A 144,179-nucleotide genomic window follows, 5' to 3' on the forward strand; every position below is an offset into this window, starting at 1 on the left:
CTTTTTTATCTTCCTCCAAAGTCTTAGTTTATACGACCAAATTCCATTTGTGGTTAACACCAAGTACACAGTAGGTAGATGGAGCCCAGGTATATCACTACAGTGGCAATGTCAATTCAGACAGGCATGCGATCCAACCATGTGAACAGACACTCTATCAATGCGTTTCAATGCACTGCGGCATCTTTATCAAGATTAGTGTCTCTCTAGAACACAAACAAAAAACACATTTCATATAGCCACCATATTGTAATGGTAGAATAAAGTTTTAGCTGGATGGAACATCCAGCTAAAACTTTAAAAACAAGCCCCAGCCAATCTGCTCAATAGCTGTGTTGCGGGAAGCAGCATATTGGCAACAAGATTATTATACTTTGTAACAAATCCTACATTTTTGCCTGCGGTCCCCTCAGATGTATGTCTGGCCTGGAGAGAGACCCAGGGGCATGGTAGTTTGGTGACTCTCTCAGGGGGCTGTCTTTAGAGTGGGAGATAGATAGATCAGAAGGTTTGTGTGAACCTAACTCCCACTTGTTTGTCTCCAGGAAATAAGCACCCAAATCCAAAACTTTAAAATAAAACCTAACTAAAAGCTAGGACCAATATAGCTAGTGCCTTACTCCTAAGGCACTAAAAACAAGACTGAGCTTACAGTGAAAAGGGAGGCGTTATATAGGGGGTGGGAGCCAGTTTTCAATTAGCTAGTATCCAACTCCACAGCTCACTATACATAACCCAGATGTTAGGCATCCCCCAGATGGATGAAAAAGGAATACAATACGTAAAAACGTGCATATACTATAAAAAACAAAATAAAACAAAGTTCCTTTACTATAGAATGCACATCTATGCAAGCAAATCTGGACACAAAAGTAAACAATTTCAAACCTTCCTCCAATGAAAGCCCAGAATACAAAAGGAAAATTTAGTCCACAAATTTAATATAGTGGATGTTCCAGCTGAAAAATATGGGGTCACCTATAGAACAGAAAACACTTATGCGATTTGGATAATGATCTTTTTTCCATACAGTATATACCCCTGAAATCCGGTCACATGACCATAAAAAAAACACATCACATATTAAATAGTTTCTAACTAACACATGATTTATACCTAATTGAAAGCATTACAAATTCATAATAGAAAAATTGGTTAAGTTTGATAACTAAAAAACACACAATAGGTTACAATAAAACACAATGAAGTGCTTTGATGATGTCATCAGAGGCGGGCTAATGTCTAATTTACAGTATAAACAGGGTTTCTTCTGCTCCATATACTGTTCAAGCCATATGGTGCATCACGCTGAGCCAGATTAATCAACAGGATAGCTGCAAAAGTCTCGTTTCTCACAGGTTCAGCCTTCTCACCTCCTTTTGCAAATTCAAATTTTTATTTTTTTTATAATATCTGGAGATTTCATGCTATTTTTGGTCATATGGTGATTTCTATATTCACTTCAAACCCTAACCAGGCAAAAAAGGCATGTCAGAATTTTTAAGCTAATGTTACAGCCTAGAGAAGTCAAGAGCAAAAAACATGAAAACCCTTGCATTCCTAAACCATACAGTGATATATTGGCACCATGATGAGCCTTCTACACAGGAGGAAAGGGCTGATGAGGCAGAAGAGAAACCCATGATTACTGTGCACTTCTTGCCTGGCTCACAACCTGCCCATCAGCCAGATGAAGCAACACCTCTTTCCACACCTGCACCACAAACAACACCTGGAGGAGATCTAGCAGTGGACTTTATTGAGGGCATAGTTGCCTTTAAAAGAACACAGGTGGATTTTATGAGAACACAAACAACAATACAACACCAAACGAATCAGGACACCTGAATCTAGATTTCAATAGTCCAACACATATAATAAATGCCCCGATGCCTTCCAATATAGGGCTGAATACAAATAGAGGTAGAGGCAGCACTCAGTGGTCTTACAGCAACAAAAATTACACTGTAAACACAGCATTAGTCTAACTAACCCTGTATTAAGTGTCGTTTTTGTTGCAAGACTGATGAGTTCTGCCTCTACATTATATATTGTGAATATATGTATCTCTGTGCCTCATTATAATTGTAAATTTTGGTCCTATTTCAATGTGTTGGCAGTCTATAGCTGCCAGGATATTAGGCATGCATGAATTACTATAGAAGGCTAGCCTTAATTCATGCCGCTTTGACTCCTAGATGGTGAAGCAGATTGAAGTATAGGAGAGCATAGAGATTAAAGTTTAGGATGGGGTCTTCAGAGCTGCCATGATATGGGTGAGATGGCTAGAGAAAGTTGGCTGTGATATGCCCACTACTCTAGAGGTGACTGACGGGAAGGAACCAGGGGCCAAAAAATATTCAGATCATTGTGGTGTCTGGTGATCTTTGACAAGGTTATAAAGGCTCATTAAGTTGGTGCAATTGATGTGGGACATCTGCATGACCACACCATCAGAGATGGCATTGAGGTTAAACCATCCATGAAAAAAACCTAGGACTGCATAGGCTTTCCGGTACCTCATGAAGCTGCTGTTGGTTCTCTGTTTCTGCTCTCTGCGGTCTCCTAGTCAGGAAGTGAAGTGTTGTATATCTCCTCCCTGAGCTAACCTTAGGACACCTGCGGTATGGTTTGACAGGTGCCATAAGTGCCATAATTCCTACAGCCACAATGCAGCACATGGTTATGTTGTTTTTATAGGCATTGACCATCAGAATGGGTTTTTGGACACAAACTCACTTCTCACTTGGTAGTCTATTATTTGGACATTTTTAACATCAGTTTTTGCTCAGTTTTGGAATCCAACATTTTAGTAAATCACGACTTTCTATACTTTAATGGCAAATACATTGATAGTGAGTCCATGTTCAATTAATTCTAAAGTTGGACATTTTGTCAGATGCTCGATGGTTTTGACTTCAGTAATTCTGGAGATTGCAAAATCTATGGGAAACATTAGAAAAAGTAAAAACTGACACGTAGAAGATTTACCCTACAGTCTCTTACAAAAATACTTAAGTCCAACTATTATATTAGATAACCTTACATAGTTTGATCAGTAAACAAAAAAAAGATAGAGAAAGAGGGCTCTTTTTTCTGGGGCACTCTTGTGTGAAAAGTTATTTATATTAAAATATAACGTTTAATAATATCATTAAAATAGTACATCTCTAGAAGGTATCTTGGAAGAGGAGTCCAAAATTACTAGGATTATCAAAGAAGAATATATAATTCACATAGACAATTGGCAAACACACACAAACATATATAAGAAAAAATTGTCGAAAATAATATTCTGTAATAAGTAGAGAACAGTAGTTCTCATGCAGGGTTCCCCTCACAAGTTTAGAAGTACCTATGACATAGACTGCTCAAATATAACAGTAATAGGGGTACTATAGTCTGTGTATTAGTCTACAGGGTATGTGTGTAGGCAATCATTAGATGTTTCAAAAAGGTATAAAAATAGATACCTATTATTGGCCTGTGAGTTATAGTATGAGATCATGGACATATTCACCATTGACTAATAAAAGTATAAGTCAGTGCATAGCCCCAGAAACATGTGTTGGAGTACATCACCATCGCAATATATGTAACAAATATCAAATGTTTGGTTGGTATTCCATATATGAAGAAATTGCCAAGTAGTTACTTAGTCACCCACAGCACCAAAAAAGATGCATTAGTCATTTGTTCAAAAATAACAACACATAGATATGCAAATACATCTGTTACAGCTCCTATAGGATATGGGAGTATATCACTTGTCGCTTGATAAGGATCTGACTGTCTTCATAGCATAAAAATTGCCTTGCTCAAAAACAACAATTTGACAGTGTTGTGTAACCATAATCACTTGCACAGAAATAAATAGCATGAGACATAGCAGTAGAATGTGCAGATCATTTACAATCATAAACACTTTTAGCTACCAAAATAACCATTATTGTTACAGCCAAAGTCACTGCTGTATCATTATAAACACTTTCTAGAAGGACATGGAGGGAGAGGTGGTCAGCATGTGCACCTGCCAGACCGGATCCATCTATTACCGCTGCTGTGCCGCTCGGGATGTATGTTTTGCCAGTAGGGCTTGTTCACCAATGCGTATATATATATATATATATATATATATATATATATATGTGTGTGTGTGTGTGTGTGTGTATTTGTCTATATATATATATATATATATACACACACACACACACACACATATATATATATATATATATATATATACACACACACATATGTGTGTGTATATATACAGTAGAATATATATATATATATAAAATTTTTATAATAATTAATGCGCTAAATGCGTGAATTGTTGCTATTTATTAACTGGAGACAAATTTTGCTATCCTATTACGGGCAGAACATTTTATTTGAAACATCGAATGACATGCGAGTCCAAATATGTTGTGTATGTGATCCTATGCCCATGTAACAAACTCTATGTGGGCAAAACTATCCGCATGTTAAAGGAAAGAATTGGCATGCATAGGTGTTCTATAAAAAAAAGCCACTAACAATATTACCACCTGTGGCCAAACACTTTATGGCTGAAGATAGTACTTAAAGTACTGAAACGCTCCTTTATTTCCCTGGTGGTCTGTGTGGTTTTTTATAAGGGAGTGCTGCACCTTAGCTGCATATTCAATCCTTTTTGTGCGGGCACCCCTGCAGGATATATATCGTTTTTTGGAGTGCCGGACCTCTTGAACTGTATATATATATATATATATGATGAAGCCTTTTTGACTAATTGGTATAGAATTCTTGAAGAAAGTTCAGCTAAAACTATTGGAACCGATTATATCGGTAAGGTAAAAGGACTTGTTAAGGATTGAAGAAGATATGAGTAAACTAGATAAACTAGTGGTTAGGTTTGAGAATAATGAAGATTTTAAAAATGAAGTTAATAATGTACAATTTAAATTACATTGACTAGAAAATGACATTATAGCCACCAAACAGAGAAAATTTGTTAGAGACAAAAGGGATTATGAGAATGGTAAAGTACATAATTGGACAGTTCTGGATAAGGGATAATGTAAATGTACAAACAATGCCTAATAGATTTAATAGAAATACCATTTGGGAACAAATCCCACAAAGGCAGTCGAGGTATCGACATAGATCAGATTGGCAGCAAATTAAAGATAGACCAAGGAGAGATTAATTCAATCAATCCCCATAGTCAAAAAGAGAAAATGATAGATATCCAATGCATAAAAATAGATTTGACCCATTAAGATCCCCATCTCCAAACGAACATCACCCACATTTTTAGGGAGGAAAGAAGTCAGATTTCCAAACACACAAAGGAAAGAAGAACTGTTTGTGAGGTTGGATTCTCCTCAAGGGGTCAAAAGGGGATTAAGATTAGGAGGAGAGGAAAGAGAGGAGGGTGGAAACTCCCCCCAAAAAGACGGGCCAATTATTACCAACAAGAGAATGCCCAAACAGCATCATCAACATATCCCAGAAAAAACTTTGTTTCCCACAGATTTTGCTACTAGAAAAAGGGCTGAAATTTGCACCTTATCTCCATGTAGATAAATTTTATTTATTCATCGACCTCAATAAATTTGTACGTAACTAAACAGTCCAAAGACACTTTTTGAAGAACCCAATTCCAAAATTGGATTATAGACACAAAATAAACCTGTACTATCCCTACCCTCTAAGTTTTATCTGGTTGAATCTAGAGGTAGTTACCTTGATATTTTTTATGATAATTTAAAAGAGGATTTTAGGAAACTAAAAAAATGGTAAATTTAATGGCAATTTAAATCCTTGCGTACAACAGGCTATCAAACAGCTCAAGAAAGATGATAGTTTAGTAATTAAGATCGCTGATAAGGAAGGGGGGGTCATATTACAGGACTGTGAGCTGTATCTAAAGGAAGCTTATAATATACTTAATGATATTACAACTTATGAAAGGTTGGATGTCAATCCAACAGATCAATTTCAAGAGGATTGCTTAATGAGGCTAATAAAAAGAGTTTAATTATATCTATACTAAAAATCATTGATCTACCTTATATCAAAGGTTCATAAAAATAAGTAGACTCCCCCTGGGCAACCTATAATATCAGGGGTCCAGTCTTTAACTTGTAATCTCTCTCATTATCTGGACTTAAATGTACAGCCATATGTAATGAAATTGAGATCGTATCTTAAGGATTCCACTACCTTTTTAAGACTTTTAAAGGATTTTTAATGGTCATCTGCATATTCATGGCTTACGATAGATGTGCAAGCACTTTACTCTTTGATCCCGTACTCCAAAGGGATAGAAGCAGTTAACAAAATACTCTCAAGTTCCTCAAGCATGACTGCTGCTGAAAGAGTTCATTTTAGAAGGTATAAGATTTATTCTAAAACATAACTTTTTTGTCTTCAAAAATGAGTTTTTTATACAAAGACAAGGTACTGCTATGGGTACAAAATTTGCACCTTCTTATGCCAATCTACTAATGGGACAGTGGGAGGATCAATATATCTTTAATTTAAAGTTTGAAAAAAATAACATCATACTGTTTCGTCATTCTTATCTTATCAATCTTATCCTCATTTGGAAGGGGGATCCAGATAGTATCGAACAATTTATAGCCTATATTAATGATAATGAATATAATCTTGTTTCTACTTATAAACAAAATAATAAATGTATAGATTTTTTGGACATAGTACTGGAAAGTGAGTCTGATCAAATAATAAGCAGAAAAACTAATTTTAAGGATGTTGATGCAAATTGCTACATCCCAGCCTGTAGTTGTCATTTTCCAGCCTGGATTAAGAATGTGACATACGCACAATTCTTAAAACTAAGAAAAAAATTGCAATAATATGGTCCAATTTCAACATAAATCAAAAATGTTAACAATGACATTTATTGAAAGAGGCTGAAAGGAAGATGAAGTCAAAAGAGCAGCTGTTAAAGCTTTGCATTTAGATAGAGGTGAACTTTTAAAAGAAAAGATTAAGATTCCAGATGATAGGTTTTCTAAGTATAGACCATTTACAACAGTTCAATAGAGAGAATAAGCTAATACGGAATGTTCTAGATAGACACTGGAATATTTTATTGAAGGATCCTATTCTGGGCCCAACCCTTCCACAAAAAGCCCAAACTTGTTTTTAAAAGGCTATGAATATGAAAAAACATTTTGGCACCTAGCAAACAGATCCAAGAACAATCAAAAAATTACTCATATTAGTCATGGATTCTTGTAATCAAAAATGGGATGTTTCCCATGTAGAAAGTGTATCTGCTATAAGCATATGGATAAATCACCCTTTCACTGGGTAGATGACAAGGGTAAAAAGCCTGAAATTAGAGATAGACTAACCTGCGATACAGACTTTGTTGTTTATAAGATCACGTGTGGATGTGGAAAAGTATACATAGGAAAAATGAAAAGATGCCTTAAAATCCACATCCTAGAACATTTTAGAAACATTAAAAATAAAATCCATACTCATAGTCTACCAAGACATTATCAAGAGATGCATGTGTCAGAAACTAGAAGCCTTACATTTACAGCATTAGAACACATTAAATTTGATCCCATGAGTGGTAATATGGAATTAGAACTATCTAAGAGAGAATCCTTTTGGATACTCTTTTCCCTAAGGGTCTCAATGAAAATATAGATATTGTATCCTTTTTGAATAACTGATGTAGGTTGCTGCCGTTCTTTAGCGTCAGTTCATATTAGGGTCTTATTATATCAGTGTTTGTTTAGGAGCCCCCATATACCACATTTCCTGTTGTAATTACGTTTCTAAAGGTTTTATGTTCTATATCTATCTTTTTTGTAAAGCTGTGATTCTAGATAGGGAGTCTTATATATGTTCTATGTACTAATATAGAGGGCATTTTATAGGAGCCTAAAAGCTACACTACCATCCACTCATATTAGCCACTGATATTAGTTAATACATTTTATTATTACTATTGCTCAATTAGTAGGTTATTTTTTATTAATAATTATAGATTAACATTCAGTAGCACAATATATATTTATTTAATTGTTTATCATACTAATAGGTTTCACCCCATTTTTTTAAAGATTGGGATTCACTAGTTTAATATTTATGGTCTCCGTGGTTTGCGCTCCATTAGGTGGAATGCAAGCCCTGGTAACTAAGGCAGCTAAGTCCATATTGACTCCTGAAGTTGCGCTACATTCATCTCCTTTTTTAATAATTGTAGTTTAACATTCAGTAACACTATACACATTTATCTATATACTCCAATAGGTTCCATGTTATTTTTTGGAATATTGGGATTTATTAGTTCAATATCTATATCTTGCAATTGGTTATTGTGATCATTAAGATCCACCTTTTTATTATTTAGAGATTATCATTTATGTTTCACTTTGCTACATATTTATCCCTTAGAAAACATACATTGAATATATACTAATGATTAGCCCTGTGCTAGTGTTGTCTATCGGCTCCCACGGTTTGCGCTCCATTAGGTCAAACGCAAGCCCTGGTAACCATATTGACTTCTGGTTTGTGCTCCATACACCGGAAGGTGGATTTTAAGGAGACAGCCACCCAGGCTTGTGCTCAACACTGTCAGCTGGAGCGTGTACATCTATACACCAATTAGGTGAAACTACTGACCTCCGTGGTGTGTTCCATACACTGGAATGCGGAAGTAGGTCAGTTCTGAACACCGATAGGTGCAGCACATATACTATTATGACAGGTGTAGATGAGAGAACACAGACTACCATAGTTCGGAGACCACACAGCAGTAGAGATTGAGGAAGACAGATTGGTGTGGATGGGGAGGAAGACAGAGTGGTGCCAGTGGTGGCGGGTGACAGAGTTGCATGGTTGGGAGGGGATCAGAGTAGTGCAGATAGAGGAAGAAAGAGTGCCACAGATGAGAGAGAGACCTCAACGTGGCTGTGGAGAAGGCACGGAGGCAGGGCGGTGTGGCTGGGAAAAAACATTGGTGTGGATGAGGGAACACAGACTATCACAGTTGGGAGACCACACAGCAGTAGGGATTGGGGAATATATAGCAGCATGGAGGCATATGGGGGAAGAAAGTGTACATGCTTAGACAGAGTATGATATTTTTAAAAATAAGGGAGCTGAAGGTGTATTCTAAATGAGATAAATGTATGCAATGTGAAGGATGTTGGAAGCCAGTGAGATTGTTTTGGTGATCAAATGGGATGATTGTGGGCACTGAGTGGGATGTGGGAGCCACTTAACTGCTTTGACCTCAGTTGCATAGACTGCATGTATGTATTCCAATGAGTACACAATTCTGTGAATTAGCAGCTCCACCATTTTGTGAGTGACAGCAATCTCATTCTGTGAGAGTGCTGAATCTGCAGTGAACCACAGGGTGTGATGGCATACCATATCTGTATTGCGCAAGGAACACGTCCATTAAGGCGTCAGCCTTAATGACTGTAATTTCATTGCTTTTTGAAGTTTGAGTGGCAGAAAATCAATAGGTTTTATGAATTTTCATATTATGCCTAAGCAGCCTTAATGGGACATGTAAAACCGTAAGGTTTTTGGTCTATGGAAAATGATAGATATATATATGTATATAGTGCAATATTAGATAATAGAGAATAATCATAACCTTTAGAAGGATTATCTGAATATATGGAAAATGAAGTGTCACAAATATTTTTTATAACTTAAGAAAAATACTTCCATTAGTGAAATGTAATAGGACCAAGCTAGCAGGGAGTAATGAAATGTGAATAAATTATTAACTATTGTATATCCAATAACTGACCAGAGGAGCTATGAATATGACACATTTTTGGTCACAGCTAGGTGTTATATACCTAGGAGTAAATTTATTAATAGGCGGCGCGAACTACAAATCTGTATTGCCACTTAATGTGGGAATACAGATTTTTTTAGCACCACAATATACCAATCTGGAGCTCCTTGTAGAGCAACATTGCAAATCTGGCACCTCTGTGAGGGATTTTTCTGCTTCACTGGCAGCTTAGTGCTACTGAAGGGTTTGTGGTGAAATACGCATAGGCATGCGCACAGTGTATTGATGAAGTAAAACCATTCCTGCTTTAAGGGTTCCCATCACTGGGTATAGGGTAATACCATCTCAAGCAAAGCTTTTTTAATCATAGACATGTATGGAGATGGAGGTAATAGGTTCTAAAATAGGTGTGCAGTAAAGAAATCTGCCGATAGTGTATGCCCAGCACAACATATCACAGGGACTAGAGTTGAAGCTAGAAAACTTTACCTATGTAAAGGTCATGAGACTTACATAATGGCAAACTCTCTAGGAAACAAAAGTTCTGGTGATGGGTTGGAACTGGTACTCAGGAGGATGGGTACAAAGTGCCCAAATCTCTTTAGGGGCATGGAAGTACAGGAGAGGTATAACCAATGTCTCCAATATGCAGCAACCACACACAACACAACTCACCTTCACAGCAACTCACATTATAATCATGCTGTAAATAAGAGGGAGTTTCCATGTCCTTCCATGTAGTAATGCAATCCCACCATACCTGGGCCTGCCCATTGTCTTGGCAGCCTTGCTGGGACCACCCATTGCCAAATGTATAGTTTTGCCTATGTGTGTAATGGCCATTATGGTGTATGGCATAATGTGTAAGGGCCATTAAGGTGTGTGGCCTAATGTGTAAGGAGCACTACTGTGTGCTGTAATGTGACTAAGGGGCATTATTGTGTGGCATAATTTGAATTAGAGGTACTATTGTGTGGTCACACCCTTTCCAACGAGACTACATCTGTTTTTTTTCTAAGCGCGAGTGTGGCGCACTCTTCCCCTCCTTGGGGTGTGGAGGGGGCACCAATGCTCTTTATGTACACAGAGCACCACAATTTGTAGGTATGGCTCTGCTTTGATGTGTACAGATGTGTGGTTTAGCACCCCTGCCCTAAAAATTCCTACAGTGAACACCATCTAATCCTCTACAACTGCTAGGATAGGGCTTAGTCAATTGGAAAAATGCCTTCCCTTTTCTTTGTGTGTGACCTACAACAATGAAGTACCACATATACCTAATAGAACCATCCAAATACCAAAATGTCTGACTATGACACATGTTTGACCACTACAGGAAGAGCTCTGCTGTGTGTATTTTAATACAGAGAATGATGTGTACTTGTATGCTGTTCTAATATGAATTATATTTGGAAGAGCATAGTCTAAGACATGGGAGGAGTCAGGAATAGTAAGGGGAGCAGTCTAGGCCAGGAGCCAGATGCTGATGCCAAGGTGGGCCTGTGTGTTCTTTAAATGCCAGGGCCTAATTTTAGTCCCAGTCCGGACCTGGTAGAGAAGTATTCAATATTGAGAACAAGCTAGTTTGTGCATGCAAAATAACTGAAGATACACTATGTGAGAGACATTTGTACCACATAAGGACTAATTTACTGGAGACACAGGGCCTGATTTAGAGATGGACGCTAATGCTATCGCAGCTGGGATTTCATAAGCAACGCAGCAGTGAAAATATGCTAATGTCTGCAAAGATCACTCGAGCATAAGGACGCCCACTGCTGCCTTCCCTGTGTGCGACAATGCATACCTGTGTAAGTATCGGTAACACTGCTGTAACATGGGCGGCCATCCTGGCTGACCCTCCGCAGCCTAAGGAGCTCTTCAAGCACGCAGAGCTGCATATGCACTTACATGGGCGTGCATAAATTAGCCACTGCAACAGTGTTTAAACAGACAGACACACCTGTGATTCCCAGACCACCCCCTGTCACCACCCCCAAATGCTGACAACCTGTCACTCACTCCACAATGGATTCCTATGTGCGTTTGTGATTGCAGTGCGTCTTATATGCATGCGTGATGGTGAAAATCACTCGATCTGCATGAAAATTGCCTTAGTGTCCATCTCGGAATTTGGCAGTCAGTGTCTAGGGTTTATAGCGTCAGAGAAAAGTCCCACAAAAAAGAAAGTTCAGATAACAGAAACTTTGAAAATAATCAAAATGAATATTAGAGATACCTACCACAAGACAAACTGACAAACGCAGAAATAAAGAATATAAAAAGCCAAAAAAAAAAAGTAAAATGATAAAGAAAAAACTGAAAATTACATTTATGTATAAAAATAAAATAAAAAGCAAAAAATGTATACACATAATATAATAATAATAATAATAATAATAATAATAATAATAATATGAAAGAACACCAGAACAAATTAAAAAAAGGAAGAAAGGAATACATTGGGACCCTTTGGGGATACGCTCCCCATGCACAAAAGGTGGCCCGCTCCAGTCAGGGTTGCTGAGGGGGGCCCAGGTGGCAGCAGTGTTGAATTGGTGCCGACCCACCTGCTGATTAGAGTTGGAGCACTGGCAGGCAGACATGGACAGTCGCGAGGCAATCAAAGCTTTCAAACTGGCAGCCAATCAGCAGTGGTGGCTCCTGATTGGCTGTAGGTATGTGAGCTCCAGTTGGCCCGTGACCAGCACAAGATTCAAATTGCACCCTCTCTTTCTGTTCATATCTGCTGCTGCCTGTTGGTGCTCCAGCCCCAAATCCATACCTGCTGGCTGCTGGTGGCACACATGGGGGAGGTGAGAGGCTGCTAGAGGGAGACTGGGAGGGGAGTTGCTGTGAGGTCAGAATGTGTAAGAGGTATTTACTGTGTGGCATAATGTTATAAAGTGAATTACTGTGCGGCATAATGTGTAAGGGACACTACTATTGTATGGAATAATGTGCTTTATGGGGCACTACTACTGTGTGGCATAATGTATAAGGGGCGCTACTACTGCATGGCATAACCTGAATGGGCTCTGTGTGGGGGAAAGTTTGTGTTTTTTTTTTTTTACCTCTGGGGGGTGCTTTTAAGATCTTGCTATGCGGCCGACAAAGTTCTAGTTACGCTCTTGCATGCAAACACAGGGGGCTAACTAATATATATGGTCACTTTAAAAAGGACTAACTCTGGATTTAATATGAACTTGCATGAGTCATATAGTTAGACATTCGCTGAGACTGAGGTTAAAAGGATACTTTGGTCACATAGGTTTTTGGCAGACTGACAATTTCCACTTGAGCCATTCCTAGAACCTGAGAAATTTAAGTGTCCCCATTTTTAGGGATTGTGTGGCCCTGAGAAAGTTTAAACTTAGGCAAAAACCTAATCCTGGTCAAACTACACCACCTTGTCAAATTTGATAGAGCTAGGTCCAAAACTCAGCCGTGCATGAAGGACATTCAGACAGACAGGCTTTCTTGCTTATTATATAGATATTTCTACTTAATAAAAAAAGAGAAGAAAAATTGTATTTGAACTGTTTTTCTGCTAAGTATATCAATTCTGTCACTGATGAAGTCTCATAAGGAGACGAAATGCGTAGGTTAAAGAAGCTGTGAGACCCACTATAAGGACACACGATTGGAAAATTCTGTATCCCTGAAAGAGTGAAAAATCTTGCTAACAAGAGTGAAAAACCTTACAGTCAATTGTGTTAAACCATGTTCTGTGAGATTGTTTTTTCTCAATAAATGTTAAGAATCTTGTGTTTGTGAAAGGCCACTGGGCATTTGCCGTTATGTGATGATTCATATTCGGCTGATGTACATTTATATAGTGGTATCTTGTTCTCTTTCATCCAAAAATGCTAATAATTTAGTTCAAAAAGGTTAGGAGTGCAGGCCTCTTATTTTCTTATACAGTTTATTCCACATTAATACTTCACAAATTAAATTTAGTCACGGCTGAAGACTTCCTCCAAAATGAACCATATAGGAAATACTTAATCACAAAACACATACATTCACTATTACAATACAGCTGTTTAATTCAACATTTCTGCATTTGATGAAACGATATTTAACTATAAACAAGCAATGGAAATGTCCCATCTCATTCAATAACTAGTTTATGTCTGGTTGCTTCTTCAAGATTCTTCAGTTGCCGTATCTCCCATCGGTTCACTTTTTCTTTCTAAATAAAAAAAAATTGAAGTGATTTGGCTTTGGAGTATGATGTTCTATGGTCATAGTTGTAATTCAAATATAAAGCAACTACTCATTATATATATATATATATATATATATATATATATATATATAAAATAGTAGTTGCTTTATATTTGAATATGTGTGTGTGTAAATGCACTACACAAAGTGTTTTAGACAATATGCATCTATGCCCTTATATATTGTGCGTGTGTGTACGTACTGTATTACTGCATGTGTATGTATGCACGTGAATATAAAAAATATATAATATATATTTTTTATATTCACGTGCATACATACACATGCACTATATAGTACGTACACACACACCTTAAATGAACTGCTTCTATACCACAGCCATTACTACTTCCAGCTATCCTCTACATACTTCTCTCATTCATACCATCTCCATTTTTTGTTCAACTCCTCCCTCTCCCAGTGACTACATAATCCTTTATTCTACCACCTGTTCCCACCTACCCCCCCCCCCGAAGTCTTCTCCAGCTCCTCCACCCCCTGTCTCTTTTCATCTGTCTTCCTTACACTCCTCTGATTCCTCTCCCACCATGGTCCTACTACCCCACAACTAAGCCCTGCACCCACTCCTCTCTTCCAGTCACCTCTCCTCAACTCCATTTGCATCACATTAAACTCTCTCTGTGCCCACAACCTGCAGCTTCCCTTCCCCACTCAGGAGCCTGCGCCCTCCCTATGCTACAGCAATCCTGATCATCTCATTCACATCTCTCCCACCAACTCTGTCCCTCACTCCTGTACCCACTGGAATGCTATATCTGCCTGTAATAAACTATCCCCACTCATGAACTCTTCATTTCCAACTCCCTGAATCTCCTAGTCATCACCAAATCCTGTATTTCCTCCTCTGATACCATTTCTCCCACTGCATTATCCTCTGGGGTCTCAAGGTCTCTCACACTCCCTACCCAGTGGGGCACTATGGTGGTGGTGTAGGGGTCCATTCCGTCCTCCGGCTGCTCCTACCAACTCATACCATCTGTATTATGGTCTACATTTGAGGCTCATGCTATTCACCTCTTGCAATCTGTTCACCTGCATGTAACAGTCATCTATCACCCCCCTTGCCCAATCTCCGAATGCCTTGACAACTTTGCTTCCTAGTTCTTCCACTTCAGACATTCCCTTGCACATCTTAGGTGACTTCAATATCCTTATTAAAGTCCCCATTGATCCCATTACCTCTAAACTCCTACCTCTCACTTCATAATGTGGTCTCTCTCAAAGGACCTCCTCACCCTCCCAAATGAGTGGACACTCACTTGATCTGGTCTTCACTCACCATTGTGATGTTTCTGGTTTCACCAATTCCCCATACCCACTCTTTGACAATCATCTTCTCTCTCTTAACTTGTCCCTCACTCCTTCTCCACCTCTGCCTTTCAAGCTACATCACTAAATGTAATATTGAGGTTATTGCCACTGTATTCTTATCCTCTCTGCTTGACTCACTCCCATCCCCCATTGTTGCCCCTCTCATTCCTGCCCTCACCAAGCTGTTTCACTATACAATGTCTCCCTTACTTTGTTTATGGACTGTTGCTCCAGCAGTCACTACTCACCTTTGCAAATCCACACCTCAACCTTGGCATTCCAAATTCAACAGACACTTGCAAAAGTGTTCACAAACCACTGAGCAACAGTCTTTAATGCAGACTTCCACCATTTCAAATTTATGCTGTCGACCTACAGTGCTGCCCTTTCCCTCTCTAAATAGTTTTATTTCAAGACCTTCATCTCCACCCAGACCTCCAATGCCTGTTGTCTCATTCCCATTTTCAACCACCTCTGCTGCCCCCCTCCTTGCAGCCCTTCCTCACTCTTTGCTCATGACTTCACCTCCCACTTCACAGCTGAATCCATAGGTTAGACATCACATCCACCAGACCCCCTGCACCACATCCTCTTCTTTCCCAGCCTGCCTCTCTACATCCTCCCTCATCCATTTTACATATTTATGCAAAAATTTGATTAGGTCAGCACTACACTGAATGCAATAAAGAATGAAAAAATAAAGTAAATGCACTACAGAAAGTGTTTTAGACAATATGCTTCAATACCCTTATATATTGTGAATTTGAGTAGGATGCATAGATATGGGTATGGATCAGCGCTACACTAGGTCAGCACTGCATTGAATGTGGTAGGAATGAAATAAGTATACTGCACAGATGGGTTTCAACCAATATACTTGGTATATATTTATTTGCAAAAAGTAGGGTCACGGAGCCCTTATATGTTATTATTGAAGTGGAGTGCGCTGGTGTGGGTAAATATAGATACCTACGGATAAACCAGGACTGTTGATATCAGTATGGGGCAATAAAATACTGATGAGTCTATGAGTCAATGTCCTGGATGAACGGTAGGTTATCTATCAATATGTTGAATGGTGGACTACTTAGAGTCACCAGTGGTTCCTCTGATATGCCGCTGGTGAATGTCTGGTAATGTACGCGGGGTCGTACAAGATTGTGTCTGGCGGGGCGGCGTCCCGTATCCCCCAGGTGCACAAACTTACCCTCAGCGTCCTTTACTGCTCACCTCCGGGTGAGCGGCATCCTCTTCTTCAGTCTTCAGCCTTCCGGTCCCTCATTCCGCTATGCATGTCAGTGCGTGTGGATCCACGCGCTGACTGGGAAGCAAAGTCCTCAGCATGGATCTGCGAGACTTCTGGGTAGTGAACTCTCGTGCACTTGCCCGGGCTCAGCAGTTCCATCACGGTGGCTCGACTCACAAGGAGACTTCAGGAGTAGGACTCGGCAATGTATATATGGATCTCTGGGTGAAACAGCGTGCATCTTCCCAACATGTATCGGCTATACAGCCTTCCTCAGGGGGTAGTTTTACATATTTGTCTCTACCATTATTCTCCCCAGTATCCAGAGAGGCAGTCTTTAATCCCCCCCGCTCATTAGGAACTGTCCCCTATCCATTCTTTAAAAAAATCCTCCTTTGATCCAGACTCTACTTACTGCCCCCATCTCTTTCCTCTCCTTTTCTTTCAAACTTCTTGAGAAAATGGTCTACAACCACCATGCTGCCTTTCTTTCCTCCCACTGCATGATTCATTTAAGTCTGACTTGGGTCCTCTCCACTGCACAGAAACTGTCCTCACTTAAATCAGTAATGACCTCCTTCCTGCCACTCTCTACTCATTCTCCTTGACCTCTCAGCAGCTTTTTACATTACTCCTCCTACCTCTCTGACCATTCTTTCTCTGTCTCCACTAATGACTCCACTTCTCTCTCTTCCTGTACCAGTAAGGGTCAACCAAGGTTCTGTTCTTGGACCTCTCCTATTCTTTATTTATACTGTAGATCCTCTTTAGATGAGCTCATTAGCTTGTTTTGGCCTCCAATATCAACTCTATGCTGACGACAACTTTCCTCCCCTTTCCCCACTCATAACTCCATACTGTATGTCTCTGTCATTTTTGCCTAGATGTCACAGTGCTTCTTAAATGTCACATGTCTAAGACTGAGCTGATAATCTTCCCACCCTCCCAAATAACCTCACCTCTCACAATTTCACTATCTATTGATACCACCACCTTAGTCCCCAGTCTTTGAGCTATTCTTGACTCCTCACTCTCCTTCAACCCAGACATTCAGTACCTTTCGCAGTTCTTCATTTCCATCTCAAAAATCTCTCCAGGATCAGACCCTCTCTCACCTTGGAGGCAACTAAGACCTTCATCCACTTCACCCAACGGGACTGCTGTAAACTCCCCTTATCGGGCCTCCCTGACTCTCTCCACTCCAATCTGTCCTCATACTGCTGCTCATTTCATCTTCCTCTCTCCTACAAGCCCTAGACTGGCTCCCCTTCCCTTTCAGATTGGTAAAAGTTGTGAGAACAATATAAAATAAAAATATAAATAACTTGGAAAAAAAAGGGAATGAGAGTCCATTTGAGAAGAGCTACTTGGCCTCCTAAACAAAAAATAGCAATGCATTTCATGGTCATCTGACAACTTCCTCAGGCTGACCATGAAACTCAGCTATTTTTTCATTACTTTTATATTAAATATCAATGTTTTGCTGTAACATTTTGTCTAGGTTTTAGATTTTCAGAACTTATTGCATAAACCACCATTTTTTGTATTCGCAAAAATGTACAGTACGTAACTTCTCTAATAAAGCTTTATTGAGTCAATTGAGCTTTATTTTACCCTTTAATTTATTGGGACTTCATATAGTTCCGGGTTTTATAGGCTGGTTATTGTAAATATTCTCCATCACACGGATGGACATCAGGATAGATAAATTAATGTCCAAAGCTCCATGAATATTCCCTAAAAGGTGAGTGCAACCAATATAAACATACAGGCAGGTGCATAAATATTAGAACATTGACAGAATTTTCATATTTTGGCCTCTATTCACCACCACAATGGCTTTGAAATGAAACAAACAAGATGTGCTTTAACTGCAGACTTTCAGATTTAATTTGAGGGTAATTACATCCAAATCAGGGGAACGGTGTAGGAATTACAACGGTTTCTATATGTGCCTCCCACTTTTTAAGGGGCCAAAAGTAATGGGACAAACTAAACAATCCTAAATCTAACTTTCACTTTTTAATTCTTTGCTGCAAAGGATTTGCAACAATTACAGCCTGAAGTATGGAATGCATAGACATCACCAGATGCTGGGTTTCCTCCCTGGTGATGCTCTGCCAGGCCTCTACTGCAAATGTCTTCAGTTCCTGCTTGTTCTTGGGGCATTTTCCCTTCAGTTTTGTCTTCATCAAGTGAAATGCATGCTCAATTGGATTCAGGTCAGGGGATTGACTTGGTCATTGCATAACATTCCACTTTTTAGCCTTAAAAAACTCTTTGGTTGCTTTTGCAGTATGCATCGGGTCATTCTCCATCTGCACTGTGAAGTGCCGTCCAATGAGTTCTGAAGCCTTTGACTGAATATGAGCATATAATATTGCCCAAAACACTTCAGAATTCATTCTGCTGCTTTTTTCAGCAGTCACATCATCAATAAATACAAGGGAACCAGTTCCATTGGCAGCCATACATGCCCACACCATGACACTACCACCACCATGCTGCACTGATTAGGTGGTATGTTTTGGATCAAGAGCAGTCCCTTTCCTTCTCCATACTCTTCTCTTCCCATCCATCTGGTACAAGTTGATCTTTGTCTCATCTGTCCATAGGATGTTGTTCCAGAATTGTAATGGCTTTTTTAGATGTTGTTTGGCAAACTCTAATCTGGTCTTCCTGTTTTTGTGGCTCACCAATGGTTTTCATCTTGTGGTGAACCCTCTATATTCACTCTTGTGAAGTCTTCTCTTGATTGTTGACTTTGACACATATACACCTACCTCCTGGAGAGTGTTCTTGATTTGGCCAACTGTTGTGAAGGGGTTTTTCTTCACCAGGGAAATAATTCTTCTGTCAACCACCACAGTTGTTTTCCGTGGTCTTCCCGGTCTTTTGGTGTTGCTGAGCTCTCCGGTGCATTTTTTCTTTTTAAGAATGTTCCAAACAGTTGATTTGGCCACACCTAATGTTTTTGCTATCTCTCTGATGGATTTGTTTTGATTTTTCACCCTAATGATGGCTTGTGTCACTGATAGTGACAACTCTTTGGATCTCATATTGAGAGTCGACAGCAACTGATTCCAAATGCAAATGTCACACCTAGAATCAACTCCAGACCTTTTACCTGCTTAATTGATAATGAAATAATGAGGGAATAGCCCACACCTGTCCATGAAATAGCTTTTGAGTTGATAGTCCCATTACTTTTGGCCCCTTAAAGTGGGAGGCACATATAGAAACCGTTGTAATTCCTACATCGTTCACCTGATTTGGATGTAATTACCCTCAAATTAAATCTGAAAGTCTGCAGTTAAAGCACATCTTGTTTGTTTCATTTCAAAGCCATTGTGGTGGTGAATGGAGGCCAAAATATGAAAATTCTGTCAATGTCCCAATATTTATGCACCTGACTGTATGTATCAGTCACTGGATTTGAAAGATATACACATGTTGTTTCACCTTTTTCCCCCATCTCCTGAGTATTGAACCACAATACTAAAATCCCATATGTAAAGCGTGCACTCGAATGCAAAGCAACCACTGCAGGACAACAGTGTTAAGATTGTCCAAAGCCTACTTTTGTCATCTACAAGTATATGGTGAGTTTTTAGATTTCACCACACATCTATGACTGTACAACAGTATACATTATGATCTATTTTTCTTTTTTTTTAATTTTATAACCACATTGCTGAAAGAAAGTTATAATATTTATACACACCATTAAGATAGTGCCAGGATAAAACTCCCTCTCTCTATAGGCTACAACCAGGGCCGTAGCTAGGGTAGTGCGGCCGGTGCCATTGCACAGGGCACCACAGGTCAGGGGGCGCTGTTTGGGCCTATCAAATTTCAGTTTATTATTATTCTTCCTTGTAGCTTCCTCTTATTTCATCCCCTGGCCTCCCCTATCTCTTCCCTGGCCCTTCCCAATGAGGCCATGGCCCTTTTTTGGGTGCATTATGTCCCTTAGAAAAATGAGGGGGGACGCCAATGCTCTTTCTGGCACAGGGCACCAAAAAGTCTAGTTACGGCTCTGGCTACAACCCCCATGTCCCTGGTCTTCATTATTTCATAATAAAGTCTGGCACAAGTCATCCACTATATTAAAACTTGAATTAATCAATCCTTAATGATATTGCTTCACAGTGAATTTAAATATAAATTTTGGTTCAATTGTCATTCTAAAATGATTACCTTGTTCTATTAGGCATGTTTGCCTTTTGGATATTGCATGATCCATTGTGACAAATTAGCAGCAAAACAATGTTGTACATAAACAAGAGTAAATGTAACGTTTAAATGTGTGTGGTTTTTTTTGTCTATTCTTTTGTTTCTTGGCACATTCCGGTAAAGCTCTAATGGAGAAATTTAAACATGGTTTAAATTGTGTTTTAGATTATTTTAAAATTGTAATTGAATAGAAAGCAGAAAAGGCTTTAATTCAAGTCTTCCTACAGTATATCTCAATGCTTTCTGTGTCAAAAGACAAGGGTAAATTTACTAAAGGTTTTAAAATAAAACTAAAAAGGAAAAAAAAAAAAAGATAGACATAGACGTTGTGTTTCAGTGTCTAAACTGCAGATTTACTAGTAGATTTTCAAATTGAATTAAAAATCAACTAAGTCAACGTCATGCAGATTTTGCAGATGTAAATGCAATCGGTTTTGATCTGAAAGAAGTAGAACCAAAAACACAAAGGCAAACCCATCCAAAAACAGCACTGCACAGATCACTATGATCTATGCAGGCTTCCTAGGGTTAAGAGAACTAAAAGTGTTAAAAAAAAAATACAATAAATAAACATTGTGGTGTCCCCCCTAAATCATTAAACTGCATATAAATGGCACATTAGGTATTTTTTGTCTTAAACTAGCTACTTTTTTTTTAATTAAGTACTTATAATGAAAAACAAATTCTTTATATTATTTTCCAGGTATGCAGCAACTATGTTACCATTTAACATGTTGGCATTTACAATGTTGACAGCTGAAGGTCTACAAGGTTAAAAAGTCAACATCATTAATGTTGACACCTGCAAAATGCTATCATTGACAATGTCAAAACTGGAAATGTCATTATGTCAATATTTTCAGGAGAGTTGGGGTTAAAAGGAGACCATTAGGGTTAGAGAACCAATAGAAAAATAATATGTCGACATTCCAACAATGTCAAAATAACGCCAGTGTCAATATGCTAAATATTGACATGGTTAATGTTGACATTCTCATGTTGACATAATGAATATAAAACAGTGTGAATGTCAGACATATTCTAATCTCAATTTTCCATGGTCTTAACTTGATGTTTGTTTTAGCATTGTAAACAATACATTATTATGGGATATTGTGAGGTACTAACATTAGGACAAGCTCCTTTCTGATTAACCAATGCTAATTTTAGTTCAAGAATATTCTGAGTCCTTGTATACATTGACTGCCATCTGGTGGCCGGTCTTAATTATACATTTTCATCAGTGGTTACAATTTGACTGAATTGTTGACCAAATTGTGGTATCTTTTTAAAAATAGGGCCTTAAGGATTATTTGAATGATCTCGCAAAGTGTTTTTACAGTTGCACATATGTATTTGTGGGAGCTCTGTGTTTTAGTGTCAAGTCCACAGCGGTTCTAGAAGGGCAGCTAAATAATGTTTTCTAACATCTATTGCTCCATTCATGAAGATATTTTCTGGCTAGTTAGGTTGTAGACAACAGTATGGCTCCTTTTTAAATATGTGGTGAGAACACATTTTTCCATTAACACTTATTACTGCAGCTTATGAATAAGTTACCGTTGGAGCAGCTGAGCGATCTTCATCTGCTGGTGATAGTGGCTGGCAGCAATAATAATAGTCTTACCACCTCACTGTTATGTCTTTGTGCATCTGCATGTGTCTGATCTGTTTATGCTTGGGTTTCTGGTTCCTCTTTTCAAAAATGAAAGAAAAATCCCCTAATACTAAAATGTTTTTATTTTGTTTTTTTAATATAAATATTATTTGCCATTTCCTACTCAGATGGTTGAGCACTAGAAAGATTAGGACAGTACACAGGGAAGCTAAAAGGGGAGGTGGGAACTAATTGCCTGGGCTTGTTGAAGAAACTGTCTCAGGGGACTGGGTACACTGCCGGACTTATCCACTCTTACCAGTCAGCTGCAACAGCCTCTCTCAGCAAGCACTGATCACCCCTCCATGGATCTGCACCTGGCTGAGGTACAAACGCCACCCCCCTGGGCAGCGCCAAACATGTTTTGAAAGTGTAGGTAAAGCACTGTGGAATATGTGTGCGCTATATAAATAACTGGTAATTATATAGGTGAAGTGAGCACGCCTCCATGATTAGGCCACACCTCTACAGTACCCTACAAAACATGAGAGTGGTTTTGCAAACCAAAAATGAAATCCAGACCCAAATCCAAAACACGGGAGTCAGCCCACATCTATAGTATGGGGAACAGGAGGCCTTGTGCAGTTTAAACAATTGAAATAGAAATGTTCAGTTTTGTTAAAAAAAATACTAGGCACACAAAATAATTATACTGTAAATGTGTGCTGTTTGAATATTTTACCTTTTATTGCAATGATGTAAAAAAGTTACCAATCATATTTCAAGAAAATACACTATTGGTCAAAAGTTTTAATTTTCCACTTTTTACTGTATCGGAAGCAAATAAAGTCTAGCAAATAACCTGAAGTTGTATAAAAAGGGAAAAGGAAAACTAGCAGAGGTTAAAAGAAAATGTAAAAAAATTAGGTTAGCAAAAACTGCAAATTAAGTACTGGATTACGATAGAGGTTCCGAAAAGCAGTCCTCAAGGCTCTCCAACATTTCAGGTTTTAGAGGTATCCATAGTTGAGCACAGGTTACTTAATTAGTAACTCAGTCAATTTGAATTAATCACCTGTGCTTAACCATGGATCTCTCTAAAACCTGAACTTTTGGGGAGCCTTGAGAACAAAGGGCCCGATTCAGAGCCGGACGCTCTGATAGAGCGTTCGCTTTGAATCAGGGCTATCCTTTTTTTTTTTTTTCAGAGCGGCCCCCTGGCCACTCTCATAGCTGTGGGTGACCACCCACAGCTATAGCAAGCGGCCAGGAAGATGGTCGCGATTGTCAAGACCATCGGGCTTGTGACGAGACCCTTCTGGTAGGGTCTTGTTGCCGCAAGCCCTAGAGTGCTTTCGGCTCTACCAGAGCCGAAAGCACTCCCACTGACATCACTTGTGATGTCAGTGGGGCCGGCCCCAGATGGTAGGCGTTCCCATGTGAATGCCTCCGTCTGGGCAGCCACAACCCCGGCCTGCCCACCAAAGGGGGCGTGCTGTCACTCAACATTGAGTTTTGAGTTTGCCTGTCGCTATCCGGGTCTCGCGCATGCACACAACAGAGCCGGCTCAGTCATGTGCATGCGCACTAGGCCACCATCGGCCCGCTTGTGAACGCATAGCGCTCGCGAGAGGGTCTGAATCAGGCCCAGTGTTTGGGAACCTCTGGATTACGAATTTACAGCTTGCAAAAAAAAAGAAAGAGGCTTGTCCTGACAATGACGCACCACTGGTGGACTGCTGAAGACTAGAGGAAGGTCTTATATACTAAAAATGATAAAAATCAAAAAAGTTGATATCTTTGCTATATCATGCAGGGATTTTGTATCCCATGGTCGAGGAGGGGTCAAACACCAGTGGCGGGTCAGCGGCAGTTGTAGGGGGTGATGAAGATCAAACATCGACCGCGAGCCATGGGGGGGGGGGGGGAGGGGGGGTGGTCAGTGGTGACCAGCAGCAGCGATGGCCATGGAGGGGGTTGTGGATCAGACATCAGCAGTGGTAGTCAACCACAGCGGTGGTCATGGGAGGAGCTGGTAAATTTGCACTGGTGGCTGCACAGGGAGCAGGGGTTCGTGACGGACAATGGGTCTGGGATGAAAACTGACGGACACTAGATGGGGGGTTATTTACAGAGTGGGGGCACCAGGTCACAGTACAGAAGAGGCTGGGGGGCACTGAGGAGAGAATGCAGGAGGAGGGCACTGCAGAGAGGATGAATGCTGCAGGTGGGGAGTGGGTGACACTGTAGAGAGGATGTCGGCATGGGGTGGAGGAATGATAGTGTGCCACAAAAAATACAACCCCAGAACAACCTGGTAAGAGAAGGAATGTAGTACAATATAAATGGATAGGCACAGAACCAGCACCACAAAAAGGGGAATTTTTGGAGATGATCTTTTTGCATGCATCCACCCAGTCAGAACTTCAGAATATGACCTTAGTTTTGTTTCTTACCAGGGATTACAATCCATCTTGTCCAAATGCTTATGGACAAAATCTACTGTGCTGCCAGAGAGGAGGCAGCACGCACTGAGTCAGCACATGGGCCCTCTTCTCTCTTAAAACACCCGATCAATGTTCTCTCTTGAGTCTTGCCCAGGGCACCAAAAGTGTCTAGTTAGAGCTCAGATTGATATTCTTAGAAAATTATAGCACAATAATAAAGTGATTAATATGTACCACAGAAAAATTAGAGTGGTCTAGATCTCTCCCTCCCCCTTTTTCTGACACACATAGGCAGATTGTAATGTGTGTTTTTAGAATAATTGCATTTAAATCTTTTAGTTTGTGTTCGAAATAACCTAAATCTACGCATTAACTTAACAGTATGCAGTCACTATGTTGATATTTAGAATGAAAAAAACAGTGAAAAGGTCGACATTCAGTGTTGTGTTGACCTGACATAATATTAGGGTTAGGCTGTGTTTAGGGTAGGGTTAGGGCTCAAATACCCTAAAAACACTATGGCCCTCATTCAGAGCCGTACGCTCTGAGCAGAGCGCACGCTCTGAATGAGGGCCGGGCTCCATTTTCATGGAGCGTCCTCCTGGACGCTCGTATAGCTGTGGGTCACCACCCACAGGCTATACGAGCGTGCATTTTGATGGCCGCGATGGTCGTGACCATCGCGACCATCGAAATTGCGAGCCGGAGCCTGCGGTTGAGGTTTTCAACCGCAAGCTCCGGAGTGATTTTGGCTCTATCAGAGCCAAAATCACTCCCACTGACATCACTAGTGATGTCAGTGGGCCGGCTTCTGACGGGAGGCGTTCCCGTGGGAACGCCCCCGTCAGGGAGGCACGCCCCCGGCATGCCCACCAAAGGGGGCATGCTGTCAATCAACATTGACAGCACGCCCCCTTTGATCGGACACAACGAGCGAAGGAAAGTCCTTCGCTCGTCGTGTCTGGCACATGCGCACGACGGAGCTCCCTCCGTCGTGCGCATGCTCAGTGCAGACCATTGACCCACTTGCGAGTGGACAGCCGCTCGCGAGTGGGTCTGAATCAGGCCCTATGTCAACATTGACAAAGTCGACATCCATAATGTCCAGCATTCAAATGTCGATATTGATGCTAACATTTTGTACCACACCTGTTCTAACTATTTAGGTCAGAAGCAATAGAATAGTACATTCTCTGCACATTATTAAATATATGTTTATTATTTTAGGTCTCTAAAAAGACACCTACAACTACAGCTTATATACATTTGTTTGTTTCAATACTTACTATTAGTAGCTCTTTCTGTTTCTTTGTACTATGGAATCTCCGGAGAAGCTTTGACCTGGAGTTTTTTGCGGAGATTTCAATGATCATTTGTTGTTCTAGTATTGCATTAGACAGGTCTTCTCTTGTTAAATCTTTCCCATTATGGCTTTGGTCTTCTATGGAATCCTCTGTTGCTAGAAGTGGGGATAGTTTTCTTGAGAAGCTAGCAATTTGTTCCTGATTGATGCGTGAACTAGCTGTCACATGACCCGTCACTTGTTGTTTATTATGCATGGTTATACTCTGGTTAGCAAGGTAAGAATCTTCTTCCCATTCATTCACTGTTGGTAAATTGCTCATGTAGAATGGTGTTAAGGGAGTGCTGTGCTTCATTACCAGGTGGTTTCTTCGTGAAGATCTTCTAACATTTAGAAAAGAGTATTCATCATCTGACATGCTTGATTTTTTCAGCAGAGACCTGTGAATGAAAGGACATTTGCAGATGTACTAAGGTCTGTAAAGTGATAAATTGGAGTGATAAACTACCAACCAATCAGCTCCTGAGTTGGTTGGTAGTTTATCACTCCAGGAGCTGAGTGGCTGGTAGTTTATCATTTACCAGAGCTTAGTACATCTCCCCCAAAGGGCCTTATGTAATACGGTGTAATCTGGTGATGCTGCGGTAACTTCTGAGAGTCTTCCCATATTTTTAAAGCAGGAATCATTTTAAAGGCAAAACAAAGCTGGTTTTGCCTTTAAAATGATTGCCACTTTAAAAATACAGGAAGGCTCCCGGTTGCAGCTCACAACCTAATACATAAGCCCCAAGTGCTTAAATAATATGGTTTTCTTGTATTCATATACAGTATGTTTATATTGTATTTGTATTTAAGTTAACATTAATGTACAAGCTATCATTTATAAATAGACATTTAATCTGTTCTAGTTATTTCAAGGTTTTTCTGCCTGGAAATACGTAGTTATCTCATAAATATTCCAATAATTCAATGAATCTGAATTAACAAAATTATTAGGTTAAACTTGGGGCTATGATGTGCCTTGCTTTTTCCAGAGCAGGAACCTGGCAGTGTCTCAAGGACAGACAAGTAAACTCTCCAGGTAACTTGACGCCTTTCAAAAGGCACCCCACACATTGGACACTTCTGCCACCAGGGCAACAATCATGCCACTCCTTAAGCCTTGCACCTTGGGTGGTGACACTGGTCACGTCTCCCTTGTTAGACTGGTTATTCAGGCCAACTCCATGTCCAATTTTTTTTTTTAAAGTGCAGTAGCAGAGGACAGATTTCTATGGACCTCATGCATTTCTTATAAATCCCCATCAATATGGATCTCCATGCCAGAATACTCGTACTGTAAATTAATAAAAAATGCAAATGATCTGGAATGTGATTAGTATTTTGTTTACTAAACATGATCATGGGGTCTTATAATGAAACTTTAATGCTGTTTGACATTTTAGTTAGCATTTTAATACTATTGAGTATTTAGTTGAAAAAGAATCCCATTTCAACTTTTCTGTGTTTTTATTACTGTATCTAAAAGAAAGCAAGAACTATCTCCATGCATACTACCAAAACCCATTGTACCATCAGCATATAACACATCATAAATAGTTTCTGTATGTGCTACCGCTTGAAATATTTTTTTTTACATATAGTATGTAGCTCAAGAACACAACAAGCAAAATTGAGAACTTTTATCACTGGGAACTTGATATAAAGATAAAGAATAAAAATGAAGTTTGAATATTAAGAGGGGATCCTTGAAAAATGCATTTATTCATTTTTTTTTAAAGAAGTGGCTTGTGAGTATCTATAAAATGCTAGAAGTGAAGTGGATATATTCACTTGCTGGCTGACTGTGTTTACGGAGTGTGGCAAGACACTGGTTAAGCATAAAGAAATGCTACAATCCCCAAAACCCCTTCCTTAGTGTATAAGAAATGGTGGACCACTGTACTAGGGCGGCATGGCCGTGCCTTTAAGGACAGGATGAGCTGCTGCTGATGGTAGTGTTACCTTGAGGGCATGATTGTGCTTCTGGCAGACACAATGTTCCCTAATTCCAGCCAATGGTAGTGTATGAGAGACATGGCAGAGAGGGACTAACGGTACAGAGTAAGGGGTATGTGTTTATACAGGTGAGGGAGAAATGTGTTTCTATGCATGGGTGAGTAGGGAGGGTAATGCATTTCCATGTGCAGGTGAGGAGACAGACACCACTATGCACACACAGGAGAAAACTTGCGGCCCAGCATACTGATGTCTCAGAGGGGCCCCACTTGAACTCCACCATCACCACCCTCAGCCTCACCACCTTGAATCTCCACAGTTAATGCTAGGAGCTCTTCAATCAATGCCAATTTCTATGTGAGGTAATCCCGCAGCTAATACATATTAACCCATATCTCTCGGGTTAAGTGCCCGCAGCTATGGAATTTCCCAGCACAATAAGTCCCAGAGGGTGCATTTAATGCAGATTTTCCTCTGAGGCTGCAAGGAAAAATATGCATTAAGTGCACCCTCTAGGGCAGAGGTTTTCAACCACTGTGTTGCGGCACACTACTGTGTGGGCGGTTGTGAAGTGTGCTGCAGCGCTAGAGCCGCTGGTCACATTAAAGAACTGCGGACTGGACAGCACTGCTGCTGAGCTCCTCTGGAAGGCTCAGGCAAGCCCGGGCCATGACCTGCCTAAACGCGGCAGCGTGACATTACAGGTCACACATGCCGCGTTGCCTGCCTGCCCCAACAAAGTCTCAGCCAGCCCTTCCCTCCCTCCTGCAGCCATTGAGTACTACCCTCCCACCCACGGCTGGCCAGCCCGACCTTCTCTCCCTTCTGCCTGCAGCCAACCAGTACTACCTAACCTCCCTCCCGCGGTCAGCCAGCCACCCCTTCTCTCTCACCCACCCGTGTCCAGCCAGTACATCTTTCCCTCCCACGGACAGCCAGCCCTTTCCTCCGAGCCGCCCGCGACCAGCCAGCCACTGCTGACAGCTCTGCAATGGGGGAACCTGCAGCCAATGACAGGCAGGTAAGTCTAGAAAAATTAAAAATTATTTTTGATGTAGTAGCCATTATGATTTGATTTTGTTGAAAGCAATATGGGTTTTTTTTTTGTTGGTTTCTGTGTGGGCCTGTTATTTTTTTTCTATGGGGGCCAATGTTATGTTTTTTATGTGGGGGCCATTGTATGTGTGTTATTCTTGTGGAGGCCATTGGGTATTTTTTTTATGCGGGAGCCAATATATATGTTTTTGCATAGGTCGCGCACGCTGCATCGCCGGATGGTGTGCTTTGGCAATTTTAAAATCTTGCATAGTGTGCCTCAAGTTGAAAAAGGCTGAAAATCACTGCTCAAGGGCTTACCATGCAGGGTAGCGGCAGTAATTGTTTAACTCATGGCAGAGCTACATTTGTGTAGTACATACCATGACTAATTGAATCTGCCCCCCTGTATAACATATCCCTTGGGCTATAAGGCAGCAGTCTGCTCTGCCTAATGGATACCTGGCCCATGCCCTATTTCAGGACAGATGTCAATTATATATAAATGTGAAAGTGCCACATAATTAAAACAAGGAACCGAAACCTTGCCGTGCATGCCACTGTCAGAGTGATACTTTGAAATCCAGGAGTGCTGCACCATTTGGGAAGTATTATATATATTTATTTAGTTTTTTATTTTGCACAAACACGTTATAGGTTGATCAACAATCTCAATGATAATCGCAAAGCGGTTACAAGAAGCATTGTAGGCACTCAAAGTCCAACAAGGTGTATTTATTAGATAAACTCACAAATATCAAGTCAATGTTTTGGGTAATAATTCCATTAGATCTGGCTCTGTCCACTGCTGTACCCTGTTGCTTTGGTTTGAAACATCTTGACAAAATGCCTAGGTATGGGTCAAAACGCTGACTTGAAATTTATGATAGTTTATCTAATAAACACATTGTTGGCGAGTGCCCACAATGTTTGCAGCCGCCCTGGTAAATTATTTATTTATATATATATGTGTGAAATGAACACTAGCGCACAAACATTTTTTAGGTTCCTTATAGTAACAAAAGTGATGAGGTGTTGCATAAAAAAAAAAAAAAAAAAACGCTCCTGAAGATAATAGGTGGCAGCAGTCTTCTAATAATCCTTGTGGCAAACAGGAAAATAAGGTGCTGAAAAATAAGAGACGTGTACCTAATAGTGTAGTAATTACAATAAATCATTTAGTGCTCAAACGGTTAATAATGTGCATACCAAAAATGAAATCATCAAGCTGATCTAATAATCAGGTAACCCTCCTATGGCCAGGATCCACGTGGCAACAATGTAATCAGGATGATAATCCAAGGGTGATGTTGCTTGAATCAACCTTTAAAAAAAAAAGGGGCTACCAACTAACTTATGGCTTTTAAAAGGCAAGACAGTCACCAAACATAGCTTCTATCATTTTATCATATGTAAATCAAATTTAGCTGCTGTGTACCCATTTTGTGCCCCTATGAACCTCAGAGCCTGTGACAGGTGTACCCTTTGTGTCCCCTTGTCACCAGGCCTTGATACCATGTGCAGATGTGAGGGGGGAGGGAGGGGATGTCATTCACACACACACACAAACGCGTGAAGTTGGGAAGGAAGGGACGCTATGCACTTGAGAAAAGGGATGTTAAAAGGCAGGGTTTGAGCTGGGGTAAAAAAGGGTGTTCCCCCACAGGTGAGGGAGAAATGCATTTCTGTGCACAGTCGATTGGGAGTTGTACTAATTTTTGCGAGCGTGAGCAGGTGGGGATAATGCAGTTAAGAATGCAGGTAAGTGTTCAGGGGGGCACGCACGTGAAGGAGCAGGTATTACAACGTACACACAAGAAGTGTGTGTGTTGTAATGATGATTATACTACACACTTGATGAAGCATGTGCTAAAGGAAGAAATGTGCAAATACAGTACATGAAAGGAGGGATAGGTTACTATATAAAAGTGAGAGGCAGAATGTGTTCCACCACAGGTAAGGAAGGGGCGGAATGTGTCGCTACATTTTAATTGGAAAAATGTTTTAGTTCAAAGTTGTTCATTTTTGACCATAGGTGAAGTATGTGATTAGATCTAATTTTGTTAGGACTCATTTTTAATGCATAATTGTATATAATTGTAAATAAATTAAATGGTAAATACTACACTTAAAGGGGTTGATTTACTGAGCAGTGTTAGTAGACAAAGTGAAAGGGGATAAAGGTACCAGCCAATCAGCTCCCAACTGTAATTTTTCAAACACAGCCTGTGACATGGCAGTTAGTCGCTGTTTGGCTGGTACCTTATCCCATTTCACTTTGTCTCCTAACACTTAGTAAATAGACCCAAGGTCTTAAGTTTGCTATTTGAATATGAATACATTAAATTCACTTTGAATGACCATTATTCTCCAACTGTAGATTGCTATTCAATTTCTAAACCAGTAGAGTGCACCATTAACTTGAAGGTCAATTTCTAAACCAGTACTGGTTGGAAGGTAAATGTTCTTTATGCTCGTAACAGCGTTGCTTTTAGAATATCAATAGAACTGACAAGCATCCAGGGTTATCTTATGTTCTTGTCGATTCCACCTCGTGTGCTGCTAAAGATTATTTAATTTAGCCTATGTGACTTTGTCCTAAGTATGAAAACAACATCAGGCTCTGTATGGTAACAGGTATTCCTTGTATAGCTTACAACTGACCCGATCAGCCGTAAGCGCTGGTCCGTTCTATAGAGTTACCTGAATTTATTAATGAAGTCAGGACATCTCACTTTGTAACAGATAACCTTAGCAGCAAGTACAATTACCCATCAAGCACTGTACAGATTGAGTCTCCCATATCCAAATATTCCAAAATACGGAATTATTTTAGTATGACAGATACTGAAACGTTTGATTTTTGATGGTTCAATGCACACAAACTGTGTCTAAGGCACAAATTATTAAAAAATAAAAGTATAAAATTACCTTCAGGCTGTGTATATATGGTGTGTATGAAACAAACAAAGTTTGTGTACAGAAATAAAATTCATTTGAGCCACAAAATTATTGAATATATTGTATAAAATTATCTGCAGGCTGTGTATATAAAGGTGTATATAACACACACATGCATTCTGTCTGTATATTTGGGTCTGAATCCCAAGATATTTCATTGTGATATGCAAATATTCTAATACACAGAATATTCCGTTATCCAAAATACCCCTGGTCCCAAGCATTTTGGATATGGGAGACTCAACCTGTATAAACATCTGTGAAATTTGTTTTTAGAATACACACACACACACACACACACACACACACGTTCCCTTATTTTAGCCGAACCTAAGAAAATTGAATTTTCCCATAGAGAACTCCCAAGGGGGGGCATGGTGTTTAACGGGCTATATCTCAAAAGCTATTAGAGGTACCAAGCTGAAATTTGGAAGAGGTGGGTAGAACTGTTGCTTGGTGCTACATGCCAAACATAAAGAATGAGTATTTGGGAATAATCTAAAGTTACAACTGCCAGTTTTTTCTGACACTGTCAATTAGGACCACTTTTCTTCTGTTCTCTATGGGGGATTTTTGGGAAGGCATAACTCAGGGTAGGGAGCGAATTTAAACTTGAGGTTTGTTTTATTAGGTAGCTATTGTTCCAGGGTAGGTGTTTAAAAAACACTAACTTTCTCAATTGCCTAAACTATTACCTCATGAATCCACCATTGTAGAGAGGTCCTATTTGTTGCACAGCCTCTGTAGGAACCTCTATCAGGTGTACTCACTGTGGCTTCATTTGGGTGCACCAAGATGGCTGGCCATTAACTGCGGCCAGGGGAGGGGGAAGGTGTTCGCTGCGGTCAGGACTCGTGGACGGTAACGGGAGTTAGCGGCAGTGCAGGCGGTGGTGATGCAGGCAGCAGGACCTGGGGAAGGTAGCAGGAGACAGATGCAGGTTCGGATCTGAAATATCCATGATTCCTGTATCTGTGTAAACCCATCTGTACTTCTGTGTCCCCCCCCTGTACTGTGTGCTAAATACAGGTGACAAACGATGTAGGGGTCCCCTGTATTAAGCACAACCAGCACCAGACTTTTCTAACCAGGTCCTGGTTGCCAAAATATGGGGGAAAAATAACATATGGGTCCCCTGTATTCAGCACAACCAGCACTGGGCTCTGAGCCAGTCCTGGTTCTGGAAATACAGTGGGAAAAATGCGTAGGGTATCCCTGTATTTACCAGCACAAGACCCTTTCTAGCAAGGGGGTAATGCCACAAAGAAGGGAGCCCTTTGACCAGGCCCCTCAGCAGAAGCATCAGCCCTGACTGCTAGTCAGCCCAGGGCAGGGATCCCTGGGGAGCTGGGGACCGCCCCAATAAAGGGGTCCCCCTGTCCAGGGCACCCCATGGCCCAGGCTGATAGCCGGGGGCTACCCCCACCACCCCTGGCCAGTGGGTGTCGGGTTGATTATGTAAAGTGTGGTGCAAGTAAAAAAAAAAAAAAAAAAAAAAGTTAAAATATTGTCTATTGCTGTGGAACTACAGTTCCCAGCAAGCCTCCTCTGCATGCTGGTACTTGGAGCACCACTGTTACCTGTAGTTCTACAACAAAAGCAATATTAAAAAGAAAAAAAAAAAAAAAAAAAACACACACACACACGTAAAATTTTATTCTACCATACATGCACGCACACACACACACACACACACATTCTCACCTATGTATGCCTGTAGCCCATCGATCCTCTTCTCTATGTTGATAATCCAATGGTCTACCTGTAATAAAAACATCCATACTCACCTCCTGTGCGTGGATCTGGTCCTCTTTGTTCCAAAAGTAGGCAATCCAGGGTCTTGGCAAAAAAAGAAATGGAATACGCAGACCAGCAAACTTTAGTACTGTCCTCTAAGGACAGTACACCCGAATGACAGCTCCGCCATGGGATTTTAGTTCAGAAAGCCCGATGCGGAGCGTTCATTGGCTGAGAGAGGCGAGCCTTCCCCCCCCCCCCCCTCATCCAATGAGCGGTTCTCACCATTGACTTGAATGGTGAGAACCGTGCATGCCCATTTAAAAAATGGCTCCTCAGTGCCATGTTGAATTTCAAAGATGACGTCATCACCCCGCCCCCTTGACTGGCTTATATAAACCAGTGCGAGCACACTGCATGGCAATCAGTCGGCTGGGTGGCAGCAGAGAAGGCCTGCTGAAAAAAGAAGATGCCGTGGAAGTCAAGGGAGAGGTGGCAGCCGTGAAAAAGAGCTTAAAGGCGAAGGTGCACAAAAATAAAAATTTCAAACAATGTTTTTTTTTTTTAATATATTTCTTTTACAGGTGTACTAAAAGGTACCAGCGGGCCCTTAATGCCCTGCTTGCTGGTACTTGTGGTTTTCCAAGTACCAGCATGCTGGGAGACTTGCTGGGGTCTGGAGTGCTTCTGCAAAAGACAAATATTTTAGGTCTTTATTTTGCACTACACATTACATAATAATCCTGGCACCCACTAGCCAGGGGTGCCGGGGATAGCCCCGGGCTATCAGCCTGGGGTATCCTGGAGAGTGGGAACCCTTTATTGGGGGTGTCCCAAACTCCCCAGGGATTCCCGGCCTAGGCTGACTAGCAGTCAGGGTTGATGCTTCGGCCGGGGGGGTCTGGTGAAAGGGCGCCCCTGGCTGTGGCATTAGCCCCCCCCCACTAGAGAAAGTCCAGTGCTGGTTCTGGTAAATACAGGGGGACCCTATTTATTTTTTTCTCCTGCAAATCCAGAACAGGGACCAGCTCAGAGCCCAGCACTGGTTGCACTGAATACGGGGGGGAACCCATATGCCCCCCATATTTTGGCAACCAGGACTAGTTCAGAAAATCCTGGTACTGGTTGTGCTTCATACGGGGACCCGTATGTTGTTTGTCCCCTGTATTTAGCACTAACAGTACTGGATCTCCAAAGCCTTTTTTTTTTGGGGGGGGGGGGGGGGGTAGTCACACCATTTATTTATTTTTTTTAACACAGGTTTACTTATTTCTTAAACCCAGAAGGATAGCCGCGTCTCACTGATCCCATCCCTACTTCTTTGTTTGCAGGTATCACAGATCTTTCAGAGCTGAGCCTGCATCTATCTGCTGCTACCTTCCCCAGTCCTGCAGCCCGCACCACCACTGCTGCCGCTAATGCCCGCTACCATCCCCAGCTAACACTCACTAACCCTCGCTCTCCCAGGTCCCAGCCACAGCTAACAGCCACTTTCTTACCAAGCCCACCGCCACTACCACCCACGCTGGCCAGCCATCATGTAAAGCCACAGTGAGTACACCTGCTAGAGGCTCCTACTGAGACTGAGCAAGAAGGTGAAACTTCCTATCTTTAGAATGGCAGATTCGTGAGGTAAAAGTTTAAAAACTAACTTTCTCAATTACCTAAACCCCAAAAGCACCTACCCTGGAACAATAGCTACCTAATAAACAAACCTCAAGTCTAAATTTGCCAGTTGTAACTTTAGATTACTCCCAAATCCTCTTTTTATGTGTTTTTGCCCTGAGATTTGGCATGCAGCACCAAGAGACAGTTCCACCAGACACGTCCAAATTTCAGCTTGGTACCTCCAATAGCTTTTGAGGTGTAGCCCCTTAAACACCACACCCCCCTCAGGAGTTGACCCTGTTGCTGCCACTGCCCCACACCCCTGCAGCAGTCTCTCCATCTGCACCCCTAAAACACCTCCTGTGTGCGGTCTGCGCCTCCACCCGTGCTAGTGTACCTATTGATTGTCCTTCTGCCCTGCAGGTGGTCCAGTTTGCTTGTCAAAACCCTGATGGTTAATAAATTATATGAAAGCAATGAAATCCATAGACGTAAAACCATAAGGTTTTTTATGTCCCATTAAGGCTTCTTAAACATGATCTGAAATTCACAAAACCTACTGAATTTTTGCCAAACTATAAAAAGCAATGAAATTACGATCATTAAGGCTGATACCTGAATAAATGTGTTCCTTGCACAATACAGATATGGTATGCCATCACACCCTGTGGTTAACTGCAGATTCAGCACTCAGAGTGATATTGCTATAAATCACAAAATGGTGGTGCTGCTAATTCACAGAATTGTGTGCGCGCATTGGAATACACACATGCAGTCTATGCAACTGAGGTCTGAACAGAAGATAGATCTGCACAGATGGAATAAGAGTGAAGTGGATGGGGACATATAGGCATAGAGGGGGGGGGGGAAGATTAATCAGTAGTGATGGGAAGGAGCCAAAGTGATACAGATGCATGGAAAACAGTGGTGCATATGCAGAGGAGACAGAGTGGCATGGTTTGGGAGAACAGAGTGACGAGGATGGGGTACACACTGGCATGGATGCGGAAAGAGAGCAGCACAGATGGGTAAAGACAGATTGATATGGATGAGGGAATACAGACTAGCACAATGGGAGAATACACATCAGTAGAGATTTGGAAAGAGATTGGTGCGGATAAAGGGAGGGGAAGATTGCCCCCCCCCCAAAAAAAGTGGCAGAGTGGTGCAGATGGAGGAAGACAAAGTGGTGTGACTAGGGGGAAGGTGGATGGAAGGAAATAGAGTGGATGCAGGAAGACAGGGCGGTGCAGATGGGAAAAGACAGATGTGTGGATGAGGGAATAAAGAACTAGCCCCATTAGGAGAGCTGTAGGGATTGGGGAAGTTATAGCAGCATGGAGGAGAAGATAGACAGAGTATGATAGTTTTAGAAATTAGGGAGCTGAATGTGTATTCTGAATGAGATGGATGTATGGAGTGAGAAAGATGTTGGAACCCAGTGGGATTGTTGTGGTGAATAAATGGGAAGATTGTGGGCACCGAGTGTAATGTATGTGCCACATAACTGCTCAGACCTCAGTTGCATAGACTGCATGTGTGTATTCCAATGAGCACACAATTCTGTGCATTAGCAGCTCCACAATTTTGCAAGTGGCAGCAATCTCATTCTGTGAGAGTGCTTAATCTGCAGTTAACCACAGGGTGTGATGGCATACCATATCTGTATTGCACAAGGAACATGTCCATTAAGGTGTCAGCCTTAATGATCAGAATTTCATTGCATTTTTTAGTTTGAGTGGCTCAACTTCAGTAGGTTTTGTGAAATTTCAGATCATGTTCAAAGAAGCCTTAATGGGACATGTGACACTGTAAGGATTGTGGGTTCTCAATAATTAGGAGTGGATCTAAGTGATGGGGGAGTGTGTGTGTGTGTGTGTTCTGAGTGAGGGGGATAGCTGTGTGATAAATTTATATAATACCTACAGACAGATGTCCTTATACATCTAACCACCTTGCGCACTAAACATCCCTTGTCGTGACTCGGTAGCGCCGAGCGTCTTTTCATGCAACTTTTACCTATAAAAAAAAAAAAAAAAAAAAAAAAAAAAAAAGAGTCTTATCCACACAGCAATGTTAATAGTTCGCATGAGTAGCTTCTGATTATATATGCAGCATGCCTATATTCTATGAGCGACTGTTGTAGTGTGAGCAGTGTGGCTGGTATGTGATGTCATACAACCAAAAGGAACTATACACATGGACCAGCTGTAAAGCCTGCTCTGCTGGAACACTTTCAAACAGATATCAAATAAGGAGAAGGCAGCCGCCTCACAGCAAAAAGCCATCTCTATATAATAGGTAAGGAGTACCTCACATAATAAGACTGGTCAATGCTCATAAAATAGACGTTCTATTTAAAGTAAAGAAACTACATCCTAAGCACTGCAAACAAACACTGCATGTATATGGACATTTGACCTCCCAGGAACAACTCTAAAAGGGGATAATATATGCACTTTATTACCATGCAATGTATATCTGTTTTTCATATACATACCATAAAACAAATATATTATAAATTGTTCTTATATCACATTTTAGTAATTTTGTTTATATTCCATATGAATTTTACAACACTCTCAACCATGTATTGACCAAATACACAATTTTATAAGCAATAACATAACTACACCCTGTGGGGTCTTAATCAGACTCTGGGACTGAGTAGAAACGAGGAGGGGTTGGAGTCATGTGCAATGAAGAGGGAGGAGGAGGCGGTGGTCCCCTCCCATCATCATCCCTAGGTTCTTCTCTTTTCCACCTCTGTAGTGGGTCCCACCTACCACCCTGGCCCTTACATCAGCCTGCCTGGTTCGTATAGAGGAGAGAACATGGCACCTGTGTCCATGCTGCTGAGGGAAAGCCTGAGCCAGGTGCTGCTGAGAGCCTGGGTTGTGGCACCCGTTACTTGGAGGAGCCTTATCTGTGAGTCTGGTGAGGTCACACCTGACTGCTCCGACGTCACATGTCAAGAAGAAACAGTAATGCTTATTTTTAGTTGCCTTTAAAATTTCTCCCTACATGCTGGACACCTTGCACACTGGGGGGGTGGGGGGGGAAATCACAGTAGCACACACATGCTCCAGGCATCATGGCTACATGCCCCTGCCCCGGTGTATCCATATAGGTACTGTGCACTTTTGGGGTCATTGAGAAATGTCTTGCCAAATGCCATCCTGTCTGCCACTGCAGAGCCAGGTCACATACATATTTACATGGTACATAAATTGTAAAGCAGGCTGTGGTAACCTGAGGCACTTCACATGTTGTTGACAAACAACCTCCAGCAGGCACGGCAAAACAGCATGGATGCTGGGAGTTGTAGTTCATCTGGAGCGCTAGAGCCTGCTTTCCTCTGATGTAAACAGCAAGTCTTGGCCCCATTATCTCCAACAACCTTCCTGAGCAAAGAGTAAACATCTGTTCACAGTGGTTGAGTATGGGCAGCTGGCAGTCAAAAGACTGAGTGTCACATCCCAATGCTTAGAATCCAGTCAGAGGCTCCATAAGTATTCTAACCCTTCCCCATCACCTCCTAACCCTAACCCTCCCAGTTAGGTTTAGGCACTAAGGAAGGAGGGCTAGGTTTAGGCACTAACTCCCCCCACCCAGTGGTGCCTAAACCTTACCCACCCTGCAGCTTTAATTTCAATATGCCGGCTGTCAAGATTCCGAAGTTGGCATCCCAACTGATATCGGGATTCCGATGCCGGTGTTCTGGCCGTGGGTTGGGATTGCAACACAGGGATATCGACCGCCAACATCCTGCGCGGTCAGCAAATTAACTACATCCCATTTACAGTGTACTATTAAGCACCTCCACAAGCAAGGCCACCACATTTCTGTTAGGTGGTGTGTGTGTGTGTGTGTGTGTGTGTGTGTGTGTGTATATACACACACACACACACACACACACATATACATATATATACACACACACACACACACACACATATATACACATACATATGCATACACACGCACACAGTCAGGTCCATAGATATTGGGACATTGACAAAATTTTCAGATTTTGGCCTCTTTTCACCACCACAATGGCTTTGAAATGAAACAAACAAGATGTGCTTTAACTGCAGACTTTCAGATTTAATTTGAGAGTAATTACATCCAAATCGGGTGAACGGTGTAGGAATTACAACAGTTTCAATATGTGCCTCCCACTTTTTAAGGGGCCAAAAGTAATGGGACTATCAACTCAAAAGCTATTTCATGGACAGGTGTGGGCTGTTCCCTCATTATTTCATTATCAATTAAGCAGGTAAAAGGTCTGGAGTTGATTCTACTGTAGGTGTGACATTTGTATTTGGAATCAGTTGCTGTCAACTCTCAATATGAGATCCAAAGAGCTGTCACCATCAGTGAAGCAAGCCATCATTAGGCTGAAAAATCAAAACAAACCCTTCAGAGAGATAGCAAAAACATTAGGTGTGGCCAAATCAATTGTTTGGAACATTCTTAAAAAGAAAGAATGCACCGGAGAGCTCAGCAACACCAAAAGACCCAGTGGACCACGGAAAACAACTGTGGTGGATGACAAAAGAATTATTTCCCTGGTGAAGAAAAACCCCTTCACAACAGTTGGCCAAATCAAGAACACTCTCCAGGAGGTAGATGTATATGTGTCAAAGTCAACAATCAAGAGAAGACTTCACAAGAGTGAATATAGAGGGTTCACCACAAGATGCAAACCATTGGTGAGCCACAAAAACAGGAAGTCCAGATTAGAGTTTGCCAAACATCTAAAAAAGCCATTACAGTTCTGGAACAACATCCTATTGACAGATGAGACAAAGATCAACTTGTACCAGAGTTATGGGAAGAGAAGAGAAGGAAAGGAACTGCTCATGATCCAAAACATACCACCTCATCAGTGAAGCATGGTGGTGGTAGTGTCATGGCGTGGGCATGTATGGCTGCCAATGGAACTGGTTCCCTTGTATTTATTGATGATGTGACTGCTGAAAAAAGCAGCAGAATGAATTCTGAAGTGTTTCAGGCAATATTATATGCTCATATTCAGTCAAATGCTTCAGAACTCATTGGACGGTGCTTCACAGTGCAGATGGACAATGATCCGAAGCATACTGCTAAAGCAACCAAAGAGTTTAAGGCTTAAAAGTGGAATGTTATGCAATGGCCAAGTCAATCCCCTGACCTGAATCCAATTGAGCATGCATTTCACTTAATGAAGACAGAACTGAAGGGAAAATGCCCCAAGAACAAGCAGGAACTGAAGACATTTGCAGTAGAGGCCTGGCAGAGCATCACCAGGGATGAAACCCAGCGACTGGTGATGTCTATGCATTCCAGACTTCAGGCTGTAATTGCCTGCAAAGGATTTGCAACAAAGCATTAAAAAGTGAAAGTTAGATTTAGGATTGTTTAGTTTGGTTTGTCCTGTTACTTTTGGCCCATTAAAAAGTGGGAGGCACATACAGAAACCGTTGTAATTCCTACACCGTTCACCTGATTTGTATGTAATTACCCTCAAATTAAATCTGAAAGTCTGCAGTTAAATCACATCTTGTTTGTTTCATTTCAAAGCCATTTTGGTAGTGAATAGAGGACAAAATATGAAAATTCTGTCAATGTCCCAATATTTATGGACCTGACTGTATTATAGCATATGTGGGCTGAATCAAAATTCAATCAGGATGTGTGGCACAAAATGGCTGCCCTCACTGTGTGTTAGCAACTGGTGCTCTGCAGAGGTCACTCAAGTGATCAGGTTTTAGGTGGTTGGTTCACATAGAATTGGACATGAGTGAGCTTCAACAAAACAATTGTTAAAATGATAGGTGCACACTAACAGCAGCCCCTTAAATTCCTTAGTGGAAGAAAAGGGTCACCCAACACTTAAAACATGTAACAAAATCCAAAATATCACTAAGTGTATCCAGGAGGCACTTCTAATTATGTAAACAGAAGTCTAAGCTGAGGTCTTTCAAAAAATGTGTTCCACAAGGTCTTCTTCATCCGCTCTATTCCAAAGTGTAAGCCTCAAGAAAATGTAAACAACAATCTCATAGTGTAAAAAAACAGTATTGGCCTAGTGCAGTGTTGACTAACCTTGACACTCCAGCTGTTATGGAACTACATAACCCAGCATGCACGGCTACAGTTTTGCCATTAGGGCATGCTAAAACTGTGGCAGGGCATGCTGGGATATATAGTTCCAGAACAGCTGGAGTGTCAAGGTTAGCCAACACTGGCCTAGTGCAATGAATGTTAAACTCAAGACCAAACTTAATAACCAAAAACAATTGTTTACCACCTGAAATAGACAGACAATCAGGTGTTTCTCATATGGCCGCCCTTAGGGTACACTGCAATTCTCCTGACACCATGGGTCTTTGTGATTTCATATTCATTCCATACATATATAAAGGGATGAAACAGACCTCCAATAGTGTGACAACGTTTATTACATACACAAATCAAATACAAGGAATATATTAAATTGACTCTCACTGAGCAAAATTGTCTACCAGTGTGAAACAAAATAGACAAATATTGCTTAATGAATTGGTTGAAGAACCAGGCATCCCAGGGTCCACCAACCATCTGCCAGGTAAGATCCAGGAATATTCAAATTACCTTTGTGCCAATGCGTTTTGATACATATGTGTATCTTCCTCATATGCCTTGTGGCGTGCCAGTGCGTTTCAAAGCCACTGCAGGAGGTGCATAAATTATCCACTGTGATACCAGATTCTGCCTAAGGTCAGGGCTTCAACAGCTGTCCGATGTTACGGATTGTTTCTCTGGGTTGGCGAATGTATACCAATATAAATACGAATGTGAGTAGCGGGAAGTGTGAGTCCTTATGTCAGGCTGCCTTTGCAATTTACAACATGTGTATAAGCAGAATAGTGATCCAAAGTTAATCAGGCCCCCCTGTGCAATGCTGCAGACACTGCATAACATACGCTGACAAACTCCACGCTCAAATAGCGATTCCTTCTCCAGATCAAATATGTCTTTCAGGAACTGAAGAACTTTAAAACATTGTTGGCTTCTCTATGGGGTCATATAGTTTATTAAACTGCCATACTGTCTGCCACTGCAGTGCAACTCTGTATCCTAGATGTGCCATGTTGGAAGCTGAATAACCACGTTTGCGACTCTCACTGCTGTCGCTTAGTTAGTCTGCCAGCTAACACGGTACAACCAAAACTGGATTAAATCAATATTGTGAGATGGTCAGAACTGACTGGAAATAAATGTTATTGGAGGTTAATAATACTGTAGGAATAAAAACAGGCCCAAATTATATGTTTTCATGATTTTTTAGAAAAAAAAAAAATAATTATAATAAACAAAAATCCAGATCCAAAACACACAAGGGCGGTTTTGCAAAACCAAATCCAGATCCAAAACCAGCAAAAATGGCCTGGCGCACATCTCTAATATTAAATCTATCTTTACACCATTACCCCTGCACCCACCTCCTCCAAGAGTGCAGAGAAGAGCCATGGGCTGGTTGATTGGGAGGGGGGGGGGACCCCTATTTTATTCTTGGGGTCTCTACTACCTAAGGATTTCCAGCACTGGACTGACTAGTATGGGGCTGCTTTTACATTATGGCAGGGGGAACCCACACTGCATCTTCCGGCTATAGTGTAAGCCCCCCAGCTGGTTCAGCCGGGTGCTGGTTACTGGAAAAACAGAGGGACACTCTGCTGGTTCTTCCAGTACCGGACTGGGTCCAGAGGTTCAGTGCTGGTTATGCTTTTGAAGGGGAAGCACAATTTTTTTTTTTTTTTTTTTTTTAATTAAACCATTTACTTACTCTTAAACAAAAGCCTGAACAGATCATACTGATCTGTACAATGCTTCAGACAAACATGCAGCTCACAGGTATGTATTTTTAAGTTGTGCATTGTTCTGCAATTTTGAATGTGATTTGTATTTGAGTCCATGAAAGGATATGATGTTTGGTCTGATTGTGTATTACGCCAAATTGGTCATGTTGTACCTGCAATTTGCCATGGAATTGGCCTTTAGTGAATCTCCGCAAAAATAAAAAGTCATCCAAAAATTAATCTTAGTGAATTTCCCTCTAAGACCCACCCATTCCCTAAGGTTTTATTTGACCATCTGAAGCATTCTAGGGAAAGTTCTGTTGGTAAAGATTGTAGGATATTGCATAGGCAAACACAGGGGGGGTTTCCATCTGCCTGGAAACCCCCTCCCTAGCACACACACATGAACTCTGTAGAAATAGTAATGTAATAGAATTTTGCTATTGTTGCATGTTCTTCTCAGTATCACAAATGAAATAATTAGCACCACCTGTGGATCTTTTAACATGTATCAGCCAGTAATAAATAACCTGTGCACCAACTAGGAGATCTGGAAAACATGCACTATTAGGGAAGCACTGCTATAGAGCACAATATGTACATATATGTCCAGGGCAGTGCTAGGTTCTTCTGCTGCTCCTCCTGGCTCCCGGACTTGCTCCAATAGTCTGGAATGGTGCCCAGTTCTAAAATAAAAACATTCAGCTCAGGCAGGATGGCCCTATTGCCGCATCTAATGGCTTACTGTGATCACTGGTCCTGTATATGCTGGAATTATGACACACAATATACTTTATATGACGTAAAACTGGTTGAGTACTAATTCTGCCCTCTTCATGGACTGGCCACACTTGCTCTAAAATCAAGCATTTGGAAAGCCCCCTCTAGAAATCCTGCGTTTTCCACTGTATTGGGTGAAGAATAACCTAAATAATGGATGGGTGTCAGGCATAGGCAAATGAGGATCTTAGGGCTTCCAACACCTGAGGAGGAGTGGTTACATTTAGTGCATCGGATTGGGATTTTTTTTTTTTTTTATTTAAAGAGGGAGAGGGAGAGATCACAGGATTGGTGATAAATGCCAAGAAGTTATTTGCAAATAATGCCAATTTAAGCTAGACCATCCACCCCAATTGAGAAACTAGAAATGTCCCAGTTTGTCCCAATAGCCCTAATCAGCATTGAGGAGTGAAATATGATGATAGCTGGAGAACTTAGTTGGATCCTTGCTGTTCTTAGGTAGGACAGTAATATGGATCTAAAACACTGGAACAAAATAGATGGGTGTATGAAATTTCATAAATCTGGTAAACAGTGGCATAAAGTTGTTCATGTAAACCTTTATAATGAGAGAGTGAAGCCATCAGGGCTCATGCTCTTTCCCATTGGGGAAGATATAATTGCCTCTTCCACTTCGCTTTCTGCAAAGAGTCTTAAGGGCAGCTTGATGAGGGTTTGCAGCTTGATGTGGATATGCATGGTGTGGACAAACTAAGGGCCTGATTCAGAGCCGGACACTCTGACCAGAGCGCTCACTCTGAATCCGGGCCCTCCTCCATGAAAATGGAGTGGCCTCCTGGCCGCTCGCATAGCTGTGGGTGACCACCCACAGCATATGCGAGCGGCCAAAAATATGGTCGCGATGGTCTTGACCATCACGACCATCGGACTTGCGATGGAGACCCTGCGGTAGGGTCTCCCTGCCACAAGCCCTGGAGTGATTTTGGCTCTATCAGAGCCAAAATCACTCCCACTGACATCACTAGTGATGTCAGTGGGGCCGGCTTCAGACGGTAGGCGTTCCCATGGGAGCGCCTCCATCTGGCAGGCACGCCCACCAAAGGGGGCATACTGTCAATCAACATCGACCGCACGCCCCCTTTGGTGCGAGACCCGGAGCGACAGCTTGGCTGTCGCAGTCCGGGTCTCGCGCATGCGCACGATGGAGCTCCCTCCGTCGTGTGCATGCACAGTGGGGAACATCGACCCACTTGCGAGCATACTGCCGCTCGCGAGTGGGTCTGAATGACCCCCTAAGTGCACTTTAACAGTTTAAAAAAAAAAGTTCTATCCTGCATGAATCTGGACTAATCATCTTTCTTCTCTTTTCATCTCATCTCAGGTACTGTATGTGCATCCTCTAACCAGCATTTTGAATTTCCAACCTATGCTGTTCACCCGTTTTTAAGCCTCATCCTTCTGGACACATTTCCACCTCATTAATATGCTCTCCTCATATGAGCACACATGAGCAGTTAACTTATCTATACACATTGACAAGAACATCCACAACCTGTCACCATAACAATCTTTCATACAAATCCCACACATATTTATATCTCGCTCCTGCTGCTTCTATTAGCTGGTGACATATCACCAAATGAAGGCCCAACCCACATGCCACACCCACAACAGACTATAAATCCAGCTAACCTCAAACATTGCGTGCCTCCCTTCAACCTCCAAGTCACTAAAATGTGCCTTATGGAATGCACGCTGTTTGCAATAAACGAACATCCATCCATGACCTCTATCTCAACTAACCTCACCCTTCTGGCAATAACTGAAACATGGCTCAAACAAATCGGACACAGTCTCCCTTACTGCACTTTCACACGGTGAAAAACACACACACACCTCCAGGCCTGGCAATAGTAAAGAAGGTGGGGTTGGAATAGTAATATTCCAACCTTTCACATACACAGTACTCCCACAGGTACCTTCACTCACATTTACATAATTTGAAATACATTCTATCCAGACTTACCATTTTCTCTGAGTTGCAGTTATATATAATCACCCACCTGGGCCACCCCAACAATTTCTGGAACATTTTTCTGCCTGGCTCCCTCACTTCCTATCCTCAGACATCTCCATCATCATTATGGGTGATTTCAATGTCCCCATTGACAGTCCACAATCTCCTTATGCCTCCAAACTACTCTTTTAAACCTCCTCTCTTGGCCTCTCCCAATGGAATGACTCCTCTACTCATCAGGATGGCCACTACATTGATCTTGTATGCAGACAATGCTAAGTTTCTGATTTCACTAATGATCCTTTCCCACTCTCAGATCACAACCTTATCACCTGCACACTCTTCTCCATTACATCAACCTCAATGTCATTAAAATTAACCAAGCCTCTTCAAACCCACAGAAATATCAATGCTATTCATTTCCAACAACTATCCACCTCTCTACAACAAATACTCTCACTAATTTCTATATTCACTTCTCCAGAGACTGCTGCTTCACACCTGAACCAGAGATTTTAGAAAAAGCCCTCAATGAAGTAGCTCCAGCTACGCATTAGAGATGTGCGCTGACCCCCGTGGTTTGGTTTTGAATCTGTATCTTGATTGGTTTTGCCAAAACCTCCCTTCTGTATTTTGTCTTTGGATCAGGATTTTTTCTTAACATCAAAAAAAACAAAACACATAAATGGGCCCAGTTTTGTTCCTACAGTATTATTAACCTCAATAACATTTATTTCCACTCAATTTTGACCACCACACAGCTCACAATATTGATTTTGTTTTTCCCATATAGTTAAGGGCCAAAAGGTTGCATCCAGCTAGCTGGCGGTCAATCCTAGTCGGAATCAAAACTGAGTGATAGAGTTGAGGACTGTGCAAAGATCATGGTTGGGGTACCCCTTGAGGATTGAAGAATTGATAGTTGATACAGTTACTGACTGAAGGAGGAATTGATACTTGATAATTGGTGCAGCCACTGGCTGAAGTAAGAATTGATCGTTGATGCAGCCTCCCATATTAGTGGAATACAGAGTTATGATTAGGAACCAGTCCTGCAACAGCCTTGAGGGCTGGAACTTTTGGCAAGTTGTGGCTGTTACAGCCTTGAGGATTGGTGAAGAGTGATGACAGGTGGCCTTTGAGCCATGTAGCAGCCTTGAGGGCCGATAACTATAGGCAGGATGTGGCCTTTGGGCCATATAGCAGCCTTGAGGGCTGAAAACCATTGGCTGAATGTCACTGTTGTGCGACTTGTGCCACCGGGTTGACACAAGCAGCAGTCCATTTGATTGTGCACACTTGACGCTAATGTGTGGCTTGTGCTGCTGGGTTGACACAAGTGGCAGTATGCTGGCTTGCATACACTTGATGCTGCAGTGTGGCTTGCAACGCTGTGTTCACACAAGCAGCACACTGAATTGCAAATACTGGGTGCCGAGGTACAGCTTGTGCCGCCTGGATGACACAAATGGCAGGAGCAAAACAATGCAGACTGGGGAACTGGATACTCAACTTGAACAGGAGAATCACAGCAGAACCATCGGAAACACATGTGAATGCTATCACCAGCACCTGAGCAATGCATCAGCAAGGTAGAAAAAGGAGGACGCACCAATCCTGTTCCAGCAAAGGTGATGTCAACCAGATGGCCACCCCATCAATTTGGTGGTTCAGAATTTTCTTGAAAAAAAAAATTAAATTGGCATGCAGGAAGGAGATGCTGTCTGTGGCCATTACAATTTCTGGACATTCATAAAACCATAACATTCAAAATGTCAGGCTGCAATGCCTCAAAATATCCTTGTACAGATTGGGAATTTCCATTCTAGAGAAGTGGAATCTAGAAGGAACACAGCACCCCCATTAACTGTGGAAAACCCACTGCATTAAGAGCAGATACTGGACACATCTAATATCAGCATAGCGGTTATGGCATCAGTAATTCGCTGTGCAACTGGGTGCCTGCTGTCATTCTTGTTCACCATTGCAAAGGATCGTTTGACAGTCAATTGTTTGATTATACTACAAGTGGTCTTCATCCTTGTCCCCTTCTGGGATGAATATCCACTGACAGCAACAGCAGCAGGCATAGCACTCCAGGATCCTTCTAAGGATTCACGGATAGGAGAGTAGAGTAGTCAGTTATTCTTTTGGAATTGGATGCAGGACTACTTCCGATCACAAATGAGGTTGTTGATTATGATGCACGTGTTGGTGGCAGAGACTGCAGGCACTTGGATCCAGATAGAAGGGAGCATATAGGTGACACTGGACTGATTGTGGATAAAAAAACCAAACAACAAAGTTTCAGAATTTGAAATACCCTTTCCAATTTCATGAATGCTCTGCAAGGGATATAACAGGGAGGAGGTTCCTAGATGATCCTTACCTCTACTCACTGTTAAATGGCAATGGTTACAAATGGCTAAGCAAATGTTGTTTGGATTTGGGTGGAAATAATGCCACACGTGAGAAGCGGATTTTTTAGTCCTTTGCCCAGGCATGGCAAAAAAGGGATTTTTCCCACAATGGGCAACAACTGTTGCCGGATTTACAGTTTTTACACAAACATCCTCATCATCCTTGTCGCTATCGCCAACTGCGTAAATATCTTCCCCATCCTCCTGGTGCAATTCCACAGAAGCATCCTCGATTTCTATGTGAGCATGTTGACTTGTGCTGCTCATCCCCACATTTGCAGAGGGCACACAAATGGTGGAAGAAGGATCCTCTTCAAGTACAGTTTTAGAAAGGTCAGGCTCACACATGGCAACCGCAGACACACTTGGACTCTTCTCGGGGATCTGTGACTTTTCGGAGACAATTTTTTTTGTACCTCTCCTACAAGCAGAATGTCTTAAATCACCACAACTAGAGCAGTCATAAATAAAGGCCAAGGCCTTACCTGTTCCTTATAGAAAACCTAATTAAATCGGATGGCGCTGAAAAGTTAGTGTATCGCATATACAGTCAGGTCCATAAATATTGGGACATTGACAGAATTTTCATATTCTGGCCTCTATTCACCATCACAATGGCTTTGAAATGAAACAAACAAGATGCGCTTTAACTGCAGACTTTCAGATTTAATTTGAGGGTAATTACATCCAAATCAGGTGAACGGTGTAGGAATTACAACGGTTTCTATATGTGCCTCCCACTTTTTAAGGGGCCAAAAGTAATGGGACTATCAACTCAAAAGCTATTTCATGGACAGGTGTGGGCTATTCCCTCGTTATTTCATTATCAATTAAGCAGGTAAAAGGTGTGGAGTTCATTCTAGGTGTGACATTTGCATTTGGAATCAGTTGCTATCGACTCTCAATATGAGATCCAAAGAGCTGTCACTATCAGTGAAGCAAGCCATCATTAGGCTGAAAAATCAAAACAAACCCATCAGAGAGATAGCAAAAACATTAGGTGTGGCCAAATCAATTGTTTGGAACATTCTTAAAAAGAAAGAACGCACCGGAGAGCTCAGCAACACCAAAAGACTCGGAAGACCATGGAAAACAACTCTTGTGGTTGACAGAAGAATTATTTCCCTGGTGAAGAAAAACCCCTTCACAACAGTTGGCCAAATCAAGAACACTCTCCAGGAGGTAGGTGTATATGTGTCAAAGTCAACAATCAAGAGAAGACTTCACAAGAGTGAATATAGAGGGTTCACCACAAGATGCAAACCATTGGTGAGCCACAAAAACAGGAATACCAGATTAGAGTTTGCCAAACAACATCTAAAAAAGCCATTACAATTCTGGAACAACATCCTATTGACAGATGAGACAAAGATCAACTTGTACCAGAGTGAAGGGAAGAGAAGAGTATGGAGAAGGAAAGGAACTGCTCATGATCCAAAACATACCACCTAATCAGTGCAGCATGGTGGTGGTAGTGTCATGGCATGGGCATGTATGGCTGCCAATGGAACTGGTTCCCTTGTATGTATTGTTGACGTGACTGTTGACAAAAGCAGCAGAATGAATTCTGAAGTGTTTTGGGCAATATCATATGCTCATATTCAGTCAAAGGCTTCAGAACTCATTGGACGGCGCTTCACAGTACAGATGGACAATGACCCGAAGCATACTGCAAAAGCAACTACACAGATTTTTAAGGCCAAAAAGTGGAATGTTATGCAATGGCCAAGTCAATCCCCTGACCTGAATCCGATTGAGCATGCATTTCACTTGATGATGAAGATAAAACTGAAGGGAAAATGCCCCAAGTACACGCAGGAACTGAAGACATTTGCAGTAGAGGCCTGGCAGAGCATCACCAGGGATGAAACCCAGCGTCTGGTGATGTCTATGCGTTCCAGACTTCAGGCTGTAATTGCCTGCAAAGGATTTGCAACAAAGTATTAAAAAGTGAAAGTTAGATTTAGGATTGTTTAGTTTGTCCCATTACTTTTGGCCCCTTAAAAAGTGGGAGGCACATATAGAAACCGTTGTAATTCCTACACCGTTCACCTGATTTGGATGTAATTACCCTCAAATTAAATCTGAAAGTCTGCAGTTAAAGCACATCTTGTTTATTTCATTTCAAAGCGATTGTGGTAGTGAATAGAGGCCAAAATATGAAAATTCTGTCAATGTCCCAACATTTATGGACCTGACTGTATAATTCAATCAGAATCACCCTCAGATTGCAGCAACATAAAGAGGTATCCGCTACCTCCAAGAAAAAGACAAAAAATATACACAAGATATTCACGCTAAACTGAAGGGTGTTAGTGATCAGAATTGTGGTCTGGTTTATAACAATTTTATTTTAAAACATACACAGGATAAATTACAATTTAGTGATATACATAGAGATATGAAAATTGTTAAAGAAGTGAATAACAAAAATAAAAAAAAATACCTGATCCATTTGCTTGAAATCTTTTACAGAGCTTGTAAATTGTATCCACTCTATGAATGTAACAATTATACTGAAATTGGTAATCACACCAGCAGTAAGGATTTGAGAACCAAGACTTGCTATAGTAGTGAATTGATAATTCAGAAGGAGATGGCTTTTCTTGCCTCCCTACTTAATAATTGCAGCGTCTTAATCACTGGCTGTGCCCAAGCTCAGTGATAATTGAAGTGTCAGTCAATTGATCCACCAAAATAAATCTGCAAGGTATGCAAAATATAATAAGTACTCCGGGGAGCAAATCTCAACTCCCAGTCCAACAGTACCAAATGCAGAAACAATCACTGGATGAGTACAACAAACTAAGTCCAGATGTCCATGGTGGTCAATATCAACTTACTGCATCCTGACCAGGCCTGCCGTTTGTTCCAGCTGGGAGTGTCACAGCCTCGTGGAGGAGTGGAGAATAGTGATACCTCCAGCAGGGGTAATTTGCTGTGTTTCAGCAGGATCTCTTTAAATTGGTGTTTGTGTAAGTCAGCGCCGGCAGTGTGTTCCAGCCAGACAAACTGTGTGCTGTGGGAGGCGGGGACCAGCGTATCCAATTAAGTCTTCAGGGATCCCGTCAGCACTAAGGTGTGTGACTGGTGATTACTGGCATTAGGTGCAAGGAATGTTTTCAGGTAGAACCCAGGTCCTAACGCATTTCCCTACAGTCATGAAGGTTCATCAGAAGATCATGGGTAGTCTTCCACAGCAAGATTTAAATAGTGTCCTCAATTAGTCAATCATTTCCTGGGAGGGTTCTTATAGTCGGCAGAAATATATAATTAACAATTAACCCCCACTTCGCTTGTTTAAGTCACATATATAAAACCATGTTAGCGATTAGTCTAAACTCATTTAAAAACATTTTTTTAATATATAAACCAGACCTCCTATAAAAAATCCATATATAAACATTCACAGAACCATAGCAATGATAATGATAATACAAAAAGAAAGATAAATGCATGTGTAATAGTCTCCATTGATAAAAAGAATAAGTACAGATGAAAATAAACCAAATTTGTCCATTAAAGAGCACCCATTCTTAACATATAAAAAATATATAGAAGTATAAATAAACTATATATAATGTATGTAAACAAATTAATAATAAATATAAAAATGAGTAGATATTATTTGAATGAATAAATAACAAAAAGCAATATTAGAGTTAATAAATTAATACAGTATATGGAAACTAATGAATAAGCAATCTTATCCTAATAACAAAATTCCTATCGAATTACAGCAGCCTACTAAATGAAGATTCTTTAAAATATCCCAATGACCACACTGGATTTAGATAATTATAGAAATTCCTACTGTATGGTGTGATAATGATTTACCAATCTACCTAAATAAGGAAAAAACTTATTAAAAAAGAAGATTGAATAAATGCACTGAACTAAACTAATCTAAAGAGGTGAATAAAATTAGCCAACCTCAATTTCAATACACTCATTGAGTCTTTCCGGACAGAGGGTCCTCAGTTTGTGTATCCAAAAGTTCTCTCTAAGGCAAAGTTTACTATATATATTGCCACCTCTATTAGTGGGTTTAATGTGTTCAATGGCTCTTAGTTTAAGACAAGCGGGGTTTCTATTATGTTTGTCTGCATAATGTCGAGACAAACTATGTTGATTGAACCTCTTAATGAGGTTTCTTCTGTGCTCCAGAAATTTATTCTTAACCATTCTAGTGGTTCTGCCAACATACTGTCTATGGCCCCACACTCTAATAAGTAGATGACAGACAGTATTGCAGTTGATAAATGAGTTAATTAAAAACTGCTCACCTGTAATGGTGGATTGAACGGTTTTAACTTTATTAGTAATGAATGCACAGGTCAAGCATCTAGCAGCTCCACATCTAACAGCCTTGTGGTGTTACAGTTAACCCACAGTTGTCTCTAGTAGTCTCCTTACCTCTTTTCAATGAGAAGTGGTTTGGGGCTAAAATATTTTTAAGGTTCTCAGTTTTCCGAAATATCAGTCGTTTTTTTAGGAATACACTAATTGGCGGTCAGTTAACAGAACTGGAAAGTTCTTATTAATGATCGCCCTAATCTTGGGGGCTGCTTGATTAAATTGATATAATTTTTGGAATCGAGTCAACACACTCTGGGGACTCAGTGTCCTCTTATCTTCATTGTGTTGACTCCTGTGTTCTTGTGCAATATCAGATCTTCCTGTTTGAAACTGTTTGCATGACTCAGAGCCTCAGACAGCAAGGAGTCCGGATAATTCCTGTCCGTGAATGCTTCGATAAGCTCTTTTGATTGATTCTCAAAATCAGAGTCTTTCGAACAGTTTCTTCTAATACGTCTTAGTTGTCCTCTGGGTATATTAACCCAGGGTTTGTAATGGCAGCTATCAGTGTAGATAGATGAAAGTGTCAACCTCTTTTCTAAAGGTCTTAGTAATAATCGTATCATCTTCAATAGTCAATTGTATATCTAGAAACGTAATATCTGTTTTGCCCACACAGTTGGTAAATTCCAAATTAAATCTATTTTGATTAAGACTTGTAACAAAATGTGTAATAGAGTGCTCATCACCATCCCAAATAAAAAAATAGATCTATAAAATGGCCATAGAAGATGACCTTCGCACCGAGCTTCCCGTCCCACATATTGATGTTCAAAGGCTCCCATATAAAAGGTTAGTGAAGCTCGGCACGAATCTCGTCCCCATGGCCATCCCAAGAATCTAAAGAAAAAAAAAAAAGTGTTAAACATAAAATTGTGAGAGAGAATAAATGAAATAGAATCTAACAGAAAAATATGCTGCCTCAGATATTGGGATCTAGTTTTAACACACTCAACCACTCCCACACCTTCATTGTGTGGAATGTTGGAATCAAGTGGTTTAACATAACATGTTAAAAAGTGAGGTGTCTCTCCACTTGATGTTCTTAATACAGTCTAAAAAGTGAGAGGTGTCCCTAATATGTGACCTCAGATAGGAAGTGTATGGTTGTAAATAATCCACAAAATGTGATGGATTACTAGTGAGGGGCCCTACACCAGAAATAATAGGACGACCGAGGGGAGTGACCAGTATTTTGTGAATCTTTGGGAGGTGATAATAGGTAGGAATGATAGGATATTTGGGAAAAATAATTAAATTTGTCTTTAGTAATAACACTATTTTCCATGGCTTTATCAAGTAAAAGCCTCAGTTCCAGTTGAAAAGCTTCAGTAGGGTTATTTTTAACAACAACATTAGTATCTTTATTCATAAAATTGACGATTTGCCTACTTGACATAATCACATGTGTCTTGGATAATGATCCCTCTGCCTTTGTCAGTAGGTTTAATCATCAAAGAGGGATCACTAGCCAACTCTTTCAGTGCTTTCCTCTCTTGTATCAGGAGATTATCTTTATATTTTGCTTTTCTTTTTTCCTGTTGGCACAATCTATTAAAATCTAACAGTTGTCTTATAAAAAGTATCAATTTGGGTACTTTTAAACTGAACTGGGTGGAACTGTGAAGCCTTACGAAAGCTCTTCGTTTTAATGTCGTACATCTTATCAGAACTATATATCGGAATGGTACCTTCGTCATATGTCACTTTCCTGTAACAATTCATTTAAAATCTGAAGACCGGATGTATGTGTCATCCAATACAATAGGGACCGCTTTCAAGGACAGGAATTATCTGGACTCCTCGCTGTCTGAGGCTCTGAGCCATGCAAACAGTTTCAAACAGGAAGATCTGATATTGCACAAGAACACAGGAGTTAACACAATGAAGATAAAAGAGGACACTGAGTCCCCGGAGTGTGTTGACTCAATTCCAAAAATTATATCAATTTAATCAAGCAGCCCCCAAGATTACGGCAATTAATAAGAACTTTCTAGTTCTCTTAACTGATCGCCTATTATTAGAGTGTATTCCTAAAAAAACGACTGATATTTAGGAAAACTGAGAGCCTTAAAAATATTTTAGCCCCAAGCCACTTCTCACTGAAAAGAGGTAAGGAGACTACTAGAGACAACTGTGGGTTAACTGTAACACCACAAGGCTGTTATAGATGTGGAACTGCTAGATGCTTGACCTGTGCATTCATTACTAATAAAGTTAAAACAGTTCAATCCACCATTACAGGTGAGCAGTTTTTAATTAACTCATTTATCAACTGCAATACTGTCTATGTCATCTACTTAGAGTGTGGGTGCCATAGACAGTATGGTGGGCAGAACCACTAGAATGGTTAAGAATAGATTTCTGGAGCACAGAAGAAACATTAAGGGGTTCAATCAACAGTTTGTTTCGACATTATGCAGACAAACATAATAGAAACCCCGCTTGTCTTAAACTAAGAGCCATTGAACACATCAAACCCACTAATAGAGGTGGCAAAATATATAGTAAATTTTGCCTTAGAGAGAACTTTTGGATACACAAACTGAGGACCCTCTGAAGGACTCAGTGAGTGTATTGAAATAGAGGTGGATAAAATTAGCCAACCTCTGTCTCTGGTTCTTAAATACTCTACCTAATCTGGTGATTTCTGCTCTCAACATCTATACTCTGTAGTTTAAAATCTGAAGCTATAATGAAGCTTCTCTATCGCCTCCAATAATTGTACAATGGCCCCGTTTTTTGATTGAAAAACCCAAATGTGGGTTATGGTCTGGTCGCTCTCTAATATTATTAATTAGATTCGTTTAGTGAATTTATTCAATCTTCTTTTTTAATAAGTTTTTTCCTTATTTAGGTAGATTGGTAAATCATTATCACACCATACAGTAGGAATTTCTATAATTATCTAAATCCAGTGTGGTCATTGGGATATTTTAAAGAATCTTCATTTAGTAGGCTGCTGTAATTCGATAGGAATTTTGTTATTAGGATAAGATTGCTTATTCATTAGTTTCCATATACTGTATTAATTTATTCACTCTAATATTATTTGAATGAATAAATAATAAAAAGCAATATCTACTCATTTTTATATTTATTATTAATTTGTTTACATACATTATATATAGTTTATTTATACTTCTATATATTTTTTATATGTTAAGAATGGGTGCTCTTTAATGGACAAATTTGGTTTATTTTCATCTGTACTTATTCTTTTTATCAATGGAGACTATTACACATGCATTTATCTTTCTTTTTGTATTATCATTATCATTGCTATGGTTCTGTGAATGTTTATATATGGATTTTTTATAGGAGGTCTGGTTTATATATTAAAAAAATGTTTTTAAATGAGTTTAGACTAATCGCTAACATGGTTTTATATATGTGACTTAAACAAGCGAAGTGGGGGTTAATTGTTAATTATTACAGGTTGAGTCTCCCATATCCAAAATGCTTGGGACCAGGGGGTAAATATCTTTGAAATAGGACCCAAATATACACACAGAATGCATGTATGTGTTATATACATCTTATACACACAGCCTGCAGGTAATTTTATACAATATTTTCAATAATTTTGTGGCTCAAACAAAGTTTGTGTACAGAAATGAAATTAATTTAGGTTTCATATACTCCTTATACACACAGCCTGATGGTAATTTTATACAATATTTTTAATAATTTGTGCCTTAGACAAAGTTTGTGTACATTGAACCATCAAAAGGTTTCATTATCTGAGTCATGCCAAAAAAAAATCCGTATTTCGGAATATTTGGATATGGGAGACTCAACCTGTATATATTTCTGCCAACTATAAGAACCCTCCCAGGAAATGATTGATTAAATGAGGACACTATTTAAATCTTACTGTGGAAGACTACCCATGATCCTGATGAACCTTCATGACTGAAGGGAAATGCATTAGGACCTGGGTTCTACCTGAAAACATTCCCTGCACCTAATGCTAGTAATCACCAATCACACACCTTAGTGCTGACGGGATCCCTGAAGACTTGATTGGATACGCTGGTCCCAGCTTCCCACAGCACACAGTTTGTCCGGCTGGAACACACTGCGGGCGCTGACTTACACAAACACCAATTTAAAGAGATCCTGCTGAAACACAGCAAATTACCCCTGCTGGAGGGATCACTATTCTCCACGAGGCTGTGACACTCCCTGCTGGAACAAACAGCAGACCCAGTCAGGATGCAGTAAATTGATATTGACCACTGTGGACATCTGGACTTGGGGCCTGATTCACACCTGGTCACAAGTGCTGAGCGCTCACAACTGGGTCAATGGTGGCCCACAGCGCATGTGCAAGACCCGGATAGCGACGGGCACTTCGCTCATGATTGGGTGTGTGTTATGATATCCAATGCCTACTCCATGTGAAAAAAAAAAAAAAGTCTAAAACCAGGCTAGTGAGATCTTCTGCTAATAACATCCACCCGTTGTTCCATTAGAACGTTCACTGGTACTTAGGCGGCCTCCTGGAATTATAGCTCGAGGTAGAAGCAATTCACATGAAGGAGCAAAAGGATACAATGGTGAGAGCAACAGTTGGAATGGAGTCTAAATCGTGGATAGTAGATATGAGAATAGATCCAGAACAGAAAGTGGTACACTATTCATGCAGTAAGAAGCTGGTTCAAGATGCTGTTGGTAGTAAATGTGGTATGGTTATAAGAATGGAAAAGGCGGCTTGAGACCCGTACTGAAGAGTCAAATAATTGATTTGCCTTTAAAGAGCCATTGTTGTGGCTTGGAGACTGTGCTGAGGAGAGGAAGATATTTGAGTTGGCTTTGAGAGCAGATGGTGCGGCTTGGAGCTGATACTGAAGAGTTAGACAATTGATTAGAGTTTGAGAGCCAATGTTGTGGCTTGAGCACTGAACTAGATACAATGTCCTGATAAATAGTACACAGATTTGAGTACAAGTTTGTGTACAAATTAGCATCCAAATTCCTGATTGACAAAAGAAATGTGAGAACAAGTTTGTATACAAGTTGTATACAAATAGGAGGAAGAACCAATCAAGCTGCACTGAGGATGATACATCACTTCCTGAGGCATGCCGATTGCCTAGCAACAGAAGACACTGGAGAAACCCCATCCTGACTGGGTAATATGCTTGAAGGAGAAAAGTCATGACCGCAACTTGTAACAGTACCCCCCCTGAAGCGGGGTTGAACAACCCCCAGAACCTGGTTTGCTTGGGAATTCTAGGAAGAAGAGAGCCTTCAGCCTGGGTGCATGTAGAACCCCATCAGGAACCCAGGAATGTTCCTCTGGACCATAGCCCTTCCAATGGACCAAGAAATACAGATGACCCCTGGAAATCCTAGAGTCCAATATCTTTTCTATCACAAACTCCTGTTGACTGTGCACCAGAAGTGAGGCAGGCCTCGATGGGAACTTAGGCTTAAACTTGTCGAACCTGAAGACTGGTTTGAACAATGAAATGTGTTATTGATGTGGAGATACTAGGGTTACTGAAGTTTGAAGGCTACTTGATTTACCTGTGAAATTATGCAAAATAGGCCAATGAACCTTGGGCCCAACTTCTGAGTGGGCTGGCGAAGCTTAATATTCTTTGTAGAGAGCCAAACCAGATCTCCCGTCGTAAAATTACATGATCTCTGATGTTTGTCCACGGCCTTCTTGGAGCGAAGAGAGGCCTTCCAAATGTTTTGATGCATCTTAATCCAGGATGCGATGGAGTCGAGAAACAGAGGGAGACATGGAACATCTGGAATAAAAAGAATTGGCTCTGGAATGTTGGCTGGTGACGCAGAAAAATGGGGAAACTGAAGATGCAGAATGACGAGTTGTTAAACACAAATTCAGCAAATGGCAGATGAGACACCCAGGCATTATGACACTTGGACACTGACCAGATGGCTTCCAGCCCGGACTCCCAATCACAGGTTGGGTGTCTCGATCCCCACTTGACCTTGGGGTATCAGGGATTCCTGCTTACCGTCAGTGACCACCTGTCACTGACCCCACCCACGGCATTGTGGGCGTAATGAAGCTGCCACCACCAAACTCTACCATTGGCATTTGGAACAGCTTCTTAGGTACACTCAAGCTCCTACCTCAGCACCTGGAACAGCTTCTGCTGCTTATGCGTTTGACTAACTGTGGCCACACCCCCTGATTGGTGTTGGCAGATTCCTCCTGATCCCTTGTAATAGACCAGGTCTGCACGGTAGCTGGTAGACCGCTTGAACTTGGAGACGCTTGGCTCAACCCAAAATAGTAGAATGGAATAGCGTTTGCCACAATTCTGTTGGTCGCAGGGTACAGATGTAGTCAAAGTAAAAGGCAAAAGGTGAAGGGGAATATCAGCATACAAGAAATCCTTATCAATCAGCAGTTCTTCTCCACAAGGGATTTTTCAAAGATGTACAATTTTTACCAGGCACAAAGCCATCTTTTATGCTACTCCAATACAAGTTACCACAGGGGGTAAGCCCGCCCTGTGGTTTCCAACCAATCTCTTTAAGTGCATGACCTGTGCATGTACTGGCCACATGCACTTTTAACATTGTCCACTATGGATGGAGGGGAGTGGTCACTCCTCAGCATCTGAGCCCACCCACAGAGCTCAGCACACCCACAGCTCCAACTCATCTGGACAGCACAAAGCTTTCCCACCAAAACAGACTTCCAGGAAGTTCTCTAAAATGGTTAGCTGGCTCATAAGCTAGATTTCCCCTCTACCTTCTCATGCCACTTCCAGGCATGAGGCCTTACAGGAGGGAATTTAATTCCCTTAGGGGAGAGGCTGGGGGACCCAGCAGCACACAGAGCTCCAGATTCCCATGGGCTTCCACAGACCAAAAGGTAAGTGCATTTTTCCTTAAGTTATACACTTTTAACATACATTTTTAATTACATTCATTAAATATATACATATTTAATGCCTGTGCACAGCATCAGGCTTTTCACCCTACAGCACTGGAGCCCATGACTTGCTGTCCTGGCTCAGTGCTGCATATACCACTTTAAACACCTTTATTTATTTTAAATGTGTGCTTTGACTCTGTGCCCAGTGCTCTGTGCTGGGCTCCACTAGCCCTGCAGTCTGGGACTGCTGAGGCTCTCCCTTGATGCAGCACCCAGTTGATGCCCTCATTGCTGGGTGTCCAGGGAGCATGCTCTCCCTTTCACCCAGCTCATTGCACACTCCGCTGCCTGGCAATAGTAAGCAGCCAGCATGGAGTGATGACCAGTACCCCCCAGTGGGATGGGGTGCCAGGACCTAAGCTCCCAGTTTCCAGCCCTTTGCTCTCCCTGGCCCTGCATCACTGCATGGGGAATTGGCTTGCCTAGACCTCCCCCCAGTGTCCGGCTCTGTGCACGCTTTGTGCCGGAGGTACAGGTAGCTGGATCTCCCTGTCCTCCAGCAGGCAGCTACTCAGCCCTGCTGCGCTAGTATACTTGTCCCAGCAACAGCAGCTTCCTGCCACCCTCCATGCTGGGGATCGGGGAAGCTGGCTCTTCCCTTTCCCCCAGTGTGTGCAGAACCAGCCCTGTGGATCTGGGGGTGCTGGGAGCTAGTTCCCGGTCCCCAGCAACAGGCACACAGCCTCCTTCTACACCACTGTGCTGAGGAGCTGGTGGGTGCTGGGAGCTAGGCTTCCAGTCCCCAGACTCAGCGCATACCACCACATCACACAGGGAGCTGGCTAACTCGGTCCCCCTGTGTACTACTTAGCCCTGCAGTCCAAGACACTTGTCCTGGCTGAAGGAGCTCAGCCACATGGTCCCCCATTGCCTCAGCTGCATACCCCCAGCACACTGGGGCTTAACCCATCACTGCCATGGCCGCTGTAGAGGGACCTTGCCGTGGCAGATAAAACACCTGGTGCCTAGTGCCACTAATACATTGTAAAAATGGTGCCTAATGCCCATTGATAATTTAAAAATGGCACCGCAGCACAAGGGGTTAACCCCTTCAGTGCCGTGGCCACCAACCTCAGACACATAGCAATGCAAGTATTTTTCCAGGCACTGGTTCACTCGCTCAGTTTTGTCAGTTTTCCCATTGTACTGCAGATGGTATCCAGAAGAAAGGCTGATTTCACTGCCCAAGGAAGCACAGAAGGCCCTCGAGAACTGTGCCACAAACTGTGTTCCCTGACCCAAAACAATATCCTTGGGTAAACCATGCAGGCAGAAAGACATGTTGAAGGAACAGATCAGCAAGTTCTTTAGTAGGGGCTAACTTGAATAATGGTACAAAATGCGCCATTTTACTAAAACGATCCACCACCATCCAGAGCATGGAACATCGGTCAGAAACTGGAAGATCGACGATAAAATCCATGGTGATGAGAGACCAAGGAAACTTTGGTATGGAGAGAGAACGCAGAATAAGATGTGAAGGAGCTGTTCAAGGCATCTTGTTCTGGGCACAGACTTCACATATCAGGATGAACTCCCGCACATCTTTGGACAAAGGCGGCCACAAAACTGAACAGGAAAGCAATTCCAAAAAGGTTTTTCTGATTCCCGGGTGACCAAAAGCTCAGTGGGAGTGAAAATCCAATAAAATAGATCTTCTGAACCTTTCTGGAACAAAAAGAAGATCAGCAGGTCTTTCCGGAGGTGCCTCTGACTGACAGTCATGAATGAGTTCAGCCAAATTTTGGGTGATTGCACAGTGGAAGAATGTGTCCAGAAGAATAGGTTTGTCAAAATTGGGAACCAATTGCACTGGTTCAAAGCTCCTGGAGAGGCCATCTGCTTTGATGTTTTTTGAACCTGGATGGAAGGAAATCACGAAGTTAAACCGGGTAAAACAGTGCCCAAAGTGCTTGCCGGGAGTTCAACCTCTTTGCAGACTGGATGTAGGAAAGGTTCTTATGGTCAGTAAGAACTGTGATCCGGTGTTTGGCCCCCTCCCAGCCAGTGCCTCCAGTCTTCAAAAGCCCATTTATTTGTGAGCAACTCCAGATTTCCTACATCTTAGTTACATTCTGCAGAAGTATACTTGCGAAAAAAGTAGGCACAGGGGTGCAGTTTGTCATCAGCAGGATCTTTTTGCTAAAGAATGGCTCCAGCTCCCACTTCAGACGCATCTACTTCCAGAACAAAAGGATGATCAGCGTCTGGGTGATGGAGTACTGGTGCCTGAGTAAACGCGAGCTTGAGTGTTTCAAAGGACTGAACAGCTTAAGCTGACCAATTTAAGTTATCTGCTCCTTTCTTGGTCAGTTCCACAATAGGTGCCACAATGCTGGAAAATGACTTTATGAATCAGCAATAACAGTTGGAAAAGCCAAGCAATCATTGGATTGCCTTGAGAGAAGTTGGCTGGACCCACTTCAGTATGACCTCAACTTTACCAGGATCCATTGCAAATCCTTGGGACGAAATGATGTATCCTAAAAAAAAAAAATTAGATAGATGATCTAGGCAACATCAGAATTAAATTTTTCCAGCTTTGCCTGCATATATGATTTTTTTTCACAATTTTTGAAGGACCAAACATATGTGCTGATGATGTTGATCAATTGATTGGGAAAAAATTAGAATGTCGTCCAGATAAACGACAAACTTCCTTTGAGATTTTCTAAGGACATCATTGATCAGATCCTGGAAGACTGCCAGGGCATTGGATAGTCCAAAGGGCATGACCAAGCACTCATAATGCCCCTAGTGAGTACTGAAGGCAGTCTTCTACTCGTCCCCACTCCTGATAAGAATCAAGTTGTACGCGCCTTAAAAGGTCAATTTTGGAAAAAACATTAGCACAGCTGGTCAAACAGTATGGAAATGAAAGGTAGCGGGTATGAACTTTTTATGGTGATGTTATTGAGGCCTCTGTAGTCAATACAGGGATAAAGGGTCCCATCCTTTTCCAAAGGAGAAGTCAGCACCCAATGGTGATTTTGAGGGGCGAATGAACCCTTTAGCTAACACATCCTCAATGCATTCTCACATGGCCTTATCTTCAGGTATTGACAGAGAGTACAACTGACCTTTAGGCAATTTAGCACCGGGAACCAGGTTGATTGCACAATCACAGGACTAAATGAGGAGGAAGGACATCTGCCAATTGTTTAGAAAAAATGTCAGCATAATCGCGGTATTGGAGAGAAATGGCGGGAGATGGTTCAGCAACCGCAGGAGGAATAGATTGGACTGGAATGGCCAAGAAATGGGCATGGCAATCCGGACTCCATTTATCTCTCTGGAGGACCAGTTGATTATGGGATTATGATCTCTTAGCCATAGGAGACCCAGAATGATCTTGTCCAGTGTCCTTTGGCCCCAGTCAAATGAAAGCTCTTCCAGGTGTAGAACTCCAACCATCAATTGTAGAGGAGGTGTTTTGAATTTGATATGACCACACAAAAACAAACTCCCATCAACTGGACCAGGATCTCTTGTTCTAAAGGCATAGTTGGAAGTTAGCTCTCAGCTTTTATATGTACTGTTATCATGCAGTACATCAATTGTAATTATATGACCCAGAGTGGGTGCTACTATTATGTAGCAATAATTATTTTGGGGTGAGCGTTTGGGAGTGGGGCCCCCGGGGGGTTCTGACTGGGCCTTTCTCATGGCATCACCACTTAATTCACATAGAAAAGTGATAAAAGTATTCTATTTGTTTGTATATTATTTATGTAATTTTAATTCTCTCATTTCATTAACACTTATTGATTTATACTTACACATCTTTTCTTTATACTTCACGATCACCTTTTTCCCTTTTCGTGTGATGCCCTGGGGATGGTCCTTGGTTGGAATTTTTTTGGGGTGCCTTGCTTCTCGGATATGAACCCCTTAATGCTAGGGACGCCAGTATAGAGGAGCCTTGACGATTGGCCTGGTGCTTATTCATATATTTGCAAATGTATGTAACTAATACCTCTGAATCGCTATTATCATGTAGGATTTAAGTGTTGTTTTTGCTGCAGTGTGCTGGGGAACAAATCTCCTTTTTTTCTGTGTTCAGAGTAAACCCCGCCCTTTACAAGCACCTGAGTTATGCAATTAAGCTGATCTGAGCAACTACCATTTCTTTTGCATAGTTGGAACACCCGAGGTTTGAAAGACAAAAAATAAAAATCTATAAAATTACCAGCTGCCCCACTATCCAGAAATGCTGAAGTGGCACGAGTAGATTTGAGGAGTTGTACAGACACTAGAATGAATACCGAATTTTTGGAGGAAATGGGAACTAGGCCTAAATGTAATGCCCCCTGGACACTTAGGCCTTGCCTGGTCTGAGCAGACAGTTTACAGTATGTCCTTTGTCTGCGCAGTACATACACAGGTCTAAGGAACATCTACTGCATCTCTCATCAGGTGACAGTCTTGATGCCCCAATTTGCATAGGCTCCTCTGGATCAGATGCTGGAACCCATGAAAAAGACTGGGGTGACCTTGTGGGAAGACTTTGTTTCATCTACATTTCCGGAGACGTCAGTTAATCCTAATAGCCTGCTGCATAAGGTCATCCAATGTGTCAGCAGGAGGATGTTGGACGAGGATATCCTTAACGGCATCAGAAAGGCCCAAATGGTATTGACTGTGCAATGCCAGATCATTCCATCCAGAGTCAGTAGCCCATCTGCTGAATTCAGAATAGTCCTCATCTGCTTTCGAACCCTGTTTAAGGGAATGTAATTTGGACTCAGCCAAGGCAGGCTTATTGGGGTTATCATACAGTAGGCCCACAGCAGCAAAAAAGGCATGACGGACATTACATAGGTTTGAGTGCAAGTTTGTGTACAAATTAGCATCCATAGTCCTGACGGAAAATGTATAGGTTTGAGTACAAGTTTATATACAGGTTAGTACAAATTCGCATCCAAAGACAATACATAACTTGGAGTACAAGTTTGTGTACAAGTTGTGTGCAAATAGGAGGACTGACCAATCAGGCTTCACTGAGGATGATGCATCACTTCCTGTAGCATGCCGATCACCTAGCAACAAAAGAAACTGGAGTAACCCTGTCCTGACTGGGTAATCTGCTTGAAGGAGACAAGTCGTGACCGCGACTTGTAACAGCGGGTTAGGATCTCTGAGATCCGAACCCACTCATCTCTACTACACATCACACTCCACGTAGACTTAGAGGTCAACTGTGGCATTCTAAATTAACAAGGCATCTACAAAAACTCTCGCGTAAAGTAGAACATCAGTGGCATAAGTCTCGAACTCCAAGCGATTTCCTTACATATAAGACCATTTACAACTCTTACTGTAATGCGCTGGAGACTGCCAAACAAACTTCTTTCCAATCTCTAATCTCTGCTCAAACCACAAGCAACTTCTTAATACATTTAAATTGCTTCTTACCCCTCCCTCACCCAACCCACTGTGCACAAGATCATGCTTTCCATTTCAAGGACAAGATTGATAAGATCTAAAATGAAATGTTATGCTTTTCCTCAGCTAGGGACCTACTCAATTCCCTACCTGAACCCTCTGGCACATTCTTTTCATTTGACCCACACAAACGAAGATGAAGTATTTTTTGAATCACAGCACCCTAGAGTATCAGCGCTGTTTTCAAGGCATCCCTAAGCCAAAAAGTTTGTTATTGAGAAATTCAGAAATAAAATGTAGTATAGTAGTAAAGTGAAGTAGATTGTGCTTACCAATCATCCTTATGCTCAGTTATGTGGTGGTGGACAAGTTTGTGTTTCTGTTCATCCACATATTTACATTACATTGACCAATAAATTTGATTTGGTGCTGGACCACCAACCTAAGGCACCTCTGCTAGAGTCCCGAAGCACCCCAGGGTGCCACGGCACACAGTTGGGAACTAACGATCTACACTATTCTCATCCTCCTACTCTATGAACTCTCCTCTTGATCCTATACCCTCACAAATCAGTTAAGCTCTCCCACTCTCCATCCCTCTCATCTCCCATGCCCCTCCAAGCTACTTGGGACACTTTTCTACACCCGCCTCACACACTTTAACTCACACAACTTATTGGACCCACTTCAGCCTGGCTTTCGTTCCCAACACTCCAGAGACAACACTGACTGAGGTAGTGAATGATCTGGTCACTGCTAATGCTAATGGCCATTACTCACTTCTAATTCTTCTAGATATCTCTGCTGCTTTTGACATTGTTGACCTCTTGCTTTTCTTAAGGGGCCTATCCACTAGGTGACCTGAAAGACTGAACATCTAGCATTCAGACCTGCAGGTTGCTGAGGTGTGGTGCCTGCACTGAACTGTGTTCACTGAAAGTAATTCAGTGCAGGAGCCCGACCTATTTTTGAACATGCTGAACCTGATGTGTCAGGTTGATGGGCATGTTCAGTAGATAATCAGGGTTGGCAAGGACCCAGTGTGTACATACAATGTTGTTCATTGCTGGCTATCCTTTACTCAACTTTGTGAACAATGCAACCAAAACCAGGAGGTTCAATGTCAGGTAATGAATAGGCCCCTAGAGACCAGTACAATCCCTAGGTCTTAAGGACACAGCTCTTTCTTGGTTCTTGTGCTATTTATCTAATTGCTTTTTCACTGTTCATTTTTATGATTCTGGAGTACCACAAGGCTTAGTCTTAGGTCCTCTGCTATTCTCAATCTATACCACCTCTCTTGGCAAACTACTCAGCTCTGTTGGATTTCAGTACCATCTGTATGTGGATGATACTCAAATCTACCTATCTTCCCCAGATTTGTCACCATCTGTATTAGTCAGTGTCACTGAATGTCTGTCTTTCTGCCATTTCATCTTGGATGTCATCTCACCACCTCATATTTAATTCTGTTTTAGAAATATTAAGTTTATTTCCACCAGCCAACAGTAGTTACCAACCTGAACTGTCCTTTCTTCCCAACATTGAACCTGTCTCAAAATCATGTTACATACATCTGAAAAAAAAAAAAAAAAAAAAAATTATATATATATATATATATATATATATATATAATGTGTGACCATACCTCACACAAGACTGCAAAAACTAATCCATGCACTCCTTATTTCCCACATTGACTATTGCAATAGTCTCCTTACTGGTCTTCCCAATAACAGGCTCTCGCCATTACAATCTATTATGAATGCAGCTGCGAGGCTGATCTTCCTTGCCAAACGTTCATCATCTGCTGCTCCGCTCGGTCAGTTCCACCATTGTTTAGTTTTCTACCATATTAAATACAAAATACTTTCTTACACATAAGGCTATTAACCAAACCACACCAACATATCTTCACTCATCTGAAAATATCTCCCAACCTGTCCTCTCTGCTCAGCACAAGATCTTCGTCTCTCATCTCCACGTATTACTTGCTCCTATTCATGGTTACAGGACTTTTTTCAGGCTGCACCCACTCTGAAATGCCCTACCATGCACAATAAAACTTTCCTCTAGTCTCCAAACCTTCAAGTGTTCCATGAAAACTCACCTCTTCAGACAAGCTTATCAGATTCCTGAACTGCCCACAAACTTCATAGCTTCCATATCGAATTACATCCCTTTCACAGTCCACACACAGCCTCACATATTGTCTTTCTTTCACATCCTCCTGACATTTGGCTGACATTCCTGTGTGACTGAATCATACAGCCCACCAAGAAACTCTGCATTCTGGCTGGACCAAAATGCAATATATAGATTGTAAGTTTGCGAACAGGGCCTTCCTACCTATGTGTCTGTCTGTTATTACCCAGTTTTGTTCAAGGTTTCCAATTGTAAAGCGCAATGGAATATGTTGAACTATATAAGAAACTGATAAAATAAATAATCCAGAAGGGTAACTGCCTCCTCCTGCAGCATAGGCAAGGTGATCTTGGATGGGTATGACTAAATATGGTCTTTAACCACTTGCCTGGCACTAACGCACAATAGGAGATGCGACCGCAGCCAGGAGTGCGCTACCTGACTTTGTCGCATTTCATGGTTAGTGCTGTCCTGCAGCATCCCTTTTGTATAATTGAGGAAATCAGATCTGCACATGTGCAGAATGTATCAGCTTCTCCTGCCCCCATTGCAGTCTTTGACTGCCAACATCACTCCTGAAATTGCAGCCCTGAATGCTGTGTGAATGGCACACTGGGGCATATGCGCCTAAACCAAATGTGTGAGGAGAGGAATATAGTTCCCCTCCAAGCAAATATATGCTTCCCCATGCTCTGCAACAAGGTTAGTGGGTGTGGCTATGCCACTAGGTGAGGTGGGAAGTCATATGAGGGAGGGGGGGGGGAGAGAGTTAGGTTACCCCACAAAAAGAATATATTAAAAGTAATTACATTTACAGTGACACATGGGGAGGGAGGGGGAGTGGAACTAAACTAGGGGCCCATTGACACTGGGGTGAGAGCTCTATCAATGGAACCTTTATTACTAGGGGGTGGAGGTTGATAATGCTAGGGATATTTTGCCCCTGGGGGCTATTTCTGATGGAGGGTGGGAAGTACAAAACATCCCCTCTGTATATATATTTATTTAAATAAAATATTGAAATATTTTCACATATATTTCAACTTTATTGCATTTTTATTTTTTAAATGACAATTTCTGAGCAGTTTAGGTGAAAAAAAATGGTCAGTTATGAAGGGCTACATCGAGCAGTTGCTGGGAGGGCTGTATTACTGGTGAAAGACAGCCACTATTGCTATGTAAAGTTTATGTAATGGCTGTACCAGAAGTCTACCAGGTTAATTGCCCCATTGAAAGAAACTATGTGGTAACATCTCCACTTCTAAAAACTCTCACTTTAATAAATTTACCCCTATTTCTGCACCTCCTAAAAGCCTGCTGAACCAAATTAAAGAGTTTATAGAGGGCCTGATGGGCTTCGGACAGTTCAACATGAACATATCTGGCCAGTGATTCTTTATGCTGCAGCTCCAAGGACTTTGAGGTGCCTTTTGCTTCTTAAGTCTAGAGCCCAATTGAATGAGCTTGCTTCTCAAGACACATTTGTGAGCATCTCAAATAGATGTTTTAGATACATCAGGAATAACATTTGTAAGGGCAAAAATCAACCAAAGTGGTCATGAGTTCACTGTTATATAAAAGGTCTTGGAGAATAAGTGGTCTATGCATTAATAATTGGGGTACTGCTGCGATTATTAATGGTCCAAATCACCGGGGATATTTAAATTTTTAATAAAATATCCCGGCTATGTACTACAGGGAACTCACAGGGACAGGGTTTATATCACCTGTATTTAGGACAAGTCTTTCACAGAAGTGAAAAACTTTCCCGGGGGAAGCTGACACAGCGCATGCACACAACATCAGCTTCCAGGGCTGGCTGGGACCTGCGGGAAAGAGATCAAAATATATTAAGATGGTGTAGACTACCGGTGCCAACTCTGAAAAGCTTCACTTTTTGGAGTTTAGTACATAGGGGTCAGATCATAGCCCCCCATTGATAATAATGGGGACTGCAACCTGCGGTGCTACTTAGCACTTTGCCGGAGATTTCTGTGCATTGTGCCATTAGTACATAGCTACAATACATAAAATTTATGCAGAAACTGCAGTTTCTACATAATTTTATGTAAAAATAAGCTTGATACATATGCCCCCAAGTCATTAAGGAGTCTATTTACTAAGCTTTGTTAGGAGATAAAGTGAGTGGAGGTAAGGTACCAGCCAATCAGCTACTAGCTGTAATTTTTCAAACACAGCCTGTGAGATGGCAGTTAGCTGACTGGCACCTTACCTACATTTACTTTATCTCCGAACAAAGCTTAGTAAATAGACCCTAGGAGCATTGGTGAGGAGTAGACTGTGGAATTTCCAGAACAATAGAGATTGGTGAATGAGTCAAAATGGGCTTAAGACAGCTACAGTATGTTGTTGTAGAGTGTACCAGTAAAATTTTGAAATTCTGTATCTGAATATTGCTTCCCTCAAATTCCATGGAGTCCAAGTGTCAGACTTTGTTAATGATGGCCTCTTACACAGAAATAATGGAATTGGCATTTATTATCCTGTGGTAATTCAGAGGACTGCAATGGCACAGTGCACATTGGGCTCTATTGAACAGGATCTGAGAGTCTGGATTGTTGAACAAAATTTAATTGATCTTAGTTAAAACATTCACAATGCCTCTTTGTTGAATCTCCTCGAAAATACCCTAGATTCACAGGTTGTTGCATAAGCCTTGGTTATCCAAATCATTGAGCTAAGGGCCTAATGCAGCTTTGGGAATAGAGTGAGATTTAGCACCTAACTGATCATCTTTGTGAAACCATGTTGCACTGCAGGTGGGGCAGATTTAAAATGTGCAGCGAGATTTAGATTTAGAAGGGAGGTGTCCAAACTGACATCTAAATAATGGAATAATAATAAAGCTGTGCAGTATTTGTGGGCTACATGCAAAAGCAGCCAGTATTTACACTACATGCAAAAAAATGAATTTACACTCCTTGTATTACAATATGGTTTGTCCAGGTACACAATTAAGTGCTAATTCTCTCTATTCCCAAAGCTGAATCAGGTCCTAAGACTGGAAGGAATGCAACGCCAAGGATTGATGTTCCATGAAGGCACTAATAGCACATTGTTTTCCATTGGATGTCTCCCGAGTTTCAAGATCCTGGAAGTTAAAATTTAGTAGGAAGGGAACTGAAGAATCTCAGTTAATGACTTTAGAGTCAGATGCGATAGGTCCTTGGACAAGTGGGCCTCCTGTGCTTTTGAAGGAGTTTGCTAAGAAGATCTAGAGGAATTCATCCCTGGGAGATTGCAAAGATTTTGATTAATAGTCAACAGAGAAGAGTTCTCTTCCCTTCACAAAGTCCTTCTTGGGTGGCATAAGGGGGCTCAAGGAACCATGAGATATACAATAATAGAAATTGTGGACCTGGTAAGGCAACGACAGAGGATAAAACTAATATACAATAGAGGAAATTAAACCTGGCAGGTAGTAGAAGACCAGGTGGGCACCCTCAGTGAAGGCTTAAAGTGATGGATAGACTGTTATACAATAATGGAGGTAGGATCTGCTAGGGCAGCTCGAGAGGCAAAAGCATGGCAGGTTATGTATGGGAAACCTCAGAGGCACATCATCATCATCACCCCACAGGGTCAGAAAATAGTTACATGGAAAAGTTGGTGGAGATCTTAATGAGCAAACTATGGTGAAGGTGGTAAGACCAGAAAGTGTCAAACCTAGGAAATTGGAACAGATTATAAAAATAATGGGAGATGCTACCTGATGAGACTACTTGCAGGCACAGAAACACAAATCTCAGGTTTACAACTCCAAATTATTAATATATAAATGCAACAAAATTTTGCAATCAATAGATGTTTTTAGCATAATCATGGCCAAGGTTATGGCCCTACCCACCATAACCAGGTAACCTCTTTAGAGTAGGTCTCTAACATACTAGTATGTTAGGGACCTACCCTAAAGAGGTTACCTGAGACATCCTCAGTCTGGATTAGCACCCTTCCTTATTGGTTTAAAGGCATGGAGTCTGGTAGTGTATATGCACGCTGGTATTAGGCACAATTCTAGGCAAGTCCTACAAGTTATATACTGCAGTGCAACTCTGGTTCATTTTTGGGGCATGGGTCCCCCTGGATTGCATTGGTTGATCTGTTTCAGGGCACCGCATAGTACCACATTTTTCTTTTATAACACATTTTAACCCTTCACTGTGTGTAAATTATATATATTTTCCACACACACACACACACTTCACTTTTTTATTTTCATTCTTTATATACATTGCATTTATATATTATTAATAATTTCGGGTTGTGCACCTGAGATTTGCTTGTTTCTGTGCCTGAAATTAGTCTCATCAGGTAGCACCACTATAATATATATTATTTTTTTTTTTTTCAGGTTGTGCAGTGCACAAATCTTTCCCATATAGAACCAATGCAGTTTGCAGGGCTGGTGGGGCAGCAATCACAGAGGGAGATGAAGAAACAAGGAGTAAGCTCCTGGGTCTCATTGGAGACCCTGGACTGCACAAGGCAGAAACCTGGGTCACATTGCTGGTCCGGCAATATGGCATTGGTGGTATTGCTGCGTGTGGCTGTGCCCACTGCCAGGTTTATAATGAGTAGCAAAGAGGGGCTGGAAATATGGTACTGTCCAGTTGTACTCTGGAGCAAGTCCTGGGCACAACTGTGGCAAGAGCAAGTTGTTAGAAAGAGGAGATTGGAGAACAGGCAGATCCAAGATGGTCCCAGTAGCTGCTAAAGACTGAGTGGAGATCAATTCCCAGGGTGGGAATGGCCCAGAGTGGGTGGATAGAGCTAAACAGGGTGCTTAGAAGCTTGAGAGGTAAGAACCATAGTTGTAGGGTGCCAGTAGGTCCCTGGGCAGTCAACAGTCAGGTCTCAGGTGTGGACAATGGTGAGCTGTGGCCAGTGGGCCATAGAACAAGATGAGGCCTTTGGGTCATGCAGCAGCCTTGGCAGCGGTGGCCTGGTGAGAGTCCTGTGCTGCCAGGTTGGCACAAGTGGTGGAATGCAGGATTGCATACTGAGGACCCTGGATTGCGGCCTCTGCCGCCGGGTTGACACAAGCGGTGGTATGCTGGATTGCATACCCTGGATGCTGGATTGCAGCCTGTGCCGTTGGGTTGACACAAGCCGCTGGACTATGCACTCTGGACACAGAGTGCTGTCTGTGCCACCTGGATGACACAAACAGCAGAGCGTGGATATGTGGACCGTGCCGCCTAGATGACACAAATGGCAGGTAGTAGATATGCAGACCATGCCACCTAGATGACTCAAACGGCAGGTAAAAAAAGCTGACAGGAGGACTGGATAACAGGAGACAATGCCAAAACCAGAAACATGAAACGCTATCATGATATCGGAGCAGAAGCCAATCCAGAACAGAGCAGGGATGATGGACAGTGATAGGAGGAGTTCAGCAAATGGTCCCCCGGTGTTCACATGAGCAGCTTGTGACAGTATACTAGCAAAGCTGGATTAATATTAAGTTTATTGAAAAAGCCTGATCCACACTTAGGAGTCATTTCAAGTAGACACAACTTTGTCGTTTTCACCAGTAGGTGTGCTTTGTGGTGCGTACACACGGTACGATATCTATGAACAATAACATTCAATGATAAATCGTTCACATTGTTAATTTTTATGCAGTGAACGACCAACGATGCACGGTCCCGTGTGGATGATAACGATATGTATGGTCGTCCATACATGCAGGCCAACTTGGACGTTTTCATCAGACTTGCATGTTCAGAGGTGTAGCAGGATGACTTGACTGAAAGATATTTATTATTATAGATATCTTTCAGTGTGTACACCAAATATAGTTTGTCCTGCACTACAGAAAGTTCAAGGGAAATCATTCAGCGATATCGTTTGTTGTGCAGATCGTACCGTGTGTATGCAGCATTAGTCGTTCTTACGGTGCTGCCAGACTCGAAAAAATTTTTTCGCAGGCCTATAGGGTCCTATCCAAAAGCCCACGAGTTGCAGGGCTGTTGGCAGCGTTTCCACTCTGTTGCAATGGTAACTTGCCCTTCTAAGTGAATAGCCTAATTCTATTGAAAAAAGAAAAAAAAAACGAAACAAACAAACAGATCCACTCTAAATTCATATTCAGAAAAGCCGGATCCACACAAAATTCAAACACAAATACAGAAAAGTCAGATACTGCAAAAAAAAATAAAAAATTGATTCATTGTGAGCCTACTGAAAAAGCCAGATCCACACTAAGGGCCTGATTACATCCTTGCAATAATGCAATGACACCCCCTGCTGCATTTGCGATCCCAGCACTGCGACCGACGTTGCAGGCTGGGATCACCATCGTGACCATTGGTGGTCGCGATGGTGGATGGCACGGGGCCGCCAGCCAGCTGAGTAAGTCTCAGCTTACTCAGACTGGCCGGCTTACGAACCCAGGACACTGGAACGCCGGCCGCCACTTAATTGCCTCTGCCTGTAAATTGGGCAGAGGCATTGAAGGGTCTGCGTGTGACCACACAGGACCAATTTCTGCACACTCGCAGAATGGGTCCTGCACACGTGCAGATTCCCACTGATCCCTGTTGGATCTTTCTTTCGACTAGAAAGTAGACAAAGGCTTGGGTGGATCACTGCAAAGATATAAGACGCACATAAAAAAGCCAATAGTAGTAGTAGTAGTAGTAGTAGTAGTAACAACAGGTGGTCATCTATATACCCCATATATAGATTAGGAGATGACACAAAGATACTAATATGCAAATTTGGAATGTTATGTTGCATGGCTGTAGTTGATTTTTTGGGTTGGGTTTGGAATCCCGGTGGTCGGGATGCCGGCAGTCAGAATACCGATAGTAGCATCCCGAGAGTCAGAAACCCATATACTACCAGGTAAGTAACCTAACCCTTCCACCTCCCTGGTGCTGAAACCTTACCTCCCCCTCCCCCCTTAGTACCTAACCCCCAATACTTACCTTCGGGATGTTGGCGGTCAGGATACTTAAGCCAGGATCCAGATGCTGTCAGGATTCCGGTGCCGGTATTTGGACAGTCAGCATCCCACATGCCAGGTGCTGACTACATCCTGATTGGTTTAGATGCGTTAATTGTAACAAAATTAACTCTAGGGGGTATATTTACTAAACTGAGTTTATAGAAGTGGAGATGTTGCCCATAGCAACCAATCAGATTCTAGCTATTAACCTAGAAGGTGCTAGTTAAATATAATCTGAATGGTTGCTATGGGCAACATATCCATTCTAAAAACTCACTTTAGTAAATATATCCCCTAATATGTATTTTGTTTATAATTGATAAAAATGAGTTTAATAGAGGAAGGGATATTAATACAAATAGGTGTAGGAATAGTATAGACCAGTGTTGGCTAACCTTGACACTCCAGCTGTTATGGAACTACATAACCCAGCATGCACTGCTACAGTTTTGCTATTAGGGCATGCTAAAACTGTGGCAGGGCATGCTGGGATATATAGTTCCACAACAGCTGGAGTGTCAAGGTTAGCCAACACTGGTATAGACAGTTTGTTTTCAAAACATTCATTTAGCTACCACAGATCACATATTGTACCTGTATAATGCCTGCTTGTATGGCTAAGTTTATTATTGTTCTTGTTTCATACCATAATAGTTATTAAAACTAAAAAAAAAAAAAAATACATAAGAACCACTAATCCCTGGTGTTACAGTGTAGTGGCCAGCATCAGAATGAAGCCGTGGCATTTAGCTAAACATAGGGCCTGATTCAGTTTTGGGAATAGAGTGAGATGTAGCACGTAACGGATTATCTTGGTGAAACCATGCTGCACTGCAGGTGGGGCAGATTTAAAATGTGCAGAGAGATTTAGATTTGGTAGGGAGGTGTCCAAACTGACATCTAAATTGTAGAGTAATAATAAAGCTGTGCAGTATTTGTGGGCTACATGCAAAAGCAGCCAGAATTACCCTACATGCAAAAAAAAAAAAAAAAAGTGTATGTATTTACGCCCCTTGCATTGCAAAATGGTTTGTCCAGGTTCACAGTTAAGTGTTAATTTTCACTCTATTCCCAAAGCTGAATATCTTGTATTTATGGTTGTTGAATCCTACCATGGGCACTATTTATAAGCAAACGTAAATACCAGCTGCAATTTTAATTTAGTATCACTGTGATACAAATGAAAATGCCACTAGTATTTATTAATACTTACCCCTCCGGTGAGGTCAAGCGAAGTCCTCGGCGAGGTCCTCCGCTGGGCTGCTGGCAGCTTAACGATGCCAGCAATGGGGCTCCAGTGTTATGCACATGTGCCATGGTCCATCTGCGCATGTCCATGATACGGGGACCCGGCAGTGCCTGGACTGTCGCGTGTGCGCATAACACTGGAGCCCTGTTGCTGGCAGCATTAGCCCTCACTGGAGGGGTAAGTATTAATAAATACTAGTGGCATTTTCATTTGTATCACAGTGATACTAAACTAAAATTGCCGCTGGTATTTATGTTCGTTTATAAATAGGGCCCATAATTCAAAGTAAGAAGTCAGAAGGAGCCAGCTGCACGTTAGCAGCAACAGTTATACACAACAACCTTACAATTGGTGCTATTTGGCACAGGCAGTCAGCTATACCTCTTTTCCACCAAAATCCCGGGTCCGACCTGGGTTTTCAGACATGGTTCCAAGTAAGGTCAGACACTTTACACAACATCATCGTTGAATTATTCTCAGGTCAGCCCCGTTCACACTGAACCTGGGTCTGCCCTGCTAAACTTGTGAGGTCATAAAAAGTGGGAGGTGACTGCTCCACAGCCACCAATCAGCTCATTTTAGGCATGACTAAGGTCAGATAACCCGGGTTGCGCCATTTACACTGCACCATTACCCAGTTCCATCCTGGGTCCGACCCTGGTAACTACCTGGGTTGGATTGCTAGATCACTTGACCCGGGTTATTTTTCAGGGACCCTTTTACACTGAGCTGCGACTCGGGTAGACAGAGAAAAAAAAAAAAAAAAAAAACACAGGTTTTTGCTCTGGTGTAAAAGGGGTATAAGTGTCCGGTGCCAAAGTAACACCAATAAGAGTGGTCAGTAATGGCAACGGAGCCCCAAGATATATTGCAAAACCACAGGTAAAATAGATAGTTGAGAGATAACAGTGTGGTAATGATACCCATTCTGTTACAGTACTTTTTTGCACTTTAAATACTCAATTTCTATAAGTTTGGACTTATAAAGACTAGAGAATAAGTACGGTTTGGAAGATTAGCATCTAACAATTTAATGTGCAGTTCGTCAATACTTAAAAAAAAAAGTGTCATTTTCCAGGTGAATATTCCCAGGGACAAAAATTTAATCCTGACATTGTCCTTAGAAATTAAATGGCAATTCTAGACACCATAACTCACACGGTCAGTCATTGGTGTTAAATGCCTGACCTTCGAGTTTTACTGGATCTGTAGACTACATTAGTTCTTGGTTTCTAGATCCTGACAGTTACATTTTCTAGATATTTACTAAATCTATAATATATTGAGCATTTTATATGCAATCTAATTAATGCTAAATGTACAAGCATATGCCAGATTATCCTGCATACAGCAGCCACTACAGCTTGAAGAAAAAAAAAAATTCTAACATTAGGGGCACACCTTACACAGCAGGGAGTGTAAATGCCAAATTCCTACGATTGCCAACATACTCGGTGATTGCTGCAACACTTATATTTGATGTTTGCAAGAAAACAGTGTATGTAAATGCAGGATGAAATCTATGCAAACCACAGTTATTGAACGAGTGCTTCAGAAATTAGAATTGTGCTACCAGTGTGGAATGTTCCCCTAGCAAGAGAAGATTCTCAAAATTATGATTAATTAAAAAGAATCCTAATGCTTCTTTCTTTGATCAATTTATCTACCAAATTTGGATCTTTTTTCTTCATTGTTATTAAAATGTTTTTGTAGCAAGGCTGGACAGTGTCACAAATTTTTCAAAAGCCCCAGCATTGCAATGTTCTCGCTTTGTTTAGAAAAAAAATATATTTTTTTTATTGAACAATGTGCAAGTAGATCTTCCAAACCTGTATAATGCATGATGTGATTAGATGTTTCTTCTCAGGAGCAAAGGGACCCCAGAAATCATTTTGAAAGGTCATCTTTATGTAACTGGGAAAATGAAATTAACTACACAAAAAGGACATGTTCTGCTGTATAATTAACTGCACCAGACATGTGTTACACCTCCCTTACCTGTGCCTAAGTAGCAGCTGTACAGGATAGGATTCTGCAAACCTCTGAAAGTTAGAGCAGATAAACTTCCTGCAATTTAAAGAGACACTTCTCAGCTGATTGGTTGCCTGTTGTGCATGACATTAGTATGTGTTTTGTTTTCGTTTTTTACATCAGTTGGTTTATGTATGATCTGTTAAGCTGCATACACACTCAACGATTTTGTTACCAACGATTTTCTGAATGATTTTATGAACGATTTTCTGTCAGATTTTTTAAAGTGTTAAGCTGCACGTAAATATTTTCTGTCCAACCATCCAACTAGTAGATTGGTTGGAATAAAAATCTGGTAAAGTATGAAAGCAAATGACAATCAGCAATTTCCTCCCAAACGCTGGAAAATGGACAAAAACTGTTGTTTGAATGAATTTTTTGGATCAAACATTTAACAAACTTGTCTGAACTACCATTTTCATCTTTTTTCTGGCATCTAGGAGCAAATTGCTGATCATCATTTACTCCCATAAGTTACCAGATTTTCATCCCAACCAGCCAAGTAGTTGGATGGTTGGACAGAGAATCTTTACATGTGTATGCACCTTAATGAATGATTTTTTGAACTACAAACGTCATTATAGTTAAATCGTTAAAAAAATCGTTACGTGTGAAAACAAAAATCTTTGCACTGGTTCCCATGATATTAAGGTGCACAGATGGATTGTTTTTTTCATGACTCTCCTGGGCAACAGACCCATTTTCAGTTAAACAGTCAGGAAAAAAGAAAGAAAAAAAAAAAGTATGATTGCACAATGTGTAGACAAAGCTTGGATAAGTATGGAAGCAACTGAACTTGGCCCCAGAGGATCAGAGCTGTTGTCTAAAAAAGTATCACATTTCATATAGGAATCTTAATTTTTTTTTACCTTTCAACTGGTACAAAATTCTCTACTCCTGGACCCTCCCACCTAATGTATGATTGCCATAACCTGTGTTGAACTAGATAATTTATGAGAAATGTGTTTCAACACAGGTGGCTGCAATCATAAATTAAGAAGGAAGTTTAGGAGCAGAGTATTTTTGAGTTGATGGGCAAAATTTACTAAGCGGCGGTTTGACGGCGGTTTCTGTTCTATTCTAAACCCCGGCGGTTTGGTGGCGGGTTCTATTCTGTTCTAAATGCCAGGGGGTTTGATGGTGGTTTTGCAGCGGTTTCTAAATGACAGCCCTGTTCTATTCTATTCTAAAATGTGTTTTGACAGTGGTTTGGCAGCGGTTTTGCTATCTGCAGATTTACTAAGGCCAAAACCGCTGCAAACTGCCATCAAAACACATTTTAGAATAGAATAGAACTGGACTATCATTTAGAAACCACTGCAAAACCGCCACCAAACCGCTGGGGTTTAGAATAGAATAGAACACGCCGTCAAACCGCCGCTTAGTAGGTTTTGCCCTATCTCTCGAAAACATGTCTATATCCAGGATATAGTTAGCAACCCATTGGTTGGGATGCTGGTGCTCAGAATACCGGCACCAGAATCCTGACAGTAGGCAGAATCATCTTCCATACAAGAATGTTCTAAGAATTACTTGCTTAAATCTTACTTTGTTAGGCAGATATCAACAGAAAGGACAAAAATTATCACTATTGGGGTCATTATTCTAGTATGCAGTAATCTGATTATAACTCTGTATGGATTTCTATATATTATAAAGGGACTAAATACAGTATATATCCTATTACTCACACATAGAATTGTATCTGATTGAAGTTGCATATGCCTGTTGTAACTGTTACATATTAATGGCAACATTTAATTTTAATTGTTGCAACTTTAGAACAGGCTTGTGGGTTGCTCTTTTATGAATGTATAGTCGTATGTGTATATTTTCAGATATTCACAATTAAATAATAGAAAGACTGTATAAGAATTCAGAGTCAGTAGCCTTATTGTGAATTCAATATTGGATATAATTAAGTTGAATAGTCATTAGTTTGGGTAATTTCGTCCCCCATATGGGTGATCCAAAAATAGATCTCTTAATATATACTGTAACTGATATATAACTATAATCAGTTATACTGCATACTGTGGTGTGTATATAATCCCCTGTATCTTTTAATACTAATAGACTCAGAGATCTCATGCATTGTTCTCAACTGTGGCAGAGACAAAATTTTCCATATGTCTCTGCCAGGGACATACAGTCAGGGTAGGCAGAGATTTGATATAAAAATGATTAGAATAAAACAAAGAAGATATTTATAACTTATAAACATCATCTTTGTTTATTGTAATAATTTTTATAGTTAACACTCACCAGCTTTGTGGAGCTCCTCAGGGCGTTTCAAGAGAGGAGGGGGCCCATGTGCAGTCTCCATCCGAGGCCCCCTCCTTTCTCTCAGACAGACGGCAGCGCACTGAGTGCAGCACCGCAGCAGAAGACTCTGGGCACTAGTCTGTGCCCAGAGTCTACATTGCATCCGCAGGTCACCAGAAAAATTGTGTCGCAGCCATTGTCCCGATGTTTTCTATGCTGCGCATGCACAAAATATGGGGAAAATGGCTGCAGGGTGTGCTGTGTGGGCCTCCCTGAACCCAGAGGTCCACCGCACATCCTGCACCTGGAGTGGACTAGGCCAGGAGGCAGGGTGCCATCTGCCCCCAGGGCCAGTACAATTATGCAGCACTAGGGCCGCTGCTGCACTGCTGTCGGGCTGCCATGTGGGGGGGGATAGGGGTTTTTCTGTTCCAGTCATAGGACGAGTACTGATGACTGGACTGTAGAATGTTCCTTCCTCCTCCTCCTACTCCACCACACAGCCACCGGAGGAGCTACTGTGGTCTCGCGAGATGATGAAGTCTATCTCTCTTCCACAAGCTCCTGGACTGGGAGATAGAGGAAGCTACTGTACGTGGGTGGGCTGAGTGACATGATGGCCTCCCTGTGTGAGACTAGGGCACTGCATGCCACTGTGGGGCTGAGAGGTAAGCTTAAGCTCTCAGCACAGTGTTTCACCAGCCTGGCACTCATATATTGTGGCAGTATCACCAGAGGTGGTGCTGGTGAGCAGCAGATTCTGTGTGGGGCAGGATAGATCCGCCCACACAGAGTACAAAAGCATTGTGGGAAGATGCCTAATGGCTGCCATATGACCAGAGCCCAGGTGAGGCTGCTGGTGGACACAGTCAGACAGCCCAGGTGGGGCTGCAGTGTGAGTGAAGCAGACCAGGTGGTCAGGATCATACCTGCAAGGAGGCAGGGAGATCCCTATACCTCTGACACTGTCCTTGTGAGAGGTGGCAGCCGACAAGCTAAGGAAGCTATACCAGGCCAGGAGGCCAGTGTCAAGTCCTGCATGTGGCAGGAAGGACTACCAATCTCATAGACTGTGAGACACTTTCATGCAGACTAGCTGCTTCTGTAGAGAGGGTTCAAGAAGTGAGCTAGTGCCCTAAGAGAGGGCTAGGTTGTTTGTTATTTTCTATTTCTGTTTACTGGTTTCCATGCTGGAAGTAAAGCACCATTGTCATTTATTTTTACTGGAAGGCAATGTGTGGACTCTAATTATGCACCTAATCACAGCACCACTGACCCTAATCTACCAAGCTAATTACCCCACAACATCACAATATTTATTTATATTATATATTTATGGTGATCTATATATATATATATATATGTGTCTGTGGGCCTGATTCAGACCCGGTCACAAGCGCTGAGTGCTCACAACTGGGTTGATGGTGGCTCAGAGTGCATGCGCACAACGGAGCTGTCGCTCCGTGTCTCGCACCAAAGGGGGCATGCTGTCGATGTTGAGTGACAGTATGCCCCCTTATGTGGGTGGGCCGGGGGGGTGGCTGCCCAGATGGAGGCATTTCGATGAGAACACCTACCATCTGGGGCGGCCCCACTGACATCACAAGTGATGTCAGTGGGAGAACTTTCGGCTCTGTTTGAGCCAAAAGCTCTCTGGGGCTTGAGGCAATGAGACCCTACTACAAGGGTCTCGTCGCAAGCCCGATGGTCGCGATGGTCTTGACCATCATGACCATCTTCCTGGCCGCTCGCTATAGCTGTGGGTGGTCACCCACAGCTATGCGAGCGGCCAGCAGGCCGTTCTATAAAAAAAAAAGACCGGCCCTGATTCAGAGCGAGCGCTCTGTCAGAGTGACCGGCTCTGAATCAGGGCCTGTGTGTGTAAGAAGCCTTAATGGGACATGTGAAACCGTAAGGTTTGTTGTCTATGGAATTTCATAGATTTTTTATAATTTATTAACCATCAGGGTTTGGAGGAGCAAACCAAGCCACCTGCAGGGGAGAAGGGCAACAAAATGGTACACTAACACAGGTGAAGGAGGGGACAACACACAGGAGGTTGGTTTGGGAGGTGCAGAGTGCAAGTCGGCTGTAGGCATGTGGGGTAGCGGTAGCTGAGGTGGTGCAGAGCAGTGACAGCAGTGCAGTGCAAAGGGGGCAGAGGGCTCACTGGTAGTGTGTATGCACCTGAGAAAATCAAATCAATACGTCAAAGATGGACGAATGTAGCAGTGAGATCCATCTACGCATCTGTTAAAAATTTAATATGTGAAAAAAAAGGCATAGCCCTTTCCTACAGCAAACAACCAGAACCGGGCTTTGGGGTCCCAGTACAGGTTGTGCTAAATACAGTGAACAAATGACGTAGGGGTCCCCTGTATTAAGCACAACCAGCACCAGGCTTTTCAGAACCAATCCTGGTTGCCAAAATATGGGGGACTAATGATGTAGGGATCCCCCGTATTTAGTGCAACCAGCACTGGGCTCTGAGTCAGTCCTGGTTCTGGAAATACAGGGGGGGAAATACATAGGGCCCCCCTGTATTTCCCAGAACCAGTACCAGACCCTTTCTAGCAGGGGGTGATGCCACAGCCAGGGGAGTCCTTTCACCAGGTCCCCCAGCCATAGCATCACCCCTGACTGCTAGTCAGCCCATGCTGGGGATCCCAGGGGAGTTCTTGGATATACAGGGGGGCCCTATGCATTTTTTGCCCCTGTATTTCCAGAACTGGGACCGGCTCAGAGGCCAGTGCTGGTTGTGCTAAATATGGGGGACCCTTACATCATTTGTCCCCCGTACTTTGGCAACCACGACTGGTTCTGAATAGCCTGGTGCTGGTTGTGCTTCATATGGGGGACCCCTATGTCATTTGTCCCCGTATTTAGCACAACCAGTACTGGGGCTCCATAGCCTGGGGCTGGTTGTTTTTTTGGGGAGGGGGCAATGCCATTTTCTTTTTCTACACTGTTTTTATTTTTAAACACAGAAGTACAGACGGGTCTCACTGACCCATCCATGCTTCTATGTTTGTTTTTTTTAAACACAAATGCAGGTATCAGGGAATTTTCAGATCCGAGCCTGCATCTGTGTGCTGCTACCTCCCCCAGGTCCTAACGCCTGCACCACCACTGCTGCACCGCCACCACCACTAATGCCCGCTACCATCCCTGGCTCCTGGCTGCAGCTAATGCACGCTAGCCACTACCTCCTCTCCCCCGCATCCTGGCCACAGCAAATGCCGGCTTCATGCCCCCCTGGTCCCGGCTCCCGCTAATGCCTGCATACGACAGCCATCTTGCTGAACCCAAGCGAAACCACGATGACTACACCTGCTGGAGGTTCCTACTGAGGCTTCGTAATAAGTTGAAAAGTCCTATCTCTACAATGGGGCATTCTTGAGATAATAGTTTAATAACTGTAAATTTCTAATTTACCTGAACCCCAAAAGCATGTACCTTTGCACAATAGCTACCTAATAAAACAAACCCTAAGTCTATTCCACCCCTACCCTGAGTTATGGTATCCCTTCCCAAAAAACCCCCATAGACTATAGCAGAAAAGTGGTCCTAACTGAGGGACTGATTCAGAGCCGCTCGTAAGCGGCTGCTCGTTCGCTCTGAGTGATGTTTGCACAACTGCAACTGCGCATGCATATGGGTCATAATGCGCATGCGCAAACCAGTCATTACGGTCGGAAATCAGCCAGGGGCTGCTAATTTGATTGACAGAATGTACCGTTTGTGGGTGGTAACAGGGGAAGGTGCTTGAGAACGGGGGAGTGGAGATCCGAACGCAGGCGTGCCTAACGGTCAAAAGGGCATTTAATGGGAGTGCATAATTAGTAAAGGAGCATCATCGACCACGTTACTCGGTTGTCTTTTAGCCTGAACTGCTCGCAGTGATAGTGGTAAGAAAAACCTACCACAAGCACTGTGAGCAGTTCAGACGCCTTTCAATGTACCTGATTAATCTAATAAATACCGGAGATGACGTGTGATGCGAACGGCAAAGGGGCGTCTTTACAAAATAGCGAGTGCATTTTTCATTCGCTCGCTCAGACATAGAGGTGTCAGCAAACCGCAAAGAGCGAGTGCTCAATTTAAATAGCGGCCCCTTTTTTGGAACGACCATCCGCAAATAGCGTCTGGCTCTGAATCAGGCCCTGAGAGTGTCAGAAAAATGTGACCGTTGGAGATTTAGATTACTCCCATGTCTGCATTTATTATGTTTCTGCCCTGAAATTTGGTATGCAGCACCGTGCGACAGTTCTACCCGCCTCTATTTCAACTTGGTATCTCTTATAGATTTTGAGGTGTAGCCTCTTAAACACCCTGCTCCCCCTCCAGAATCCGTTTTTTAGATGCAGCCTTATTATAGGGGCACGACTGTGCCCTTATAATATGAGGGAGCCACTGACCAACATCCCCCACCCAGTTATGATATCGGGTTATTCATAGGATCCTGAGATTGCGGACTAATAAGGTCATTTGTGTTTTTTTCAAGGTACACCCCCATCCACATAGAGGTGATTGCACCTGGTGGTGGTTAAAATTCATTATACAATACTGCACTAGGAGGCGCTTTCTTCTCCACTCTTTATTATATATATATATATATATTTGTATATAAATAAAAAAATATACAGTGTATGTGTGTGTATATATATATATATATATATATATAATTATATATATATATATATTTATTACCAGTTATTTATATAGTGCACACATATTTCGCAGCGCTTTACAGAGAATAGTAGGCCATTCACATCAGTCCCTGCCCCAGTGGAGCTTACAATCTATGATATATCCTGGTAATGCCCGGCACTCTTCAATAATAAGAAACAACTTTCCTGGTGCCCATCCACGTAGTGATAAATACAGCCAAAACAAATGGATGCCACTCCGGATATAAAAGAATAACGCTATTCCATGTACGAAGTGCTGTGCATCGTACATAGAATAGTGTTGTTCTTTTATATCCTGAGTAACATCCATTTGTTTTGGCTGTATATATTGTGATACTTGGGGTTAATTAGCTCGGTAGACTAGGGTCAGTGGTGCAGTGAGTAGGTGCAGAATTAGAGTCCACATGTAGCATTCCAGTTAAATAAACATAAGTGCTGCTTTACTTCCAGCATGTGAAATCAGGAAACAGAAAAATAATAAACAAACCTAGCCCTTGTTTAGGGCACTAGCTCACTTCTTGAACCCTCTCTACAGAAGCAGCTACTCTGAATGAATGTCTCTCACAGTCTCTGAGATTGGTGATCCTTCTGTCACGGCCAGGGTTTCTCGGCATGGTAGTAACCGGGTATTACCTGTGAGGTCATTATGGCGGGGGGTCTCTGGCAGTGGTGCTGGTGTTGGGCAAGGGGCATTGGCTGCACGCGGTTCTGTGCAGGCACATTGTCACTAGGCCTGGTGAGGTCTGGCGGTGTTTCCGTTCCATTGGGATGGGCGCCGCCATCTTGCCTGTGGCCATGTGATTCCAGCTGTCCAATCCTGGTAGGTCATGTGCTCATTCCAGCCAGTCACAGCGCGGCACTGAGTATTTAGGAAGGTCCAGAGCCTTCCTTCCTTTGCCAGTGCAACATGTTTCTCAGCTGTGGCTGAGAGAGAGTACCTGTGCCTTGCCTGCCTGCTTGTAATACGCTCCTAGCCTGAACCTTGTAAGGATATTGAATTAGAACCTCTATACACTCCTGCCTATACTTTCAAATATCCTGCTTATACCTTCTAATATCCTGCCTATAAACCTCTAAGGATGATGCTATTTTGCATACGCAGTCATATAGTAAATAAAGACTCCAGACCTTTTACCTGTGGTTCCAAAGCACAAAGTGATATTTCAAATAAAAGTACAGTCAGTTACACGCTATGAACTACAATTTAGCGCAAAGAATTATACAGACCCAAGTACAGTTATACATATGCAGCGCTCTGGGCCAGATGTAGGCTTCAGCAAGAAACCCCCATCTATCAGCATTCAGCAAGAAGACTCAGACTGGGGTCACAACACACGTTTATACTCTCACAGAAACAGACAACACAATAGAGAGGCTTGTCGCTGATGCCATTGGTTCCCAGGAGGATGCATCTGTTGCAGAGCATTTAACAGGTTGATTCAAATAGACACAGTCCAGCCTCTTAAAACTGGTTGTCTCGGGTTTCCTGTTCATGTACATCCTAACAGTTGGTCATATAATGTACATTTCGGTGCTTTAAGTCTCTTTGGTCCAAAAGTTGAGAATGCATGTTGCGATCTTCACACTGACGATATCAAAATGCTGTTGAAAGAGTGCAGATCAGTATAATATCAAACATGACTTACTTATCATGTATTAAACCTTAGCTACCAAATAACCTTTATTTCTCAGCAATTATAATAAATGAACAAACTTGAATCTTATACTTTAAAGCTTATGAGACCTTTTATGTGAATATGTACTGTGTAAGTATTTGGGGTTTGATATAAAGACGCTAGTTAACTTGGGGCAGATGCGTGCGTGAGAAGCAAATAAACAGCGTTTTCATACAGGATCTTATGCATTCGCTAATATGCGACTAGATAACAGCGCAATTGTGCGTATTAATGTGTGTATGAGAAATGGTGAAAGATGCAATTGCATGATGTTAATAGTAATATCGCCACATGTACTTAAGTGTGAGATTACCTAAAATGGCACTTGGGTGGCCATTCACCAAAATGGCATCTTGCGATCTCATTTTCTAAAATGGCATCTTGCGGCCAGTCGCAAGATGGCGTCTTTACGATCTAATTTTAAGCTGATCTTGTCTCAGCCAATTATCCAGCTTCTACACTTGCCTGCTCCAACCTGCTGGACTTACCCTGCATCCTCCATATACCTTCTTACCTGCCTGAGTTCATGAACCTGCTGTTTCCCTGCACCTTGCTTCATTTCACTCCCAGCTGGACTTCACTACCTCTGCCTGCATCAGTTACAGCTCACCAAACCTGCATTCAGTTACAGCTCATCAAACCTGCATCCTGTTTTTAGCTCACCATACTTGTATACTGGACTGTTCCTGCCTGTCACCATCTGGACATTTTCTCATTAACCCCCACAAATGTTATCAAGTGCATTTTACTGCTATACCTGGACTTTTTAATTTGCCATTCCCATGTCTTCTAAGTCACTTATTAAAAACTCCACTTTTTCATTTAAGTCTGCTTCTGTGTCTGCTCCTATCTCCACCCCGGGTCCACAACAAGTTCAGAGCCTCATAGTTTGCACTGGCCCCATGGATCCGGCCACGGAACAGGAGTCTGGAGTGGATTTATTTAGCTGTGTTGCTGGTCGTTTAGAAAACCTGGAAGCTATGCAACATCAAATGGCCCAGTTCCTACAGGAGATGTCTAAATGCCAAGATAATCTGCAAACCTCGTTAATCACCCCTGGGGTATCAGCAACTTCACCTCCTCCTGTGCCTGGTAATACAGGGACCAGGGTATCTGCTCGTCTACACCTACCGATGCCAAGCAAATTTGACAGCAATCCTCAGCTCTGTTATGGTTTTTTAAATCAGTGTGATATACGCTTTACATTACAACCTGATAACTTCCCCACCGCTAGAACGAAAGTGGCATACATCATGTCCTTGCTGACTGGCTTGGCTCTGGATTGGGCCTCCCCACTCTGGGAGCATTCAGACTTGCTGCTGGATAACTATACAGACTTTGTATCTTCATTCAGGAGGATTTTCGATGAACCTGGATGCACAGTGTCAGCATCGTCCAGCATCATGACCCTGAGACAAGGTACCCATCCTGTCAGCCAATATGCCATAAAATTTCAAATCTTGGCATCAGAGCTTTAGTTGAATGAGGAGGCCATCACCTCAGCCTTTTGGCATGGTCTGTCCGACCAATTAAGAGATGATCTGATTACCCATGAGCTTCCTACCAATTTGAATGATATAATCTCACTCTGCAACAAAATTGACCTATGCTTCAGAGAGTGTCAGGCTGAAAAGCACAGAACTGACTGGCAAAGGTCATTTACGTCTCCCATGCCTACCCGTCCACCCCATCCTCCTATAGATGAAGAGCCTATGCATGTGAATCCTCCTATAGATGAGGAGCCTATGCAGGTGAACCAAACCCATCTCTCCAAAGAGGAACATCAGAGAAGGATGCTAAAAAACCTCTGTCTATACTGTGGAGATTCGGGTCACCTGGTGGCCTTCTGCTCCCGTAAATCAGGAAAATGCCTGTTTCTACTGACCCTGGGGAAATCAAGTTAGGAATTATGTGCCCATCCCCAAATACTAACGATTTCAAGATTTCCTTAGCTTTGGATCTCAAGCCAAAACCTGTCTTCATCTCTATTAGACCCTGGAGCAGCCAGAAACTTCATGACTTCCAGCCTAGTTGATAAACTACAGATTTCTTGTTCATCTCTCAAGCATGCAATCTCTCTGACTTCTCTAGATGGACATCCTCTAGCTAAAGGAGTAGTCACCAAGGAAACTCAATCAGTATTATGTCATGTTGGGGTACTCCACTCCGAGTCTTTAAAGTTTTTAGTGATACGAGAGGCTTCTCAAGAAATCATGTTAGGACTACCCTGGTTACACCAACATAATCCCAGGATAGACTGGTGTTCAATGCAGATTCTTTCATGGGGAACTGACTGTCAGAAATGCTGTCTTCCCAAAATACAACCTGTAAGAAAAACAGCTTCGTTACCATCTCCAGCTATACCCGAGGAGTACCAGATGTTCTCTGATGCTTTTTCTGAGCAACAGGCGAACGTCTTACCTCCCCACAGAGAATGGGACTGTCCTATCGAGCTGCTGCCTAACAAGATGCCACCCCATGGTTGTACCTATCCTCTATTTGTGCCCGAGACTCAAGCCATGTCAGAGTACATCCAGGACAACCTAGCAAAGGAGTTTATTCGACCTTCCACCTCTCCCGCTGGAGCCGGCTTCTTTTTCTTTGGTAAGAAAGACGAAGGCCTAAGACCTTGTATAGATTACCGGGGCCTCAATGATATAAACGATTAAGAATCGGTATCCTCTTCCCCTGATCACAGAATTGTTTGACAGAGTTAAAGGGTCCATCATATTCTCAAAGCTGGATCTGAGAGGGGATTATAATCTCATCCGCATTCGTGCTGGCGATGAATGGAAGACTGCCTTTAATACTAGAGATGGACACCTTGAATACCTTGTGATGCCCTTTGGGTTGTGCAATACCCCTGCCATGTTTCAGGGCTTGTTAATGAGATTTTCCGGGACCTATTGTACGTCTCGGTTGTAGTTTACCTGGACGATATATTGATTTGTAACAAAACATCATGAACATGTGAAGCAAGTATTGTCCCGTCTGAGAAAGAACCACCTATACTGCAAACTGGAGAAATGTGTCTTTGGGGTTCCCAGTGTGCCATTCCTTGGTTACGTCATCTCTGGCTCCAGTCTACAAATGGACCCCAAGAAAGTGCAGGCGATTTTGGATTGGTCCCGTCCTCAAACTTTGAAAGCCATCCAGAGATTGCTTGGGTTCGCCAACTACTATAGACATTTTATTAAAGGATTTTCATCATTATTGGCTCCCATTACCGTGCTGATCTGAAACGCTAACCCTGCCCTATGGTCACCTGAGGCAGAGGCTGCCTTCCAACTTTTAAAACAGGTGTTTATTTCAGCTCCAGTCTTACAACAACCAGACTTGGATAGGCTGTTCTTAGTGGAAGTGGAAGTGTCATCAGAGGCCGTGGGTGCAGTTCTTTCCCAGCGTTATGAAGATAATCAAGTTCACCCCTGTGGTTTCTTCTCCAATAAATTTTCTCCTGCCAAGAGAAATGATGCAATTGGTGAATAAGAACTATTAGCAGTAAAGTTAGCATTAAAAGAATGGAGATACCTGCTGGAAGGGGCCAAGTTTCCCTTCACTGTCTTCACGGACCATAGAAATCTTCTCTTCCTCAAGAATCTTCAGTGCGTGAGTCCTTGTTTGGCCCGATGGGCAATATTTTTTGCCCCATTCCAGTTCACCCTGACCTTCCGGTCTGGAGCCCTTAATCAGAGGGCAGATGCCTTGTCCATATCTTTCCGCTGTGATGACAAATCAGAGAATCAACAATATACCCCTGTTTTGGAGTCAAGAGTCTTTGCCACCTTACAGTTACAACCCCCTACAGGGAAGTCCTTTGTGGCCCAGGAGTTAAGGAAGCAGCTCCTCACATGGGCAAATTCCTCTCGCTTTGCAGGTCACTCAGGTACCCGGAAGACCTTGGAATTTTTAAAGAGAGGCTATTGGTGGCCATCCATGAAAGCAGACATGTTGGAATTTATTTCTTCATGTTCTTCATGTGCTCAGCATAAATCTTCACGTCAGGCACCGGCTGGTGAGTTATTACCACTAGCTTTTCCATCATGTCCGTGTATGCATCTCTCCATGAACTTTGTCATGGATCTGTCAAATTCTCAAGGGTTCACTACCATCTGGGTCGTAGTAGACAGATTCTCCAAAATGGTCCATTATATACCACTAAAGAAATTGCCTTCTGCCCCTGACTTGGCTCACTTGTTCGTTCAACATATTTTCTGTCTCCATGGTCTTCCTGCTGAGATTGTCTCTGACCGTGGTGTTCAGTTCACAGCAACATTTTGGGGAGCCTTATGTTCTGTATTGCAAGTAAAGCTAAATTTTTCTACGGCTTATCACCCACAAAGCCACGGTTCCACTGAAAGGGTTAATCAAGACCTTGAGACCTTCCTGAGGATTTTTATGACATATTCCCAAGACAATTGGTCTATATTGCTGCCGTGGGCTGAATTTGCTAATAACGCCTCCTACCACTCCTCCACGAACCAAACACCATTCCAAGTGGTCTACGGCCTTCATCCTCGGGTCCCTCTCGCTCTCAAAAAGGGGCCGGATATTTAAATTGAGCACTCACTCTTTGCAGTGTGAGGACACCTCTATGTCTGTGCGAGCATCCGCTAAATGCACTCGCTATTTTTTCAAGATGCCCCTTTGCCGTTCGCAAATTACGTCATCTCCTAATTTTATTAGATTAATCGGGAACATCTAATGGCATCTGAACTGCTCACAGCGCTTGAGGTAGGAATTACTTCCCGTAATCACTGCGAGCAGTTCAGGCTAAAAAACAACCAAGTGACATGATCGATGACGCTCCTTTGCTAATTATGCACTCCAATTAAATACCTTTTTGAACGTTGGCCACGCCTGCTTTCGCCAAACCACTCCCCTGTTTTCAAGCACCTTCCCCTGTTACCACCCACAACCGGCACATTCTGTCACTCAAAATAGCAGCCCCTCTGTGTTTTACAAGTGCACGATTTCCAACCGCAATGACTGGTTGGCGCACACGCATTGTGAACCATACGCATGCGCAGTTGTGCGACCATCGCTCATAGCGAGTGTGCGGATGCTTACGAGCGGGTCTGAATCAGGCCCACTGTACAGAAATTTGCTTCAATCTGGTCTCAAGTTCGTACCACGTATGCAAATTGGAGACCAGGTCTGGTTGTCCACCCGGAACCTATGACTTCGAGTAGCATCCTTGAAATTTGCTCCATGCTTCATCGGGCCCTTCTCCATCGTAGAAATCATTAACCCTGTGGCTTATCACCTTCAGCTACCCCCTTATTTGAAAATCCCCATTTCCTTTCATGTCTCCCTGTTGAAACCCCTGGTGCTAAACAAGTTCCACAGAGTCCTGCCTGCTTCTCAGTCCAGACTGAAAGGGGCGTAGAGTTTGAGGTCTCCCAGGTCTTGGATTCACGTCTCCGCAGAGGACATTTGCAGTACCTACTGGACTAGAAGGGTTACGGCCCAGAGCAACGTTGTTGGACCGATGCCAAAGATGTCCATGCTCCTGCACTCAACAAGAAGTTCTATGCTGCCCATCCGGAGAAGCCTGGTGAGTGTCCTGAGGCCACCCATAAGGGGGGGGTACTGTCATGGCCAGGGTTTCTCGGCATGGTAGTCACGGGTATTACCTGTGAGGTTGTTATGGCGGAGGTCTCTGACAGTGGTGCTGGTGTTTGGTGAGGGGCATTTGCTGCGTGAGGTTCTGTGTGGGCACATTGTCACTAAGCCTGGTGAGGTCTGGCTGTATTTCCGTTCCATTGGCATGGGCACCACCATCTTGCTTTTGGCCATGTGATTCCAGCTGTCCAATCCTGGTAGGTCATGTTCTCGATCCTAGGTAAAAACTGTACAAACTGGCTCTATTTTACCTAAGTTGCCCCCCCTCCAGTGTGTACTCTGAAAGAGTGTTTAGTGCAGCAGGGAACCTTGTCAGCGAAAGGCGTAGGAGGTTGCTCCCGCAAAATGTGGAGGAGATGATGTTAATCAAAATGAATTATCAATTCTTCCAGGGAGACCAGCCTCCAGAAAGTACAGATGGTGGTGGATTCCAGCAGGGACAAATTAACACTCTGGGCCTGATTCAGACCCGGTTGCAAGTGCTGAGTGCTCACAACCGGGTCGATGGTGGCCCAGAGCGCATGCGCATGACGGAGCTGGCTCTGTCATACACATGCACGAGACCCGGATAGCGACGGGCAATCCGTCGCTCCGGGTCTCACACCAAAGGGGGCGTGCTGTCGATGTTGAGTGACAGCATGCCCCCTTTGGTGGGCAGGCTGGGGGGTGGCTGCCCAGGCAGAGGTATTCCCATGAGAACGCCTACCATTTGGGGGTGGCCCCACTGACATCACAAGTGATGTCAGTGGGAGAGCCTTCGGCTCTGTTTGAGCCGAAAGCTCTCTGGGGCTTGCGGCCACAAGACCCTACCACAAGGGTCTCATAGCAAGTCCGATGGTTGCGAAGGTCTTCACCATCGCGACCATCATCCTGGCCGCTCGCATTAGCTGTGGGTGGCAACGCACAGCAATGCGATCGGCCAGGAGGCCGCTATCATAAAAAAAAAGACGCCCTGATTTAGAGCGAGCACTCTGTCAGAGCATCCGGCTCTGAATCAGGACCTCTGTGAGGATGAGGATGTACACAACACTAAAGAGGGTGAGAAATCAGTGGATGAGGAGGAGGAGGATGACATCTTGCCTCTGTAGAGCCAGTTTGTGCAGGGATAGATTAATTGACAGCTTGTTTTGTGGGGGCCCAAATGAACCAATCATTTCAGCCAAAGTCATGTGGCAGACCCTGGAGCAGAAATGATTGTTTTGTTAAAGTGTTCATGTCCTGTTTATACAACATAAGGGTGGGTGAGAGGGCAAAAGGACAATTCCATCTTGCACCTCTTTTTTTTCTTTGCATTATGTACTGTTTGGGGTCTAGTTTTTCAAACTGCCATCCTGTCTGAAACTGCAGTGTCACTCCTAGATGGGCCACGTGTTTGTGATGCCCACTTGTGTCTCTTAGCATAGTCATCCAGCTACTTTGGTGCAACCTTATGGCCTAAAAACATTATTGTATGGTGTACCTAAGTCATAATAATAATGTTTAATTATACAGAGGGTACTACTGACAACAACAATGTTTAATCTAAGCACAAAGAGAGAAAAAAGTATTGTCCTCTATGCAGTGCTCAAAAAGCTAGCAAATATAACACTGTACTTTTATTAGTAATACTAAAACTATAAAAGTTAAGTTTTATATTTGCTTGCTTTTTGCGCACTGCATAAAGGACAACACTTTATTCTCTCTTTGTGCTCTTTGTTTTGCAAATTACCTTAACAACAAAATATAACTCATCTGCCACCACCAAGGAATTTGTGTAGGAATAAACTCCTCCAACAGCGGTCCTTTGGATCCACTCACAGTATATACGCTTTAAAAATCAGTAGCATGTGCCTCACTAGGCCGCAGGTCTAAGAACACAGATTATCAGAACTAGAAATTAAGTTTTAATTTCAAGAATATTTCAAAGCTTATACTGTAGGTACAAAGAAGAGGTACACATATTATTACAATTATTAAAAGTGCACACAGATTACAGACAATTTCAAAGAAAAAAAAGGGTAAAACAAAGATCAAATATCACCTTCGGAATTGAAAAATGCTGAGTATGGTCTCTCCTGAGGAAACTTTGGTGCATCCCAGCCAGTGTGATTCCCTTAAAAGAATGGACGCCTGCTGTCCAGTTTGCTGGTTTAATATACCCATTCTGTCATGCTTCCTCTGTCACAGAAATGGATTCTGAACTTCATAGCACATGGGAGAGGAGACAGCAAGTCTGCAAATAATTTCTTCCCTGATACCAGGTGTGATGGCCGGACCTTGTTCCTGTCCGGCAAATGGAGATGACACAGTGGGCAGAGTCTGGCAACTGAAAACACAGACTTAAGCCATGTATCCACTACACGATATAATGAATGATTGAATGATAACGACATCATTATTGTTCAATCATTCATTATATTGTGCAGTGGACATTGAGCCCACACTGAACGATATGTCGTTCAGTGCCGGCACCCTTACTCATCCACAAACCTGCACAACCTGACAATATCATCATGTTGGACAGCAGGTTCGGGCAATGAGCGATGGCGTCAATGACCAGTTGGAGCGCACATCGTGGGTCATTAACTACATATCCACTGCATGATATTGTGGACGATTGAACGATAACAATGTCATTATTGTTAAATTGTTCATTATATCTTGTAGTGGATACACAGATTAATGTTCCAGACAGTCTACAAGTGTGAATTTCCTATTCCCGTTCAGCCCCTGTGGTGCTAACTAGACAACCTGCACAATACACTGGCTCGTTCCTTTTCAGGATTTGTGATTTCTGACAATGCCACCAATATTGTGAGAGCATTACAGCTGGGTGAATTCCAACATATCCCATGTTTGCTCACACTATTAACTTGGTGATACAAAATTTGGTAGTGCAAATTTTTTTTAAAAATGACAGGGTCAGGCAAGAGATGCTCTCCATGGCCCACAAAATGTCTGGGCATTTTTTGCCATTCAGCGGTTGAATGTAGAAGATTGCAGCACTTGCAAGAAATGTTGAATTTGCCCTGCCACCAGCTGAAGCAAGAGGTAGTTACGAAGTGGAACTCCACCCTTATGCTTAAGGAGATGGAGGAACAGCAAAAAGCCAGCCAAAGCTACACAACAAAGTATGACATAGGAAGAGGAGGGGGACTGTACTTTACTCAAACTCAGTGGAAAATATTTTCCATGTTGTGCAGAGTGCTATAGCCCTTCAAAGTAGTCACCTGTGAAGTGAGTTCAGACACTGCCAGCTTGAGAAAATGAAGGAGGAGCTGAAACAAAGCAATTCCACTAAGTATGTGGGAAAGATCTTCCAATCGGAGCAATACATATTGGTGATTGTGCTGGATCCTAGGTTTAAGTCACACATTGTGTCTTTCTTCCTAGTGGACACAGATCTGAAGAGATGCAATGAGCTGTTGGTAAGCAAATTGTCAGCTCAAGTGGCTCGTGATGCAGCGATGGCTCCTCCTTCAGTTTCTCCAGAAAGTGCGGCTGCCAGGAAAAAACTAAACCAAAAAAAGACCCACTGGTGATGCAGATGAGTCAACACAGCCAAGTTTTGACATCTGGTTGGGTCTAAAAGAATTGCCTTTAATTAATGAGACCACTACTGAGACTCCATCTGATATGGTCACCATTTAAAGAATGGTTGAGGACTTTAATGATAGCATCCAAATAGGCATGTCAGACAGTCTGTTTCCCTACAGGCAGGAAAAAAAGGCAATTTGGAGGCCCTTGCACAAACTGGCTTTGTTTTACTTGAGCTGCCTTTTAAGCACAGCCAGGAACCTTGTCAGCGATCGGCATAGGAGGCTACTTTCTCAAAATGTGGAAAAGATGATGTTCATCAAAATGAACTACAAATTTCATGAGGTTAATCTTTACCACCAATTACATCCAAAAATTACAGAAGTGACTGAGACTATAATGGTGGATTCCAGCGGGGACGAATTAATATTGTGTGAAGATGATGTACACACTGATGAGGGTGAGGAATCGGGTGATGATGGCGACAACATCTTGCCTCTGTAAATCCAGTTTGTGCACATAGAGATTATTGCCTAAATGTCAGCTGCCCATTGGTAGCTTGTTTTGTGGAGGCCCAAATAAACCAATCACTTCAGCCACAATTGCCAGTCCATGTCAATGAAGAGATTGGTTTGTTAAACTGTGCATGTCCTATATACAACATAAGGGTGCGTGGAAGGGCCCAAGGAGAATTCCATCTTGCACGTCTTTTCTTTGCATCATGTGCTGTTTGGGGCATTGCTGCCTGACATTTTTAATGTTATAGATTATGAAACTGCCAATCAGTCTGCCACTGCTGTGTTGCAAAAGTTTAATAGATGTCCTATATTTTTTAAACTTCTGTGCTCTTGTGCTGCTGCTCTGATGCTTCTTTTTTATAGTTTAAAATATTTATACTTTCAAAATACTCTTATGCCATTTTTCAACCTTGATTTGTAGATGGGCTTGGTTTTCCTTGATCATAACAGCCATGTTTGGTCAGATGCAACTCAAACACCAAATGTAAAGGCTATTTTGTGATGGTATCTGGAGATGTTCTCTCTCCTCCCCACCCAGCCTTCCCATCCAGAAGCAGAATGTTAACAGATGTTTAGTACCAGACTTTAAATATCCCTCTGCCCCCTTCCTATTTCGAGCTTCTGTTCTGTCTGCTGTCACAGACAGCATCTCCTGCATGCCCCTTTCATTTAAAAAAAATAAAATACTGGACCACTGCAAGAGCTCAACTGGGGCAAGGACTGATGTGAATGAGTCAAATATTCTTTGAAAATGACTCCCCACCTCCCTTCCTCATAAATTTGCTTTGGAATCCAAAGATTAAATAAAATTTTCTATGAATCAACCCTTCCTTTCCCTTCCTTCAACTACATACATACTCCACCTCCCTCAGGCATGTTGATTAATGAAAACATATGTTTCCTTATGTGCCATGCTTGAAGTTGAACTACCATGTGTTTGTGCCGCCCACTGCTGCCACTTAGTTTAGTCAGCCAACTAGCTTTAAGCAAATTAGGAGCCAAAACTGGATGAAAGCAATATTATGAGCTGTGAAGTAGTCAAAATTGACTGGAAACGGGTGGATATTAATATTATTGAGGTTAATAATACTGTAGGAACAAAAACAGGCCCAAATTATGTGATTTTAGCTGTTTTATAATTAAAAAAAAAAAAATCCAGATCCAAAACCAAAACCCACATGGGCAGTTTTGCCAAAACCAAATTCAGATCCAAAACATGAAGGAGATACAGATCCAAAACCAAAACTAAAACACAGGGTTCGGCGCACAGCCCTAGTCTAGATGTGTCCCTCTGTATCTAGGAGGTGAGTACATTTAACTGCAACATAGTGGTGTGCTGGACATAAATGCTAGTGTAGGGACCTGCAGAAAAAAAGGGGTCCCTTGAAGCTGGGCTGCAGGCTTAAATGGTTTGATCAAATCATGACAAAATCCCCTTTGTTTTATTTGCTGCGCACACATAGATTTGCAGTATATTATTGTTAGCGCCAATAGCAAAAGTTTTCCTGTTTTGTATACATTTATGGCATTAATAATGCCTTGCTGCTGGGACCATGTATAATATGGGCATATTTCTTTTCTATTTTGTAGTTATTTGGTTGGAATTATACTGTAAGAAGCTGGTAGTTGCTCTGAGGAAAGCAGTGGATCACCAGAGAAATGTGTTAGGATATAACTGCTGGTGCATTTCTATCCTTTCCAGACCACCTGTAAACACCATAGGACTGTGGAAGTGAATAATTTGGGTGCTGCATGTGCTATCATCAACGTTTGGTCAAAATTGTTGTTGCACTGAAATCTCTCCTGGGCCACTCAGAAATATTCAAGAACTGTGGATCTTTGAATGACTCTGGTACTGGGAGTTTTATTACTAAGTAAGTGGTGAGATACTTGTAATTTGACTATATTCCTAAATATTGTTGTCACACTTGGAACACTGGGGCAGTTACCCAAGGAACAGGAACTCTGCACTTATCATAACAATTAAACTGACACAATAGATCAAACTTGCCTTGCTGCTGATGGTATTTGAAATAATTCATATTAATCTGTTGGCAGTTATGAGAAATTATATGCTCAATTTGAAGTGAACTTTAACTGAGCCATAACTAGGCATTTTGGAGCCCTGTGCCAGAAAGAGCATTGGTGCCCCCCAACAATTTAAATAGGGATAGTGCACTGTGAAGGTGTTCACCAAAAATAAAGGGGTGTGGCCTCACAAAAGTTCCAACTCACATTACATTATAAACTAGTACCCCAAACCCCTGTATACATGTTATACCACACAGTAATACCCCTTATACATGTTACCCAACACAGTAGAGCCCCTTATACACATTATGCCACACAGTAGTACCCCTTATACACATTATGCCACATAGTACCCCTAATACATGTTATGCCATACAGTAGATCCCCTTATACATATTATTCCACACAGTAGTGCTCCTTATTCACATTATTCCACATAGTAGTGCCACTTGTACACATTATGCCACACAGTAGTGCCCCTTACTCATTATGTCAACTAGAGATGAGTGGGTCAAGTTCTCTGAGAATCAGACTTACCAGAACATAGCAAATTTGCACCGGATCTGAGTCAGGCTTGGGTCTTCCTGTCTGACTCGGATCCGAAAATGAGGCAAAACACCACCATTCCCATGTCAGATTCTTGCAGGTTTTGGATTGCATATAAGTCCCTCCCTGCAGTGATCAGCACCATTTGCTTCACTGCTGCGGTACTCTGCTGTGTTGTGTCAGTCCATAGGCTATGCTGTCCATCCAGGGGGCTGTGTTGTGTCCATCCAAGGGCTAGGCTGTGTCTATCTAGGGGTTAGGCTGTGTCCATCCACAGCTGTGCTCCATCCAGGGACTGTACTATTCCATCCAGGGGGGTTGTGTCCATCCAGAGGGCATGTGTTGTGTCCATCCAGGGGCTAGGCTGTGTCCATTCAGGGTCTAGGCTGTGTCCATCCATGGTTGTGCTCTGTCCAAGGGCTGTACTGTTCCATTCAGGGGGTCTGTGTCTATCCAGTTGTGCTGTTTCCATCCACTCCCTGACCTCTGTCACACACTGGTGCTGCAGTGATTCCGCAGGCCATAGCCCACTGCATTCAACAGCTTTGAATAAACAGCACAGTGACTACGAGCAGTGTCAGTTAGTTGTAAAAAAAAACAGTTTAAATTAAAATAGTGTAAAAAAAATAGCAGTTTAAAAATAAGTTTAAAAAATATATATTTGCTGGTTTGATGTTGTACTGTTCAATACAGTAGTGCTGTGTCTATCCAGTGGTGTTGTGCTTTGTCCATCCAGAGCTGTGCTGAGTCCATCTAGGGGTGGTACTGGTCCATCCAGGGGCTGTATAGTTCCATCCAGGGGCTCTACTGTTCCATCCAGGGGCTGTGTCCATCCAGGGGGTCTGTGTCCATCCAGCTGTGCTGTGACCATCCACTCCCTGTTCTCTGTCACACACTGGTATTGCAGTTAAACAAATACTTTTGTTGCAGCTGCTGCCACCTGCATGACGATACTAGTCCTTCAAAATTATCTACTAATGCCGATGCCCAAGGGCCTAGAGGGTTTAAATCAGGGCATCTAAAATAAAAAAAAACTATATTTTACAGTGATAAAGAAAAAGACCTCAAATAAAAGGAAAGTATAATGCAGAAAAACATAAAATTGCCAATATACCATTCACCATACAAAGTAGTTAGTAAAGTCTAAGGCCTTGGCCTTTATTTATGAGTGGTGGTTCTGCAACTGGCAGTGAGATTTCTTCTGCCTCTCATAATCATGTAAACCCTTTTCACTCTAAATGAGGTGTCAAAAAATGAAAACCAGTGAGGCACAGGAACCAACTGTGTGCTCAGAAACATCACAAATCCCTGAGGAGAGTCTAAGGGGTAAATTTACTAAGGGTCGATTTGACTTTTGTTTTGTAGTTCGATTTAGCTCATCTCAAACCAACTCAAATTGAAAGTTCAAATCCTTCTTCAAATCCCTCATTTACTAAAATTCGATTTGAGAAGCATTTCCCAAATCGAATTCGATTTGGTTCAGTTTGGAACAGATATTTGCTGTTCGATTTGACATGTTCATGTACAAATCGAATGGCAAATCCCACTTCAAAATGAACTGCAAATCCCCGACTGCATAGAACTGCTTCATGCTTTCACTTTCAGCATGAGCAGTTCGTTTTCACACAGATACATGCAAGCATCATTGATATGCCTGCATGTATCTGACTGTAACAAGCTTCTAAATAGTTAAATTTTGAAAAAAATGATGTAGGGTACCCCTCCAAAACAGAACCAGCCCCGGACTTTTCATAGCCAGTCCTGGTTGACTAAGTACAGGGAAAAAAATATGTAGGGTTCCACTGTGCTTAGTACAACCAGCACTGGGCTCTGGAAACCAGTCCTGGTTTTGGATTTACAGGGAAAAAAATTGCGTAGGCTTCCCCTGTAAGATTCAGAACCAGCATCGGACCCTTTCTAGCAGAGGACTGATGCCACAGCCAGGGGAGCCCTATCACAGGGCCCCCCAGCTGCAGCATCAGCCCAACTACTAGTCAGCCCAGGCCATGGATCCCTGGGGAGTTGGGGACCTCTCCAATAAAGGGTTCTCCCTCACCAGGGCATCCCTAGCCTAGGCTGATAGCCCTGGGCTATCCCCACCACCCCTGGACAGTGGGTGGTGGGTTGATAATGTAAGTGTAGTGTATTTTAAAAAGTATAAAATATTGTCTTTTTGCTGTGAAACTGCAGGTACCAGCAAGCCCCCCCACATGCTGGTACTTGGAGAACCACAAATACCAGAATGTGGGGCATTAAGGGCCCACTGATACCTGTAGTTCCACTGCAAAAGCAATATTATAAAAGGACACACACACCGTACACAGTATAATTTTATTAAACATACTGTACATGCACTCACATGTACTCATACCTACAGTATGTATCCCTGTAGCAGCGGTCTACTTGTCCAGTAAAATTTCCATAGGGTACCTGTGGGTAAAAAAACATACTCACCTTCTCCTATGCGTGGTTCTGTCCTCTTCGTTCCAAAGTAGGCATCTAAGGTCCTCTTAAAATAACAAAATTAAATACGCAATCCACGCACTTAAATAGTAACCAGAATGGTTATTACTTCTCCACTGAGTGCTCAGATGCAGCTTCATCCTTTGAAGGTCCGTGTCTGAGTGTTCATTGGCTAAGAGAGGTCAGCCCCTGCCTCTCAGCCAATGAATGGCTCCCACCTCCCTCCATTGAACTCAATGGAGCGCCGCAGGGTAACTAAAGTTTATTATTTGGTTCCCATCATTGAGTTCAATGGAGGGAGTTGTTCATTGGCTGAGAGGGAGGGCTGACCTTTCTCAGCCAATGAATGCTCAAACATGGACCTTCAAAGGAAGAAGCCATGTCTGAGCGCTTCAGTCTGGAAGTAATAACCATCCTGGTTATGACTTAAGTGCGTGGGTCGCGTATTTAGTTTTTTTATTTTAAGAAGACCTTGAATGCCTGCAGGGACAAGTGGACCAGTCCAGGTAATGTAGCTGAGTATGTGTGAGTGTGTATGTATGTATTCAAACTTTACTGTCACGGTGTGTGTCTTGTGTTTTTTTAAACATTTCTTTACAGGTGAACTACAGGTACCAGTGGGCCCCTAATGCCCTGCATGCTGGTACTTGTGGTTTTCCAAGTAACAGCATGTGGGGGAGGCTTGCTGGGACATGCAGTTCTACTGTAAAGACAATGGACCTGATTCAGACCCTCTCGCAAGCGGCGGCTCGCTCGTACATGGCCAATGTTCTTCAACCGCGCATGCGCATTTGTCGTTATGCGCATGTGCAAATGAGTCCTTGCGATCACATATTCCTTCACTTGTACTGCCTGCGAGCAAGAAGTCACTCCTGATCGTTGATTGACAGGAAGGGCCATTTGTGGGTGGTGACAGGGGGGTGGACTAAAAATGCAGGCGTGCCAAAGCGTTCACACAGCTTTTTAGGGGCATACATAAATTATCTGCTGCAAGAGAGTTTGAAGAGCGGAAGTAGTAATACGTCACTCTGTGAGCAAGTTTCAGGTCGGGATAATCGTCCAGCTTGTGGTAGGGTATGGGCTCCAGCAAACCCAATAGTATTTTTGTTACTACCTAATGTAACCAATGTTACTAGTGATGTTACTATTTCGAAGCCCACAATGCAAACATCTAATAATCACAAGCTTGTTGCTAATAGCAGGGATAATTGGCTGCCCAATTTCTCAGGTGCATTTGCAGGAGTGATTTTGATTAATTAACCAATTTACTGCTGCTGGATTTCTAAACGTGTTTTTTTTTTGTTTTATGATACAAAATATATAATAAGGGAAGCGCTCCGTGGTAGACAGAAATGAAAATTATATGATATGGTATAATGAAATATATCAGCAAACCAATAGGGTATATATGGGAGCTTGGTAATAGTCAAATAGAGTCAATAACTGTACTTGTTACCAGGTGGGCAAAAACTTGGGTCTGAATCTTGTTAATATAGATGGATATGAGTCTTATACCTCTTTTCCACCAAAATCCCTGGTCCGACCAGGGTTTTTGGACATGGTTCCAACCCTGGTTAGACCCAGGTCAGACCCATTTACACTGCACCTTCGATCTGGGTTAGTCCCAGGTCAACCCTGTTCAAACTGAACTCAGGTCTGCCCTGCTAAACCTGTGAGGTCATAAAACGTGGGAGGTGACTGCTCCACAACCACCAATCAGCTCATTTTAGGCATGACCCAGGTCAGATAACCTTGGTTGCACCGTTCACACTGCACCATTACCCGGGTCCATCCTGGGTCCAACCCTGGTAGCCCTCTGGGTTGGATTGCTGGGTCACTTGACCCGGGTTATTTTTCAGAGACCCTTTTACACTGAGCTGCGACCCGGGTAGACCCAGCAAAAACCCAGGTTTTTGCTCTGGTGTAAAAGGGGTATTAGAAGAAAGAGTTTATATCCGGGTCTCCTAGGCAAAAACTGCGGGCAGAAACTTCAGTATATCCTCAGTGTGACATGGAAATAAAAATTTCAGTATTATGATCCAAAATAATGAGGTGCAATATGTAGGGAGGACGATAAGACCCCTTAAATTCCGGATCCGGGAACACATATATAACATCAGGAAGGGTTTTGACAACCACAGTGTCAAATCAAACATGACTGCAATCCTACTGGTCTAACTTTTATTGCAATAGATAAAGTACATTACAACTGGAGAGGTGGGGATAAGATTGAAAGAATAAATCTAATAGAGAGCAGATGGATCTATGAACTTCAGACACTGCATCCAAAGGGTATGAATATAGATCCTGAAGACTACTAAACTTCTAAAACTATTTATGAACATCATCATGTGAGTTCATTATGTCTATACATAAGTAATTTATGAGTAATAATAATTAGAGTCTGGAGCACAGATGTTAATTGAATCAATTAATGTACAAACATTCCCCGAGTTTAACATCTGAATTTATGAGATTTGCACCTACCCTCTGGGTCAATCTTACCATACACTGTCAGACACTGCCATACACTGTCAGCGACTGCAGATTATTTTGAGAGAATAATTGATTCCTAGTACACTCTTTCAGACCACTGACCTTGTTTATGATTAATTTTATGTATTTAATTACACTAACAATATTGACAGTAGAATTAATTTTATTAAGCTGGTTGTTGACACCAGCGTCCTCAAAGCCTAATATGGATACTGATTAAGCAGACCTACTACTACTAATGTCTTTATAGAGAAATCACATACAAAATGGGCACTAACACTAGAGCTAGTGTGTCTCAAGATGGCCACCGCATATATACAATAGTCTCACACAAAATGGACACCACCATAGATGGAGACATAATTAGGACTAGCGGAGGCAAGTTTACAAAGGAAAGAAAAGTAAATAGGCGCTGTCTAGTATCCAATAATTTATTACCAAAAAATTACCATATTAGAATAAATCTTACATAGCACATATCACATATAATTTACAACATATACAATATACCAATTGGTCAATAAAAGCAAAAATAAAAAACAAAAATACACAATATAAAGCAGAGGTGGATATTTCATTCAATAAAGACTGTCTGTTCCAAGGGTACTATAAAGTATGATACTGTTGTATCCGTTTTGTGATGATACTGTTGCAACTTTGTATCCCTTTGTATATATAACACGCAGAACTGCCACCACTGATTAAATAGTGCTGCAAAAAAAGTCTCTATCCCACTGTGAAAGGTTCAGGAATTATATATCTCTGTGTGGGTATTGATTTTCCTTAATGAAGAATTCCCACGCACAAATGATGTCTGATGTATATCAGGTTCCTGTTTTGATTTATACGGCAATGGACGGCTATACAGAGCTTCTCTGCAATTAGCTCATAAATATCTGAGAGGTGTTTGTCCGACAGGAATATTCCCCAAATGGGCTCCTGGATATTTTTTCAATCCTAATTATATTTATCCACAGCGGTATATAGAGTTGCTAGTAGACAGAAAAAAATATATATTTTATTCTCACCGCTGTTGTTATGTAAATTCCTCTCTCTCTCCCCCTTCTCCGAACAGGAATATACTGCTTTGTCGGTCTGGAGTAAAGCAGGTGTCTTTCTCCTATTGCCGTAGTATCAGTCTGTGGCACCAATTGGAGCATGCAGTCCAATACGTTAGTGGAACAAAGTGGAGCCGATTCCTAGTGACTCACTCCACGTGGGATATAGCGCCCGTCTCTCCTGCCGCTGTGGTCAGATCTCTCCCCAGATTCGCAGGGCCCAAGATGGATGTATGGTGGAGTGTACCGATCAGCATGTGGTAGGGAGCGGCGTTAGACAAATGAAAAAATTGTAGCAAGTCTCTACGCATTTCTCCGCCTCCAACACAATCTCGGCGGCTTCCTCAGGAGACAATGAGGAAGCCGCCGAGATTGTGTTGGAGGCGGAGAAATGCGTAGAGACTTGCTACAATTTTTTCATTTGTCTAACGCCGCTCCCTACCACATGCTGATCGGTACACTCCACCGTACATCCATCTTGGGCCCTGCGAATCTGGGGAGAGATCTGACCACAGCGGCAGGAGAGACGGGCGCTATATCCCACGTGGAGTGAGTCACTAGGAATCGGCTCCACTTTGTTCCACTAACGTATTGGACTGCATGCTCCAATTGGTGCCACAGACTGATACTACGGCAATAGGAGAAAGACACCTGCTTTACTCCAGACCGACAGAGCAGTATATTCCTGTTCGGAGAAGGGGGAGAGAGAGAGGAATTTACATAACAACAGCGGTGAGAATAAAATATATATTTTTTTCTGTCTACTAGCAACTCTATATACCGCTGTGGATAAATATAATTAGGATTGAAAAAATATCCAGGAGCCCATTTGGGGAATATTCCTGTCGGACAAACACCTCTCAGATATTTATGAGCTAATTGCAGAGAAGCTCTGTATAGCCGTCCATTGCCGTATAAATCAAAACAGGAACCTGATATACATCAGACATCATTTGTGCGTGGGAATTCTTCATTAAGGAAAATCAATACCCACACAGAGATATATAATTCCTGAACCTTTCACAGTGGGATAGAGACTTTTTTTGCAGCACTATTTAATCAGTGGTGGCAGTTCTGCGTGTTATATATACAAAGGGATACAAAGTTGCAACAGTATCATCACAAAACGGATACAACAGTATCATACTTTATAGTACCCTTGGAACAGACAGTCTTTATTGAATGAAATATCCACCTCTGCTTTATATTGTGTATTTTTGTTTTTTATTTTTGCTTTTATTGACCAATTGGTATATTGTATATGTTGTAAATTATATGTGATATGTGCTATGTAAGATTTATTCTAATATGGTAATTTTTTGGTAATAAATTATTGGATACTAGACAGCGCCTATTTACTTTTCTTTCTTTTTTATCTTTGGTGTTATATATTGTCACCTTTTGTTGAATGGGCTGCAGTCTTAGTGTCCAAGATTTGTTCTAAATATTATAATTTCTAACACATCTGCTCTAATAGGTGCAGCACCAGATTTTTGTTGTTGTAGTTTACAAAGGGAAGCACAGGGGGAATCATATTATAGTAGCATCAATGTATGTCTCTCACCCAGCTATGTGGGAGCTTCATTAGATGCACAACCAGGAAGTGCAGTGATTACCACACACCTGAGTTCTAATTAATGAGGAGCATTAGTATAAAGTAGGGGTGTGCACCGGCCACTTTTCGTGTTTTGTGTTTTGGTTTTGGATCTGGATCTTTCTTCATGTTTTGGATCTGGATTGGTTTTGCCAAAACCACCCTTCCGTGTTTTGGGTTCTGGGTTTTGTGTTTTGGATCTGTATTTTTTTTAAAAAAAGCATAAAAACAGCTAAAATCACAGAATTTGTGGGTTTTTCTGCTCCTATGCTATTATTAACCTCAATAACCTTAATTTCCACTAATTTCCAGTCTATTCTGAACACCTCACAATAGTGTTTTTATGTCCAAAAGGTTGCACCGAGGTAGCTGGATGACTATGCTAAGCGACACAAGTGGGCGGCACAAACACGTGGCCCATCTAGGAGTGACACTGCAGTTGCAGACAGGATGGCAGTTTGAAAAACTAGGCCCCAAACAGTACATAATGCAAAGAAAAAAAAGAGGTGCAAGATGGAATTGTCCTTGGGCCCTCCCACCCACCATTATGTTGTATAAACAGGACATGCACACTTTAACAACCCAATCATTTCAGCGCCAGGGTCTGCCACACGACTGTGGCTGAAATGATTGGTTCATTTGGGCCCCCACAAAACAAGCTGGCAATTAAACTGTCCCTGCACAAACTGGCTCTACGGAGGCAAGATGTCATCCTCATCCTCCTCATTCACCGATTCCTCACCCTCTTCAGTGTTGTGTACATCCTCATCCTCACAGAGTATTAATTTGTCCCCGCTGGAATCTACCACCACAGGTCCCTCTGTACGTTATGGAGGCTGGTCTCCCTGGAAGAGGTGATAATTCATTTTTATGAACATCATCTTCTCCACATTTTGTGGAAGCAACCTCCTACACCTTTCGCTGACAAGGTTCCCGGCTGCACTAAACACTCTTTCGGAGTACACACTGGAGGTGGGGCAACTCAGGTAAAATAAAGCCAGTTTGTACAGGGGCCTCCAAATTGCCTCTATTTCCTGCCAGTACATGTACGGACTGTCTGACATGCCTACTTGGATGCTGTCACCGATGTAATCCTTTAACAGACAGACGCATGCTTGTCACTGCTGCTTTGAGGATGCAGGTGCAGCTACAGCCCACACATTTCACAAAGACAGAGAAAAAAGAAGAATTTTTTTATTGTTTGTGGACCGCACTTTGAGGGTTACACCACCCTTTAACAGACAGACGCACGCTTGTTGCTGCTGCTTTGAGGATGCAGGTGTGGCTACAGCCCACACAATTCACAAAGACAGAAAAAAAAATAATCTTTTTATTTTTTGTGGAGCGCACTTTGGGGGTTACAGCACCCTTTAACAGACAGACGCACGCTTGTCGCTTCTGCTTTGAGGATGCAGGAGTGGCTACAGCCCACACATTTCACAAAGACAGAAAAAAAGAAGAATTTTTTTATTGTTTGTGGAGCGCACTTTGAGGGTTACACCACCCTTTAACAGACAGACGCACGCTTGTCGCTGCTGCTTTGAGGACAGTATCATATGCAGTGACAGTAGACTTGTCAGAAATTGTTGGCACGTCCATCAGTCCGGACCAGATGTCCAAACCGGCCCTTGACTTATGACACAGGTGCACACTTGGCGCTGCTACTGTGTTGATGCACGTGCAGCTACATCGCACACAAGTCAGAAACACAGAAAAAAAATTGTTTTTTATTTTTTGGAGCACTTTGGAGGTTACACCACCCTTTAACAGACTTATGGGACACAGGCGCATGCTTGGCGCTGCTCCTTTGTTGATGCACGTGTAGCTACAGTGCACACAATTCACAAAGACAGAAAAAAAAAGAATTTTTTTATTGTTTGTGGAGTGCACTTTGAGGGTTACACCACCCTTTAACAGCCAGCCGGCTCTTTACTAATGGGACACAGGCACATGCTTGGCACTGCTCCTTTGTTGATGCACGTGCAGCCACAGTGCACACAATTCTCAAACACAGAAAATATTTTTTATTTTGTTTGGAGTGCACATTGGGGGTTACAGCGCCCTTTAATGGTCAAGCCAGCCGGCCCTTTACTTATGACACAGGCGCACGCTTGGAACTACTTTGTTGATGCTACAGTGCACGCAATTCACAAACACAGAAAATTTATATTTTTTTGTTTGGAGTGTACTTTGGGGGTTACAGCACCCTTTAACGGACATGCCAGCTGGCCCTTTACTAATGGGACACAGGCGCACACTTGGCGCTGCTCCTTTGTTGATGCACGTGCAGCCACAGTGCACACAATTCTCAAACACAGAAAATATTTTTTATTTTGTTTGGAGTGCACATTGGGGGTTACAGCACCCTTTAATGGTCAAGCCAGCCGGCCCTTTACTTATGACACAGGCACACGCTTGACACTACATTGTTAATGCACGTGCGGCTACTGTGCACACAATTCACAAACACAGAAAAAAAAATATTTTTTTGCACTTGGGGGGAGCACCCCTGATGGACAGGGCACCACCTGGACAACACTACAGCACCCCTTTAGGACTGGGACACTGCACAGGACTTTGGAGTGGACACAGCCCCTACAGACAACTGACTGCACAACACAGTCCAGCCAGCCCCTATGGACTTTGGAGGAGTGGACACAGCCCCTATGGACAACAGCAGCACTGCACAGCACAGCACAGCACAACACAACACTACACTGCACTACACGACACTACATAGCCCAGCCAGCCCTAATTCCCACCCTCCCTCTTCACTGTCCACAGCCGAGTGAGAAAATGGCGCTGACGCGGGTACCTTATATAGGATCCAAAACACACGAGACCCGGAAGGTGGGATGATGATGTTTTGCCTCGATTTCAGATCCGAGTCAGTCGAGCCTGACTCGGATCGGCCTCGGATCGGGGGGGCTCGGGGGGGTTCGGATTTCAGAAATCCAAACCCGTTCACCCCTTGTATAAAGCACCGTGAGCAGTTTACAGGTTTGGATTGCAAGAAATATACGGATTGCACAGGAATGGTGAAGGATCAGATTGCCAGTGCTATTTTTTGATTTTTTTATGCCTTGGCTGAAGTTGAGGCACCGCAACAGTTGACTGGTGTGTAACACGCCGACTGGACTGGCCAGAGCTGGATGGTATTGGGTCTAGCCTAAGCATGGGGCTCACCACAATTTGGGGGCTGCCTGATGGGCTGCAAGAGGTTGTGGTCCTCGATGGAATAGCAGGAAGGGAGGCTGGCTTCAACATTGCAAGTCGGTTGGCCTGCTCCTGGCCGCTGCCATCTGATTATGGGCTGCAACAGATGTCTCCAGGGCCTCCGCCACCCTCAGCAAAGTCGTATCCATCCTCTCCAGAGTGTCTTCCATCCTCAGGAGAACATTTGTTTTCTGTTGAGTCTTGTCGACCAAATTGGTGAGGAGGGCCACGGGCTGCGAGGGTGGTGTCCCAGGAGTGGGCTCCACAGGGTCCCCAGATGTATTAATTGGTTCATCCCCTGCAGACCCTTCAGATCTGCAGGGGCCAGACCTCACCTCAGGAGCAGGCTCTACCTCCTCTGGTCCTGTAAAGAAGCAAATAACAAATAATCCTATTTTGTATGGCAAGTTGTTTATGGGTTTTTTTTGGTTTAAAATTTGAAAATTACCTTCTACACCATGTGGAGCTGCAAAGTCAGGCATGTCTGTGTCCATATTCAACATGCCAACCACCTCCTCTTCCTGAACACACCCCTGAGCCATCTCTTCCAAAGGAGTTAAATTGAGCGACTCAGGGGTGGAACCACCACCTGTCCCCATGGCATGCTGAGCCCTATTTGCCAGCTTCTTCTTCAGCCGGTAGTTGAAGTCGGTCCATCTGTCATGGAATTGTTTTATTTAGTTTTTTAAACTTAAAATCCAATTTTAAAAAAACCAAAACATTTGTATTATCAATAACATACCATCTCTTAACCTCATTAGTGGTTCTGAGGATATCCCCCTCCACATTCACAGCACTAACTATCTCGTCCCAAATCCTGTTGTTTTGTGCAGCCCCTATATTTCGGGGTGCATGGACGATATTGTCCATGCACATGGCAACCAAAACCTCCATATCCTTCCTCATGAATGGTGGCTGCTTTTGCCTGCGCCTCTCTTGGCTTGGCCCAGCCATCACTCGCTTGTGTATCTTGAGGATCTACACATTGAATGTGAAAATTTTTGTTTACTTTGTGAAACATGCATAATTCATACTGTCATTAATTTTTGGGGCAAGTGCCAACATTGACGTTGGTCTCACTACTGCTTCAAGAATGAGTAATAGTGGTGTGTGCACAGTATTTGTAGATGTCTACGCATCATAGGCTGTGTGCCATGCGTCCGGGTGGTTTTTGTTTTTGGGCGCGAGTCTGCACCCTATTTAAGTTTGAGGTGTTTCCGCCATTAGATGTGCTTTATTGTTGGTTAGTGGCTGGTGATTGTTGGGTTTAGTTTCTGCATGATATCTGTTTGGTATTTTGACCAGGTAATTACAAATGAATACTGCATGCTGCTCTTGTGTTGATGTTGCCTTAGCCTGCCATGTTTGTCACTATTGAAATGTCTAGTAATCTTCTTTATTAGCAGGCCATATTTACCAGTGAATTAATGTATTTTTATTTTTTCTATTCTAGTAGTGCCTTCTATTTGTTTTTCCCAAGGGAGGACTTCCCCTTTCTTACAGTTCTTTTGTTTGGGCCAGGTAAGTAAATATGTGTACTGCATGCTGCTCTTGTGTTGATGTTGACTTAGCATGCCATGTTTGTCACTATTGAAATGTCTAGTAATCTTCTTTATTAGCAGGCCATGTTTACCAGTGAATTAATGTATTTGTTTCATTTCTATTCTAGTAGTGCCTTTTATTTGTTTTTCTCAAGGGAGGACTATCCCCTTTCTTACAGTTATTTTGTTTTGGCCAGGTAAGTACATATGTGTATTGCATGCTTCTCTTGTGTTGATGGTGCCTTAGCAGGCCATGTTTGTCACAATTGTAACTTTGAATATTGGGCTTTATTAGCAGGCCATGTTTTTTATTCCTAAAATGTCTAGTATTCTTATTTGTTCAGAGGGTATGGGTTACTTGTCTTTTCCCTGTTTTTTAAAATTGATTATATTTTTATATTTTTCTTTAGTTGTAAAAAAACATGTAGGAGCAAGACAAGATGTCCCTTCCCAACCCTGAAAGATTATTCTACATTCCGCTAAAGTTAAGTTTTTTTATTTCATTTTTAAAATATCTCTAACATTAAAACTGTTTATTTAAATTTCAGAGAGCTGTTGGAGATTTGATTGTGGTGATGCTCTCACAACTCGACCTACCTGTTCATCCTCCTAGGCAAAGACAGAGGAGGCTTGCAAGGTCCCTGATATATAGAACACGTGTCACCCTTTTTGGATTGCCAGATGATGTTGTGTTAAGAAGGTAACGGCTCCGACCCAACATTATCCTAGACACTCTCTCATTAATAGAGAGTGATCTAGAAACCGAAATTCACATTCCTACAGCAATACCACCACTAATGCAGTTGTTGTTGGTGTTACATTTCTGCGCCTCATGGTCCTTCCAAACCACAGTGGGTGTGGTGGGTGGTATATCCCAGCCATCCTTTTCTAGGATCCTGAGGCACATCATAGATGCATTTTACCAAAAAATTTACATTTTATAAGTATGCAATTGGATATGGTAGCCCTTGGTGTGGTAAAGCAGCAGTTTCTCAAAATTGCTGGCTTTCCACACATCATAGGGGTAGTGGATGGCACTCACATACCACTTCAGCCTCCTGCATTGCGGGAGGCTATATATAGGAACCGTAAGCACTTTCATTCTTTGAATGTAATAGTGATATGTGATGCCTCCCTCCAGATCCTGTCCCTGAATGCAAAGTTTCCAGGGATCACCCATGATTCATTTGTCATTCGGCAATCAGGGCTTTGCCAAACATTATCCACCCTGCAAGCTGGTGACGCATGGCTTCTGGGTAAGTAAAATATGGTGCTGTGTTGCTCAAATGAACTGTCACTGTTTTTTCTGATATGTATTTTTCTAAATCATTTTGTGCAGGAGACAGTGGATATCCTTGCACGCCCTGGCTGCTGACTCCTTATTTGTCCCCCACACCAGGGCCCCAAACACAATACAATGCCGCATTTACTGCCAGCAGGCAGGTGGTGGAGCGCTGTATCGGCCTGTTAAAAGGCCGATTCAGATGCCTCCTCCGGTCTTGTGGAGAACTCATGTAATCGCCGGAGATGGTATCCAAGTTCATAGTCTTGTGTGGGATCTTTCATAACATTGCCATAAGGAGTCGAGTCCCAATGCAGCCAGAGGAGGCATTGCCGGAGGATGGGTTCCCTGAGGTAGGTGATGTGGGTGTGGGAGTGTCCAAGGGGGCCATTCACAATGCTGTAGTTGCTCCTTTTTTCAGGTATTATATTTAATTTGTGGTGTATCTGTTCTCTTGTGTGGGTCATATTCAGCCCATTTATGTTTAGATGATTAGCACTGTTTTAATCTTGAAATTATTTCATGTATGCTAATTTTTTTTTCTAACAAAAAAACCTTTTTTCCGATACATCATTGACACATTATCAATTCCATTGTATGTTGCATTTGTAAAAACCACACTTTGGATGGATTTGCCCAACATGTTGTGATGCTCCATCTTCTCACAGTTCTTGATGTTTTTTTGTACCACATTTGTTTTCTGTTTTCTGTTGGTGTTAATAAATTTCCTTGTTCTGTAATTGTATTAGTTTTTTTTTTTTATTAATTTTTAGCCAGTGCACATTCCTAGCTCACCTACTTTTTTGTGGAGTTTAAACAAAAACAACATACAGATCCATTTCATTGTGTGTGTGAATGTGTGTTTGAGGTAATCAGCGTTGCTATTTTTGAAAAAGAGCAGCAAAACGTATACATCCTTTATTGTTTATTAAAAATTAATTTACCCTTAGGCCCAATGTTATCAAAATGCATTCAGAACATATGCTAGATATGGGTAGTAAGGCTAACCTTTTTTTTGGATTTGGGTTTGTTTAAGTTTGTGCTTTAAAATCTGAACAAACAAAAGTTTACATATAAAAAATTAAACTAGCCCTAGGTATTTTTCACAACCTGGACAAATGTGGTGTTACAGTTATCCATTGAAATGACAATGGATGTCAAAAACTGAAATATTATTAAACAAAGTTGTTATCCCTGCAAAACATACAAAATTAATGGGACACCTTGGTTTAGAATGTGGTTATCAGTGAAGAAGGACTCTGTAGTTTAACTAAAACAATTTTTAATTCCAAACCAAGGACCATTTCCATAACACCAAAAACAACGTGCCCATCAATCATTACGCAACAAGGAAATTATGTTGCAGCCATCCAGCCAGGCTAAATGAAAGCGAGCCTCTTCCAGCTCCTCAGTAATCTGTTGGAACATCATCCGGGGATTTGTTGGTAATGTAACAAATTAATAAAGTTAGATCCAAAATATGTTTTTTAAACAAAAGTATTAGATACAAAAAGCTTAAATAAAACATCAGGGGTGGGCACTAAGCTGACCTATAGCTGAAAGACAATTACACATCCGTACATGTCTAGCAAAAGTTGGCCCACATTAAATGTTGCAAACTGAGCTAGGGGTTGCTGCACATAGTAGTTATGGCTTTGTAAAAAATGGCATAAAAAATTTCTATATTTTTACATACCAAGAAACAGGGTTAAAAAAACATATATGTACACAATTTACCCAAATAAAACAGAACGAAAGGATCAAAGCAAGTTTACACGTTGAAAAAACATTCTCCTACACATTAAATTGATGGTAACAAACACAGAGAATAAATTATTAATTTGGCAGATCAGGGGTGCAATCTGCATTTGTGGTCTCCCTTGCTAAATTTAAATTAGCTGACACAAAAGAAGGAAATAACAGAAATTGCCATGGGCTCATAATAAAGGGCCAGGTAAGAGAGGGTAGGGCACTATAATGTGGTTATTAAAGAAGAGATATCCAAGTGTTAATAAGGCCAAATGTAACAAACAGTAACAGCAACACAAGCCATGTGTTGGCCTGTGGCATGGCACAGCTCACAGTAGGCTACTTTGTTCACAGAATTAATATAGTACACCTGGATATTTTTGAATTATTTCTAATACTAAAGGCAAAAAAACACCAAAAACTGTAAAAAACAACAATGTGTACTAATTTTCTGTGTGTAAAGTCACACCTAAAACACAATTTTTAAGTTCGTAATTTGAAAGGATAATGTTGTACACACATTCGGACTTAAGATTTATCACCAACCAAATCTAATAGTAGTGAGCATCTAATGTGGATGGTCCAATTTGTTGCTGTATGAACATTATAAAAATGAATATGGTAAAGGCATCAACAAACAACTTTTAGTACTTTGAATGTGGATACATTTGAAAAAACTACTTTTTCGGGGCTAACTTTAACATGGTGACACCTCATGTGTGCTTCAACATGCACCAAAGCCAAGGTTGGCTTCTAGATTTTTTTTTTCAAGTTCAAAACAGTGTAGGCATAGACCAATAAAAAACCTGTAGTAGCGACATAGGCAAAACGCAGGGAGCGTTTCCGTCTGCCTGGAAATCCCCCTCCCCAGCCCAAACCATTACCACAATAGAAATAGTAATCTAATAGATTGTTACTAGTGCTGCATGTTCTTCTCAGTATCACAAATGAAATAATTAGCTTCACCTGTGGATCTTTTAGCATGTATCAGCCAGTAATAAATAACCTGTGCACCAACTAGAAGATATGGAAAACATGCACTGTTAGAGATGCACTGCTATAGAGCCCAATATGTACATATACAGTATGTCCAGGGCAGTGCTAGGTTCTTCTGCTGCTCCTCCAGGCACCCAGACTTGTTCCAATAGTCTGGAATGGTGCCCACATCTAAAATAAATATGTTCAGCTCAGGCAGGATGGCCTACTGGCGCATCTAATGGCATACTGTGATCACTGATCCTGTATATGCTGTAATTAATACGCACAAAAGACTTTGTATGACGCTTATTAAAGCTGGTTAAGTACTAATTCTGCCCTCTTCATTGACAGGCCACACTCGCTGTAAAATTAAGCCTTTGGAAACCCCCCTCTGGAAATCCTGCGTTTGCCACTGAGTAGCAACCAATTATAATGACCACACCATCAATAAATACCCACAAGATTAGTTAGTGTACACATTATTATGTTTAAAAATTAACACATGTGGTTATGTCAACAAAGCCACCAATTTGGAATATTATATGCTCACCCTTAACATTACCATGTAGCACCACACACATACATGATAGTCATAATAAAGGACATATTTGGAAACCAAAAAAACAGTTTAGGAAATCTTACCTGCATTCCTTGAAAATGCAGGATATGATGCCAAGTGACCGTCCATTGGGGGTGAAGGATGTGAGTAGTGTTCAAGGGAGGGAGGGGTAATTTGGGAGTAGAGGGGAAGGGAGGGAGGAGACATTTGGAAGGAGTGGGCAGGAGAGGGTGGAGACATTTGGTAGGAGTGAGCAGCGGAGGGAAGGGTAATTTGGTAGGAGTGGGCAGGGGAGGGAGGGGTATTTTGGGAGGAGTGGGCAGGGGAGGGAGGAGACATTTGGGAGGAGTGGGCAGGGGATTGGCTTGGCTTAATGGGCCCATGAATTGCGAGTCGGCCTGCCCTTATCCTCGCTCTCCATATCCGCTGTTGTCCTAAGTGAAGTATTTATTTTGATTACATTTTGTTTGTGGATTGTTTGCTATGTTTTTAAACATGAATTTAGCATACTCATATTTTCATTAAGTTGATACTTTTTGTTAAAGTTCCAAAAAATTAGTTTACATACTGTACATAATATAAAGTACAGTATAGCCATACTGTAAATTAGTTGCAGCATACATTACTAGTTAATATATTATTTACAGTACAGTAAAATATTAAAAAGTCAAATACAAAAAAACAGTAAAGCCATACTGTACATTAGTTGCAACATACATTACTGATTAATCTCATTTACAGTACAGTAAATATTATAAAAAAAAAACAAAGAAAAAAAACAGTCGGGCCATAATATTTGTTTGAAAAATTAATCATTTAAATAGGTCATACTTACACTGTCGAATACGCAGCCGCAAAGAAGCCAGATGGGGAGATGAGCAGCAGTGCAAATCAGACCAACACCTTTCCATCTGGGCAATGCTCCTCCTGTACCCCGCCATACGCAGCCGCCGGTGCACCTCCGCAAATGCTTTTCTTTTTATTCGGTTGGGGATGGGGGGCTAGAGTGCCCAAGCGCTGGTCCATAACCTGGACCTAAATGGCCAGCTCACGGCGTGTGAACGCTGCCGCTCTGATGATGGCAATGACAATTTTAACAGTAACTCAATTTATACAGGAACATTAAAAAAGATGATTGGCTAGTTAAGTTTAATAGATCACATATGCTAACTTCTATTGGATACTGCATAAGTCATATGACACTAATATTTCATAATATTGCGAGGTGTGATTGGCTCTATGCGTTTAGGTGCGATTGCAAAGTTAAGGGCAAAAAATACCCATAGATATAAATACAGAACATTCTTAAAAATGCACTTAGTGACATCAAAACAATTAGAAGAAAATAAAACCAAAACCACCCCAAAAAACAATGAATGGTTAAACCAAAAATCCAAAGCAAAGAAAATGACATTTGAACAATAAAGTTTATTGACATAAACAAAAAAGGGAACAAAGCCAACATTTGCCCAACACTTAAGGAAATTAATGATATAATTGACATCAATCGAATAATATATGCTGTGTGATAAACAGATAGACAATCGAAACATGACATGTTTGCTGGTGATAAATACCCTGCGAGGGCAACCATCAAAAAAAAAAGAAAACAAACAACGAGTAGCTCGGTTGCTAATGGTGCATACACTCGGTCAGATTTTTCTTCAGATCTGAACAATAACGATTAAAAAAATCGTTCAATCGTTCATATCTGAAGGGAAATCTGACATATCTGACATGTTTGAACGATGAACGGCGATGAACGATGAACGATGTGCATTTCCGATGGTCAGATAACGATATCTGACATCTGATTTGTTTACAGTCAGTTTTGTATGATTTCAGTCATTTTAATACAGTCAAAAATCGCTCGTAGTTCAAATCGTTCAAATCATTTGCAAAATCGTTCAAATCGTTGGTCAAATCATTCATCTGACACATCTGACCTTGCATATGCTCCATAACTTCAGTCGCTCACTAGCTATAGGAGTAGCATTGTAGATTATTGGGTATCATTTTGGTTGCGAGCGAGCGCCCGGGAGAATGCATTGATTACCATATTCTTGCTTGAGCGGTATACGAGCAGGCAGCCACTTGCGAGAGGGTCTGAATCAGGTCCAATGTTTTAAGCTTTCAATTTTTACACTACACTTACACTATCAACCCACCACCCACCGCCCAGGGGTGGTGGGTATACCCCTGGGCTATCAGCTTAGGCTAGGAGTGTCCTGGAGAGGAGGACCCCTTTATTGGAGGGGTCCCCAACTCCCCAGGGATCCATGGGCTGACTATCATCAGGGCTGATGCTGCGGCTGGTGGGCCGAGTGATAGAGCTCCCCTGGCTGTGGCATCAGTCCCCCGCTAGCAAGGGTCCGGTGCTGGTTCTGGATCTTACAGGGGAACCCTACACATTTTTTTCCCTGTAAATCCAGAACCAGGACTGGTTCCCAGAGCCCAGTACTCTTTGTATTATGTACAGTGGAACCCTACATTTGTTTTTCCCTGTACTTAAACAACCAGGACTTGCTATGAAAAGTCCAGGCTGGTTCTGTTTTAGGGGGTGACCCCACATCTTTTTTTTTAATTGAACTCTTTTTTAGCTTTTTACAATAAGATACATGTATACAGCTCACTGATGTCTGCATGTATCTGAGTCAATCTGACCTGCTCATGCTCAAATCGAAAACATGAAGCAGGTCTATTCATTTGGGGATTTGAAGTTCTATTTGAAGTTCGATTTCAAATGAATGATAGTAAATACTGTGAGGGATTTGTGTGTTGGTCTATGTAAAAGTACCAATGTTTTACCAATGTTCGATTTGAGTTTGATTTTTGTAAAATTCAGTTTTACATTCGATTTGGCCTTTAGTAAATATCTAAATGCAAAATTTAATACAAATCGAATGCAAATCGAATGCAATATCACTCAGAATGCAAAATCGAATGTTAGTAACTTTTCCCCTAAGTGTGTCCACGGTTCAATGTGTGAGCCTGACCTTTCAAATACTGTAATCGAAGAGGATGTTGATGATGAGGATGTTGTTTGTGTAAATCAGCCACCAGTGGCAGAAGATCTTGCTCTTGATAAAAAGAAAGCCATAGTCATGCCTGGGGATAAGACCAGAATATCCATCTTTTGTATTTTAACCCAAATCCTGACAATGTTTGTGAAGGCATCTGTACCATTTGTGAATCCAAAGTTAGTAGAGGTAGGGATGTTAACCATCTAGGCACCTCCACCTTGTTACGTCATTTGCAGAGAGTTCATGCAATTTGTTTAACAAAATTATAATAATTTGTAAATTAATAACAAGCAGTCCAGTATCAGCTACCAGCAGTTTGGACCAAGTCATGAAATCTCTACCACCAACACCCTCATCATCAACCTCCTCCTTAATAATTGAAGGTAGTCCTTCCAAAAAATAGTTTTGTGGGGGCCCAAACAAACCAAGGAGTTCAGCCACAAAAGTGTCAGTCCCTGTCACTGAAGATCTTGGTCCGTTAAACATGTCCTTTTTAATATCCAACATAAGAGTGGGTGGGAGGGCCCAAGGACAATTCCATCTTGCACCTCTTTTCTTTGCATTTTGCACTATTTGGGGCATTGCTGACTGACATGTTTTTAGTTTATTAAACTGTCATCCTGTCTGACACTGTTGTGTGGTAATGTTTCCTAGATATCCTATATTTTTTAAACTGCTGTGCGTTTGTGCCACTGCTCTGTCATTTACTTTAGCCAGCCAGCTCGCTGCAGCCTTTGGCCTATATTGGTGAAAAGTAGTGAAAACAATATTGTGAGCTATGAGGTGGTTAAACTTGACTTGAAAGGCCTGTAAATGATTGTTATTAAGGTTAATAACACTGTATGAACAAATAACAAATTATGTGATTTTAGCTCTTTTTATAATTTTTGGAAAAAAAAATACAGATCCAAAGTCAAACCAAAACACATGAGGGTGGTTTTGCAAAACCAGTACCAGAACCAAAACAAGAAAATTAATCCAGATCCAAAACCAAAACACAGGGGTCGGCGCACATCTCTAATGCCAACACAAGAGTAGTGCTTTAAGGGGATCCCATAAATTGAATTCATAATCTAAGATTAATAATACCCCTCAAACCCCCCTCCCAACTCCGTCATATGCATGCACTTTAACTAGTCTGCAGCTGCAACACTAGAACAGGCCACTGATAATGAGCCACTATGACTGACAGGGATCAGACACTCTCCCCACTGACACTGTCACAGTTACACACCTGTTGGGGACCTGCTGGTGCTGGCCACCACCGGTGCTGCTGGACCTGTCAATGTCTGTGTTGGACCTGCAGCAGACAGTGCTCACTGATAGATACTGCGCTTCCACTGCTGAGTATAATAACTGCAACTGATGGCAAATCACCCACCAGCTCCACACCCTAGGAACTGTGGGAGCAGAGGAAAGACCCAAGAGTCCCAAGAGACAGTATGCAGCGGGACCAGGTCAGGAGGGAGGTGGAAACTAGGGTGCATGAGTGACATGCCCCTTCAGTGGAACAAACTAATAGCAGCGGGTGCCTGTTGGTTAGAAATTGTGGTGGGTGGCTGGTTCCACCCTCAGGGATTTTGCGCTCTGTGCGATGGCACTGGCCGCACCATCCTAGTTACGGACCTGAACATTGACATGTACATTTCACTTATAATATATGGAGCTTTACTGGATGATAGTCTGTGATTATCAATGACTGTGTATTCTAGTGACCAGAATACGGCAGTACTTACTGTATTTGAACATTCACATCTGCCCCTGCCCCCAGTGGAGCTTACAATCTATATTTCCTGCCACATGCACACATACATATATACTAGGGTTAATTTCTTTTGTAGGAGCCAATTATCCTGCCAGTATATTTTTGGATTGTGAAGGAACCCCAAAATACCTAGAGGAAACCCACTGAAACACAGGGAGAATATACAAACTCCACACAGTTAGGGGCATGATGGGATTCGAACCCAAGACCCCAGTGCTGTCAGCTTCTGAGTGTTTTCTAGAAATCGCTAATAATCTTTTTTAAATATTTAAAAATGAAAGTAAAGCTGCAATTGAAGATCTCCAGCTGTCTAGAAATATGGTTGCGGGATGAATATAAAAAAACTATTGTAAATATAAGTAAATATTACAGTAAATTACAATAGTTACACTCTTTTGTCAATAAGCTTAAGCTACAATTGAAAAACTTTGCTGCTATCACTACAGATGGAGACAGATGTCAAGTCATATTTATGAATTTGTTGCCCTCTGTAAGTATTATGATGATTTCCCTGATTTTATTGCCTACTTCTCATCGTTCAACAGCAAGTTTTGTCAATTAAGAGACACAAAGGATGTAATGGAAATAACGTTTAAAACTGTTAATTCAATTCATGTAAAATCAGTTCAAAGACATCTTTTCAATCTATCTATTGCGATCAGAAACAAGATCTCATATTACACACAGATGTATAGTGGCTATGTACCATAGGTACACATTTTTGGAAAAATTTCTTAGTTTGCTGACCAAATTAAATTCTTTTATTAAGAAGAGGGGAGATGAGTATGTACAGGTAGAGATAAGGAATGGTTGTTAGTCTGGCTTTTCTGGCTAATTTTACTGAAAAATTAATTATATGAACCTACAATTCCAAGTGGAAACAAATGTTTTGATGAGATCTTGAGCACAGTTTCTTCCTATAAAACCACATTTCAGCTAATAATGAGTGACCTTAGGAACAGAACTAGGGACCGATTTCCCAACATACTGGGCCATCTGTAAAAATATCCTGACTTTGCCTTTCAAACCAATATGTACCATATGTGGTAGAAATAAGTGCTGTTATTTAAGAATTTTAAGTAATATTTAGAGACTTTCAAAAAATTGGAGCAGTAGTCATGTACCTTTTAATTTTAATTCATATCAGATTTATGGGTACAACAACTACAGGTTGGTTTGGTATTTTTGGCTGTTTTTCTGTCCATTTTGCAAACTGACCATTTATTAAGGTCAAAACCAACCATAAAATGACCACAAACATGACTTTAGAACATAGGACCAACAATCGATTTTACCACAGATAAGCATAGCATCTGCAGATATACAGATGTGACCTCACACATCCAGCCAGAATATGTGTTACGGTTCTCGCATGGTTATGTAAGACAGCAGGACTGCTGACTAGAAACAAGGCTAAACTGAGGAGTGGCAGTCCTTCCACTACTGGATCTAGCTGGAGTGTGGCTGCAGGTGAATGGTACTAGGACAGATGTAAGGGCAAGGTACACTAGCAGCGGCAGATGGCGATGGTTTCAGGTACGTCTTGGGACTATGGCACAGCTAGGTCTCCAGACAGGGAGCGACTAGACAACAAACACAAGCTGCGGAGCAGGAGTGACCTGGACTGTGAAACTGCAGGATTTAAAGACAAGGACTAGACAGGTAAGATACAGACAAGGACCAGACAGACAATGCACAATAATGTAACAATGGGAAACAGGTGAGTGCATTTAATATAGGTACTCACGTCACATTTTGGATATTCCTTTCTATTTCTTGATAGATGATTCCCTTGATGGTTTCTTTGGAGACATATATTTTTAAGTTCCCCCCAAAAAAGTTTTTAATTCCAAAAAGTCCAGAATAAAGAAAAGTTCTGTAGTTTGTCGCTTCTACTATTCCTCCTTTTTCTTATGGGGTGTAAATTCCACCATGTAAGAATAGAGAAAGAATATAATAGTGTAAAACCTTTTAATTGCAACACAAAACAACAGACATGTATATAAAAAGTCAAAAGTAAAATTTTCCATGAATATAAAGTGTAAAAAGTTGGACTCCTACCAGATAGATCCGAGACAAAAGCCTCACAACAGCGTGCTTGAAAGATGGTCCTGCCCAGGCATACACTACCTGAAGTTTTAGCAGAAGTTCTGGTCCTAGGTAGGTAGTCACTCTGCCTCCTCTGCCAACATGTTTCGACCACCTTGTGGTCTTTTTCAAGGTGAGGAGTCTGTGCAAATACCTTGGTTTTTAAAGCAATCTTAGCCAATCAGAAATGCTCCTACACATTTAAAATCATAATACGCTCTTTCTTGTATAATATAAATTACTTATATTCATCCTACTTTCATATATTGTTTCATTGTCTTGAATAAACTTACTTTATTTGTTTATAACTATATTTTTCTTTATTGTTAGTCGGGGTGATGTCACTATGACCCACCCCCTCCTTTTTCTCTTTGTTCCCCCACATGTCCATTATCATTACTGTGTGGTTACTTATTTTCAAGTATGGGCGGAAGTTGGCTTCCAGGCTCCCGTAGTCTATCACATCCATATACAGTCTCTCATATTTCGCCAAAAATCAATGCAGTTATGCCGGTATTCTCCAGCGCTTAATGCCGGTAGAAGTTAAACCCCGATGGTTAGCGGCACCGGCACATGCTGCCCTCACTGTGCAGTGTCCCCCTTCCAGCTTCCACCCTCACAGTCCCCCAGGACTGGTGGAAGTGGTCATATTAATCGGTGGGCGCTGCAGACACGTCACGCTCCATAAGCGGCCGTTTCTACTTCTGCCCTCTTTTTTTTACACCCTGTAAGGGTGGGAGTGGTCATCATTTATCTCGATAGACCTCCACCTTTACCTTTTTAATATATAATTGTAGTCCTGATAATATAGGGGACATAGCATAAAATATATGTAAAAATACAAAGGAAATTAAAACCATAATATTAGGTGATGAAAAATGACAGATAAATAAATTATTCTAAAAACCATTTCAATTCGAAATCATTATTTATCCCATAAATTATTTATGCAGTGTATTGAATTTATATATAAATTCCATTTCCATTTTTGCTAATCTCCATAATGTTTCTTGTTTTCTTATTTGTTTCTTAATATGCTTTAATCCATAAAAATGTGTAATATTCAAGATGGATTTATTATGTGTCTTTTTAAAATGCATTGAAGGGCGTGGCTCTCTAGGACTTTTTAAATATTTAAGTGTTCTGCAATGCGGACTGGACGTCCTCCCTATATAAATTTTCCCGCATGAACATTCTAAAGCATATACAACATCTTTAGTGTTACATGTAATAAAATAGGTGACTTTAAATTTTTTCTTCTGTATTTCAACTTCTTCTAAAAACCATTTGATTTAATAACCCCTTTATCTTTCAGTGGCAGGTAACACTTTACCATTTTATTTTCAAATTGGGGGCTTTTCCTATATATATAGCTAGGTTTTGGGGTATTTTAGAACCTATAATGGGGTCTTTCTGAAGAATTGGCCAATGTTTTTTGATTGATTTTTCTAATTCTCTATGTTGAGTATTAAAGTTTGTAATAAAGGCCCACTCAAATTTTCCTTCACTATTTTTATCCTTTGGCGGATTAATCTTTGGTTGGATCAATGTATCCCTTTCTAGTTTCAAGGCCTGTTGCCATGCCTTTTCAATAACTTGTTTTTTATATCCGCTCTGGGTGAAGTTAGTCTTAATTTCTTCATCCTGAATTTCGAAGATCTCTTTCTTTCAACAGTTCCTTCTTAATCTATTTAGCTGTCCATTCGGAAATTGAGTCAAGCCACTTTTGATGGTGGCAACTAGTGGAGTTAATATATGTTTTAGAATCCGTCGGTTTGACAAAATTTTTGGTTTGTATACAGTTATTTTCTATATATGCTGTCGAAACCACATAATTGGATATGATCGCTTGTCATTTTTATCTGACGATTCTGTGTCAGCGCAATTGCGATATGCATAAATATGTTGGTATTGCTTAGGGTTTGATCAGAGCCTGGAAAACAGGTCTTTGTGTCTGTGGGTGTTTGTAGAAACTTTGCATACTTATACAATTTGCCTGTAACAAAATTAATTAAAAATGTACAGAAACCAGTATGCTCAAAGTAAGCAATCTAAATGTAAAATTAAGGGTTATTGTCAAGTACCTGCAAGTCATTGGTAATTGTGTGCCTCTTTGTTCAGTACTAGTCTGGTCCAAAGGAACTGGCATTTAGACTGTGAATAGGTAGAGGAAAACCATTGAAATAGTTAATTAGAATGTGGCACCTTCAAGCAGCCGTGGCTCTCCCTCCCCCCCCTGTTTAGAAACAAGAAGTGGACTCCCATTTACACCTCACACTGTAGTTTTGTCAGAAATGGAAACAAAAATATTAATTCATCACAAAATTTACGGAATTACATAAATGCACAAACATAGACACATATTTACATATAATCATATATATATATACACACATTGATAATTGTATATATATACTTATTTAAGTACCCATGGACGCACGTGAGCTTACTGAGGTATATACACATTGTTGAGCATTCCCTTAGTTTTAAATACAGATGCACATTAGAGACCACAATCATATACATATATTTACACTTATAAAAGGTTCCTGCACATTATGGTTTATATTAAAGATATTGGTTATGATATAAAATGCATGTATTTGATTTTAAAGGTATAGAATACTGTTATACATGTCATATTTAGTATCAAACTGATGCACTGTTTATTTGCAGATTTCCGGTTCCATCGGCAAGGAGATCGCGACAGGCATCTGCAAATTATAGTACATAGAGAGATAGGGATTGAAGTGTACGCTGTAATGTAATGTAAACTAGGCAGTTTAGACTTGTTTCTAGGGAGAAAGACTACATAAAGGAACAGCTACAAGATCAAGCCATCCCCCTAATGATACCATATGAACTGTCCAATAAGAAGATCATTCAGGAGCAAGAACCAATGAAACAGTGTTTGTCTGTCTCTATTGTGTTGCCATTTCTTGTAAGAGTATATAGTATTGCACAAATGGGGTAGACCTCAGTCATACCAATAGAATGACTGCAGTTGTAAGGATTGATGACTGGGACCTGGATCTGGGGTGCAAGCATAATGTATTGACTGTACCTTGTTTATGTATAATCTTTTGTGCTAATTGTATTTATATCACAGCGTGTAACTATCTGCTTTTGGTGAATAATATCTTTTTGTGCTTCGGAAACACAATCAAAGTCTGAAAAGTAATTATTTCTTGTGCAACTTATTACACTAATTAGCAACATTTTAGGGGTATAGAGATTATTAGAAATCCATAATATGGTGATATCTAGAAAGTCGATTTCTGTCTTATTTATTTCTGTTGTTAAGGTAGGCCGCGGCTGCAGAAGTCACTACGCCAGGCAGTCAATACAGCAAGGACATGAGCCTAAATGGATCCACAGCAGATGACTCACAGGTGACTTCTGATCAAACAGACAGGCACAAGACACGAGAGAAAAAATCTTAGTACATAGGAACTGCAGAAAGAGGTAAGACCGACTAGAACTCAGGCTTCTGAGCACAGGACAAACATACTCTGGAAGTCAGACAATATTACTGGCATAAAGTGTAGGGCTGACTGTGATTGGACTCCCATAGAAATCAAGAAGGCTATGTAGAGAGAGATAACCTCATTAATAAAACAGTAGAGGACTAAGAAAAATCATTAGTTGAGATTAAAAAGAAAACAATTCTCTGAGATAAAGAGGATTATAAAAGAGGTGAGGTGAGAACTTATACACAGACTTCAAGATCTGACCCATTTCAAACTAAACAATATAAAGTATATAATCATAAACCTTACAAAAGCTCAGAAAATTAGTTTCCCCCCCTTCCACAATACAAAAGAAATAATAATATTTGGAGGAATTTTGAATCTCACAAGATTTCCCCTAATATATAGATGGGGGCACGTCCAAAAGTGAGAATTCGAGAGAGAGAAAGGTATACTAACAAACAACAAATAATAGAGCAACAAGATTTTTTAGAACCCGATTGGGGTACAACTTGGACAAGGCACAAACAACTAGACAACCATTAGCAACAAGTCCCCCCAAAAAAAACTATGAATAGAAAGCACAGAGAATGTAGGGGAGAAAAGTCCATACAGCAGAAAAAGAAAAACAGAGAGATATTAAAAAAGAAAAAAACAGGTGAGATTTCCCTTCTCAATAAAGGTTTAAAATGTGCTCCTACTACTCAACCAAACCTTTTTGATCTATTTGTTGAGCTCATTCGTTTCACTAGATCCCTATGCAGAAAAAAATATTTTGTAAATAAAAATATTCAGAAAAACTAAGAAAATGCTATACCAATAGTTTGAGATAAAAAAATAATCAAGCACTTAACATTTTGAATGATCTTTTTGAGGAATCAAGTGATGAGATTAAGCATAAAGAGGCTGCTATGTGCATAGGTCCCATACTAATGTATGACATCAATAAATGTAAAAACAAATTGGAATTGTATCCAATGCATGTAAAATATAGCAGTATCAATCAGTTCTATAAGGCTACAATGGAAGATTTTAGAGCATTGTGTAATAATTTCAATAAACATTTCAAATCTAACAAAAAGTCCTCAAAAGACTCAGCAAAGATAGTTCTATTGTTTTTAAAAAAGCAGACAAAGGAGGGGGCCTTGTTATTCTTAAAATAACAAACTATATAACAGAATTTCACAGACAATTTAAAAATATAGACTTCTATGTAAAGCTTTCCTCCAATCCTACAAGACGTTTCCAGGATGAACTTTTAGTCATCCTGGATCAGGCACTTGAACAAGAGGTCATATCTAGGGAAGAAAGGATATTTTTTTTTAATCCTTACCTCACCATTCCTATATTTTATTGTTTACCAAAATAACACAAGTCCCTCACTTCACCCCCAGGTCACCCCATAACATCTGGAATAAATTCACTGACCTCTAACCTTACCTTTTATGTAGATAATTTTGTACAACCCTGAGTCTCCACCCTTAGTTCTTATATCAAAGATACTACATATTTTTTAAATATAATCCAAAACATAAAGTGGAAAAACTCTTAGGGGTAAATTTACTAAAGTGAGAGTTTTTAGAAGTTTGAAAAGTGATGTTGCCCATTACAACCAATCAGATTTTACTTACCATTTAACTAGCACCTCGTAGAAGTTAATAGCTAGAATCTGATTGTTTGCTATAGGCAACATCACTTTTAAAACTCACTTCTAAAAACTCTCACTTTAGTAAATTTACCCCTTATGCTTTTCTTACACTAGATGTAGCTTCATTATACACCAATATTCCACAGAAATTAGGGATATCTATAATTGATTCGAAGTTGTCTAAGGATGGAGATCTCACTTTTCTACACAGGAAATTTATTGTTGATAGTATCAAATGTATTCTCATGCACAATTATTTTTTGTTTGATAAAACTTTTTAAAAATAATGGGCATGGCAATGGGCACCAGGTACACCCTGAGCTATGCCAACCTCTACATGGGGGACTTTGAATCCCACCATGTGGAGGGGGGCCCTTTTGCGGTGAACCTGGTGTTATATGGCCGATATATAGATTATCTTTTTATCATTTGGGATTGGCCCCTAAACACTGCACTTTCTTTTGTTCAATATTTAAATTCTAACTCACATCACCTCTCATTCACTCACAATTATAACAACACTACCATTACTTTCCTAAATGTGACCCTAAATATAGAAAATAACCAAATTATTACATCAAATTTTTGCAAACCCACTGATGCAAATAATTATTTACACTTTCAAAGTGGACACTATAAAGCATGGAAAAAGAATATACCAAAGGGACAACTATGTAGGATTAGGAGGAATTGCTCTACATTAGAAATCTTTGACAAACTAAAAATATGCTGGCGAATTTTAAGAACAATATCCACCAGTGATTTTAGACAAAGTGCTGGTGGATACTAGAAAGCTAACACAAGAAGAACTTCTAATCTCTAAAAAATCCATGGAAAAGTTAAAAGAAAACAAAGTTTCAGGAGAGGAAAGCTTGACATTTATATCCAAATACTGTATAATGCAAAATCTAATGAGTTTAAAATCATTAAAGCTAACTACCCAATTTTATTAGGGCATATGCAATTGCGTAATCTTATTCCAATACAGCCGCAAATTGTATATAAGAAAAATAAGAGTCTCAAAAATTTCCTAGCACCTAGCTTTCTTAAACCTATTTACAAAGAAGAGGAGAGACATAGAAACATAGAATTTGATGGCAGATAAGAACCATATAGTCGATCTAGTTTGCCCCTTTTCATTTAACCTTTTGCCAACTTCAGCCCTATTTGCTCCTTACATCTCTCTTAAGGATATTCTTATGCCATGACATACATCATAGCTACCATCTCGACCCTTGGGGTTTTATAATGCGGAAAAAATTGGTGCATTTTGTGTAGTTATATACATAATAACAAGACTGTAACATTCTCTAATGTTAATTCAGCAACAAAAGTTGATATTAAACAATTTATCAATTGTGACACACATTTTGTTATCTATGTTCTATGGTGTTCATGTCCATGTTACTATGTAGGTAGAACCACCAGACCTTTAAAAAGAAGACTTTTAGATAGTGTTCCAAGACATTTCTTGGAAAACCATGAGGGACAATAAAAGATCTAAGGGTAATTGGCTTGGAACTCATCCCCAATACTAAAAGAAGAGGTGACACATATCTAAAACTGTGTCAACAAGAAGTATATTGGATGTATAAATTAAACACCTTGATTCCTGAAGGTTCCATGAGGTGGTGGAGTTAAACACCATCAGGTGAGCAACTTGGCATAGGGGGGATTTTAGAGACTGTCTGGTCTCATCATCCTCTAATTGCCTCTCTCACCTGATGTATTTTTCGAACTCATGGCACCCGGGGGGGACTTAGGGTTAGGAACCCCCCCAGGAGGGTTAGGATAGGGGGAGGGAGGGTTAGGGTTAGGCACCCTCGGGGGGGACTTAGGGGTGTGACCCCCCCGGGGGACTTAGATTTAGGCAGCAGGGAAGGGGGGATTAGGGTTAGGCACTTGGGGGGGAGGTTAGGGTTAGGCACCCCTAAGGAGGGTTAGGGGGTTAGGTTAGGTCAGTCAATACTTACTTATCGATGATCTGGATTTCCAGTGCTATCAGGCTTCCGCTGCTGGGAACTCTGCTTTGGTCGGCCAGGCGCTGCCGGGAATCAACCCGCCGGCCATGCGGCCGATGGTATTTCATACAGATTCCATTATAACATGTGTGTGTGAATACATCCAGTCAATCAGAACCTTACTAATATGGGTTTTACATGATCAATAAGAGTTCTTTAAATCATAATCCATGTGATGATATTCCAAAGCTGTTAGCAGCATGACACGTGATCATGACATGCCTGGAAAGTTGAAAAGAGAGCTTTCCCTTTTGCTCTCCATAGAAACAGAAGATATGTTTCCTGTGACACGACATGTCACTATCCCAACTAGATATAAACATAACCAATAAGCTCTGACCACTTGAAAAAGTCACTTGATCGGGAGAAAGAAATATAAAAAAATTATGGGTCAGTTATTTATCATGACAGGACTGGGAAGATGGAAAGGAGGCTTTCCCATTCCTACTCTTCATAAAAACATAAAAAGAGAAAGTGTGTTTGTTTCCATTTTGGTTGACTGTGATATGATGCGTCACTATGCCAACTAGATACAAACACAACCAGTGAGCTCTGATCACGTGACAGTCACATGATCGGGATGAAGAAACATACAAGAATAATGTGTCATTTTGTTATCTATTGGATACTTAATATAAAAGTGACCATTTTTAGGTACATATGATAGAACATATCAAGAGCCTTGTGGTCCATTACTTTTTATTGTCTTTTGAATGTTTTATATGATATTTTTTTAATCATTATTTATACCCTTAATTAAATCAGGTGATGATGATTATAGCAATTAAGAGGGGTATAAATATATTCACACTAATGAGGAAAGATATCCATTTGCCTCTGAGGAAACTGTCATACGAGAGGGAAACGCGTTAGACGATACACCTGACACTGCTACTGGGACCTGTTTCCAATACCACGGAGGAACTTTTGTGAATCCCACAAGTTTTTTTTGGGGGGGTTTCATTACAACCTTTATCCAACAGTTCTTCTATCCCATTGTGGGTGAATCCACTCCAGTTCATCGTGCACCAAGCTGCAGCATTTAATTGCGGAGCTACCTCTAAGCATTATGATAAACTTTGTTCTGGACTTTTCTGTGTGACATACAGCAAGAAGGCCATCACTACTTAAAACACTGTAAGACTACTGGGACCAACCTATACCAACTGTGGTAATAATACTAACATTTAAAACAGCAGGCACTGTTTAATACATTTGATGCTGCTGATTTTACTCAAGCAATCTTTTGAATGAAGTAGGAGGTGTCAAGTGAAAATAACACTTTCCAATAATTAGAAACTTTTTGAAAGCTACAAATGTTTTATATATATAAAATGATTCATTATGTGTGATTTTAATTTCTGAAAATTAAATAATAGAAACATTTTTATACAAGATCACATGGCTCTATATTGATTTTTAGATTATTTTTCTTCAAATTAGAAATATATGCATATTGGTTATATAACTCACAATTGAACCAGGTTAAATTTTTAGCGCCACTCTTTGTTTTGTATTTGGTATATACTGTATGTTTCAATCAGGGGACTATCTGATTTTCTAAAAGACAGCTACAAGTGATGGTTCTTACAGACATTTTTTACTAGGAATATAAATTAAATCCTATAAATTTCTATACTCCTTCTTAAGTTATCCAATACAGCACTTTTTCTTTTGTATTCTCTATAACCAGCTGGCTGTAACTTATCAGGAACAGGGACCAATTAGAGCAATCCCTGCAGGGAACCTTCCTTAATGACAAGCTAGTATGCAGCTGAGCTCTGCACACAGACAGACAGGCAAGAATGCAGCAATGAACTGCACACAGCCAAGATAGAATTCCAGCTGTCTGCAACAGCTGGAACTGGAATCAAGACATGATGCAGTGTCCCAGTCATCTACTATGGCTGGGACCTGCCACCAAGATGATCCGCTGCTGTGGATCCTAACAATATGCCACGCGGGATGAGATGTCTGGTGCGAGTGAGCCACCAGGTCCTGGACAACTCTGCTAGCAGCAGGCATTTTTTTTATCTGTGTGCAACCGAGGCTGCTTATAAAGCACATCAGTACTTGGCATGAAAAAAACCATGATCGCTGCATCATAGCACTTAGTATAAAGATTTTGAGACTCAGATATACGTGTCAAATGAATCAGTGCAGTCTCCTGGTATGTCCTAGTTGAATCACATTACAACCAAGATGCATTTTCAGAAAAAGACACCTGACACTAACAGAGTCGCTTGGGACCTGGTGGGCAGAGAGGGCTGTTTGGTGTGATTGCAGCAATGATTTGTGAGGACACATCCGTAGTAATGGTCGGTTTTAAAACCAACCAAAAACTGACCACAAAATGACTGGAAATCCATCCAAACAATAGCCCTGTCTGAAGCAAGTGAGTTTGTGAGAAACTGTACAGATCATTATGATCTGTATAGGCTTGGTTAGGTTAAAAAGTTAACAAAGTGTTAATATTTTTTTTTTAAAACCATGGGGCCCCCCGAAAAAATTAGTAACCATCCCCGGACCTCTTAACCTGGGCTGGTATTTGAAAAAAGGGGAAAAAATGGTGTAGGGTTCTCCCTATTCTCCAATAGCAGCACCAGGCTGAACCAGCCCTGGGGATAATTCTATAGCAGGGGACACACAGTGTGGCACACCTGTCATCACATTAACCAGCCCCAAACTGGTCAGCACAGAGCTGGAATTCCTTGAAAAGTGTGGACTCCAGAAATAGAATGAGCTCATAATGTTCACACATACCCTGCAGAATATTGTACAGGAGGGGTATAAAATGGCATGATTTCATCTGTTTCATCTGTTTTCCTAGCTGGAGGGGGATGTGACTAGTGTTTTAGAAAATCCGATCTTCATCCAAAACAATACTGTGCATCAGACTGCTTGCTGCAGAACTGCTTTCATGTTGCTTGGTGCTGATGGACTCCATAAGGTAATGCCACCTCTTTAATGATTCTGCTTCAGTTCATTCCCCCTTCTCTACACTCTAAATCAGATCAAGCCCTCTGCATTTTTTTTTTATAAATCTGCATATCTGTATATATTTTGCCATTGTTTGCATATATCTTACAAGGCCACACATCTTTCCCCATGGTACTCTCCCCTCTTCTCACCTTATCTTTCCCATTCTTCCTGCCCAATATCACTACCCTCTTGCTGTTATCACTGCACAGCCTCACCCTCCTTAGTTTCTCCCAAGGACCACTAAGTCAATTCTCCTGCCACTCCTTATTGTATTTAACCCCTCCTTCTATACTTTAAGTTTTTATGTGTAGAGTCTTTAATATTATGCCATATACATCAGAGATGACCAAGTTATAAGAAAATATTATTATATGGATTAATAAGGGGAGTGGTGTCCTTCACTTTGCCAGGGGAGCCTGGACCCCTAGGTATGGCCCTGAGTGAGGTAGCCAGGCAGAAAAATGTTCCAGAAATTATTGTTGTGGCCCAGGTGGGTGATAGATGGCAGCAACACACAGAGATCAGAGCAGCCACTATTATATTACTGTTTTGAGTGGCATGGATGTGACCTGCATGTGGAGGGTGTGCTGGTTCCTGTAGTGTCATTTGGAGCATCTTTGGGTACCTCCAGGTGAGTTGGTTCTCATCTTAGATATATTAATGTATGTAGTGACATTAATGTATCATGTGACACAACAGTATGCAATTATATGACCCAAATTGGGTGCTATTATGATGTAGCTTTAGGGACACCGGAACAGAGATACCTTGATGTGGCCCAGTGCTTAAACATATCTTTGCAAATGTATACAACAAAGATCTCTGAATTTCTATTATCATGTAGTGTTCAAATCTTATTGCTGGTCTTTTATGGTATGCTGGGGGAAAACGTTTCCTTTTTTTTTGTTTATATTAAACCCCTCCCTTTCATGCACCTGTGAAAGACCATTAGGTTGATCTGAGCAGTCAATCTTTTATATAACACGCAGAGAGAATGGTGTGAAAATCCTTATAGAATGTACTTCAAACTATGTAAATGTGAGTGATAGAACCTGTGGTAGAACTGTGGGCCTGATTCAGACCCGGTCACTAAGCTGCGCTCTGTCGCTGCCCAAAGGGGCTGGGTATGCAAATCCTGCGATCACACTGTCTGGCTTAAGGATGCCCTCTATGTCTTAGAGGGCGACGGCAGTGAGCGTACGCAGGAGTATAAAGCCACCCACCTTTCTCTAAAGCACAAGTCATCTCAAGGAAGTGTGTGATTAATTGGGAACATTGAGACCCATCGGAGCTGCACGCAGCACTTGAGGTAGCCCCTACCCCACCGCAAGCACTACGATCAGTTCAGGCTAAAATACAACCAAGTAACGTGTGCAATGACGCTACTTTGTTAATTATGCACATCTATTATACTCCGTTTTGATGCTCAGACACGTCTGCATTCGCACATCCACTCCCCCGTTCACATGCACCTTCCCCTGTCACCACCCTCAAATGGCACAATCTGTCACTCAAAGTAGCGTCCAGTCTCTGTACTATGATCGCACGATTCCCGGCAGCAGTGACTGGTTCGTGCATGCATACTTAGTCGCATATGCAGATGTGCGATAATCGCCCATAGCGTGTGTTCACAGCTTAGCGACTGGGTCTGAATCAGTCTCTGTGTACAGTATAGTATGTGAAAAATTGGAACAATAATATTCCAACCCCAGTGTGAAACTGCTGCAGGGGAGGCAGTGTTCAATTGTGTGGAACAACAAGTGCCATCATACCTGGAGATTAAGGGCCACTGGCACCTGTAGTCTAACTGTAAAGAAAGTGTTAAAATAAACTTAGTACACACACACCAACTGTGTTAATCTTTTATTGATAAAATAAATACATTTAAAAAGACAATTTCAGAAATACCAAATCCTTGGATGGGCTACTCTTTGGTCTATGTAGGCATCCATAGGTCATAAGTCTTGGGTCTTGTACAGTGCTAGTGACAAATGACAGGTCACTAGCAGACACTGTCATAGGAATGAATGGGGAAACATTGATTGGCTGATAGCAGACACTGCCATAGCAACTGTCTGTTCTTAACTAATCTGCATATTCCCATTCAACCTATGACAGTGTCTCCGAATGACCTGTCATTTATTACTAGCACTGTACACAATGTATACATTGCATGTCCGTCTAATTCAGAGTTCATTTTTTATTTTCCCAAGACCTATGGATACCTTTAAGGAACAATGAGGAGCCCATCCAAAGATTTGGTAAGTAAATTGTTTTTTTAGTTGTTGTTTTTTCCAATAAAACATTAAAACACTTGGTGTGTTTATTTAAATATTTTCTTTACAGGTAGACTACAGGTGCCAGTGGGGAAGTTCCCTGGCAGAGAGGACCTCTTTTTATTTTTGGAGTCCTCCCTTTCTGAGAAATTCCAGCCCTGGCCTGACCAGTTTAGGCCTGGTTAATGTCATTGCAGGGGGGGCCCACTCTGTGAGTCCCCCTGCTATGGTGTTATCCCCTAGCTGGTTCAGCCTGGTGCTGGTTATTGGAGAATAGGGGGACCCCTATGCTATTTTTTTCCCATATTTTCCAAATACAGCCCAGGCTGAGGTCCAGGACTTGTAACTGTATTTGGGAGCGGGTGGTACATGCATTTTTTTTACATTTAACACTTTTTTAACTTTATAACCAAACAAAGCCTACACAGTTCATAATGATCTGTGCAGGGCTTGTGTTTTGGCGGGTTTGCCATCATTTTTTAATCTCTATTTGCCGCTGGTTCAGTTCAAAACTGACAGACTTTAGAGCTGCAGAAAATTTGATTGACATCGACGTCAGGTTTCAATTGAAGCTGAAAACCAACGGATGATAAATAGTAATTTTTTAGACAGCTGAATGCTTTAAATGTCCATTGGTAACCATCAGTTTTGATTTAGAAAATGCAACCCTTACACCTCAAAAGAAAAACACCTGCAGACACTATCAGTGAAACCTACTCAATGAACAAGACATCTCTTCAAGCAGGAGATGATTTATTTTGGAGGTTATAGAGAGAAAATTACCATAACTTGAGAAGATGCAGTGAAGCACTATACTTGTGTGAATGTGCATTTTCCTTCTTAAAAATGACAAAAAGAAAACTGTTGAAACCTGAACAATGAACACTTGCAGGAATCTCAGAGACTGACCCTCATTCAGTACTCCACAAAAAGATAATTGTGCCACAAGATGGTGCTGGATATACAAACAATGACCTATGTAATATAAGAATATATAGAAAGATACTTAATCCTTTTCAAGGAAATGATTTCACTCTGACCAATGATCCTCTTAAAATTTCAAAAGGTTCATGATGGTCTCCATATGGTGCATTTGGAAAAGATACATAACACAAAAAGGCTCCTTAATAATAATATTATAAACAATGTTTTTTTAGCATAAATCAGTCTGTTGTTATACAGTGATGATGTTTGATCTAGATATTCACGTGTCCAAACTCACATGTTACTGTGTGAATATTCAAATCTAGGTTTCTTTTCTCCTCCCACCCTATGGGTTCTCAAGAGTTCATTCAATAGATAGAAGGTTTTTCAAATGGAAAATTAAGGTATGGCGTACATTACTCACATTCGGTGTACGCTGTAATCATTCATAAAGGTTTCTTTATGTGTGGTTCAGTCTTTCTTCAGTTAGTCACCATACAAATTCCATCCTCATATTTAATTTTAAATATAGTACAGCAGTGGTCGAAGTGGGAATTTTGAACTGGCGGTATGGAGACACGCTGTGAAAAATGGGCGTGGCTATGTGTCATGAGGGGGCAGCGACCATTGCGACTGATGATCGCGATGGTGATCCAAAGCAGCATCTACGGACGCTACACTGGGATGGCAACATCATGCAGTTGGAGTCTATTACCTACATTTGCATTTTAGCTGGACGATCCACATCTAAATCAGGCCATTTATGCACAGCATATGAAATCCACCAATACAATTGTACACATACAGTCAGGTGCATAAATATTGGGACATTGACAGAATATTTTGGCCCCTATTCACCACCACAATGGCTTTGAAATGAAACAAACAAGATGTGCTTTAACTGCAGACTTTCAGATTTAATTTGAGGGTAATTACATCCAAATCGGGTGAACGGTGTAGGAATTACAACGGTTTCTATATGTGCCTCCCACTTTTTAAGGGGCCAAAAGTAATGGGAGAAACTAAACAATCCTAAATCTAACTTTCACTTTTTAATACTTTGTTGCAAATCCTTTGCAGGCAATTACAGCCTGAAGTCTGGAATGGATAGACATCACCAGATGCTGGGTTTCATCCCTGGTGATGCTCTGCCAGGCCTCTACTGCAAATGTCTTCAGTTCCTGCTTGTTCTTGGGGCATTTTCCCTTCAGTTCTGTCTTCATTAAGTGAAATGCATGCTCAATCGGATTCAGGTCAGGGGATTGACTTGGCCATTGCATAACATTCCACTTTTTAGCCTTAAAAAAACTCTTTGGTTGCTTTTGCAGTATGCTTTGGGTCATTGTCCATCTGCACTGTGAAGCGCCGTCCAATGAGTTCTGAAGTATTTGACTGAATATTGCCCGAAACATTTCAGAATTCACTCTGCTGCTTTTGTCAGCAGTCACATCATCAATAAATACAAGGGAACCAGTTCCATTGGCAGCCATACATGCCCACGCCATGACACTACCACCACCATGCTTCATGGATGAGGTGGTATGTTTTGGATCATGAGCAGTTCCTTTCCTTCTCCATACTCTTCCCAGCACTCTGGTACAAGTTGATCTTTGTCTCATCTGTCCATAGGATGTTGTTCCAGAACTGTAACGGCTTTTTAAGATGTTGTTTGGCAAACTCTAATCTGGTCTTCCTGTTTTTGAGGCTCACCAATGGTTTACATCTTGTAGTGAACCCTCTATATTCTCTCTTGTGAAGTCTTCTCTTGATTGTTGACTTTGACACATATACACCTACCTCCTGGAGAGTGTTCTTGATTTGGCCAACTGTTGTGAAGGGGTTTTTCTTCACCAGGGAAATAATTCTTCTGTCATCCACCACAGTTGTTTTCCGTGGTCTTCCGGGTCTTTTGGTGTTGCTGAGCTCTCTGGTGCGTTCTTTCTTTTTAAGAATATTCCAAACAGTTGATTTGGCCACACCTAATGTTTTTGCTATCTCTCTGATGGGTTTGTTTTGATATTTCAATGTAATGATGGCTTGCTTCACTGATAGTGACAGCTCTTTGGCTCTCATATTGAGAGTTGACAGCAACTGATTCCAAATGCAAATGTCACACCTAGAATCAACTCCAGACCTTTTACCTGCTTAATTGATAATGAAATAACGAGGGAATAGCCCACACCTGTCCATGAAATAGCTTTTGAGTTGATAGTCCCATTACTTTTGGCCCCTTAAAAAGTGGTAGGCACATATAGAAACCGTTGTAATTCCTACACCGTTCACCTGAGTTGGATGTAATTACCCTCAAATTAAACCTGAAAGTCTGCAATTAAAGCACATCTTGTATGTTTCATTTCAAAGCCATTGTGGTGGTGAATAGAGGCCAAAATATGAAAATTCTGTCAGTCCCAATTTTTATGCACCTAACTGTATATGATTGGACTGGATCACAGATCCAGATATATGATTATTCTCCGAGTTTACCCTTTAACAGAATTGTAAGCAGAACCAGTTGAACGTTTTAGAGTAGAACTTAGTGATGCTGCAGACCTTGACAGTGGACATTAGAGAAATCTCTTGCTCAGAAGGTGAGGAGCTCCTCTCATTAGCTTTGCAAAATTGGTTGCATGTGAGGGGGAGGTCCTCCAACCAGCACACCCTCCCCTTTCTTCATGTGCAGTGGCGGCAAGGATGTGCTTGCCACCATGCCGGCGATCCATCCATCATCATGGATACCAATGGGTGGGCCCTGGGAGTGAGGTACGTGTCGCCTGGGCCCTCAGACTCCTCATTAATCTGGTTTTAGCTATCTGTAGGAGGGGCATCTTGTGTGTCATATCATATTCCTTTTGGCACCCAATTTAAAATAAATAAAAGCTCACCTTACCTATATGGTGGTTTCTCTGCAATGGGGAACCTCTGAAGAAATTGTTCCTCCATGGGCAGACAGTGTCCTCAATCAGTAGTCACTATTCACATTGAAGATCACATGGTCCAGAAGATGTCTGTTTGTGTAGGAATATAATCAATGTCATCATCATACAACAGAAGTTCAATCAGAATTGTGTCCCCACCAACCTCCTGTCCCCTGTGTTCCTTCCAGCCCCGTCATTCCATCATCCAGCCCTCTGTATACCCTCTAGCCCCCTGTCATTCCAGTCCCATCTTTCCCCTCCAGCACCCCATCATTCCAGCCTCCTGTCATTCCAGCCTTATGACCCCACCAGCCCTGTCCCCTCCAGCCCCACTCATACCAGCCTCCAGCCCTCTGTGTCCCCTCCAGTCCAATCATTCCAGCCTTCAGCCCTCTGTGTATCCTTGCTGTAGCCCCGTCATTCCAGCTTCCTCTTTCCCCTCCAGCCCCCCATCATTCCATCCTCCAACACCCTGTCATTCTAGCCTTCAGCCCCGGGACCACTCCAGCCCCCTCTCATTCCAGCCTTCAGCCCGGTGTACCATCCAGCCCCATCAGTCCAGCTTCCAGTACTCTGTGTCCCCTCCAGCCACCTGTCTTTTCAGTCTTCTGTCCCCGCCAACCCCCTGTCATTCCAGCCTCCAGCACCCTGTCATTCCAGCCTCCAGCCCACTGTGTTCCTTCCAGTCCCATTAGTCCAGCCTCCAGCCCCGTCATTCCAGCCTCCAGGCCTCAGTGTCCCCCACAGTCCCATCATTCCATCCTCCAGCCCTCTGTGAACCCTCCAGCCCCCTGTCAATCCAGCTCCCTCTTTCCCCTCCAGCCACCCATCATTCCAGCCCCCTGTTATTCCATCCTTCAGCCCCGTGACCCTTCCAGCCCCCTCTAATTCCAGCCTTCAGCCCCCTGTGTCCCCTCCAGTCCCCTGTCATTCCAGTCCCATGACCCCACCAGCCCTATCCCCTCCAGCCACCACTCATTCCAACCTTCAGCCCTGTGTTCCCCCCTGTCCCCTGTCATTCCAGCCCCGTGACCCCTCCAGCCCCCACTCATTCCAGCCTTCAGCCCCATCTTCCCCCCAGCCCCCTGTCATTCCAGCCCTATGACCCCTCCAGCCCCCACTCATTCCAGCCTTCAGCCCTGTATTCCCTCCAGCACCCTGTCATTCCAGCCTCCAGCCCTGTGTACCCTCCAGCCCCCCTGTCATTCCATCCCCCTTCTTTGCCCTCCAGCCCCCTCTCATTCCAGCCTTCAGACCCCTGTGTAGTACAGTGTGTACCCTCCAGCCACTTGTCATTCCAGCCCCCTGACCCCTCCAGCCCCTTCATTCTGGCCTCCTGTCTCCCCTCTAGGCCCCTGTCATAATCTCAGCAACCAACCCACTTCCCGGCCCCGTCCACTTTACCTTCTTTTCGGCAGCCGGATAGCTGCTTTTGGTCCCCGCTCGGCATCCTGTTGCTCCAGCCATGGCAGCTAGTTTAATGCGCGCTGCCTGCTCCTCAGGCTCTTCGGCTCTTCCTCCCGACTCGAGCACTTGACACAGCCACACAGAAAATGCACAGCGTGACGTCATCACTGGGTAATCCCGGGACCCACCACACAGCAGCTTCAGCCCAGTCTGCCACAGGCAGGGCCGGCTTGATGGACCTTCGTGCAGTTCAACTTTACAGGGTGGCATTAATGTGGGCGGCTCTGGAGGAGATTCCTGTCCACCACCCATCCGCGCTGGTAATGAAGATTTAAGCTAAAGGGGGAGGGAAGGGGCGGCAATGCTGCACTGGGTGCAGCGCACTGCTGTCCTCATACAGACCGGACCTAGCCGCAGGGGCATGCCAATCAAGGTGCAGGCCTCGCCCACATGAACGATAGATCAGCAGCAGCAGTGAGACAGAGCAAGAGCAGCAGCGGCGGGCGGGCGTTGGACCTGGTAAAAAATAATAATTGGGGGCTGGGGGAACTGTGGAGCATGGTAACTCCCCCTAGCCATCAGCGTTAATATAGAGCTAGCAACACAAACACTAACTGCAGCTGGCTTTAACTGGGGGTTGTATTAAGGGCTGTCCTCCTGTGACTGCTTGAGAGCTGTGTCAGGGTAGCGGAGCTCTGCTGTCCTGCTGAACTGAAAAAAAAAAAGTTTAGTGCTGGAAGTGCCGGTATGCCATACTGTTGCATACCGGCACACTTCGAGCACTGTAGTACAGTCTAAACATTAAAATAGGTATGAAATGAGGTAAAAGTAAAAAACACAACTTGGAGTTGTGTCCTGTAAACCTTTTTGTTCAGTTTGAGGTGGGAGGAGTAGATGTTTCAAATAGTTGTTACATATATATATATATATATATATATATATATATATATATTTAAAATAAGATTTTTTTATTTTTATAATTTTCAATTTATGTTATAGTTGACTAACAACAGGTATTTTTATATATGACGTTTACGGCTAGCTCTTTGAGAAGCAATGACTTTATACCAAGTTGTTTGTCATATTTCTTTTATTAACTGTGTTTAACTTGTTGAGCACCTAATTGTATTACTTTTTTTGCTTTTGAGTGCAGTCTGCATTCCTGTCATTTATTTACTATTTTTATTTGGTAAATTATTTATGTCACGTCAGAAACTGGAGAAGAGGACGTGGTGGGCCTAAGTTGGGGAAAGAAGCAGAGACGAGGGGCCTGGATGTACGTTCTCCTCATCCACAGGTCTTGAGTGTTGGTGAGACCTGGGCAAAGGTGCGGAGTCTAACCCACAGGATGGTGTTCGCCAGTGACCCCCCCAATTGGGATATGGGCTTAGCTGCACCCCGTGAGCAGGTCGCGGTCCTTTGACCAGGTACCCAAGCCCTGCAGGGATAGAGCCACAACACCCGTGGCCCAGCGAGGATATGCCTGCTTAGGCACCAAACAGTCCCTTAAAATACTGTATGGAAAACACCTTGACATGAGGATCAAACGTCAACAAGGATTACAAGTGGGAAGCAACTCACTGTTACTTGAGACGTCACCAGAGATAGAAGGCACACGGGTAGAGGCGGTATACGTTGTAGCACGGATGTTCACTGGAGACGTAGGGCACACAGGTGGGGACGGTAACACTGCTGCACGGTATTCACTGGAGACGTATAGGCACACAGGTAAAGGTGGTAACACTGCTGCACGGGTATTCACCAGAGATGTATAGGCACACAGGTAAAGGTGATAACACTGCTGCATGGGTATTCACCAAAGACGTAAAGGCACACAGGTAAACGTGGTCACACTACTGCACAGTTATTCACCAGAGATGTTTAGGCACACAGGTAAAGGTGGTCACACTCCTGCACGGGTATTCACCAGAGATGTTTAGGCACACAGGTAAAGGTGGTAACACTGCAGCTGTATGGGTGGATAGGAACCTGGACCGGGAACTCACTAAAGCACGCAAGGAGACAACCGTTGTTCAGACAATTTCCCATAACCTGTGGAACAGTTTTATACCCAGGGGAACCCTTAGACAGGTGCACAGCATCAGCTGAGAATGGGCCTATCAGGGAGAAGGATCCAGTCACATGGGCCGACTGTCATTGCCGAATTTGCGATGCCGGACACCAGCCCTCCAGGAAGCCACAGCAAGCGGGGAGAATACTCAGCTTCTCCCCCGCCGTCACGCAGGCCGACCGACCACCCAGGATGAAAGGGGAAGCCGGCAGTGCGGTAAGCGGGCGCCGATCCATGGCTGAGCCCTGACAATACCCCCTCCTTTAAGGGTGGGCACTGAACACCCAACAGGCTTATCTGGAAATCGCCTATGAAAACTCTGGATTAGTCGCGGAGCGTGTACATCAGAGGCTCTGATCCAGGCCCTTTCCTCGGGGCCGTAGCCCTTCCAATCGATGAGATATTGAAGGGTGTTGAATCTGTGCCGGGAATCCAAGATCTTTTCCACCTCAAATTCAGTGCCTTGTAATGTCTTGACTTGAGGCAATTTAGGGGAACAATTCTGAAAACGATTGAGCACCAGGGGTCGTAAGAGAGAAACGTGAAAAGTATTTGAAATCTTCATTTGAGGAGGAAGTTCCAATTTATAAGTTACTGGACTGATTATCTTAATGATACGATATGGACCAATAAAACGCGGAGCGAGTTTCATGGACGGGACTCTTAAGAGAATATTTTTGGAAGATAACCTGACCCTGTCCCCGACTGTCAACAGAGGAACCGCCAAACGTCTCCTGTCTGCAAGTTTCTTGTAATTCCTAGAAGATTGCTTTAGAGATAGGTGAAGTTTATTCCATAAAACTGAAAAGGATTGAATCTCTTGATTCACGGCTGGAACATCTATAGATGGAAGCTTCTGGAAATCTGGAACTCGTGGATGTCTACCAAAAACCGTAAGAAAAGGAGTGGATTTAGAGGAAGAATGGAATTTAAAATTATGAGAAAACTCTGCCCATGGCAGAAGGTCCACCCAATCATCCTGGGAAGATGACACAAAGAGCCCAATGAAGGTCTCTAGCTCTTGATTGACCCTTTCCGTTTGACCATTCGACTGTGGGTGGTAGGCTGAGGAAAAGTTCCGTTTGATTCCACAGGTACTACACAGTGCTCTCCAGAATTGGCTGTAAACTGAACACCTCGATCAGAGACTATTTCCCTGGGGAGACCGAGTAATCTGAAGATGTCTCAAATAAAAATTTTTGCTAATTGAGGAGCAGAAGGAAGGCCAACGAGCGGGCTAAAATGTGCCATTTTAGAAAAGCGATCCACGATCACCCATACCGTGTTATGTCCCTTGCACCGAGGTCATTCAGAAATAAAATCCATTGAGATGTGGGTCCATGGAGCAGTTGGGATAGACAAGGGATGAAGAGGACCAACCATCTGTCTATGTGGAGTCTTATGTTGGGCGCATTTGATACAGGAGCGGACAAACTCCATGACATCCTTCTTCATGGTCGGCCACCAGTACGATCGAAGTAAGAACTGGTAGGTTTTGGTGATTCCAGTGTGACCTGCGAACAAGGATGCATGAGCCCAAACCAGCAATTTTTTACGTAAATTAGGAGGTAAAAAAATTTTCCCAGGTGGCAAGGACACTACTTGAGTAGGAGCAAATACAATTGGGTCAAAAATGGAACGAACTTGAGAACACTCCTCCTCCTCCAAGTTAGTCATGAAGGAGCGAGATAATGCATCGGCCTTCTTGTTCAACACACCAGGATGAAACTGGAGTTTTAAATCAAACCTAGAAAAATAAAGTGACCATCGTGCCTGCCTGGCATTCAACTGGTGTGCAGTTTGCAGATAGATCAGATTCTTATGGTCTGTAATAATTGTGACAGGAAATTTGGCCCCTTCCAGAAGATACCGCCATTCCTCTAAGGCTAGGCGCATGGCCAGAAGTTCTTGGTCGCCTATAATATAATTCCTCTCAGCAGGGGAAAACTTACGGGAGAAAAATCCACAGGGATGCATCTTCCCATCTTCAGCAGACTGAGATAATACCGCGCCTACTCCAATGGAGGATGCGTCCACCTCCACAATGAATGGTTTGTCTATTTGAGGCTGACAGAGAATGGGAGCTTGAGAAAAGGCACCTTTTAGGTTTTGAAAGGCTTGTACTGCTGGAACAGACCATTTAGAAGGATTGGCTCCTTTCCTTGTGAGGGAGGTAATGGGTGCT

General features: G+C 41.9%; 1 protein-coding gene across 2 annotated transcripts; it reads right to left on the minus strand.

Annotated features, from left to right (window-relative positions):
* Positions 1–13,701: 13,701 nt before the first annotated feature.
* Positions 13,702–78,507, minus strand: CCDC201 (coiled-coil domain containing 201). 2 transcript variants are annotated; one of them, XM_088445654.1, is made up of 4 exons: positions 78,470–78,507; positions 77,568–77,636; positions 26,168–26,624; positions 13,702–13,988 (listed from the first exon to the last, which is right to left on the minus strand). In XM_088445654.1, exons 3-4 carry the CDS (start codon positions 26,600–26,602, stop codon positions 13,908–13,910), a joined length of 516 nt encoding a protein of 171 aa, XP_088301780.1. In that variant the 5' UTR covers positions 26,603–26,624; positions 77,568–77,636; positions 78,470–78,507; the 3' UTR covers positions 13,702–13,907. The 2 variants fall into 2 exon arrangements, with proteins under 2 accessions (XP_088301780.1, XP_088301781.1); XM_088445655.1 differs by lacking the exons at positions 77,568–77,636; positions 78,470–78,507 and adding an exon at positions 77,399–77,447.
* Between the last annotated feature and the right edge of the window lie 65,672 nt (positions 78,508–144,179).

Source organism: Taudactylus pleione, unplaced genomic scaffold (assembly GCF_031769625.1).
Source record: "Taudactylus pleione unplaced genomic scaffold, aTauple2 ptg000386l, whole genome shotgun sequence".
Classification (NCBI taxonomy): Eukaryota; Metazoa; Chordata; class Amphibia; order Anura; family Myobatrachidae; genus Taudactylus; species Taudactylus pleione.

What these genes read in the sequence shown, in the direction of transcription:
- CCDC201 (XM_088445654.1), bottom strand. Translation starts at nt 26,602, where the DNA reads ATGTCAGATGATGAATACTCTTTTCTAAATGTTAGAAGATCTTCACGA. An exon ending in AACAGAAAGAGCTACTAATA is followed by an intron (nt 13,989 to 26,167) that starts GTAAGTATTGAA and finishes TTTTTTATTTAG; the next exon opens with AAAGAAAAAGTGAACCGATG.